General features: G+C 41.8%; 13 protein-coding genes across 21 annotated transcripts in view; 10 read left to right on the top strand and 3 right to left on the bottom strand.

The window, feature by feature from the left end:
• washc5 (WASH complex subunit 5) overlaps positions 1-1,364 on the top strand; it is a 13,202-nt gene extending 11,838 nt beyond the window's left edge. For all 4 annotated transcript variants that reach the window (XM_087175213.1, XM_087175214.1, XM_023410508.2 and 1 more), the window contains 3 exons: positions 188-341; positions 528-615; positions 873-1,364. In XM_087175213.1, the coding sequence (XP_087031339.1) occupies positions 188-341; positions 528-615; positions 873-929 (299 nt within the window). In that variant the 3' untranslated portion in view covers positions 930-1,364. The remainder of the gene's footprint in view (positions 1-187; positions 342-527; positions 616-872) is intronic.
• Positions 1,365-1,426: 62 nt separating this feature from the next.
• nsmce2 (NSE2 SUMO ligase component of SMC5/6 complex) lies at positions 1,427-6,100 on the top strand. Its single transcript, XM_023410407.2, has 6 exons — positions 1,427-1,827; positions 2,192-2,304; positions 2,588-2,741; positions 3,896-3,987; positions 4,215-4,321; positions 5,679-6,100. Exons 1-6 carry the CDS (start codon positions 1,713-1,715, stop codon positions 5,788-5,790), a joined length of 693 nt encoding a protein of 230 aa, XP_023266175.1. The 5' UTR covers positions 1,427-1,712; the 3' UTR covers positions 5,791-6,100.
• Positions 6,101-9,077: 2,977 nt separating this feature from the next.
• On the top strand, positions 9,078-11,654 carry lratd2b (LRAT domain containing 2b). Of its 2 annotated transcripts, none has more exons than XM_023410413.2 (2): positions 9,078-9,472; positions 9,789-11,654. In XM_023410413.2, exon 2 carries the CDS (start codon positions 9,991-9,993, stop codon positions 10,813-10,815), a length of 825 nt encoding a protein of 274 aa, XP_023266181.1. In that variant the 5' UTR covers positions 9,078-9,472; positions 9,789-9,990; the 3' UTR covers positions 10,816-11,654. The 2 variants fall into 2 exon arrangements, with proteins under 2 accessions (XP_023266181.1, XP_087031338.1); XM_087175212.1 differs by lacking the exon at positions 9,078-9,472 and adding an exon at positions 9,517-9,640.
• Positions 11,655-36,633: 24,979 nt separating this feature from the next.
• Positions 36,634-41,901, top strand: klhl38b (kelch-like family member 38b). Of its 2 annotated transcripts, none has more exons than XM_023410575.2 (5): positions 36,634-37,254; positions 38,469-39,725; positions 39,822-39,963; positions 40,113-40,218; positions 40,446-41,901. In XM_023410575.2, the coding sequence occupies exons 2-5, from the start codon at positions 38,488-38,490 to the stop codon at positions 40,733-40,735; spliced, it is 1,776 nt and encodes a 591-aa protein (XP_023266343.1). In that variant the 5' UTR covers positions 36,634-37,254; positions 38,469-38,487; the 3' UTR covers positions 40,736-41,901. The 2 variants fall into 2 exon arrangements, with proteins under 2 accessions (XP_023266343.1, XP_023266344.1); XM_023410576.2 differs by having other exon boundaries at positions 36,635-37,254; positions 38,505-39,725.
• A 5,019-nt stretch (positions 41,902-46,920) lies between these two features.
• fbxo32 (F-box protein 32) lies at positions 46,921-54,475 on the top strand. The gene is made up of 9 exons (XM_023410577.2): positions 46,921-47,165; positions 47,832-47,953; positions 48,299-48,348; positions 48,478-48,570; positions 51,067-51,160; positions 51,759-51,943; positions 52,073-52,255; positions 52,828-52,971; positions 53,118-54,475. The coding sequence occupies exons 1-9, from the start codon at positions 47,053-47,055 to the stop codon at positions 53,205-53,207; spliced, it is 1,074 nt and encodes a 357-aa protein (XP_023266345.1). The 5' UTR covers positions 46,921-47,052; the 3' UTR covers positions 53,208-54,475.
• A 546-nt stretch (positions 54,476-55,021) lies between these two features.
• Positions 55,022-58,872, bottom strand: prelid3a (PRELI domain containing 3A). The gene is made up of 7 exons (XM_023410579.2): positions 58,519-58,872; positions 57,916-58,084; positions 57,487-57,576; positions 57,144-57,214; positions 56,792-56,894; positions 56,513-56,589; positions 55,022-56,360 (listed from the first exon to the last, which is right to left on the bottom strand). Exons 1-6 carry the CDS (start codon positions 58,548-58,550, stop codon positions 56,518-56,520), a joined length of 537 nt encoding a protein of 178 aa, XP_023266347.1. The 5' UTR covers positions 58,551-58,872; the 3' UTR covers positions 55,022-56,360; positions 56,513-56,517.
• Positions 58,873-59,806: 934 nt separating this feature from the next.
• Positions 59,807-66,179, top strand: elovl4a (ELOVL fatty acid elongase 4a). The gene is made up of 7 exons (XM_023410578.2): positions 59,807-60,034; positions 61,019-61,101; positions 61,781-61,968; positions 62,238-62,318; positions 62,834-63,005; positions 63,624-63,751; positions 63,917-66,179. The coding sequence occupies exons 2-7, from the start codon at positions 61,035-61,037 to the stop codon at positions 64,238-64,240; spliced, it is 960 nt and encodes a 319-aa protein (XP_023266346.1). The 5' UTR covers positions 59,807-60,034; positions 61,019-61,034; the 3' UTR covers positions 64,241-66,179.
• Positions 66,180-71,819: 5,640 nt separating this feature from the next.
• On the top strand, positions 71,820-78,164 carry mtcl3 (MTCL family member 3). The gene is made up of 11 exons (XM_023410573.2): positions 71,820-71,895; positions 72,999-73,796; positions 74,030-74,254; positions 74,351-74,509; positions 75,112-75,183; positions 75,489-75,808; positions 75,999-76,158; positions 76,563-76,632; positions 76,836-77,382; positions 77,550-77,679; positions 77,830-78,164. The coding sequence occupies exons 2-11, from the start codon at positions 73,059-73,061 to the stop codon at positions 77,938-77,940; spliced, it is 2,532 nt and encodes an 843-aa protein (XP_023266341.1). The 5' UTR covers positions 71,820-71,895; positions 72,999-73,058; the 3' UTR covers positions 77,941-78,164.
• A 2,228-nt stretch (positions 78,165-80,392) lies between these two features.
• Positions 80,393-94,182, top strand: mtcl3a (MTCL family member 3a). Of its 3 annotated transcripts, XM_087175210.1 has the most exons (8): positions 80,393-81,021; positions 81,398-81,565; positions 86,671-86,973; positions 88,731-89,288; positions 89,504-89,655; positions 89,939-91,754; positions 92,673-92,708; positions 92,791-92,881. In XM_087175210.1, exons 1-7 carry the CDS (start codon positions 80,605-80,607, stop codon positions 92,700-92,702), a joined length of 3,444 nt encoding a protein of 1,147 aa, XP_087031336.1. In that variant the 5' UTR covers positions 80,393-80,604; the 3' UTR covers positions 92,703-92,708; positions 92,791-92,881. The 3 variants fall into 3 exon arrangements, with proteins under 3 accessions (XP_087031336.1, XP_023266339.1, XP_087031335.1); XM_023410571.2 differs by lacking the exon at positions 92,673-92,708 and having other exon boundaries at positions 89,576-89,655; positions 92,791-94,182; XM_087175209.1 differs by lacking the exon at positions 92,673-92,708 and having other exon boundaries at positions 92,791-94,182.
• Positions 94,183-99,848: 5,666 nt separating this feature from the next.
• Positions 99,849-103,124, top strand: echdc1 (enoyl CoA hydratase domain containing 1). Its single transcript, XM_023410435.2, has 7 exons — positions 99,849-99,894; positions 100,691-100,762; positions 101,276-101,445; positions 101,580-101,722; positions 101,812-101,864; positions 102,017-102,097; positions 102,213-103,124. Exons 2-7 carry the CDS (start codon positions 100,698-100,700, stop codon positions 102,628-102,630), a joined length of 930 nt encoding a protein of 309 aa, XP_023266203.1. The 5' UTR covers positions 99,849-99,894; positions 100,691-100,697; the 3' UTR covers positions 102,631-103,124.
• Positions 103,125-104,627: 1,503 nt separating this feature from the next.
• LOC111658020 (E3 ubiquitin-protein ligase rnf146-like) lies at positions 104,628-108,752 on the bottom strand. Of its 2 annotated transcripts, none has more exons than XM_023410388.2 (3): positions 108,610-108,752; positions 107,867-107,926; positions 104,628-107,484 (listed from the first exon to the last, which is right to left on the bottom strand). In XM_023410388.2, exon 3 carries the CDS (start codon positions 107,470-107,472, stop codon positions 106,315-106,317), a length of 1,158 nt encoding a protein of 385 aa, XP_023266156.1. In that variant the 5' UTR covers positions 107,473-107,484; positions 107,867-107,926; positions 108,610-108,752; the 3' UTR covers positions 104,628-106,314. The 2 variants fall into 2 exon arrangements, with proteins under 2 accessions (XP_023266156.1, XP_023266157.1); XM_023410389.2 differs by having other exon boundaries at positions 108,605-108,742.
• Positions 108,753-108,802: 50 nt separating this feature from the next.
• mdh2 (malate dehydrogenase 2, NAD (mitochondrial)) lies at positions 108,803-110,372 on the top strand. The gene has a single exon (XM_023410390.2). It carries the CDS (start codon positions 108,926-108,928, stop codon positions 109,937-109,939), a length of 1,014 nt encoding a protein of 337 aa, XP_023266158.1. The 5' UTR covers positions 108,803-108,925; the 3' UTR covers positions 109,940-110,372.
• Positions 110,373-111,137: 765 nt separating this feature from the next.
• rspo3 (R-spondin 3) lies at positions 111,138-126,509 on the bottom strand. Its single transcript, XM_023410391.2, has 6 exons — positions 125,579-126,509; positions 120,124-120,318; positions 119,433-119,576; positions 119,120-119,266; positions 118,710-118,895; positions 111,138-112,187 (listed from the first exon to the last, which is right to left on the bottom strand). The coding sequence occupies exons 1-6, from the start codon at positions 125,676-125,678 to the stop codon at positions 111,958-111,960; spliced, it is 1,002 nt and encodes a 333-aa protein (XP_023266159.1). The 5' UTR covers positions 125,679-126,509; the 3' UTR covers positions 111,138-111,957.
• Positions 126,510-140,281: the final 13,772 nt, after the last annotated feature.

Here is a 140,281-nt window from a genome sequence, read left to right as displayed (position 1 = left end):
TAGGCTACTCACCATGCATAGAGGATTATTCTTGGAAAGATAGACATCAATACTTGGACCAGGAAGGTTCAAGGATTACACAAAACATATACATTCTGTGGTGGATTTTTCCGTCAGTATGCAAGAATTACTGGTATATGTAAGGCTTCATCCACATGTACATGACTCATGTCTTTTGTCTTCACAGGGATGACCTGCAGGAAAGCCACGGACCCAGTTGACTGGCCTCCGCTTGTGCTTGGCATGCTCACCCTCCTCAAGCAGTTTCACTCCAGATACACACATCAGTTCTTGGCTCTCATTGGTCAGTTCATCCGCTCAATCATGGAGCAGTGCACAAGGTAACAAAACAAACTCGTCTACTTTGGAATAATTACTAAAATTACATATTTATACACTTCCTGTTGTGTAGTTTAAGGTAAACATATTTTTAACTTTTTTATTGCTTTATCTGAATACTGTTATGCAGTGTATCCTATCATGGCTTTATGAACTCACATTTGAGTTCTTATTTTAACCCATTATAGTCAGAAGATCCCTGACATGCCCTCTGATGTGGTGGGAGCTCTGATGTTCCTGGAAGACTATGTGAAGTACACAAAACTGTCACGCAAGGTAGGGCAGCTCTCACCTTTTTAATGCTGCTAGTAATGTTGTAAAATGTTTTTTATTGACAACAGTTTACAATAGCTGGTGTGGTGGGGAAACCTGAGCTCTGATTTCTGATGATTCTACCATAATATGTTTAGGAACTTGTTATAAAGGTGTGACACTTTGCTTGAGATAAACTATAGACATTTTTGTCCTCTATTTTTACAGTATGTACTGAGGAATAGCAACATGTATTTCATTCTAGTTTCTCTGTTTTTTAGGTGGCTGAAGCCCATGTGCCCAGTTTCATTTTTGATGAGTTCAGAACAGTTCTGTGAAGATCTGGGTGAAGCACTTCATCAGAAAATTATGCTGCCATAGGCTTGTTTCACAGCAGACATTTTGACTTGTCATAGTAGGATAAGCACCAGTGTTACTAATAACATGTTCAATGGCTCTGTTCCAGTAAGCCAGGACAGTGTGACAGTGAGCCAGCATGCACAGTACCAGGACTGGAGCAGCTAAATGATAGTCTGCCATCATAAATGTTATTATTTACTCCTGTGATTTTTGTACTGTGACATACCAAAATGTCCTCTGTGAAAAAGGCCTATTGAATTGTTTACTTACATTTCATTGTTTAGACCATCAATGTCTTTATGCAATAATACGAGATTGTACATAGATAGAAAATTGAAATTTAATATGAATTAACTTGTCAGCATTGTGTATTATCATTTTGTGCCATTTAATAAATGAAATTCATTAATAAATACGATCGTTCATATTATGTTGTTTTATTTCTCTTCCGTTGAGGCCTTTACTTTGAAAAACAAACCCGGAACTTAGAACTGAGCCACTGTAGGAGTTAACTGTTTTTTTCGCGCGTGATTTGTGTTTGCTATTTGTATTTTACCTTTATCCCATTGGCTTCACAATAGCTTTACTAAAACACATTGACCCCCAGAGACAAGACGTCGTTACTTCACAAACAGTAGCTCGTCAGTTTACTTGCTAAGCTAACCAGAGCAGACGCAGGTGAGGTTAGCAAGCTAGGCTAACGTAACGTTAGCTTAATTTGTTATGTTTGGGGTGTCGCAGGGTTAAAGTTATTAATCGTAATGTCTCTGAGCGCCGTTCACGGAACACTGACAAGCCTGAAGTCATGTCAGGCAGACATCGGGACAGGAATGGACATAGTGACAGATGTGGCGATGGACCTGGCGGAAGCTCAGGGTAACTTTAACTTTGATTCTCAGTCTGCTTGACTGGTCTCTGTTTCTCTCTCATGTTTGTTTCAGTCTCTGTGTGTGCATAGTGAAAAGGTTATGATGGTGCTATTGATTTCTTAAGTGCATTACAGTCGGTAGACTGTAACTACCTTTATTCATGTACTGAACTTAACTAAAAACTTGAGGTAATGATCTAGTTATATATCCATGAATATACTTATTGGGGTAATTTTTTACTAATACATCTGTACTTTAATATGAATACGTTTGAATGGAGATATTTTATTTTTACAGTGTGATATTTGCACTTTTTCATGGGTAAAGGACTCAATACTTACTCCAACACTGTGTGTGCTCTTGTGTCCCAGATGAAGAGGTGAACCCTGGCATCAAAGAGATGGAGGCCATGATTCTGGAGTGTGCCAGACTGGACAGGGAGATTAACTACTTTGTTGATGTTGTGCAACAAGTCACAGCTGAGGTGAGAGCAACCTGGCATGGTCTAATCACATTACTGGAAAACATGTTTACCTCTATACTAAGTGAGCAGGTCAGGCTAAAGCTGCATTACTGGGAGAACGACGTAAATTAATGGAAAGTGCATTAAGATGGATTGATTCTTTCCAAAGTCATTTAGCACACAGACTTTTTAGAATGGCAAGTCTAAATGTGAAAGTGTAATATTTAAACACCAGAGAAAATGCTGAAGTTGACTTGAATTGTAAAGGTCATGGAAACAGCATAACATACGTGAGTTTCTGTAGGTCACCACACAGCAGCCAGAGGCCATGTTCAGCCTGTCTGCCAAAGTGAAGGAGCAGTTCACAGAGAGAACAGCCAGACTCTCTGATGCTGATCTGCACAGTCACCAGAAAGTAGTGGCCTTCAAGGACAGCATCAAGAACTCTTTAAACCAAGGTGAGGCCTGTAGAGAGAGGAAAAATAGTCTGAATTGGTCATTGCTAGACTACGCAGTGGATTCAGGATATATAATAGACTTTGATAATAGCTGTGCTTGCAGGAGAGCTTCTCAGCAAAGGAGAGAGAGGAATCTTGGGATGTGTTTCAGGATAATTAGCTTAATTTTAAACAAACAACTCCCTTTGTTTACTGAATAATTATGTTTGCCTGACACCCTGTAGCTGTTATTTTCTGCTTTTTAATTGTTGTCCTCATTACACCCCTTATTAAAAGGGTGGCCTCCCACAGACAATGCTATGCTTTTTAGGTTGTCTGTATATGCTGTAAGTGAAATCGCTGCTGCGCCCGTGCCATTTTCCCAGGCTAACTCAGTCTAAAAAGTTGTATCAGGTTACCCAGTAAAATAATATGAGAAAATATAGTTTAAGGTGTGAACTAAGGTGAGATCATTTCATGCTTAATCAATGTAATCTGAGAAAGGATTAACCCATCAGACATTATCATTGTCAAAACTATCAGTTCATGCTCTTATTGAGGTGTTTATATTTTGGAGCTGAAACATTGCGCTCAAAGGCTTAAATCAAAGTCTGTAAGCTTAGCTGTGGCTGTGTCGTTGCATCGTGGCCTGGATGAATTTCAGTAGGCAGCATGTAGAGTTTTCTTTAATACCCTAGGCCTTGGATGACCTTTGAGTCATTCGAGAGTTGTAGCTGTAGTGGGACAACAACAATAAATACATGGACTGAAAACGGGGAGATTGCTTTATGTGTGGGTGGGTATGTTAGATGTCTGTGTACCTGTGTGAGTGGGAGAGGTTTGTGTGTGTGCAGGCAGGTAACTGTGTATCTGTTGGTGTCACGTCTTAAGGCTATGTGTGCTGTGAAAATTCATGTGGCTGTGTATCTTGTTAGTGAACGATAGTAAATTTTGGTAAACAACAAATTTAGGCATTTGATAACATATCCAGGATTACCTCTGAAACTATTAGCGCCAAAGGGGGAGATGTCGCAGTATTCCATAGTTATAGTTTCATCCAAGCTGGTGTCCTTGCCTGCTGGATCTTCTCCTGCCATCTTGTCAATGATCCAGTTCATCACTTATTACTGAGACTGGACGTTTGGAAACAAACTGTATGTGTTTGGTGTTTTCAGTCAGCCAAGAGTCAGCAGAGAACCTGGAGGAGCTCGATGAGGACATTGCTGTTACACTGAGCCAAGTCAACTTCACCTGCCCACTGACACAGGTACACTGCCCCAGCCTGGTGATGTTATTTTACTAGAAATTCACTCTGTCACTGATTCCTGTTGATTCTTTCTCTTCTTTTATAACACTTTTTCTTACATCTGTACCTAGTCACTGACAATAATGTCGTAGATGTTAAGAAGAGAAAATATAGAGAACCATCTCCATTTGTGTTTTTGGTCTCTGCATTTCATTATATAAACACACCTCTGTGTATCTGTATTCAAGGTGGAAATGGTGAACCCAGTTAAGAATAAGAAGTGTAACCACCACTATGATGAAGGAGCCATACTGGGCCTGATCAAAACAAGACAAAGCCAGAAAAAGAAATGCCGGTAAGACATGCTCCCTTGGAGGACTCTTAGAAAGTTGAATTAGGTTTTGCTGCAGTAAACAACTCGGCAGGTTGGCGTGGGACCAGCAGTTTGCCTTAATTCACATGTTCTTTATTATAGTGCTTTGATGTTGGAGTCAAATTAAATACGGCTGGTCCTAGAGGAACGCTGATGAAATCCCAACGCCTGTCTATGTTGTTGTCAACGAAACCTGCCTATTGTCTTGAGTCCTGACTGTGGTCACTGTGCACACCCAACATGCACAGTTATAGCAGCAATACCCAAGAGGGCTTTTCTTGATTAGGTGTATGACTGTTGACTACAGCTACAACAGCATTTCATCCATATTTACTATCTCCATATTGAAGCAGCCCTGAAGTGCCCATCATCATTCCAGTCTCCATGCCTAACAAAGCTTCAAACAACACTCACCAAAGCATGTGTATTGTTTGAAGAGGTTTCTACAATGTATTATTCACATATCAGAATAAAAACAGAGAGAAAAGGAAACTAATAAAGCAAAGCTAACCAGGCATTTGACCACTTAAATATGTATTATGCAAAATTATACAACAATAAATGAGGCAGAGCTAACACCAGAGATGCTCACAAGTCATTTTTAGCAAGTTTAAATCAAGTCTTATGTCTCTTAGGGTTGAGTGGTCTATCATCTTCTGTATGCCCCCCCGCTCTGCTTAGAACACTGCATTGCCATATCTAAGGAATTCAAAGCATGTACTGCATTATCATCACTACTTCATCTCTAAAGTTACGCATGGTAACAAGGGAAGGAATGACAGTTAGCTCATCAGACACTTCCTTAATGTTAATGAGCCAAAAACATGAAAACCATAAAACAGTGGGCAGCGCAGCCTGCTCCACTGGGCTGATTACCACAGCACAGCGCTATCGATCTCTCTCCCTCCCTCTTGCTCTCTCTCCCTCTCCCTCTCCCCCTCGAGGCCCTACAACCAGCCCGGCCCACCAGGAATCTTCCCATGACTCCCGATTAGCCACTCCGTGTCCGACATACACCAGACTTCGTAGAAAAAAATTCAAAGTCATAGCAAATGATCTGGATCTTCCCCAAATGCAAATCGGTTCTGTACTTTTTGAGTAATTCTGCTGATAAATAAACAAATAGACATGGGGGAACACACAACCTCCTTGGCAGAGCTAATAAAATAAAGATTGTTGACGAGTCCCAAATCTTAAGTCTTAAGTCTTTTAAGGACGAGTCTCAAGTCAAGTCTCAAATCACTGCGTGTGCGACTCAAGTCCTTATCTCTGGCTAATACGAAGTTAATATATAGAGTTTATTATGTGTTAAGTGTACCTGGCTGTTTCTGTCCTCTAGCTGTCCTGTGGTGGGCTGCGGGAACGCAGATGTGAGAGAGTCAGACCTCATTCCTGACCAAATGCTGAGGAGAAAGATCCAGAGCCAAAAGAGAAACAACAACCGGACGTAGTGCTCTACATTTTCATTGGAAGGATCATTTATCATAAAAAAAACAATGTCTTGTTAATTATTTGTATATTAAGAAAAGAGTATTGTTGGTCGTATTTTGAGACAGTTGTTTTTATCACTACTCAAGGTTTTAACCCATGTTGCCTGGTGTTTGTGGAGAATTTACAATTTTTTTTTTAACGATTTGTACCTCAGGAAAAATCCAGTAAAATGTTGATTTGTGAGGTGATGATTTTTGTGTTTTAACTGGAGATTTTTATACTTCAGTCTTGTTGAATGAAAATAAATGTTTCAAACTTTGCTTATACTAATACCATCAAAGTTGTTTCTGTTATCGGGGGGCAGGGGTAATGATGACGTTTCAAATATTTTTCTGTCGCATATGATGCAGTAATTTGACAGAACCACAAGAGAGCAGCCTCTGCATGAGGACACGGGATTAAAGTGGTCAGCAGAGCCAGAACAGGAGACATGAACTTTTCATCTCTCGATTATCATCTCTCAGCTCCAGGTATGATGTAGTATTATTATTAAAGCTATTACCACCACTTGCAATTATAAATCCAGGAGGTGCTCATTTTAGTTTTCAGGTTAGTGAGCATATATGTATAAATAAATTCAATCTATGAAAAGGATAAAGGAATATTGGAAATGTTGAAATCTTAGTGTCATACTATCCATTTCAAAATAAAACAGTTTCCTGTAATTGCAGATAACTGAAGCAGGATCCATGAGATAACAGAAGGACTTCCTCAAAAAAACGTTTTTGTGAAAGAGTCATAAACAAACCATTCTGTAACATATGCAGGAATGCACTTATGTGATTAAATCCCTCCCTTCCTGCCGGCTCTCGCTGCCTGTGAAGGGTCTTTGTTCCAGAGAGAAACAAACAAAGGCTGTGTTGAGATGAAACTAGGTAAAGCTAATCTTTTAATAACCTTGCATCAGGCATTTAAAAAAATCTCTAATTGCTCTTTCCCTCCAAAGAGTGCGTCATGCAGCACTAAGAGCATTTCTCCAATGAAGATATTAACTGGCAACAAATGATCTAGCTAATGTTGATTCATTCATTTCTCCACTCGGCTTCATTTTGAATTACCTCTCGGTGAATTCTAATTTTGTTTATTGCACAACACGTTAAGTCACAGGTAATTTTTACAACAACCGTTCAGTTTGTGGAACGTGCGTACACAAACAGCCATCAGCATTGCATTCAGCATATCACAGGCAAAGCCATTAAGCTGTTTCTTTGGAGGGATCCAGAGCTGTAAATAACCTCAGAAATTCAATCACAGTTTCGCACGGACATGCAATGCTGAGAAAGGAAAAAAAAAAAAAAAGCCAATCAATTCCCCATAGATGTTTGCTGTCTTCTGGTTATGTTTGATCTGGAATTCACATTCATCTGTTCAAAAGCTCCAAGAAGTAGGTGTAATGGCTGCCTGAGACACTGTAAGCCGCAATATCTGGCTTGTCCAAGGAGGATTTTACCTCTTGCTGGAAGTGAACATAGTCTCACTCTCTGGCACAGGAGTCCTGGCCAGGGCAGTGCCAGAGCTGGATGGAGAGGGAGGAGAACAGCAGGGTTCAGATAAGACTGGCACTCTGAACTCTGGTTTGATCCAGGTGTCATTCTTTTTTTTCTCACTGCTTTTTCGAGGCTAAATCCGAACAGTTTGACACTCACCATCAAAAAAAGGAGCCTGGAAGAGGTAGCTTGCAAAGTTGAGAACCGTCAACAGAATTGTCAGGGAAACTGTTCTCTCTGGGGTTGCCCACATCACCTTCCCCTCTGAAGTGAATATAACAGTTTCCTTTAGAGCAGAGTTGAGTTATTTAAGATTGCAGGAGATACCAGAAATTTGACAGAAAAGACTGTGAATAGAGGACACACAAAAACTGTTCACCATCTATGTACTGTAAATCCACCTGTACCAACATCCCGCATCAGGATTCCTGAGCTCACACACTCATAAACTGCAAAGACATTTTGACAGTAGGAAAATCGCAGGTTTAAATACTGAAATGCATGGCGGCTGAATTCCATTTAGCTGCTTCAGTTTCAGGGTCCTGTGTTGTACTGTGCATGCTGGCTCACTGTCACAGTGTCATGACTTATAGGGAGATGTCGCTTCAACACATTTATCATGCCCGTTATTATTTACACCTGTGCTTTTCCTTCTATGACGAGTCAAGCTGCTGTGAAAAGGAACTGCTGAAAGTTTAATTTAGGCAGAGTGCATTTCAGAAATACTTAAACATCATTGTTTTGATATCCCAGCTGGCTCTACTGACATGTAGATCTGTATAGCTCAGGAAGCTTAGAGGAAAATTGTCAAAATCCCGTGCAAAGTTGATATTTTTCTCAATGGAAAAACACAGTAAGAACTGTATAATTCTGTAAACTCAGCTTGTATTAGATTGTGTAAAGTTCTGTGTTGCTGTTTAAAATGACATAACCTCAATTTCAGTGGAAAACTGAATAGAATGTATGCCCTCAATTTATCAAATAGATTTTGTAATGTATTTCCTATTTGAAAGAATGAAGAAAATTATGCTTAATAGTATTTGCTCCTGAACAGCAGTGTTTGTACGTCTCTATGATTCTAATCCTTAAATTACATCATGCTAGAAGTTGCTGTAAACTACATACAACCATGTAAAAGAGCCAAAGAGATTTCACTTTATAATCCGATTTCACTTTTAAACCTCATTTCATCCTCGCACACGACTTTCTGAGAATGTGAATACTGAAATCACTGACTGCTTCTCTGACCAGAACAAACTTTTACCTTCTGTTACCGGCCTTAAAACAAAGTCAGGTTTTAGCACATAATTTTGGTCTAAAATTAATTATCCAGTGTTGATTACAACGGACAGAAAGTCATGAGATGGATGTTATTTCTCCTCACCCTTAACCATCTCCCTTTTCTTTCCTTTATACAGGATGTGTCTGCCGCTGTGTGTGCATGAAAATGTTGATGTTTTATGATTTCCTTATCGATTTTTCTTTTTTATGGGCTTTCACACTTTTTTTTAGAATTGCATTAAAACTGCTTTTGTTAATGAAAATATATGGATTAATAATCAAGATATACTGTGTGTTTTAATTGTTTTTCACCTTTTGGGATCCTTCTCTCCCTTTTGAAAAATCACTGTATTGATCACGTGCACTTAGTGTGTGTGTGTGTGAGTTTATTATTCTTCAATAATGTATCCCTATATGATTCCACATCTTGGTATTACAGGCTACAAGGTAAAATACTTTGTAGTTTTATTATATTTGGTAAGCTCATGGTATTGTGAACATGTAAAGTGTATTAAATCATATTGATTGAATGAATGAATTACAGTATTTTACTTTGATAACCTCCAATGTGATCTCCTCTGCAGGAAAGACTACAGTAGAAACATCTCATCCTGTTTGTAGATTCTGTCTGTGGTTGTTTAATCAAAATTGGTACTGTCACTTTAAATGGCAACACCTCCCAGCAGTCACTAGGTCCTGGATGAGTTTCGCTGCAACAAACACTGTGGTTCACAGCCTACTACAGGCAGTCTGTACAGCAGAGCAAACCACACAGGAAGGAGAGCAGCTGCCAACCTCAGTCTGAAGTCCTGTTGATTTTACAGATGTGACCAAAGGAGAGTGTGAGGAGCTGCTGAGACGAGCTGAACTGCAGGTGAGTGTGTGTCTGCCGCTTGGTCACTTTACTGTGGATTAACCTCCAGAAAATGAGGCGGAACAGTTCTCGTGCTCACCTGAGACAGACTGGCGTGACAGCGGGAGTGTTGGTGACATCGCACGGTGCTGAGGGTGTATACAAAGTAAACGTGGCAGTAGTTATTATGTGAGTTCAGTGGAGACGCTGAGCCAACAGGTGTGTCAGGTCATACCTGTTGGGAATGTAAACCACGCGTGACAGTTTGACTTGCAAAAGGTTTCACTCGTGCTCTGAACTCTCCGTCTAAGATACTGTCTTCCTTATTTCTGTACAGGCGCAGTTGGTGTTCATCTGGAACACATATACAGCTGGACATGGATTATTGGTGCCGTCTCCACCGCTTTGGATTTAGTTAAGACACTGCACAACCCTGCGCCTCCTTCCGTGTCCTCCCCGGTGAAGTGAGTGCACCAAGAACAGGTGGATCCTGTTTCTGTGTTCAGCTATATCCTTCCCTTCATCCACCTGTCACCCTTATGGGGAACCAGGTGGAGAAACTTACGCATTTAAATTACGCAGAGGTGCCAACGTCGGACCCAAATGGATTCGACCCGGACGACGAAGGACCGCGGATTGGCGTCTCTTACATTTTCTCCAACGACGACGACGACGACCAGGACGACCATTTGGACCACTTTTCATCTGACAGACACGCGGTGAACCACGAAGAGAAGCCGTTCGACCCACAGGATGAGCTGGAGTGCGCGATTTACTACCGAGAGGAGAGTGTCTATGAGAGGAGCAGCGGAGCCACGACGCACTCTGCGGAAAGTCTCCTCAACAAGTGCAGACCGGGAGACCTGCTGGAGTTTGTAGCCACTGGACAGTATCCTCACTGGGCTGTTTACGTCGGGGATTTCCAGGTGGTTCATTTGCACCGGGCTGAGATAAAGAACAACTTTCTCGCAGATGTGAGCCAGGGCAAAAAAGGCAGGATAGTGAACGGCCTCTACAGGTACCGTGCGCTCCCGCCGGAGGTGATTGTGCGCAACGCTCTGGACCACGTGGGGTCCAGAGACCAAGAGCTGTACTGGAGGAACTCGGAGTGTTTTGCCGCCTGGTGCCGCTTTGGCAAGAGGGAGTTCAAAATTGGAGGGGAGATACGGATTGGAAAGCAGCCATACAGGTTAAAATTACTGTTTTCAGAGAAGAAGAATCACGTCCTGGAGTTTCAGAGCCTGGAGGACGTGATCATGGAAAAGAGGAGGAACGATCAGATAGGCAAAGATGCTGTGATGCAAGAGCTGGCCAACCACCTGAACGCAACACATGAAATCAAAGAGGAGCATTTTGTCAACTGATAGAGGACGCGCTGGTCAGCTTCAGTGGGAAATCCACAGTTTCGTTCTCATATACCGAGGATGTGTGTTGGTGAGGGAACATTTATGGCTCCAGAGCGTTGTCCATGAGCCTGTGCGCTTATGCTACACTCCAAACAAATGTCCATGTTGAAAAGGAGTTCAAATTCATCTTGAAAATCTTTTTATTTTTTTCTCTAAAGTGAGAGGAAATGCTCTAACATCTGGGGTGGCACTTGTTCCATTCTTAAGTGTATTAGTGAAGCATATCACAAGGGTCAAAACAAAATTTCCACAAGTTGATTTGCGTTGAAAACAAGTGAAAATTACAGGCCCCATGCAGGCAAATTTCCTTCCTCTTTCTAAGAAAAAAAAAAAAGAGAGAGATTTTACACACTCAACCCAAGATTAAGTGACTTGTAATGGTGGATACATTTGCATCGGAGCTGCACCTGCAGTCTAATCATTTGGGGATGAAGTCAGAATGAAATTGCCCATAATTATCTTTCTAATCCAATGAGTCTTTGCACAGAGGAGCAAAACCTCTCCAATGTACTTATACCTGACGAGAGTGCTGAAAGCGCTTGCTCCTCTACAACTCAGGTGTTGGAGACCGACGCAGAGTGGAAGAGACACGACAGCTTTTCTTATTGTGTCAACCTTGAGGATTCCCTTCCGTTGCTTTATATCTGATCATCACACAGCTTTACCCACTCTTTGACTATTTTGTGGTTCATAGCTATGACTGTGCACTTTTATTGATTCATCCCTTTCAACAGTTTATTTTTTTGGAAAATGTTTGTATGAAGGAATATGGAAATAAATCTATATTTGAACAGTAATGTTTTTACTTTTCAGTGAAGGATTGTGACTGACCTTTTAAATGTTTTACGGGAATGTTAACACAATACCAGTCAATAATTTCAGACCATGAATCTCAGGAAAAGCAGGAGAGGTTGTTCTATATTCTCTCCAAACACTGCATCCTAATCACCAGCACTGTTTTGCACTGTGCACAGGATTTGAAAGTAGCAACACCCTTACCATCACAATCCCAGCTCACACCCTGGAGGAGCCACAGCTCTACCTGTTCAACTAGTGAGATCCCTGCTTTTTGTTTGTCGTTGTGTGGTGAGGAGTGCTGGCTGCCCTACAGTTAAAGCTGCTAATGCTGCCAGTTTTGATCTAAATATTCCCCTCAGAGCAGCGGCTCCCTGAAACCACTTTAACATCAGCTTTATAAGCTTGTGTCAAGTTGTGTTCCAACCATGCTGGACATTTTGCTTTGTTTACACCTCTGCCGACTGAAGATAAGTCATTTTTGAAAGTTTAGCCACAGGCTAAAAATGTTCTTCGCCCATATTTGGCTTTCCTCCTTTCTGTGGAATTACAGCATTCATTAAATTTGCAAAGGTGCAATTTTATTTGTGTAAAACCACAAATAGACGGCTACATTCCCATCAAGTTTTTGTAAAAATACAGTATAAGAAAGGAATATATGGATACATTGGCAGTTTAAAGAATTTTGTACAGAATTATAATTAGGATGGAAAAAACAAGCCATAAATGTTAAGGATGTATCATCTTACAACAGGGAAAAATATAGATACTAATGATATTTTAAATTTCAACATGTTGCCTAAGTAATGTCAAATGTTAAATGCCTGTGAAACACTTTGCAGTGTGTTCACATACAGAGGCTGCAACGGAAGTTACAGCAGACCGAGGTTGTTATGAACTGCTAGACGTTTTTTTTTTTTTTTGTTCCCTCTCTATTTCAGAGGAAGCTGATGACTCTTTCAAAGCCAGTCAGTAGATGAGTTACTTTGCTTGTTTGTCTTCCTCTGGTAATATTTGCATAGAGATAATGTTGTAGTCATTTTGCTGCAGGTAAATCCCACTGGACCCAAAGCAGGATCATGATCAGCACTGGTACCAAATAGGAAAGCTGCTGGACACATTAGCATTTCTTCAGTCCTCTGTGGTCTACCTCAGTGATGAAATATGAGGTGTGTGCGTGTGTGTCTGTGTGTGTGTCTGTGTGATGCATATTTATGATATCAGTCATTTTTTAGCACCAACAGAATCTAAGCAGCATTGGGTGAAACACACAATGTCAAAACAGCAGCCAGTGGAGTTGTGTGACTGAATATTAACCAACATTTTAAGTGACAAAACTGAAATTAAATTATACTTACATTATATAGGCCATTATGTTCAATTAGATTTCCTCTCCACAAATATGTGGGTTTTCTTTAGTCTCTGCATAGTATACTGTGCCGTTAGACATATAAACAACTCACAACAACATATAAAACATTTAGCTGAGAGGTAGCCATATAGCTATCAGCTGAATTAATATTATTAATATAATGTTATATTAATAGAATTTTGAGTGTTGTCTTATTGTATAACTTATATGCCAGTGAAATTTTAAAGCTGCCCTGTGGATTTTTTTTTTTTGTAAGGAAACAACAGTTATGTTTACATTCAGTATTTCACACCAAAACACCAACATGCAGCAAGTATCCTTGAGGTCTAAACATGGTTGAATGTTTTTTTCATCCTCATAAAACATTTGCAAAGCTGATTCTCCTTCACTGCTTTTGTTGGTGTATTGCTGCACGTCTTTGCACATTACTGCCACCAACTTTTGATGAGCAGAACACTGTGAAACTGCCGTCTTGCAAGATGTAAACTTGCTCCATAGCACTCCCAGTGGCCAAAAGCTCCACAGCACGCCTTTAATGTAGCATATCTACATAGAAATCAAGTCAGCTTCACATTCACTCCAGTATCCCATGAAAACTGAGCCACGTTGCATCCCCGACTGAACTCCAGAAAAGGCCTGCAGTGAGATCTGTGACTAACTGAAATTAAATGTGACTAGTGAGAGTCAAAGCCCTCCTCCTTACCATGATACACAAAATGAGAAACCAGGAGAAGCTCTTGGTTTGACATGCTGGCTGACTGATGTCAGGCTTTTGGTTGGTCTGTCATGTTTTCTTTTATAGGACTGGAGGAAAGCCCACACCCTTCAGGCAGAACTGGCAACATTACAGAAGTTGGGGAAAAGCCAGAGCTCAAATCAGACCCACCTTGTTTACAAAATGTCATTATCTACAAAAAACTCATTCCCACACGCACACATGTCTGAACTTAAGAGGAGTGAGCTCATGAGGAGATTGTATCTGACAGGCCTAAAGGAAATGGGACTGTGTTTTAGACGTGGCCTCAAGCCACTGAAAGATTGTTATCCATGTGAGACAAACACTGTGTAGCTTAAAGATGGATAGTTTTAGGACATTTAACAATATCAGGTTATGTGCTTGACTATGTAGAATTTGAATCTCGCCTCAGGGGTTTTATTAACCTGCCAGTTTTCTGCCACTTGATCTTTTGCTGCTCAAACAGCATCTCTGAACTGCTCAGGTTTTTTTGCCAACAGATAGGAATTCTCTTTAACCTCTAAACCATTAAAGAATTGCATTTATGAATGGCTGTTGGGAAAGAGAGTGTGTTCGTATAAGATAAGATAGTGAAACTGATTACTACGATTACGCCAGCCTTTGATTAGCAGTGCCATGTTGAATGTGTCATTCCTGAATCCAGAATTTGCCAACATTGATGTGAACAGTGGAGTTGGATAAAAACCAGGCGACTTCCTGCTCTTGTTAACAGTTAGCTGTTAAAATATGAACTTGCTTCCTCACCTATAAAAATCGTTTGCGATTGCCAGAGAGAGAGAGAGAGAGAGAGTGTGCTGTGGGGTTTTGTTTGTCAGGCCATTCTCACTGCCCACTCACCTGAATCATGTTTATGCGTTTATGCTTGTGTTTGGAGAGACAGCTCCATTTCCTGTGAATTAGAGAGAGCATAATGAAACTCCAAAAGCCCTTGTAACTCCAAAATTAACTACACTGCCTTCATTACCAGTCATTGATCCACAGTGCTGAAACTCACACAACTTTCTCTTTTTCACATTTTACCGAAAAAATTTTATTTCTTCCAGCAGCACGCGCCTGCATCGGGTTAATCATTTATACAGGGCTCCCACCAGTTTGGCTTGGACTGGACTGTGTTTACTGTTCGCTCCCGACTGGCGCTGCACTGTGATTCTTTCTTGTCCCGATGTGGGGTGACCGCTTGTTTTTACAGCCACACAATGGCAAAGTCCGATCCCTTCCGGAAACATGGACTTCTAAGGTTGCTCTCCTTTTTCTAAGCAACATTCCCATAGCCTAGTTTTACATTGTTTGTGCTTCGTCTGCTACTTTTCAACTACAACTACTGAATTTAGTTTGTATGCTACTGCCCATACAGGGAGGCAACCAATGTTCCCTGCCTTTGTTTGTGGTTTCTTTCACTTTCCTTGACAAATGTGGTTTCATAGGACTGAGCACTAGGGTGTGAAGGTAAAGTCGCTGTTAAAAGCTATAGCTGGGGAATTGCTGTGCTCAGAAATGATCAGTTCAAAGAATTCACGATGGTTCAAAGGAAATAACAAGGAAACAAAAGCAATATAGCAAGTCAGGCTGGGTGAAGATACAAGACATCATGTGTAAGGATAGTTTTGTAAGACGAGGGGAGAATGTGCTTGATTTGATCGCTGAGTCTTGAGCAAGAGAGACAAATTCTTAGACAACAGCAGCTGATGAGGAGCTTTTCAGAATGGAATCAGGCCTTATTCTAGTTTGAGCTGTCGTGTCCGGTCAGCCGGGCCTGTCTGGTTTACATAAGCGGAGCCAGACAACAGGAAAGGGCCCGAGGAGACCTTCAATAAACTGACCCTGTTTCTTATGACGGTAATGGATGAGCGAATGAATAAAAGAAAGAAAGAACGACGGGGGATAGGAGGCCTCGCTCCCTCTGAGAGAGAGGGAATCAGAGTAGTTATTAAACCCACATACTTGAACTGAGATGTGACTGAGAATTGTTGTCTTCAAGCGCTCTGACCTGTTTGTCACTTCAATTATGTATGGCAGGCTGATTCAATAGCTATCAACATTCATCTTGTCCTGAGTCATCGCAAGATTTCCTGCCTCTTCAGCTTTACTGGCCAACAGTGTGCTGGTTACCAGAGATTAAAAATTGCAAAAATTATAATTTAAGTGAGTCCAATTATGCTAATTATACAGTTGTAGGCCTTTTTTCTGAAAGAGGTTACATAAGCAGAGAAAATGCTCTTTATTTCTTTTTTTCTGACTCAGGTTTGTTTTCCGGTTTTACTGCTCTGCCTCTCAATATTTGTCTACATTACCGAGGATTTAGATCATGTTACATTAAAGCCTAAATATCTAGAGGTTAAAGGAAATACTTTTATAAACCTTAACATACAATCCCTAAATAAATACCCAGGATAGACTCATAAAAAGAGTAAGAGGGAGCCACAGTGTGTCAGTTTTTGTGTGTGGAGTGCGCTTCACCTGGCAGCAAGAGTCATAATCCCCTGAGAGTCTCTTTTTTGGCAATTAATAGAGCCTACCCTCGCAGCTGTCTTTTCAAACTTTCCATCCAGATCCCAGGGAATCAAATTAGCACTTATCAACATTCTTGCTCTTCTTTAATTTTAATTCCATGTAGCTGCTCCTGTGCTCTGTCAGTGTAATTATCAGAGACAGAGCTGTGTTTTCTTATGCCCTTCACAGAGCAAAATCAAAAACAAAAACAAACAAATCAAGTATCCAATTCAATTCTAATGTGCTTTCCATCATTCTTCCTTGCCTCCTTCTTTCATTGTTTTGCTGTTTTTGACTCCTCCTTGCTTATGTTATCTGTCTTATTTTGAGTTGTTTAGGTTGACACATGATGATGTCCGTGACTCAGACTCTCTCATTCGACCTTATGAATTGCAGATTTCAAATGACTGGAGATGGTTTAGAGAAGTGCTGTCCCTACTGAACGCCTCACAGAAAAGAAGCAGTGGTGTAAATAGTGGCGCTGAACTTGACCGACCACAGAGTCATGATCATCATCAAGTGTTGGAGTCCAAAACCAGATCCTTGAACTCCCTGCCTTATTCTAAAAGGAACAGTCTTTTTGGGATATGCTGTACAGCTATTGGCTCTCTTGCCAAGAGTTGGACAGGAAGTGTGATACTGCTTTCATGTCTGTGCGTTAAATATGAAGTTATATCAGTCAGCCAGTTAGGGGGAAACAGCTTGCAAAATTTTCCCACCAGCACATCTTAAGGCAACAAATTAACAAATGATATCTTAAGTGATGTAAGTGCTATACTATTTCATGACACAGTGTTGTCTTTGAGTCTGACAACCTCACAGTGACGACACGACCACTACCATGTCAGTTCGCTAAACGAATCTGGAGCCAGCAGGCGACGAGCTTAGCATAAAAACTAAAGGCAAATGGAAACTTTTTTTTTCTATGGGCTAAACAAATGCGATTCTTAATGAACTTGTTCATTATCAACCTTTAGGGCTGCTGACAGGCTGATTTTATAACCACTGGACAGGGCCAGGTTAGCTGTTTAGCTCTTTTCCCAGTCTTTCTGCTCAGCTAAGCTAACCAGCTGCTGGCCCTTGCTCAGATATGACAGTGGTATTGATCTTCTCATCTAACTCTGGGTACATAAGCGAAGAGGCTTATTTCTCAAAATGTCAGGCTATTTCTTTAATTAAACTTCAATAATCACCAGGGATCGTTTTATGAAAGAAAGATTTCTGGCCGCAGATTTAAAAAGAACTGTATGAAATATAACGAGCCCATGACATTGTGTCTGGGAATCCAAATTACCAATAAAATATGATTTGGAGCCTTCATCTTAACCTGTGCTCATCTGCCTTTCTGTATGATCTCTCCTCATTTAAACATTTACCAAAAAACTAGAAAGTATACTGTAGACTGGGGGATGAATCTTTGATCCAGTATTCTGCAGGAGTATGACTTGCAGGCTTGACATCTATGTTCAGACGGTGATCGCTGATGCTGAATGGAAAAAAGGTCTGCACATTGTTTAGAAAAGGTTATACAGCAAGTGACGTTTTCTGTATGTAGCTGTGTGTATCTGTGTACACCTGTAATTTGAGCAAATTTAACCTTTGCTCGGGGCACACATGCATGTGCTGTGGATGTGTGTGTGCGAGTGTTTCATAAAATTGTTGATGTAGAGAGAGGTGGGGTGGGGGTTTCAACATTCATTCAGTGCTCACGTTCAGTCATGTTAAATCACTGCTATTTGCACAGCAGGACCTGTTTCGCTTGTTTCCACTGCCATGTTGCCGTCACAAAACCTCCTCGCTCACGCTCTTCCAGCTTCCCGCCAATGGGAAGAGCTGTGATTTCCTATTCCATCTCATGCTGATAAGCATCCCATCATCCTTTGTGGGTGTCCGCTATGAAAGCAGGTGTGCTCAGTAGCAACCTGAACATCCTGCTGGCTTAATCAAAGATATGGAAATGGAAGTATTAGAGTGTGAGTGAGAGACACAGTGAAAACATCCCTATATGTGTGTGCCTGTGCATACCTGTGAGTTCAGTACCTGTGTGTGTGTGTGTGTGTGTGTGTGTGTGTGTGTGTGTGTGTGTGTGTGTGTGTGTGATATGGAACTAGTGGGTGGCAGAGTAGCAGAGGTCTGGCCCTGCAGGCTAGATGTTGGGTGCTGATAACGAGGCGCTGTTGGAGCCAATGGAGGCAAAGCCAATTTAGACTCACTCAGTGGCCTTCTGATATCACCATATGGACCATATTGACGAGAACTCGAGGACAAGTTGTTGTGCATCAAACCCATAGAGAAGGATGTGGCGACAGGACTGGAATTATGTTGAAATCAACGACACACTCAAGTCCACTCCAAGACACAGGCCAAATAAACCATGTAAACCTTTTCTTTTGACACTTTCACACATCCCTCACACATTTACAGGCATTAACATGAACTAAGCCTGTTCTGCATGTTGTTTTAACTGGAACAGTGTAGAGCTCCACTTTGCTTCCAGAGATTTGTCACAGCATCTCATCTTAGCAGGGTAATTGCAGTATCCCAGAGATGGATCCGTCTCCCATGTGTACTGCAGTTTATTGCCTTATAATTATGAGACTAATTACGAAGATGTATTACAACCCTCCATGTGCAAGGATATATGTGAGTGTACGCACAACGCAAGCTCACGCACACACATCAATCAGAAATACTGTAGCCGATGATTAAAATCTCAATGTGAAAAACGGAGGTAGTAATGACTACACCACTACCTTCCTGAGCCCGAGTGTTTGCTCCGAAGCAATACTAGTGCTTCACTTTAAGGTCTGAGTTTGAGATTTATTGTCAACAAAGCTCCTGATTCTAATTTTTAACAGAGTGTGTTGACAACAAAGAAACAATTAAACTGCGTTCAGATATCTACACCTTGTTATTACAGCTTCGAATCAGAGGTTTTTTTAAGAAATCGCCCACACTGTCATCATTGCTTTTGAAAAGAACTATTTTATTGGTACTGCAATATATGAGAGTCTCTTGTTGTAAATTAAGTTCGGAACAAGTCTTTTTTCTTCTTCTATGAACCTGTCAATGAGAATAGTGCGATGTGTGGTGCAGCCACAATAAAGAGTACAGAAGCACAATAATTGCAACAAGGCTCTTCTGCATAGCATAAATCAGGAAAAACAAGAACTACAGTAAATTAATACAACTTCTCATAGACAGCATTATACTCTCTGTTCCTCAGGCATATTACAACACATTATACTCTCTTTGTTGGTTCAAAGGCGAGAGAAAGAAGGGGCACACACACACACACACCCTTCCTGGGATCGCAGGGGGGGATCTCTAAGGACAATGGTGGGACACTGTACACAAGTATGAGGCGCGGCTTCTCTGACACAGTAGGACTCGAGCAGTTTATGCGTTTGCTCGCAGTGGGAGGCGGGAGACTCCTGAGCACCAATTGATTCATTTCCATAACAACTTGGATGTGAGTTGTCTGGGCACACTGAGCAAGCAGAAGGGAAGTCCACACTGTGAGGAAGAAAATAAGCATAAAAGCTTCGTGGAGGATCCGTGTTTTGGCTTCGGACATGAAAGAGGATGACCTTGTGTTTTTTACTACAGAGCTCTGTCATGGGTTGCATTTTACACAGCATCTTCTTTCCCAAAACACCCATCCTGTACCCACAGACTGAGACACTGCTGAAAGAACAATCCAAGGCCTTACGGTGCGCGCAAATGTGCTTCCATTAAACTTTGACTGAAGTTCATCAAAGGGCATTCTGCCCCTTCAGCAAATCCAGTTGTGCTCTTGATGTGTAGCGGCAAACCAGTGATAAGTAGTTAACTCTTTCATGATAAAGACTCCATTAGTGCTGCACAGAGAGCTCTGGCGAAGAGGAGGAGGGGGGAAAAAGATAACTCCATGTTCCTAAACAACAGACAGACTTATCTCCACATGCCTTCCTGTCCAGGATATCCCATTTGGCTCAGACGCAGTGTCATTATCATGGAAAAAGCTGCATGGGGGAATTTTTAAGTTCAGAGATTGTGCTGATATTCTGTAAACTTTCGGTTCTGCATGGCATTTTCCAAAATCATATTAGCTCCATGAGTTCGTCTCATCTTTGGTGTGTTGTGAGTTACAAGAGCAAAGGTTATCTTGGTGCCAAATCCCTGCTGTGGTTGTGTAGACTGGCTGGTGGGGCTGTGCCTATCTGAAGGCACGGTCTGTTTATGAGAGAAAAACTCAGCAATTTCCTTTTTATAAAACAAGACACAGCTCTGTAGCCCCTAAAATCACCCCATACCCGGCGTCTGAATGCAGAATTTGATACCTACGTGTATCCCAGCATCACACCCACATGCACAACACAATGAATACTATCTTGTTGTTCCACTATACTCTCACAAAAGCATACAAATATTCAAATATATGTTTGCCATTTTCATCACGACTTTCACATGAATAATTCAGACCTAATCTTCAGAGGGTGGCATGAATTGAACATACACCAGTCAGCGCCGGCCATCTCTGTCTGGTTTGCTGTGTGTTATGTTGAATGATCAACACACAGGCAGTTTGCCTCTTTGGCCCTCCTGTCATTGACTTTTAATGTATGTACGTGGAGTGTATGATCATTAAAAATCTGAGTGGCGATGCAGGGGGGTCAGGGTGAATAAAAGCAAAATCACCCCCCCCCCAGCCCTTCTCTCTCTCTTGCTCAGTCTCTCTCTCTCTCTGTCCATTCATTAATGATATCTATAGCCCTTTAAGCCCTTCATGAGTGTTGGTGGAGTGTCGGGAAGCTCTCTAATCCCTGCGTTGCTCTTTATTCTGCCCATGACGCTCATCCCCTCTGTGTCAGATCCTGAAACCCCGCTAATCCCCTGGTGGCATTGCGCGCAGGGCCCCAGCTGTCGGCTCCCATGCTGCGCTGCTTCGCACCCGGCTAATTTGTGGCCCTGCTTGGGATGCTATTGATGTCACCCTGCCCCATCTAGTCCAATAACTTTTTTCACTCTCTTGCTCTTTCCCACTGCTTCCTTTCTGTCTCGCTTTCTCACTTTGCTCTCTCTCTCTCTCCTGGCTGATGATAAAACTCCCAGCTGGCGCCAAGTGAACGCTTTTGTTCCCTCTGTTGTATTAGGAGTCAATGTCCTTTCCCTCCGTGCACGCACATTACAAATCTGCCACAGAGCCCGTCTTCCCTTCCACCAAAAACTGAATGGACGTGCAGTGAAGGAGGTGGAGATAAATGCAGCACAGAGGGCAATTCGGACTAAGCTGCTGGGAGCACACAGAATAAGCATTTGAATGATGGCACATTAAGAATCCTCAAGTTCAATTAAGAGTGCTTAACAATGCATCAGTATGCAGGCTAGCTCCCTCAGACTTTCTTTAATGAGAGGAAGGAGGTGGGAAGGAGCAGAGAGGAAAGGGAAGGGTGGTGAGTGAGGGTGTGGGGAATGATTAGCATTGTTTTCTTTCTTCCTAAGCTCCTCTGCGCAGCTCAATGGAGCAGTGGGCTGCAGAGGGATTCTGGACACCTTGGTGTCGCCCACCCAGACTAATGCCACCCGCCTGGCACTGTGGGTAAGAGGGAGTGTAGACACAGAGAAACTGCATTGGTGCAGATTATCACCAGTAGTGTGAAAGAAGTATTCAGATCCTTTGGTAGAAGTAGAAATAACACATACAGAACATTCTGTTACAAGGAAAAATCCAGCATTCAAAATATTACTTATGTGAAAGTGTGTTTGTAGAATTACTACTACTTAATATATTTTAGCTACATATATTTTATCACTGTGTTATTTTTACACATGACTAAACATTATTGGGAGAATAATTTATTAGCTTTCCTTTTCATGTCTGCAGTGTTACATACAAAGCTGGAGCAGCGGTTCCACCTAGCTTCACTCTGCAAGGTAAACTGAACAAGTAAACAACAGTTTATCCCGCACTTCTTTGCAGAGCATCTCTATAATGTTGGTTGTTTGGCAACCGCACTGTCACAACAAGACTCAGAGAAGTCGTAACGCCAGGGTGAAAATATAGTTACAGCACACAACGCCACCTGAAACTGAATAACTGCTTTTACTTTTTTTTTTTTTTTTTTTTTTTACAACTGACTTCAATAAACAAGATACAATCATAATTTGTGAGCTTTTGAAGAAATGGTTTTTGTTTTTGAGCTTCAGAGACAACCAGCCTAGTGGTATTGATCTTCTCTTTTCTTTAAAGTGGATGCAGCATTAAATGTTGCAGCTGGTCAGGTGGAGCAACTTTTTTTTTAAATCTTTGGGGGCATTAGAAAACAGATAGAAAACAACATCTGCATGTCAAGTTTCCCTGGCTGGATTCGACCATGACACCCCAGATGGAGCTAATTTTAACAACATTTTAATACTGTTTAGTAGTTAATTCCATAAAGTGCATCAAGCAACAAGTAAATCGTTTTTAAATAAATGTAATTGATTAAGTGATACAATACTTAAAGTTTCAACATATAAAATAGCACAAGACGATATTCAAAAGTACATCCTCTGAGTTGCAGTGCTTGAATAAATTTTTCTTTTTTGACTCTCCACCATTGTATGTATCTTTTCAGACAAATACTCGGAGCTACCCAAAAGAAGTAAAAACAACAGGTCAACTAACCTGATGTTAGCTGAATGTCTCGTCTGTCTGCCTTAGTCCCACCAATGGCTCGCATCCTCACGTCTCTGCTGCCCTGCGTCGTGCAGAGACTGTCTGTAAAGGTAAGTAGGTAAGGTAAGTTGACCCCGTGATTGTCATTGTATAATTTGCACTCTGTCCAGGACTGTCACCTTCTCAAAGAATTAAGAACAAAGCGTTTTTTTAAATCAATTCAACACAGCAACCCTTTAAGCTAACATTACTATAAGGAAGTGGCATTTTAAACACTAGCACAGAGCTGTACGGCCTTTATTCATGATTTTTCCATCTATATTCGATTATGTCAAATCCAAAATGCTTCCTCGCATTACTTCACATTATCCATTTGGTGCGACTTGCTACTTTTCTCCATTTTGCATTAGCAAAAATAAAAACCTACTGGTAGGGAAACCGGGCATACAATAGGTTAGACTGCGTATATTGTACATTTTGAATTTGAAGGGATGATTAGAGATCAAATATTTATTTTGAGTAAAGAGAGACAGCCCCATACCGTACAAACATTTGCACAACAGTCTTTAAAGGGGCCTTGTTTAGTCCTGGCTTCATTCCCATTCTAAAAAAAGTATGGGGTCCAGAACACAGAAGTGAATTGTAAAGAGTTTGGAGAGACGAGAGGCTCACTGTAGAAAGAACAGAGAAGTAGAGGGAAGAACAGTTGAAGTGAAACGCAGGCAGAATAGAAGAAAATAAAAGACTAATACAAAGAAAACCCAAACAAATGATAGCAGTGAAAATTGGAGTTAGAGCCCCGAGCGGGGATACTGAGAGGCAGGATGTGGAGCTGACCCCATTCCCAACTTCTCTTGGCGTGGCCTCATCGATGTGACATGCATTACCATCGCAGCTCTTGTCTCTGGCCCTGCTGTCCCTACCCTTCACTGTTGTCTCTCTACTGCCAGTCATGATCGCAGCCTCTCTCTAACACGCAGGGCCAACACACCAGGCCGCTCTCTCTGTCATCCCCTTCTCTGGACCCACTGTCACAAAGATAAATAAGAAAAAGACGTCAGTAAGAATTTTCCAACAGTCACTCTCTCCCGGGGGATTTTTCTTCACAGTCTCTTCGTTCCTCTGTGAGGCTGTGGGATTATCTCGGGGGCCTGTCGGGCTATTCGAGGTCAGGATGAGTATTTACAGGTCTGGTCCTCAGTGACAGAACAGTGGGGAGAAAAGAAAGTATTCAAAGTGACACAAATCAAATCAGTGGGAGTTTAGTTTTGCAAAGAGTGTGAACCCTGGTACAGGTGTCAGGTCCCATTCTGCTGAAAAGACCATTGATAGAGAGGAGACACAGAGGGAGTTGAGCTCATCAAGTTCATTTCAGAGTCACATCGACTGCATTCAGAATCCTGTAATTATTAAGAGGTTTAAATGACACGAACATAAGAAGAAGAAGAAGTCCTGAAGGGGTTTGTTAATTTGTGTGTACTGCAGGCCGTACAGACACACCATTAAACTCCAAATGTTCACTCTCTCTCCTTGTATAAGCGATACACCGGCGCCACAATGTATTCCTGTGCACAAACAGATAAAACCACTCATGGTGCTCATCTGTGAAACCAGCTCATAGAATAGTAAATTGCCAAATTATGGTTCCACTTCACATTAAGCAGCTAGACAGTAATTTCAGTCATCACTCTATCACAGATTTTTTTTTTTGTTGTTGTTGTTTTCTTTCCTGTCACTGTGTTGGAGGGAAAATGGAATGTACACTGTGTTTGTTGACAAGAGTTTGTAATTTCTAGGCGCCGTTCATGTGGTTTTGTTTGACAACCAAAAGCAGGAGTCCTTATGATCATAGTCAGGGAATCACAATCAGATACAGAAACTGAGGCTTTAAACAGACAGAACGGTGGCTGACACACGGAGAGTGAGAGAAAATGACAGGGAGAGAAATTGACACAGTAAAGTATAGACCTTGTAGGAAAAGGACGCTTTCATTTCCCATTGAATGTCTTTTGCTGTAGAAAGTTGGCACCATTGCCAGAGTGAGCAGCCTGACCCTACCGTGATTCAAATTTAAACCCATATTTAAAAACGGTCAGACACGTGTAATTGCAGTAACTCTTTGCATTTATCCCCTCAGTCATTTACAATATATGAGCATCTCTATAAGTTGTGATTTAAACCATTACTATCTGAAAATTCAGAAGCTCTGCTTTGTGCTATTTCCACGTGCCATTGACTCCTGAATGAAGGTATTATGTACACCAGAGTTCACACAAAGTTTGCGGGAGAGATTATGAAGGAGCCTGAGAGCTGCAGTGCACAAGGTTATGAGCTAATTCCTCAACAACAGCGAGCCAGATGAGTCTTGTTGATTCCATGTAAGAAAGCAGACAATGTACCGTATGTGTGTCTTCACATTTATACAGCATGCGATTGTGGAGCCACAGTGCATGCACATGTGCAGCTATGGTGTTTATTGCTCTGCTATGTGGCTTCCCACAGACTCACCTTTCCACATTCCAGCAGGGTAGTGTCGTCCGTCTGTGCTCTTTGTATATCATTTCAGCTGCTGATGTATTGCAACATTATGCAAGTCTAAATAGCACAAATATGTTGGCTTTCAAAATAGTTACAGTGTAACTTGTAAGGCTACAGCCTTGGATGAAGATAACATTGTACTAATGAAATATAAATTTAAGCAGCAACAAATAAGCAGATAAAAACATACACTTGTAAAAACATGACTAACATCTGTTTGAATCAAACAAATATCAACTCTGGAATGACTTGACTTTATTTATGTGAATGACAGAGAGCTTTCACATCAGAGCACTAATAACACCATGTTGCACCATCGCTGGGAGAAAAACCCCAGGGCAGGCTTACGCCCAGGATTTCTATGTGGATCTTCAGTGGGGTGCAGTGGATGATTTGCATCGCCCCCTCCAGGCCCTTTCATCCTGACCCGGCAGCACTGTGCACGTGGCGGAACGGTAGCCGGTGCTGTTGCCTGGACAACTGATCACTGGATTACAGGTTGGGAAAAAGGGAGAGAGCGAGAGGGAGAGGGAGAGAGAGCAAGGGTTTGGCTTAGTGGTCTTCAGTCCTGGTCCTGCTGGTTGTTCATTTTGATCAGCTAACGAAGGTTGTTTCAGACCTGGACACAAGGTGAATGCAATTAAGTGGCTGGTTGGAAAGAAAAGCATCAGGGCTCTGTGGACTGTGGGCTGAAATTGGGAACCACTGGTTTAAATAGGCTGCCAATGAGAATGTTGTCTCACTGAGCAGGGATGTAGCTTTAGACTGTTTCCTCAACCCTTGTTGCCATACACCATATTGTGTGATGAAGAAAAAGCCGAAGTGCAAACAGCCCTGGTCTGTCTGGTCAAACTGAGTTCACTGGTTAGTTGCTTCCACATTAGGTTGTTTACTGCCCAGTCGTGCGTCTTTTTATGTAACTGGCCTGTCAAAATTTGCTTTGGGAGGCTTGTGATGATTTGGGCTACTTTTCTCCCAACAAGTAAGACTATATTTCAGTAGACTGTAGAGTACTGTAGATGATGATTTAGACTAACTCATGGCAGATAACCAACAAAACAAATTCTTTATAACTCCATAGAAAGTTGTTTCCTGTTCAGATTTTATCTAGTCGGTTCTGTGATAACATCTTACATCTGTTCATATAAGTGAACATTTAATGGAGACAATTTGCTATTTTTGTCATGGTTTTCACTTCACATAAATATTGACTAATTAAACAAAAGACTGAAAATGCAATGCTTCATTTTCCGTCTTGCACTCATATTCAGCTACACAGTGTAGCAGAGAGGCAGACTGCCTCCCAGAGCAAATTATATGGATGAAAAAAAAAAACTTCAAAATGAAAACAAATATTGGGCTACTTTTATGATGAGTGGTTGGGTTCAGTGCTCTGATTGTGTCTGGTCCTCAGTTGCTCTCTGACTGAAGGTTGGCAATTTAGTGAAATCACAGTTTGGGTTCTGGGACACGACTGCCTCCACGTGCATTAAAGCTGTACAGTATGCAATAGAGGTGTTACTGAGAACAGATGTATGGAGGAAGCAAAAGTGCAAATAGAGCTGAGCTGTAAAAGTAGACTGGTCTGCTTTCCTGCATAATCCAGTGAGGAGCCTCTTCTCATATGTGTTTGAATTTATTTCCATGTAGACCAGGCCACCGAACTACAGGCTATGTCACACTCAAATATGATGCCTGGAGGAGAAGGAAAAGTTTTCTACTGCTCCTGCTGCATATATTTAAAAAAAAAAAAAAAAAGCTATTTAGCTATTTTCTGTGTGTGTGGCATGTCTTTATTCAATATCAGGGGCTCCACAGAGACATATACAGCTTTAGGCTGGCAGTAGTGTGGTGAAAGTGTGAGCTGCTATTGGACTGACTGATCGTTTTTAATAATCCTCACCCCCCATGCTCCCATTTGTTCATATTTAAGCAGGGAGACGTTAAAGTGGACCAGTGTTGCTCTGTGTTTATATTAACCCGAAATAAGGACAATTGTCACTCATAATTTGTGTAAATAAGGGGGAGGCGTTCCTCTGTCACTACCTAATGACGTTTCAAGATAAAATGCATGGTCCACTCGTGCTCTCTGGCTGAAGAACTTCTTTGTATACACAAAAAGTAAGAAGTAGGTGTGTGAAAATGGTCATCGCAGTCATATATGATTCGCCAAATGGCTTCTGACTGGAGAGTCCACTGTCAGGTTTGTTAAGCTGGTGGTGTATTTGCACAGATTCCTGGTCCATCTGCCAGGGATATGAGAAGTTTGCCTTATTCTTTGTAGAAAAGATTAACTCTATCAGTTCTGTCATCCCTCCTATTAACTTGTGCATTGACATAACGCACTCATGTCCAGATTCAACCACATCTCCTATACGTCTTATTGACATGGTTAACAACATGAAAATCTCCTCCAGCCCTGTGGATGTTTTGCCTTCTTATTATCTAAAAGGAGCATTGGCCTGACTCTGCATATGATTATTGATAGCTCTCTTTCCTCTGGTTCTTATCTGGGTGTTAGGCACGCAGGTGTTCATCCATTTTTAATGAGACCAAAACCTCAACCAGCAACAGTTACAGACCAAACTCCAAACTTTTTAAGTTTCAAAGCATCTTCTGGAAGTCTCCTTAAATTAATAACTTTCTTTTTCCTCTTTGAACGGATGTTTTAAAGTGCCCATGGTTTCTCTCTTTCCTTTAGTGTCTTATATCGCTTTTTTCTGCATGTAAAAGGACTGCTAAGTTACAAAGCTCAAAGTCTTCGACAAAGGTTTTTTTTTTTCTCTCCTACAGAAAACACTGCTCCTGAAGTGTCTGAAGCACCTAATTTGTATTCAAGGCTTTTTTTTTTTCAAATTATCTATGTCTCTATTAGTGTTGTTCATATTTAACCGCTTAACCAACAATAAGAATTTTGAGTGATTAATACAATCAATTAAACAGGTAAAATATCCTGGGACATCAGGACCATTTGAGCGGGTATCCTCCACCGCGGGTCTCACAGTTAACACTGCACGCAGCCTGTCGCCATGTTGCTATTTCTGAGGTTGGCCTTGACTGAAAAATGCAACTGCAAGTTTCCGTTTTGTTCACCTGTTGGCTGTTTCTGATCATTAATCAGTGGAGAGTGGAGGAGGAGGAGGAAGAGGTGGTTTTCGTTACAGAGCTCTTGACTGTGGAGGATTTAATGTGTGTTATCGTTTTGATAATCTGTGTTTGTTCATTAGAAGGTCTGGCTATTATTTGCCATTGGTTTTGATAAGTTATTTAATATTTTCCGACACTGGAGAGGCTGATATGCCAGTCATACTCAGGGAACTCAGCGCCAGAGGATTTAATATGTGTTTTGTGTACAGACACTCGTCTATTTTAAATAGACAGAGGGATAAATAAGGACTTTTCTTGAACTGTGAATCATGCGTGGCTACTCCAGTGGAGTCCCATAATAAAAAAAATTTTGAGCTACAAATGAGCCTTTAAGTCCCCTTTAATTGTTGGTCAGTAACTATTCTTCGTTGGTCTGCCCAGTTTTGAAGACTTCAGGTTTAGTCCTATTCTGTTTTTTTCTTTTTTTAATGTTTCCATTTGTGTATTATCTCTTGCCTTTTTATACAGATACCCCGTTGTACCTTCTCTTGATGCAAATGATATCAGCAGACTTAATGACTTTGTTCATGACATCGAGGGGAGGCATGCTGACAAAAATGAGATTTTAATTATTGGCCCTATTCCCATGGTTGATAAATGTCAGCGTTTCCCTTTATCTGATCACATAATGCCAAAATGTCTGGAGAAATGTAGGATTCTATTTTGGTTTGTGTTCACATCTTAGTTTAGCTTCATTTATGCTTTATATTTTATTTTCAGAAAGTCTCACTGAGATTAACATCTCTTTTACAAGAGAAAAAATTCTCACAATGACAAATTACAATATTGACCCAGTCTTGATTCCTTCATCTCAGAAAATGTGCAAAAATGACATCCTTTCTTTCTGGTCATGACACTTATAAATTCATCCCTACCTTTGTGTCAGCCTGGTAAGATTATTGTAATGCTCTTATTGTAATGCTCTTCATTAACATTCAGTATGTCTGTCTTCAATGAATTATCTCCAGCTTGTTCAAAACTCTGACAAAGACCAACTGCTCTGTTCACATCAGATGAGTTTTAGCCTCATTACACTGAGTCTGAGTGAGTTTAAGTAAAATAAATATTTTTTTAAATTTCAATTAGTTTCAATTAACCACAATGCATTACATGTCACAGCCCCAGGGAAGAGCACCAATCCTTTACAACCACACTATCTCTCTCCCTATGTGTGTGGGCTTCTTACTATCCCACCAACGAACCTTAGATCTAAAGACTGGTTGGCCAGTTTTTTTTTTTTTTACTAAACTGTATTCCTTTGCTTTTTCCCCTTTTGTTAAGCAACTTGTGAGCCATATAATAAACCTAACTATAGGTTTAGTACTGTATACTTTACTATTACTATAAATTGTAGTATTTCATTTTGTTACATAAATATATATATTACATATATTTGAGCTCTGTATTGGCTTTTCTTTATACTGAGTAACCCACAGGCGTGGAATGGTGACATTACATAAGAGTTTAAACAAGAACTTGCAAACCCATAAACCTCTTATCTGTGATGCTAAACAACACATTTCAACAATGTTCATTCTGTTCAAATTCATTCATGTTTATTTGTAGTGGCTAAAAGAAATTGAACAGCAATGTAGACCCGTTAGTTATGTAAACCATATCTTTGTCACCAAAGGGCCTCTTTCCCGCAGTTGGGTCAAGGTCGGGGCAAACTCAACAATCTGCTGATAGAAAAAAAAGAAGCAGCTGTCATTCAGCTCAGCACAAACGATGCCACTCAGATATTCTTTTCAAATTTAGGCAGATAAATAGAAAATGTGCTGTTTTCCCAAGTAACCTTGTTTCCCTCAGTCACACATTTACAGGTCAGGAGGAGATAGACCAGAGTGCAAAACTGTAAATGTTGGTCCTCGGATATAGTTCATTCGGCTGACTACACTCAGCGGAATGATAGAGATGATTATTCCTCTTGTTTTTTATTCTAACAAACACTGACTGTGCTGTTATCACAATGCTGTCTCAGTTCTGAACTTGAGCCAGTACATTAGCTGTAACAACACACAGCCATTCCAGGAGAGAGATACATGTGTCCAAAAAAACAGATTTAGGGTTAAAAAAGTGCTTTCACAAGTAGGAGGTGTGCTTCATTCACTGGAATGTTTGCTCCAGAATGGTGTTTAGAAGATTAGATTCTGATGTTCCTTTTAAGTCATGCCACTCACAGGCATTGAATAGGCCTGGTTCGACAAAACAGCACCATTTTAGACAAGGTCAGAACAGTCATCATCGCCAAGCTGCATTATCTGCCACTAAAGTACATTCCATTAACGTGGATGCTGTTTAGAAATGCGAGGGAGGACAATGAGAGGGAGGAGGAATGCATGGGGAGTGTGAGAGGAATGGGGGAGGAGAGGAGAGGTGTAACAGGTTTCCAGGAGGACACATGGAGGAGGTTGCCATGAGTGCAAAAACGATAATGTGGTGAACCCGAAAGAGAAGATGGGTGTTACGAGGAGGAGTTCAGTTAGAAAAGTAACCCAGAGCATTACAAGGTTTTATTTCAACAACAAAAAAAATACTTTCTACATCAGAACGCACTGCTCCTGTCATTACCATCACTGAGGGGGCCTTAAGCAAAGCGTTTAATGGCCTACAGAGCACATCAGATTGTGGTCACGCTGGGAAGCATCCACCTGTGAGAGTGAACCGCATGTTTCTAAAAAAAAGAGAGCATTTCTCTCAGAGAAACTTTCCCACATAAATAAAGGTTAAACCTGCATGAACTGATTTCTTTGGCCACTTAAGAGAAGCAGAAACAAGCTGTAAACACAACATGACATTATCACCTTATACAGTGGAGACGGCAAACTGGTTAGCAAACACTTGCTACTTTTCACATCAGGCAGATATGGAGCAACATTTTGGTCTCTCCACCAACTCTTGAGGAAATATCTGGCTTTTTAGCAACTGAATGTGTTTACTATAGCTAGTTTGAAATATCGTTACTGCCGGTGTTACTGCTGGCTGTAACTGGCTGTTCTCCTGAGGGGAACAGCAGTTTGTGGTGGTTCATTTTTACACTTTGAAAAAAGGAATAGTCTTGGTCATACCTCAAACACTGATGACAAGGATGGGACTTACCCTTTTTGAGATGTGTGCTATTTGGTCTTGCTGTCAAAACTCTGTAGTGTAGTGTACTAGCCAGATTGGCTGAAAACAGTATGTTTTCTGCATGAGAAGATGAATCCGTACAGACTCTCCATCAAACCCCAACAGGAATGTTACATGATTTTAACTGTGGTGTGTTTAAGGGCTGACCACGCCGTTTCATGTTCCTGTGAATTATTGTTTCGTGTTATGATGGACTCACTGACTTGCTGCACCTTAAAGCCACTCATTTGCTCTGTTTTGAAATGTGACATTTCCACAGCCTGTCCCTGCATCCACCTCTCCCTCTGCGTCCATCTGTTTCTCTGTCTGTCTGCCTGTCGCGCAGAATACAGAGGGAGAAGACAGTCATGGAGGACTTCAAAGACATCTAGTAGTTTCACCTCCTGAAAACCCGCCAAAGTGTTCTTTCTCTCCCTCTCCTTTCAATATTTTTTCTATCTTCCTCTGTCTCCCTCTCTCTCTTCTCTATGTCTGTCTCTTCATCTCCTCTGCCTTTGTATTTCTGGTCTCTCTCTTTCTCTCTCTTGCTCCCTTTACTCCCTTTCCTGCTTGCCCTCTCTCTGCTGTACCTCTGTACACCTGGCTGGCTGCTGAGGGCTGACACTTTAAAGACATTGGCTTCAGCTTCTGCCGCTAGTGGAATATCAATATCTGCCTGCTGTACACACACACACACACACACACACATACACACACACACACATATGCACACACATACACACACACACACACACACACAAGCACACACACACACACGCAGACATACGCGTCACTCCCTCCCACACATGTAGCAACATATAGCTCTCATGTTATGCACACATGTCCACAAACACGCCCTTCCATCCACACACCACCCACTAACCCGCACAGAGCAGCTGACTCTATTAGAGCAGACATAAAGGGAGGCTGTGTCTGCCATGTTACACAGTGGCAATGACTGAATGACCGCCATACCAACAAGAGGGGCTTTGGCAGAGCTACAGTGGAGGGCACAGTGAGTAAACACAAAGCATGTCCCCCTCCACCTCCACATTTTTTTGTTGCTACAAAGCACTTTTATTCTTTCCAAATAACATGTCCTGCATGTGTTGGTTACATCAGAAGAATTTTAAGCAGCTAACTGTAAGCCCTTTAAGACCCCATCCCTGCTTGTGCATGTGTCTATGTACAGAAACACACACTCACACCACAAACCGCCCTACCCCACTCTCTCTCTCTCTCTCTCTCTCTCTCTGTTTCTCTGTCTCTATAGGCTACCCCTCAAACCTCCCTCTCTCCCCTGCGCTCTTTGTTGATTTACGCATGGATGTCTCTCCATCAAAGCTAGATTACTGCTTGCAGTGTTGCATGGCATGGATCTCCTTGCGCCTGGGAGTAATGCCCTGTGGCAGATTGACTCAAGAGGTCATCACATGATTTTCACTGTCTGTTTCAATTGTTTTGGCTATCTGTGTAAATGGCAGTTTTAAATTTCACACCATAAGTGCTTGTTTGCAGCAGTAAAAACCAGTCTGAAGATATCCGGGTGGATTAATAGCGTCATTTTCTTGTATTTATAGAAAATGTTCTGTTGTGTTGGACTAAAAATAGCTAAAATAATAGGGAGACAATTCTCTTCTCACCATTTTATGCCTCTGTTGTGTTTACTCACTGACTGTGAGTTTAGCCTTGATACCTTCCTGGAAGTCACAAGAGACAAAGTAAGTGTTTTACCATTCTGAAATTTGCATAACGTTGGCCTGACACCTAGTGGATACAATAATGCTGATCTAAAACGTGTATTGGCAAGACAGACAAAATTAGATTGAATTCATCATTATCTCCATCTGTTTTCTTTAAACTAACAATCCCACACTTGATTCAGCTGCAACATGACTGAAGATTTCTTGAAGAGCGGTCTGTGCACTCTGTGCCTGCATGTGCATGATCAACACTCTTTAAATTTCAAATGGGATATAAATGTTTGGTTAAATTCATAAGAATCATACAGGTAATTTAACACTTTAAGATGGTATTGACCATACGCACAAATGACTGTCAATGAAACGTCAATACTTACTAACAGTGAAAATGAAGCTGTACTGAAGAAAGGGTCATGTAATGCTTCAGATTTTCAGCATATCAAACCCAAGGTTGAATTCATGTCTAAAATCTATTCTGCAATTGCCACTGGATGTATTGACTTTCATTAGTTTCCTCTTTACACATCGGTTTGCATTGTCAGTGGCACCGTGTGCATGCAAGGGATTCCACTGCACAAGAGATTCATAGAAAATAAAGCATGCACATACAGGATGAAATTTGTTTGACAGTGGCCAGCGCATGAATAAACTGCACATTATTTGTGCACATGGGCCTCATAATGACATGACATTATGACAGAGAAGTTGTTTATTGGCCCCAGTGATCAATAAACGAAATGGACTCAGGGACTTGTATTATTATGATGTTCTTTGTGTTATCACAAGTAACCACAGGTTACAGGTATCAACCAGAACTGAGATCATACGGATTATATCTTGAAGTGCTTCAGCTAATGGGGGCACTAAGTGTTTGAATCATTAACAACATTTTTTCATAAAAAGAAAATCAGTCGCACAAATTTCAAGTCTCTAACCAGCCTTGTTCCACTCTTCTGTGGAAGCAAAGATTGTTTGGGCTGTACGCCTCAGCGTGCTTATTCAAGCGAAGAATCAGCGCCCCAGCGCTAGAGCAGGCTATCTAAACAGACATGACAAAGTGACAAACCAGAATACCTCAGACTAAGCCTGAGATTTATCACAGAACAACAAGAAATAGATTGGGAAGAAACTTACAATTGAGGGACAGAAACAAGTGCCACACTGAGTCAAACAGAAAAGACAGTTGGTTTTCGTGCTGGTGAGCACCATAATCTCAGGTTTAACTTTTGGAACAGTGCAGATCAGAAGTTATACAACGGGTCTCATTCACTTTCACACTGATTTGATATAAAAGACCTTAATTGAGCAAACACAGATGAAAAAGCATCGTTACCTTGCTTGTAAAAGAATGAACACTCCTTTCTCTTATCCATAGCCAATGGTCATTGTTTTCTTTCGAGCATGTATCATGAAACCTTTTAAGTACATTCAATACAACTCACATTTTAAAGTAATGAGAGGTAAAGAAAATAAGGGCTCCATGTAAAACTATATATACAGTATATAACTTAAGAGTCCTGCGTTAAGTACAATCAAATGAAGTCAAGTACAGAACAGAAAATAGACTTAATGTGAACTCACTTTCCATGTTGCTTTCAAACGGTCTTTTATTTGACCAAGGAGAGCTGTCTGCCCTTCACACACACACACACACACACACACACACACACACACACACACACACACACACACACACACACAGACACACACACACAATACTAATCAGTGAGATCTAAATCCCCTGGGTATAGGCTCTATTAGACCATGTGCTTATGAGAAGATAATCATTTGGTGATATGAAGACACAACACCGGGTGGTGGGTGGCAACAGTAATGCTGCTGCATGAAAATGCTCTGCTGCAAACTGTGTGCCAGAGCCTTAACTTGTAATATAAGTTGTTGCCTTAAGGCAGACATTAATGAGTCCTTTTTGTCAAGGTGAGGGAACAGAGATAACAGACAATGTGCTTAACTTTAAAGGATGCAATCACAGCTTTGGATATGAGAGTCGGGTTATAAAATGACACTGCAGTCTTCTGGGAAAACAAGCTGAGCTTTTGCCCTTGACTATACAGATTGATTAGATTATTTTAATGTCAGTACCATGCAAAAGAGACGGATGTTCGTGTCTGACATTTTGTTGTATGACAGAGTCTGGCTTTTCCTGCAAGTATAGATAACAACTTATTACATTGCAGTTTAGCTGACCTGTTAATTGGGTATTTTACTTTGAAATAAACCCCTGGCCACACATTTAAAAGAGTCAGATAAGTTGGAGTTCATCAAAAAGAGAACCAGTTTTTCACAATGACCAAGTGAAGTTTGTCTAGTGTTACCACTAGATGGTGCTGTTTAGTTACATGCTGCTAGCTGTGTGAACGCAGCCCTGGTTCTGTGGTGTCACACGAGAGAATAATATAACCTCAGTTTCCAATATAACGCTAACGTTTTCAGTCTGCCTTGATGTACAGCTCCTTTGCTGCAGAATTTTGCAAATCCAACGAAGTCTATACTTGTATTTTCTGCCCAAAAACTGCAAAATGACAAACTGTCCACAAAGATGGCCAGTAAACACAAGTAGTTTATGGTCTAATCTGTTGATTTTGTTGTGCAATCCATATTGAACTGCACTCAAGTGGTCGTGGTAGCTCAAGTAGCTATTTAAGTCTGATTTGCCGAGCTCTGTAAACAAGCCTAAGTACAAGAAAAACATGTCACATCTGTATCTGTGACGACTGAAAATGCATTCTAGTTTTGTTGTTTTTATCTTCCCGCATTTAAGAAAAAAACCCTGCAGGCTTTGATGCTTTGATTCTTCTCCAGCTTTAAGGAACGGGCAAACAATTATATCGCCACTTTGCGGGATGTAAACCATGAAAGCTGGTACTATAGTGAATATGCTTTATCTGTTTCAGTGAGCATGAAACAAATGAGATGGAAATGAGCTTAACAAACACAAAGATAGGAAATGCAAGCATCTGTTGTTGATGTACACTTAAATTAAGATATTCTTTATGCTTAAAGGATGAATAGCATGTGTAAAAAAGGACCCAGAAACCTTTTACAGGGCATCACGTGACCAGAGTTAAAAGCTTCTCATTTTTCTTCTGAAATCCGAAATTCATCTGCAACACATTCACTGAACACACGGTAACTTATTTGTAATATCAATAGTTGTGGTCAGTGGTTTTTAAATGTGGTTGCTCTTCTCCCTTGTCTGCAAACGTCTTCATATCTGTGTTTATGTTTGCTTCTACAGTAACCTAATCCTGTTTTTGTATTTCTGTGTGTCGCAGCAGCCAGCCGGCAGAGTAAGCAGCCAACAAAATGAGTGTTATCAAGTATCAGTGCTGTTTTTACTGCTACAATCATGTGCCAGACAGAGATAGAGATGATGGAGTGAATAGGAATGCAAGCTATATAGAAGAAAAGAGAGGTCTTGCGCAGGCGAAAGAAATAGTGAAAGAATGTGATCCTGGAGGAAGAGGGAGGGAAAGAAATAGATAGAAAGACAGATATTGAAGTGATGAAGTCAGACAGATACTGAGAAAGGGCTCTAACATGTCACATGTGAGTGTGCCGGTGTTGCCAAAGAGAGGCTCTATTTTTAGGGAAGGAATGTACACAGAGGCCTCGTGGAAAGAGACCATAACAACAAACAGTGCGCAACACGCTCCTACAAAGAGACAGCCCCCTTTGGAACATACAGTCACACAGCATCAACACAAGAGAAAAGACGAACAAAGAACAGGAAAATGTCAAGACATCACCTTTTCTGCTGAGATCTTGTGTCGAATACAGAGTGAGACCTCCAGAAAGCATATAAAGAGAGAGAGAAGAGGAAGAGGTAAGATGTGTATTCTCGTAAAGCTTCAGGAGCCACAGGCAGCATTGGTTTTGTCTGATGTTGGCATGGCTTTGAATACATTTTAAGTAGATATGCATGAAACATAAGCTTCACCTTGTGTTCTACTTACCTTACATGATGAGGTGCAATTTCAAAGTGTGTGCAGTCTTCTGCTGAAGTTGACATTTGTATTTTGTTGATTTAAATGTACATTTTACATTGTTAAGTTTTGTCTTTTTTTTTTGTTTTCTGCACATTTTGCATGCATATCTATTGCAGCCAATGGAGAGGTAAAAGCTGCAGTCACATTCGTCAAGTTTAAAATTCAAAATGAAAACCAAAAAATATTTTTGAGGCTTTACATAAAATATTGCCACACAGCAGAAGCAGCACTGGTCTCATGAAAATAACATTTCTTCAACAGAAATAGTCGTGCAGGTGTTCCTGCAATAATCTGCCCAGACAACTAGTCTCCAAAAATAATTAGGCAGGGATACTGTAGGCGGGCAACAGTGCTGAACTGGGCCTGTGTGCTGAAAGGCAATGATCTAAATCCATATAATGACAGAAGTTAATGTTATAATTATGAATTGAACAGGTTTATAAATTGCTTGGACATATGTAAACTAGATATTTGGACTGTGATTTTACTGAAAGTTTACCATGAATATTTGTAGAATAAATTACTAATACATGACACAGAAACTTACTGAGTCTAATTCCTCTAGCCTGGTAGTAAAGTAATGTGTTAACTTGACAAAATACACCAGATAGTTGTCACTTCTGAGGCTTTTAATCAGAACATTATGGCTAACAATCAGTTCTAATATGTCTTATAAATGAAAGTTGTTGTTGAAAACAGAATCGCTTTTCTCTTTTTATAAGCACAAAGGACTGAAATTATCTAAGATCTATTTGCACATTAAAGTAGAGCTACAGGGAGTCGAGTGGCGCAGTGGGTTGAGCAGGCGCCCCATAGGTAGAGGCTACAGTCCTCGCTGCAGTCGGCCCCAGCTCGAATCCCGTATTGGACGGCCCTTTACTGCATGTCTTTCCCCCTCTCTCTGCCTCCCCATTTCCTGTATCTCTCTAATATACTATCCAATAAAGGCATAAAAAGCCCCAAAAAAATACTTTAAAGTAGAGCTACTATTAACTAATTTGATGTAGTATTGCAGACAGTATTTGACTGCTAATACAAACTTGCATTTCAGACAGTAAAACAAGAACATCATGGTGTCTCTCCTTAGAATGGACCAACCAGCAGTCAAAGTCTTCCACTACAAAGACAAAGAGCAGTCCTCTAACCTGCTGCTGCAGCTCAACAGACTGAGACAGGAGAAAATCCTCACAGACGTTTTACTGTGCTCAGACAACACAGAGATCCCATGCCACCGTAATGTCCTGGTCTCCAGCAGCCCTTACTTCAGAGCCATGTTCTGCAACAACTTCATCGAGAGACAGAAGACCAAGATTGACTTAAAGGGCATCACCTCAACCATTCTCAGTAGTATCATTGACTATGTTTACACTGGACTCGTTATTATCAGCATGGATATCGTGCTGCCTCTGATGCAGGCGGCATCCATGTTGCAATATGGCCGCCTTTTTGAGGCCTGCTCGGGTTTCCTTCAGGACCAGCTGAGCCCAGAAAACTGTTTGAGCATGATAAGACTCTCTGAGATCATGAATTGTAACAGTTTGAAAGACAAGGCTAAAGAGATGGCTATGAAGAGCTTCTCCGATGTGTCAGCATCCGAGGATCTGTGTGAGCTCTCCTTAACAGAGCTCATGGGATACCTTGAGGATGATAGTCTTTGCGCAGAGGAGGAGCAGGTCTTTGAGACACTTGTTGCCTGGATCCACCATGATCCCTTATCCAGGCGCGGTGCCATTAGCGACCTTTTCAAGAAAGTCCGCCTTCGGTACATCCACCCCACCTACCTCTTCCAATTCATAGCCAACGACCCTCTGATCCAGTCCTCCACCCTCTGCACAGAGCTCATCGAATCCGTGAGACGCCTCATGTTTTCTGTCAACACAAAATGCATCGGAGACGCAGCAGTGGACTTCAAACCTCTCTGGGTGGCACCAAGGCGCTACACCTACCATGATATGCTGGTGGTGGTGGGTGGCAGGAAGAACAACGAGCAGACCTCGAGGGAGACCCTAGTCTTTGATGAGAAGAACCAGAAGTGGCAGTGGCTCGCCAAGCTGCCCATTCGTCTTTACAAGGCCTCTTATGTTGCCCTTCACAGTGTGCTGTATGTTATCGGAGGCCTGACCACAAACACAAAGTGCAGCCAAGTCAGTACGACTGTCTACACCCTCTCCCTCAAGACCAACCAGTGGCGAACGGCAGAGCCCATGCTGAAGCCACGCTTTGCCCACCAGAGCGTCTCCTATCTCCACTTCATCTTCATTCTGGGCGGCCTTGGGCCTGACAGACGAGTGACAGACAGCGTGGAGAGGTGGGATAGACCATAATTACCATTAATCAAGAAATTCTGTTGGTTATAATCTTGACAATAATGGCAGATAATAACACGTCTCCATAATGATATCAGGTACAACAGTATGTTTAACCAGTGGGAGTCTATGGCACCCATGCCTGAGGCTGTGCTGCACCCAGCAGTGGCTGCTACTAACCAGAGGATCTATATGTTTGGAGGAGAAGATGCCCTGCAGAACCCTGTCAGAATAATACAAGTAATGTTCTCCAATCACTGAGTTTATGTTTTCATTTGATTGTGGCTTCATTGATTCACCCATCTGTCCATTCTCATTCATTCATTCCTTCATTAATTCATTCACTCAATCTATTTCCCTTCACCCCTGCTCCCCCTTCCTGTCTGTAGGTGTATCACATTGCCAGGAACATGTGGTCCAAGATGGAGAACAGAACGGTGAAGAATGTGTCTGCTCCAGCTGCCATTATGGATGACAAAATCTACATCATTGGAGGTAGTAGCAGTGATTAAAATCTTCATGTGCAGCACTTTTGACAAGGAATGTGAAATGTAGTTAATTAACTAATAAATACTGATAATAATGATAACCATATTCTCTTTGCTGCAACTCAGCAGCATTGATTTTTTTTTTGTGATGCATCAAATTGTAGATTTACATCACTACATTTTGATAGAGCCACACATGCAGCCGCTCTCACACTAATATCTGCCCTGTCACAGGATACACCAGGAGAATGATCGCATACGACACCAAGGCCAACCGATTCATTAAGTGTGCCAATCTGAAGGAGAGAAGGATGCACCATTCTGCCACCGTTCTCAATAACAAAGTATATGTCACAGGTGGACGTTACATCAACGGCCATGACACCATCGAGGACTCGGATAATTTCGAGTGCTATGACCCAAAGACAGACACCTGGACATCTAAGGGGACTCTGCCGTATAAAGTGTTTGACCACGGCTCCCTGACTCTGACGTGTGTTTCACAGACGAGGGCAATATCTTAGCTGAGGCAGAGAAGATTTAATGTTGTAATTTATTTTTAGTCAGTGTGTTTGAGGTCGAATTCAAATTTGAATTATATTAATTTGAAAGCAATTTATTTAAAGGAGCTACTTGTAGGTTTTGCTATTGCTACATAGTTAACATTAATGTCAAACTTCATTCCTTTACTCGCCAAGAACTGTCTCCAGTGGTGGAAAGAAACCTCCCATTTTGCTTCTATTTCCTTCACTGAAGTTAGCGTGCTAACCAGCTAGCTGCGGCCCAGCCGGACTGTCACTGTCTGATAGCAAGTCACTGTAGTGTTCAATCTGCCCTGAAGAAGTAGTGCTGCTCAGAGGGCGTCTTATAACCTCTTTTATTGAAAATGCAATGATAGCTGAAGCTCACGCAAGCGACCATCACCACCAACCGCTCCTTGCCAGAAACCACATTCGCTGGCCAATAGCCAAGACTGTCAATTGAAAAGCACTGATGCAGAAAATCTACTTGTTTAAAAATGCCTGATACATAGAAGCAAGCATACCTCAAGTGTGTATATTCACTTGAGTAATGTTTATAACTGAATGTACTTTTCTATGTTTTTTATTTAAAATCCAGACCTATGAAAACAAGCTATCCTACTGCACAGCCGCTTCTAAACTTGTCTGACTACACAAAGGGTAAAAGCGCTATTTTCATCCCGCTCTAAATCATGAGATTTCACTTGTCATGTTTAAATCCTGGGGCTGTGTACTGTTTGGTGCAAGTCAAAGCTTTGCTCAGCTGTTAGGTTTGAACCTGCTGCCGTGTCTGGTAAACTTTTGGATCACTGATCACTGATCATTGCTTTTATTCAAAATGATGCTGGAATTATTGTGATATCACTGTTACCAAGGGTTTCATGCAGTGGCGATATTTATAAACACAAAGGCTAAGAAATGTGTTAAAAATGTAGCTTTGGGCTGCATTTAGACAACTATTGGTAATGTTTTTAGTTTGTGCAGTTTTTCCACTGCTTTGGACCTATTGCCCACATATATACTGTATATAATGCACAGCATAGCTCTGCAACATTGTATATCTACTGTTGTTGGTGTATATTGAAATAATAACAGACTTTTGTTTTTTTTAAATGGTTTTCTGATACTTTTGTATTGTAATCTTTGTGGTAATAAAATGTCACTCTTTACATCTGACCTCTCTCCATCACTCCGTCAGGACAGTATGTCTTTACAGCCCTCAGTCAGTCGACTATAAATGCAACCTGAGCAGCACATGTGTCCCGTATGTCTCATCATGTGTCTGTTTGACCCCATTGATACTCCTGTCTACACAGGACTTCTACATGCTCAGGCAGGTTCCTGGCAATGTCACACAGAAGATAATATAGAAAATGTATCCTTTTACATAGAGCAAACCTAAATATCATCTTGTAGGAACATTTTGAAATTCTTTTGCTCCACCTGTCGCAGGTGAAATTAAAGTCAGCGGTGCCCCAAGAAGTCCCGGCTGGCTAACATGAGTTTTTATGTTTTTGCTCACGTCACATGGAGATGCACAAGAAAGTGGTCGGCAGATGCTGTAAGGACACTAAAGCCCGATTTAGCTGCCTGTTTAGCCTGCAGGAAGGATCTCATTAGCAATTCATTTAAGTGTTTTAAGGGAGTACAATTAGGACTTTTGGGATTTCTTCAAAAATGTCAGATAATGTAAGTGTGAAGAGATTCTGGTGATTCTGCTTTCTGGAAAGTATTATATCACCTCTTTTGAAATGATTCCTCAAAGTGAAGATCAGCAACAGCTAAACTGATTACATAATTTCATTCATCAATGACCTTCAGAAACCAATGTCAGCCGTTTCGGGTGGAGTAAACATAATGTGACCAGGAGATATTACACAGGGACCTATGGGCATTTCTCTGAAACCAGAAGTCACTGGGTCAGATGTTTCACTTATTCAATGCCAGCGAATGGAGACTAGAGGACAGTGGGTGGAGTGTGGCGAGAAAAGGCTGGAGGACTGGAAAAGCTATAGTGTATAGGTGATCTGATGCTATTTTGAGAAACAAACAAGAGGGCAAACGCTACACCACGTGAGGCATGTGCCCCGGCCGGTTGCTGCGCAAGCTGGCAGATGTGAGAGACGACTAGAGAGCGAGAAACTCATGAGCAGGGTTTCACAACAGAGAATCTGAGCGAGTGATGAAACTCATCCAGGAGGAACAGCAACAGGTGTACGTGTGTGACTGTGAGAGTGTGTGTGTTTGTCATTAAGGTTTTTGGAGGGTCGAGCAGGACTGACCAGCTGTCACAGCGAGTCAAAACATCACAACAAAAACAGGGATGACTGACAGAGTTGAAAGGCAGACAGATTATTCACTGACAACCTTTTAACTTGTTCTAATTTGATGTCTCATGCATCTATTTGGCTCAAAAATATTGACATACATGTGGGAGAGATTTATATTTTGGAAATATACAGATTGTGTATATTGATACTCAATGTTTATGGAAATCCAAACTAGGCAAGTATCTACAGCCATGTCTCATGTGAGATTTTGTACTCAGAAATAAACACAAAGTATGCTAGAGTTGAGGCTGATTAGAAAACAGGGGCTCCAATCCATTCAAGTAGATATTAAAAAGATATTTCAAATGATAATTAAAAACTTTGACAGTTACAAAAGTTCATGGCAATCCATCCAGTAGTTGAGATATTTCAGTTTGGATCAAAGTGGTTGATTGACCAACAGACCAACTTTGTCCCCCTAGATCCATGTGGTTAGCATAGCTAAAAACAAGCTAGAGCAACACCAACCAGAGCAGAGCTCTTCATTGTTTATGATTCAGTGAATAAACCAAACCAAAACTCCTTAGAGCCTGAGGTCATAGCTTCCTTCTCAGTCAGTCAGCCACCAACTGACCAAACACTTACAGGGACTTTCCATGTCATCCTGCAGTTTGGCCTGCTCTAGAAATAGATTTAATTCGACTTCAGTGACTCCCAACACACACACACACACACACACACACACACACACAAACACACACACACACACACACACACACACACACATTACTGTATACCCCCTGCAGTTCACACAATAATAAATTTTTTTAGTCTCCAGGTTCCTCTTTTTACTCACATCACTGTGGCTCTATATGGTTAAACACGGAACTGCTGAACTATTTCAGTGTGAGTCACTTCTGCAGTGGCAGCAATTATCAGTCATGATCAATATACCTAGTCAAAATACATCTTCCTAATGTGCTTTTAATATTCTCGTATGACGTCTTGTTGACAGATTGTGACAAATGGACTGTGTGTAGAGCTCTGTGACCTTTTGCATATATCTGGGTGTAGCATAAAAACCTCAGACATGAAAACCACAGATGCACCTGTTTCAAAAGCTTCAGTGACTGAACCTGTAATGAGCAATGCATTAATGTTTCAATGATAACTGAGACTGAAATATGTTTTTTCTGAGTGAGAACCATTTTTTCTACTTGTCTCATTCTTTGTGAATGTCACAAAAAGGGCAACTAGGTGAACTGAACAACAGGAGAAGAGGAATCAATAGAGATATTGTCAACAATAAGTTAAACTTCTAGCATTACAGGGTAGTTTGTAAACATCAGTGTGCAGCACAAAAACCACATAAGCCACATCAGCAACCCTGGTCATGCTACTCTCACAGGATGTGTCCCAACACAAGCGCTAGCTGAGCTGCAACACTGGCCTGCTGGTTCTTGGAAGAAGCGTACACTCGTTGTGCACCATGTGCTGCTGCTGACATGTTTTGCAGATTGTATGGTGTGTCCTGAATTATGAGGACCCAGAAAAAAAAACACTCTCTCTTTTTCCCTCCTCCTGCAGACAAACATGTAAGCAAACACTCATTCACTCACATGGATATGGACACACACACACACACACACACACACACACACACACACACACACACACACACACACACACACACACATGCATACCCACTGCTATGGCATTTTACTGAGAATGAATACACAGTGTTTTTCATGCTGCAGGGTTTTTAGGAAGTGAACTTCAGCCTTTTACACTTCAGTGATCAGGCGGGCCTGTACTTTAAATGACTACAGCACTTCCTCATTGATCCTTTTGTTACTGTTGTTACTGTATGCTGATGACAAATTCAATATACAACTCCTCCTGCGCTTTCACTACAACAATGGACGTGAAAACATTTTATTTTTCAGCGAGCTTCCTGCCTGTGAAAGCACAAGGTTAACTGACATGAGGAAGGCTATTAGCGCCATAAACACACAGATATAAACCTTGCACCTGATTCACAAAAGCCTCACAGACGAGTGTGTAAATATGTCATGTGTTTAATTAAGCTGATGAGAGGTGACCCAGTGCCCTGGATAGACTTAGTTACACATTATCTTTAATGGCACGGCCCAAAATAAACAAAATACCCTCAACCAGTCTTCACAGATCAGACGGTGCTGTTTTGGGAAAACTGCAATACAATGGTAAACCCCCTCCTGCAAGTTCACACATGTATACTCCCACACAATCCACAATGCAACCCAATACTCTGGAGGAATCCAAAGGGCAACTTCATCTATTTATAATACCAGGAGTGACTGAGAATCAGGGACTTTACAGCCACGTTACTGTGACACTATAATGTTTTCTTCCTTTTTATTTACAGCCACATAAAGCCATTACTGATAAGCCTGAGCAAAATACTTCCTGAACAGTAATTACTTGTATCAACATCAGTGCATTAGCCATTAAAAGCTGTAGTGAGACACAGTGTTATTATACCCCGGAGGTTTTCAAACTGTGGTGTCGTGAATGGGGTCTGTAAGAATGTGTAAGACTGATCATTACTCAGGACTGACATTGTCAGTGGTGAAAGTATTCAATAATCAGATCCTTTACTTAAATAAAAGTAGCAGAACCATAAAGTAAAAATATTTAGTTACAATTAAAGTGTCTGCAAACAGTACATACGTTTTACATGCTAAATCAATTTAAAGTATCAAAAGTAAAAAAAAAAATTTTAAATCTTGTGTGCACAAGATTAAAAATAACAATGGGACTTCAGGGGCTCTGTTGTTAGTTATGTTGTAGGACAAGCTACAACTTTATCATTCTTATTAGCATACTGCATGCCATGAACAAATCAAAACTGGACAGGTCTTATCAGCCACATAACACCTGTGTGAGCATACAGGGCCTTTAGTCTATAATAATGCATCAAATTTAATATGTTAATCATATATGTCTGGCCCGAGCCTTGTTTATTTCTTGTTGGAAAGTCAATCAAAAGAGATGCAAAATAACCACAAAGATTCACAAGATGACTATAAAGAGACTCAAAATGACAGAACAGATGCAAAACAACTACAAAGAGATGCAGAATGAGTTCAGAGAGACAGGAAACAACTACAAAGATACACAAAACAAACACAAAGACATACAAAACAAGTACAAAGAGACAGAAAACAACCAGAAAGAGACACAAAATAACTAAAAACATACAAATCAACTGGAGAGAGATGCTTAATGAGTAAAAAGAGGTACAAAATCATCACAAGAGTATGCAAAACAAGCATAGAGGAACAACACCAGAACCAAGAGATGTTAGATTAATCCTTTTTGTGTGTCTCTGAATTTGTGAGTTTTGTTGTTGGGGAATGTGGAAGAGGTGGGGCATGTCTGTGGCAAGGGGACATTGTCTGATACCTTTTTCCATGAGTACAGCTGTTAAATAAATGTGGTGAAGTACAATTTCCCTGTGGAATGTAGTGGAGTATTCATAGTAGTAGTATTCAGTAGTATTAGTGAGTATCATGATTGGAAATACTCAAGTAAAGTACAGGTACCTCAAAGTGAAGTACAGTACTTGAGTAAGTGTACTTTCCATCACTGGTCACAGTAGAGACAGTTACATAACTGCCCTCCAAGCTTTTTAACTTTGAAACACGTGCTTTCCTAACGGGGTTATCATGTCACACCCCTTCAGAATTAATTTCCTCGGTGTCTTCTGTCCCTGCGTTTTTCCATGACTTGAAGTTTTGTTACCTCTGCGCTCCTCTCCAGCACATTTTGCAACGCTTCAGTTGATAAACAAAGCCACGTGTTGCAGGGAAGTTTCCAAAGTGGGCGGACCTCATGTATTTCCGGGTTCTGAGTTAGAAGATATAAGAAGAGCTGCGCAATGACAACAGTAGAGCAGAAACACGTCCAGCCCAGAGTGCTTTCAAGAAGGGATACACAGTAACCCAAGCAGGGACTATTTCCTGATATTTTTTTTAGATTTATTTAACTCCACGACATCGAGTGAGGATGCCGTTCCTCGGACAGGACTGGAGGTCACCGGGTCAGAGTTGGGTTAAAACCGAGGAGGGATGGAAAAAGACAACAACAGACGACAGAAACAACAACGTCTCCGTGGAGAGGTTGGTCTTATTAAACAACTCCTGACATATGGCTCTGTTTCTCCAAAACAACACTTTTTGAAATTGCGCAACAGTTGGATGCGCCATCACTTCTTTAGTTAGAGAAAGATGGAGGGATGAAGGAGGGGGAGATACTTTGAAGAAAGTCCAAACAGCATTATGAACAAAGGCAGGGGGGACAGACAGACAGACAGACAGCAGGCCGGCACCTTCATGTTTTTTCCATCTCACTGAGCCCAGTGTCTTTGTTTTTACTTGGGGCCATGTTCCTTTTCCAGGCTAATCACTGAGCTATTAATAACCTCACAACAAGTGAGTGGATTAACAAACGTCTGTTGAGTGAGTACTACTTTACATAATGATTGCACACACACACACACACACACACACACACACACACACACACACACACACACACACACACACACACACACACACACACACACACAGAGTAACATGGCCTAAGGTTGCAGATAAAACACATGTATAACAGATACAGTTAGAAATATTGATGGTACCTTTGTTTTGATGCTAGTGAGTGTTGTCTATGCGGAAGAATGCGGCTCATGTAACTGAAAAAGCTGGACATAAAGTCTGCACTGTGTACTGAGATGAAGTGGGCAAATGGTGCCTTTTAATGAAATATGTGTCCTTGTGTTTTTTCAGCTTCTGCAAAGCCGAGCAGGAGGAATGTTTCAACAAGGAGAACTTGCTGCTTTCTCTCAGCTACGACATGGCTGCCAAGAAGAGGAAGAAAGACCTAATGAACAACAACACCAAGGTCCCCTGTGAGTCACACTCGAAGAGACACACAGTCTGACTTTTTCTATAAATATACTAAGGATAACACTTAGTGTGTGGGTTTATAAATCATATGATAATATACCAAAGTTGGGTTCTGGATCAGGAATATTAGCAGGAGAGACTCATGAGGATGTTATGTAACATTCACGAGGGGAGCACTTCCTAATAATAAGGTTTATTATTAATTATCATTTCATAAATTCATTTTTGATAACTGCACTCAGTCTGGAGTGGTATCTTATTTGTGATGTCTGCGTGTATTTGTCACAGTGCTCATGAGCTGCTTAATGAGGGCAGGCCACTAATATAAACATTCTGCTTTCTCCCAGATTTCCACAGGGAAAAGTGGATTTATGTTCATAAAGGAAGCACCAAGGAGGTAACAAACAAACTCATTTAGTTTCACATCAACTTTTCATATCATCTTTGCTAATGTAAACATGCAGAGAAAACTCTATACTCGCGCTTCAGATCGCTATCTAATACCTTGATAATTAAATTCTCCCAGCGCCATGGATATTGTACACTGGGAGAGGCCTTCAACCGCTTAGATTTCTGCAGCGCCATCAAGGATACAAGGAGATTTAATTACATCGTGAGAGTGAGTCCTTATCCCTTCCTTTTCTTCCAGTCTCTGTGTTTGTCTGCCTGTGTGGGTTTTAAATGGATGTTTTTGTCAGTGGCACAGAAGGGTTAAGGTTAAGAGGGTGTGTAGGCTTCTGCTTCACTCTTATCAATGCTGTGCAGACAAGGGTCTCTCAGTGGTAATGATACTGACCCAGGGAGTGTATGTATGTGCTTGTGGTAGACTAAAACTGTGATAGCATAACATTTTTCTGTAAGAGGGTTGCTAAAGCCATTTGGCATCCCTAAACCAATCCTGTATTGAAGACAAATTCCTATATACCACTTTACTAGTTTAAGAATTTTATAAACTCTATGTCTGCAGTGTAAAACGGATGCACTGAGTTTTCAAATTTCACATTGTATGTAGCATTTTCACTTGGGATGCCAAATAACGTGACGAAAAATGTCCACTCAAGGGGAGATGTGTCATAATCCTTAATCATGATATCATTAAGAGTGATGTAATTACATTATGGGATGTCAATAGAAAATGATTCAGTTTAAATTCAGAGCTTTTACCTTGCACATCAAAATGTCACTGCATTATACTGATCTATATACTGAACACCGGCTCTCCCACATGTGCTCCCATGTGAGCTGCGTGTGCCCATGTCCTCCTGTACTGTTGGAGGTGAGGATGGGGGGGGGTTGGCAGTCAGGAGGGTTGAGTAGGGGTGACAGTTGTGCGGTGAGGTGCGACCACCTGACGGGTTTATGAAACCAGACCCGGTGGTTGTCAGGTGATTTAGACCCCAAAACACAAACATAGACAGACTTGCCTCTGCCAGACTTAAGCTTCTTCCTTTTGTGTTGTCTCCTAGTCTGTCTCACTTTCCTGCTTTCCTATTGAAGTGCGAACTTATTGAATGTTGTGGGATGAGAAACCAGTTCAGGCTTGGTCAGGAGGAGACGAGGTAACTTTCCATTTTGGCAGGACAGTGAGATTACAGCGGATCATGTTTTATGAGTGTTTTGTTGTTTTTATGTACAGCCATGAACCCATAAACACAGGTTTAGTATATCAAGTTCCTGAGATATCAGAATGCAAAACAATCTGATATTCTACAAGTGATCAAACTTTTTAATCTCTTTACACTTTAACTTTCCACATGTAGTTCGCCATTTGCTAGAGCCTCTGTTGGAGTTTTGGATTACCCTTTCATTGCAGGCCCCAGCTAACAAGTGCAGTGTAGTGTGCTAAGACCAAAGAACAATATGGCTGTGTAACATTAGCGTCTGGTCTGGACATGGTGTCCTAGGTCACTGCTCTTCACTGGTTGTGTCTGATGTTATTTGTAGGTTCGTTTAACTCTGTCTCCGTTACACAGATCAGGTTCTTCCACAAAGAGACAACAAGTGGTCCTCTCTCGCTTTCTTGGAGCAGACAAATGGAGGTTATTTCAAGGAGACAGAAACCTTTAAAGTGAACTTGTTTTAGCAGGGGCCATCTTATCTTCCAATACTGTCTGTGTGTTTGTGGAAAAAAAGTGTGAGCCACGGTGCCAAGCTATGGAGTGCAGTTTAGCGAACAGCGGGGGCTAAAAGTAGATACGGAAATGCACATTGTTCTGCCTGGCTGCTCTACAAAGAGAGGAGCACTTGATGAGCTGCTAAAAGAAGCAGGGCATGGGATTAGCTTTTAGGAACGGAGCTGGAAAGAATGAAAAACGGGAGCCAGGAGGGAGAAAAGAAGCTTAAAGTTGGTAAAAACGGACTGGGAGGTAGAGGATGTGGGAGAGAAGTAATTTATTCCAAAGCTGGGTATTATTAAGATCCTCAAACTCATCACCGTTTTATTTAGGATATGGCTGAATGCTTGCTTGCAGTAGGTGCCATTGTAGTAATGAAGTTGCATTTCATAGTTTACCTAAAAGCACCCCAATATGTTGATGTTTGTATGATGACAAAGGTCAGGAGCTTCAGTCAGAGTTGAGTTTCTCCATGATGTCACAGCATCTGTTACATGCCAGACATGCCACCCTCGAACCCGCCGTTTGTCGGCTAGCCAGTGGCAACAAGCGCGCAGACATACACGTAAACACACGAGCTTGTTTGCATGGACACACAAGTGCACACACTCTCGTGTCAAATGATTCAGCTAATTCACATGACAGGAGTATCAGGAGTCAAATGATTAAAAGCTTGTTTGTGGAGGCTGATGTTGTTGACGGCCTGGGCTGCTTTCCAACACCTTTCCAGTCGCTTCTTACCCCTGACGAGACTCTGATCAAGAAATATCAGAGGCAAGAATGTTGTTGGATCCAGCTTCAGTTGAGAGTAAAGACCAGGTGGAACCGCTCCAAATTTGTTCTAGACAGCATTTATTGTTAGGAGCGCAAGTGCCTTTGTAAGAATGCAGCATAACAAACATTAAGTAATGAGGCAATGGAACAGAGAGTCTCAGCAGCTGACAGGATGAAAATTTATGTTGTGTTTCTTTCTTTCTGTCTGTTTTCTTTCTCTGCTCCAGCTTCTGGAGCTTATCGCCACGTCCCAGCTCCCCTCGCTCAGCGGAGTGGCGCAGAAAAATTACATGAATATTCTGGAGAGGGTGGTACAGAAAGGTGAGACCTGTCGCTCTTCTCTCAAGTCACTCAACTAGTTTGCCTCAGAGTTCAAACAAACAATTCACCCCTGAATCTATTTCATTTTCTTTTTTGGTCAGTTCAGGTATATTAGACTCTTTCTTTGTAATGGTTATAAACAAAAACACATGTAGAGCAAACATGAAACCTTCCTGCTTTGTTGTTTGCACCAGTAGGTTAGGAAATGAGCCCTGACAACATCTAAAGAAGGCAGAGGAGTGAATCTAGTGCTCTAATGGCACAGAGAAAAACACTGACAGTCACCAGATCCCTCTGTAAGCCACAGTGTAAACTAAATGTTCCCTCTGATAAACACAGATTCAGGTTGTTTAGGTGGCGTTATGGAACCTGTTGGCCAAATATTATGATCATCTCAAGAGGAGAGAACAGCAATTCCAAAACATTTAGTTTAACATTATGATTTTTGACTATTCACAATAAATATTTTACTGTTTGGCTGTTGGCCTGTTTGTTACTAATCTTTCTGTGACACTCGGAGGGTTTAAGACCTCACTTTTGGTCATAATTGGAAGTAATGATTTGAGCTCAATGAATAGCTTCTGATTTCCTCCTACAGTCCTCGTTGACCAGCAGAACGTCCGTCCCATCAAAGAGCTGCTGCAAGCGCTGTACGTCTCGCTGTGTGGTCTCGTTCAGGACATGGGCAAGTCTGTCCTGGTGGGGAACATCAACATCTGGGTGCACCGCATGGAGAACATCCTGCAGTGGCAGCAGCAGCTGGACAGCATCCAGATCAACAGGGTAGGGCTGTACCCAAAATGCAGGACCACGAGCTGAACTCAAAAGTGCTCAAATTTTGTCAAATTTTAGGGATTTAAAGAAAGCGTTAAAATATAATTTCATTTATATTCCACCTCCTGTTTCCTGCAGCCCACATCCACAGGCATGACCCTCACTGACCTGCCCGCAAGCCTGCAGCTCAACATCATGCAGCGTCTGTCGGACGGCAGGGACCTGGTCAGCCTGGGCCAAGTGTGTCCAGATCTGGGCGCCCTCTCTGAGGACCGGCTGCTGTGGAAAAGGCTCTGCCAGTACCACTTCACAGACAGACAGGCATGTAGAAATGAATGGGTAATCTCTAAGCATGTATAGAATGAGAATATTGCACACACACACACACACACACACACACACACACACACACACACACACACACACACACACACAGAGGTTAGTTGTCCTCAACCATGTCACTGCTTCAGCTGAACTACTTGATACCTGAGACAGTTAAAATAAAAGAGTCATCTTCTTGACATACATGCCATTAAAATCTCTCTGCAAGGAGGTAAAGCATCTCTGATAAACTTGACTTGCTACTGGAAAACAGGGGGCTGCAGGGGGGGGGGGGGGGGGGGTGCATACTCACACTCACACTGCAGTAACTTTTCACCATGTGAGAAAGCATGCACTTGATCAGTGAGTGAGACGGTCTCAATCTATAAGGTAAAGTAGGTTACAATAAAGTTTCCTACCGGTCCATCCATTAAGGCTACCAAAATCTGTGTTTGTCGAGTAGTAAATGTGGTGCAAAAGAAATTCTGAAGAAAGCTGACATTAAAGTGGATATTTCAAAGTATTTCTCTGTGTTTGGGTCATGTCTTAAAGTCTGTTTTCCTCTTCTTCAGATCCGAAAGCGCCTGATAGTGTCAGATAAAGGTCACCTGGAGTGGAAGAAGATGTACTTTAAGCTGAGCCGCTGCTATCCTCACAGAGAACAATACAGTGACACCCTGCACTTCTGCACACACTGCCACATCCTTTTCTGGAAGGTAGTATATGTTTTTTTTCTCTTTCATTTTGCACTTGATCAAAGTGGATATGAAAGTAAAATGTCACTGTTTGTAAAGCTGAAGATAAAAAGGAAAAACACTAGACTTTAATATCGACGGTTGTGTTTCTTTCTCTGTTTTTGCAGGACACAAACCATCCCTGCACAGCCAACAACCCCGAAAGTTGCACCATGTCCCTCTCCCCTCAAGACTTTATCAACCTTTTCAACTTCTGATTCCACGCAAATCCAGATGAACTGACTGTACATACTGTACATAGAAGTGTACAATGTTGTTTTTGTTTATGGCACAATCAATTTTTGGATGTATATTTAGTCGAGGTTTGACTGGAGGGGGGCTCAGCGGGACAATTATGCAATCAGGATTCTTTTGGAAGAGTACACAGGCTGCTGGCAGGTTTCACTGTTGAAAGCGAGTGAATGTGACAGAGAGAAAAAGAGATGTTGGAGCCGTTGTGTTGTTGATGTAGGAGAGAGCAGAGGAGAAAGGGAACACTCAGCTGTCAGAGTTTAGTCTTAGTTTAATGTGGTTTTTGAAAAGACACCTCCAAATTAACACTTTTTATTTTTACCTTAGCTGCGTGCACTTGTTTTTCCCAATTTGGAAAATTAGATTTGATTTCTGGTTTTCAAACCTTGTAACTGTTATTTTCAACACGAGAAATAGGAAGATGATTTGATTTGTTTAAAATTGTGATTTGTTCAGTATGACATTACAAAGCCTGCTCACATGGGGTATGACAGTGTGTTTGACGTTCAGATGAGATTAGCAGTAATATTCAGTTTGGCACTGGGATGAGAGGAGAAAATCTTGATTTGCTGCACTACCTAGGAGATAATGAATGTAGGAAAGGGAGTCGGTAATTAATCATAAGACTGAGTGATGATTCTTTGATATGTTAACACACCACGATATCTTTTCTATTTTGTTTTGTTCTTTTTCACTTTTATATGGATTTGATATGTTTTGTTTTTTTTTTATTAATTGTGTGTTCGTGTTCTGCTGCGGCTGCAACAGCAACAGCACCTGAGTGCAGTATTACCAAAGATTGTAATCACAGCCACTATTACAATGGTGTGTGCCTTATTGTGAAACTTGAAACTGGTACAGCTTAATCCTTGTTTGTAATATTTTCAGATCCTGATGCTGTTTTCTTTTTGTTTTTTGTTTTTTTGTTTTTTTTTAACATCATCACCAAGAGTGGTATTTAAGATCTGAGGCTCTGGTACCAAAGTCTGAAACATCGTATTTTTCTGTAGCCTCCTGCATGATTTTTTTTTTTTTTTAAACACACAACTGATTGTGTTTTTGTATTTATTTATTGAGATTCTGGCAAGTGGCTCAGCTTGCACTATTGGGTTTGAAGAAAGGCAGTGTGACCCAGATTTTCCACTATCACTGCTTAGACAGTGAGGAATGATGTACATGCTATGCAATGCGTTTTGTTTATGTTCTGTTGAATAAATAAACAAAAATAACCATACATGTAGCCTTAATTAGATTTTTCTCAGCTCAACTGAAATGGGCCTCCTGCTGGAGGTGAACGGGAACAGCCCTTTTGTTCTCCTGTTGCTAACAGCAAATGTGTGCTCTCTGCTGGACAAATTATGAACTGCAACGTAGTGATTAAACAATTTAGAAAAAAGGTGCCCCGCATCATCAGGACAACAAACTATCTGTGAGAGATGATGTTTTCTCTGCCTCTGAGTTTCCATCACTATTCACACCTGAGTGTTTCTTACTGGAGCAGAAAAATGAAACTACACTTAGATGATGAAACATTGAGCTGAGACTCAAAAAAAAACAAAGGGAATTCTTAACAGGAAAGCATCTCAGCCTACTCGAACAATGGTTGGGGAAATGCTGAAGGCACTAAGTAACTATGAGAGCAAGCAGATCTCTCCAGTGTCTTTTCACTAAAAGGACCCTGGGATATTAGTCTTAATTAAGCAGGCCTGCTGTATAATAACACAAGGGTTATTAGACAGTGAACAACAACAAACAGTGTTCACGTCATCAATTTCTAAAATGAAATTTTCTCAAACAATTGTTTTAATTGTTGCAGTAGGACAACAGTTGAAGTTAAAACAGAATTTAAAAAGCAAATGAAACATTTTTACATGACACTGACAATATAAACAATGTAATGATTCACTGCTTGTTATGCAATGTATTTAAATAAATAATATTTATACAAATATTATGTAAATATTATTCATTTTGACCAAGAAAAATGAATTAGCACGTAAGTCAAGGTGTGCATCTTCCACTGCAGCATTGAGTACAGTACTGGCCTGCTCCTCAGGGGCAAACAGGTAGTGTTACGGAATAGTTCGACATTAGGAAGCATGATGCGTAGGACTGGCATAGACATAACACTGCCAAAGCAATAATACACAGGCATCGATTTAAGGCCGTACGAATAGGTAATTCTGCCCACAGAGAGAGTCCATCCATGATTTTACTACACTGGCATCTTCATCTTCCTCATTAGTCCAATTACCAATCTGCTGGCTTAAGGCGATACTACCTATCAATTTTACATAAAAAAGGTGCCGGTGTATTGATGCTTTGACAGCAAAAACACAAGGCAATATTAATGGTACATTCCCATCTTTTTTCTGATATAAACAATATAATTTCTTTTTAGATAATTAGAGCTAGCTGCCTGGCTAACTAGCTACCACACTGCCCATTTTTCTTTAATACCCCCCCCCCCTTCCTTTTGTACTACTATCATGCAAACATATCATCTACAGTTTGTGCCTCTTGAAACACATAATAAGCACCAGTATCAACTCTGACCTTAACTGCTAGTATTGGAGTCTCCAGTGTGTGACATTACAGATGAATTACTTCAGGAAAAATAAAGTTATGAAGTTTGTTGCATATCATATTGTTTTCAAAAGATTGTGCGTGTCTCCCTCTTGCATCCTTCCTTGAGTATCTTTTTAAACTGAAGCTATGACATGAGATCAAAGTATATGTGGAGTTGTAATATAATATTCAAACCAGTGGAGTTTGGTATGCTCATAAATGACATGATAAAACCATGTGGCGATTCAGCAGGAGAGTATGTTCAACACAATGCCTTAATTAGAACTGTTAATGGGTTAATGAGCCTTCAAATTCGACTATAACACGCTTTCGCTCCTTTTAACCATTCAGCTTTGGCAACATTTCACCGTCTGTCTGAGCTTCCAGTGCATGTAGTCTAGAGGTGAGAGAGGGAGGCTGTGGGGGTGAAAATCCACATCACCTCCCTCACAGTTCAAGTCCCAACTGCAGAGGATCCCGAGATGCTGAAGTTCCCCGGTGGTTTATGAGGTGTAGCCGGGGAAAGTCGTCGAGACCGTGGAACTGCAGCCCTGTGTGCGCAAACATATGAGCGCTGAGCATCGTGTGACACGTACACTAACGTAACACTTCTTGTTGCAGCTTTGAGAGTGAGAAAAGTAGCATGCTTGTAATAATCTGGTAAAACTGGAGGACAAAGTTGCAAAGGAAAGCAAAGAATTACCAGAGTTAGTAAATGTCACAGAGAGGTACGTTCTCTCTTTCAGAGTTCTGAATAATCCACTCAATAGCATCCCAGCCCTACAGATTCACAGAGAGACAGAAGATTAAAGAAGAGCCGTACACACAGACAGGTGAACAACTGGCCCTGGAACAGTCCCAGTTAGATGGCATGCAAAGGAATCATCAGCAATACCTTTATCGCTTGAACCAGAATTCAGATTACATGCAAAACATGAAACAACTGTATAAATAGAAATGTGCTGTTGTTATTTTCTCTTACCTTCCTGGCGTTAGCTGACATTCTCCTGGCCATCATCCCTTCCAGGTAACTGCTTAGACTGACTCCCTTGACTGTAATGATGGCCTCCTGGGTCAGGACGGTACTGAGGGGCGAGGGAGGGAGGTGACGAGAGAGGGAACATGAATACTGTATGACATTAATAAACAGTTTAACATTGTGTACTTGCAAGAGCACGATGTCTAGCTCATTCTGTTTCCTGTTTTTGGTGTGTGCACTGTTACATTCTGAAAATAGACTAAGTATGCAGACTAGTAATAGTATGCACGCACTACAGCCAGAAATACTCTCAGAAATGAAATGCAAAGTGAATTAAATTGTACAGTGTACTTACACCTCAGGGTTGTCTGGGTGTGGTCTGTAAAGAAGTCTCTCATCCACTGATATGAGGTTGGTGAGAGTAATCTGGAAGACAAAACAGATTAAGCTTCCCTTCCTTTATCAGTTATTAACAGGACTGGAGCAATAGCTATTACAATGTACTATGTTGGTCCTGTAAATTGTTTTTAATCTGAAATATCCACTTCATAGTCTGAACACTTGTGCAGTTGTTTATGAACATTTTAAGACACTGTTTTACATTATGCTGTATTCTCATTTTGCAGTGTGCACAAACTGTCTGAATACACTGTGTAACCAGTGTTAAGTCAGTGCCGATGGGCTCAGTGCAAACTCACATTTGTTGAACACAACTCCATCTTTTTCTCCTCGGGGTCGACTATGGAGTGTTCCTTCACATAGGTCTGCGTATGGTTGGTCCCTAGTATCTGCAAACACAATAATACACAGTATGTACAGTGAAATCATCCTGAATATAATTTGCTGTGTGTACATGATGAAACTGATTTTACAGGAGCCACTTCTAGGAGCTGTTGATGGTCTCTACAGCACTGACTGTGCTCACTTCAGATGAATGGAGTTAGACTACTTCTAATTCAACTAATGAACTGTTGGAGCCTCATCACGGAGCCTGCAGGCCCTTGAGTATCATTTGGAAACTCAGATCTTTATCTTCTCCATGTATACATGCACCTGTGTGCCTCTGAGCATGCATGCATGTGTATGTCTATACATCTAAAGTGTGTGTCTGTGTGTTGATGACTGACCGCTCGTACGATCCCCGGTAGGCCCCACTCTGTGCTCAGGAGTCTGTGGCTGTGCAAACGTCCCTCAGCGTCCAGGCCGCGGTCCAGCACGTCAACCCCGACCACGTTAGGGTTCATGGGGTTGGGGTACTTCCTCATGGCAGCCTTGATCACTGTCTCCCACGGGTAACTGCACACAAACCAGCACAAAATACCATGAATGGAAAGAAACATATACACTGACAAAGATGTTATAGGTGTCATCATCTCCTTATGAAATGAAGTGCACATGGTTGTTGAAGTCAGGGTCTAATCAAGCAAACAAACTTCCCTGTAGAGTTTCTCTACAACATGGGTTGATGGGTTTGTTCTGGGGTTTACTGATATAAGACACCTGACAGTTCACTGACTCCTGGTGTTAAATGCTCATAGTGACTCACCATCACTCGGTGGAATCATAATAAAGAATATGTGGAATTTATTGGCCACAATCATAAAGTCATACGCGTCAGAGTTTTATGCTCCAGTTTAAACTCAGATAACAAGGTCGACCTAGCCTGCAACTACAGACCAGTTCACCCTGCGTTACCAATCATTGCAACAATAATGACCAGTGTGACCGACCTGAAAACATGTTCCGTGCTCCAAATCTTCATTTTTTTTCCCCAAAACACAATCTTGACCTTTTCGCTGAAAACCCCTCCGTCGTCCGAAACTATAACTCACCGGACCATTGTCTTATGAGAAACTAGCTGCACTGATCAGAGAGCAGGGCCTGTGATGGAAGCTCACGACCATCAGTGAAGTGAGTCCCAGGAACGCTTTATTTCAACCTCGCGTAAGCACTGCGCCAAATGCTCTGACTGACCCGACAGTGTCGCAGGACTAAGAGACAGAAAACTTATGGTCTATGGTTTGCAATAACAAATAGCTCGTATATGCAAAGGACAAGAGGGAAGCCGGTGCAACCGCGGAGCCACCGAGCGTCTAGTTAGACGGAGTGAGACACAGGATTGTGGTCAGGAATTTCAAAATAAAATTCTTTTGATAACCCGTCATGATAGCGGATTATGTTTTATCGACATCACCTCAGCTTTATCCTGCCAGATGTTGTTTTAGAAACATTATACAGAACGAGGCGATTACAAAAACATTAAGAAGTGGCTTGCCCTGTGCAATACAAATAGTTTCAGTCACACTTTTGAATAGCTGGGGATCAAAATAACTTTAATAATACACAATACTAATAAAGAAATCCACTGACATTTGGTCAGTCATTTCATAGTTTTCCTTCATTACTATCCATTAGCCACTTTTATCATAAGACCTTGCAGCGGTGTGATGCAATAGACTATGTTATCGTGTATCTCTTTTACAGCGAAACGGACTCACTTTTGATGTGTTAATTCCACTAGGAACTTTTCTGCAACCAACAGTTGTTTTTGTCGACAAAGTTAGACAGTTTAATTTTGAAGGTAAAGCCACTGCTTTTTCCGTCTTACTCTGGTTGCGTCCTGCTGACTTGACGAAACTGATGTAGACCTGCTGCTGCAGCTGCTGTCTCCATTTGTACGCATGCGCATAGCATCTTTCCATCTTTCCCGACAAGTGGCACCTACAGGAGTGGAGCTGCATCAAGCTGCACAGAGACAGTCAGCATCAGACAGGATATACAGTAATAAACATTTCAAATAAAAGCGTGAAGTGCAACTAAAAATACAAAACATATAGGCTACATTATGAAGGCTATGATTATGTAGCTGTGAAATTCAACATTTTCTAGGATATTTTCACATTTTACCCTAAGGACATAAAAAAAAAAAAAAACTGTCGACGTTTTATTGTGAAAGTCTCACCGGAAGTGGATTGTGAATTCTGGCCGTCTTGACGCTGGTGCTGTGGAGATCGGAGGAGAAAATCATTGAAGCGGACGCGCAGCGGAGGCTAGTGAGGTCTTTGAACGGGAAATTCATGCCATCGCCGTATAGGCTACTCAACAGCCCGTTTATTTCACTGTGGACACGAAACAATTAATCAGATCATAGAAAACGCGACCAGCTGATTACAAGGCGGAGTAACGCACACTTCATGGCCTCGCAGTAAATGTCATAAAAGAGGGATTTTTTTAAGCACCGGCACGGTAAGGTAACAAGCATCTTCATTCGCACGGAGCAGAGGGCGAGACCAATGTATGATGGTCTGCTGTGTGTTTGCTGTGTGCAGCCTTGATTTCGACTCTGTTGTGGACAGTAATCGTCTTGTTTATCTAAGATGGAAACAGCTCAGAGGTTCTGAAAAATCATATTGGTTATAGGACTGCATGCAGCCTACTTGAAGGCCGGACTGCATGCCGCAGAATGCAGAAATGTTATACGGTGAAAAGCTTGAATTATACATATATTAGGCCAAGCCTCTAAATATACAACATCATTTTAAATGTGTATTTTAATCTGTTCTGAATGGTTTATTCTCAGAGCAGGTTATAGGTACGGAGAGCGCGTGCAGGGCTATGGCAGATGCTGCAGCAGCGCTTGATCCGCTTCAGGCTGGAGATGGAGAGAGGGAGAGGGGTGGGGGGTGGGGGGGGGGCGTCATCTTTTTAGGATCATTGAATCACTGTGTGTCTGACCGAGCTCTCCGCTACTTATCAGCCGATGCGTCAGTCTGGCTCTATAGGAGATGGCCCATTTCAATGTAAAAGTGGGACACGAGGCAATCCCTCTCATTATTAAGTGCCAACGCCAGGTCGGCCGGTGGTCGCGCTGAAGCCAAAAATCTGCTGACACATGCGCTCTGCCGGCTGGTGCTCCCAGCCTTTGTGCGCAATGAAACCTATAGCCCATCTATCAGGGCCTCATGGGTACACACACTCCTGTAGGCTTAGAGCCGGCCTCCTGCTTCCTTTAACGATTCACAGTATTTAAGGTTGAATTATTTCATAATAATTTACAAAATGAAATTATTATTATATTCCAATTTAAAGAGAAAAGCACAGTTAGAGTTACATTATGAATTATTGATCTCTTGGAGGATGGCACCACTCTGACTCAGTGGAATCAGTTTTATCCATCAAAAGCTGATATTTGAAAGGCCTCTGTTTTCACATCTCTCTTTTTGATTTCAGCTCCACAGCCACAGCCATGGAGATTGTCACACATTTAATAAATGACACCATAGAGTTCTACAAATGGACCCTAACTATTGCAGGTAATATTCTTGTTTTTTTCCTGTCTGTGTCAGAGTCAGTGTAAGAAATCTCTTTTACAAATATGTTGCTTTACAAGTGACCAAACACATTTTCATGTGTGCACTTGTAAACAGCATATATACATCTACAGGTATGTTGTCTGTAATGCGTCAGTATAGAATGAGTCAGTAAAGGATGGTGCTTCAGTGGGAATTTATGATAGGATGAGTCAAAGTTGCACCATATAGTTGAAGAATATATTTGTGTCTGTGTGTGTGTGTGTGTGTGTGTGTGTGTGTGTGTGTGCCTGCTCATAAAGTGACTTCAAATATATTGCAATATATTGATTTTTTAAATTGGTGTTTTGTCCTGTCGTTCTCCTTCATCTGTACCTCTGCCTTAACTGAGCTGGAATCAGAAGGTGAATGAATGAAGACTGCTGTGGGGATGACTGCACTAGACAATAAACAATACTGTACTGGAGAACTATAATTGACATTCACATTTAAGAGTATCACATGCATCAAACTGCCCTCCAGACAGGTCACCTTGGGACAAAATACATCATCTGCATTCCTGCTCCACACTTGCTTGACCTGCTCTCCTCTTAAAATAAACTGGCACTGAACCCACACTGTGGCAATATAATACAAACATTAAGAATAGTTATGTAACGCTATGAGAACATGTTTTCCACAGACAAGCGAGTGGAGAAATGGCCTCTGATGGACAACCCCCTGCCCACACTGGCCATCAGCACCTCCTACCTGCTCTTCCTCTGGCTGGGGCCCAAATACATGAAGAACAGAGAGCCCTTCCAGCTCCGCAAAACCCTCATTGTCTACAACTTCAGCATGGTCTTCCTCAACTTCTTCATCTTTAAAGAGGTTAGTTGTAGTTAGGGAATAAGCTGTGTGTCCCGCTGCATGTGTGAAATAGTAGTATAGTCAATCTTATCCCAACCGCAACTATCCGCCCAGCTGAATATGTTACAGTCGCAGTTTCACCCCCTGGGTTTAGACTAAACTTATTACAGTGTATTCAGCCTTCTGCCTGCACTCCACCTCTCTTCCCCTCTGTGTCTCCTCTCACTCTGTGTCTCTGCCTTTGTTCATTTATATCAATCACTCAATAGAGACGTTCTCTTGTCCTCTAGCTGTTTGTGGCAGCACGGGCCGCAAGCTACAGTTACATTTGTCAACCGGTGGACTATTCGGACGACCCCAATGAAGTCAGGGTGAGTGTTTGGAGCTGCTGACACTCGCACCTAACTCCACTAACATGTTTCACAGACAGATGGTGATCTTACTTCACTGTAGAGCTCTACTGTACCCAGATGAATAAGAAACTCCTTGTCAGTGTGCCAGTGAAGCTTCACTGTGGTTTCACTCAGTGGTTTTAGAAACACGATCACCCTCCACTCGTTTGGACCCTGGTCCTGTTATCAGAAACACAGCGAGCTGGAGGAGGGTTCGTGGAGGGTGTTCAGTTACACCTTCCTTCCTGTTGCTCCATGACGTAGTTCCACACCACAGAGTCATTTGGTCTCAGGTGACCCTGAGCTTTTGATGTTGCAGAATAGATTAGATGAAGGAAATGCAAATATGTGTGGAATTCAGTTTAATCGATACAACTTTATATTAGATTGAGTCCAAATGAAGTACTGCTCTCCTCTAACTGTCTGTGTTTCCCTGTTTGTGTCTATTTCCTGCCTCCTCCTTTAACATGTTTCTCATGTCCTGTCTGAGACAGGTGGCGGGAGCTCTGTGGTGGTATTTCATCTCTAAAGGCATCGAGTACCTGGACACAGTGTTTTTTATCCTGAGGAAAAAATTCAACCAGGTTACCTTCCTGCATGTCTACCACCACTGCACCATGTTCACGCTCTGGTGGATCGGCATCAAATGGGTGGCAGGGGGACAGTGTGAGTAGCTTGTGCTACAGTGAATGTCAAGACCATGCTTTGTGCTTATTGCTGTCTATAAAATGCTATATTATAAAATCTTGAAATCAAAATTCTCCCAGCCAATTAAATACTAATCACCTACATATAGGCCTACTGTAATTCACACAATTTTCCAAAGTGCATCATAAGTTGTAGTAATGTTAGCATGTTAGCATGTTTCACTAATTTTCACTAAACACAAATTGCAGCTGATGCTGACGTGTCATTAATTTAGCAGGTATTTGTTCATAAATATTAATATAATTAATATAGTATAGTATTATAGATATTGGTCAAAATTGAATGATTTTGACCTGGTGATGATGCTAGATGAAAAGTTGGGACATCGCTACATTTTGTAAAGACATTGATGCCAGTTAAAAAGTCATTAGGATTTATCCTCTTGAACAAAGCGGTGGCCCACTGACCGACATTTCCATCCCTCCAGCCATGTCTACGAATTATTGTTTTTTTAATGGAAAAAGTAGAATAAGAGGTTCAGAGCAAACAGATTTGAGACTTGTGAGATTTGTGTGTTCTAGCTTTACAGTTGGCATGACAATATTAATCTTTGGTTTTATTTTCTTGTATTTGCAGCATTCTTTGGTGCACACATGAATGCAATGATCCATGTCTTGATGTATCTGTATTATGGCCTGGCCTCCTGCGGACCTAAGATCCAAAAGTATCTGTGGTGGAAGAAGTATCTGACCATCATCCAGATGGTAAGACCTTTCCACTGTGGCTAACTTTCCATCACGTATATACATTTACAGTAACACACTGTGGAAGGTTAATCTTACTGAAGTAATGAATCTGTCACGAGCTTGAAAAGCTGTGAAACCACGATGGAAAGATCCATAATGTGACTTTCTCTCTGCGTGTCTCAGATTCAGTTCCACGTCACCATCGGCCACACGGCCCTGTCCCTCTACGTCAACTGCGACTTCCCTCACTGGATGCACTACTCCCTCATCTGCTACGCCATCACCTTCATCATCCTCTTCGGCAACTTCTACTACCAGACCTACCGCCGGCAGCAGCCCAGACGCGACGCCTCCTCCTCCTCCAAAGCAGGCAAGGCCCTCTCTAACGGGACCCTCAATGGGCTCAGCAAGGCAGCCAATGGAGCAGTGGCGATGGGGAGCAAAGAGGAGAAGCCCCAGGAGAACTCTGGGAGGAGAAAGAGGAAAGGAAGAGCTAAAAGAGATTAGAGGAAGAGGAGTGAGAGAGGTTGAGGTGAGGTAGGGCCTTGCTTTGGGTTCTCAGTTGCTAGTGCTAAAAACATGAAAGACTTAATTTGAGGACAATATAGATGAATGGATATGTTAAGGTGTGATGTGTTTATTTAAGCCATGATCTGAGTGTTGTAGATACAATCTGAGACAGGCCTATGTTGAGAGAGGATCGTTGTGTTAGTGAGAGGTGTCAAAGGTCGTGCCTAAGCTGACCGTTATCACAAATAACCCAAAATACAGTAGTGTCTGGTACGGGATAGAACTTAGTATTCCTTCTCTTTATTGTGGTGCCGAGTACTGAAGACATGGCTCAAAAAGAGCGACTTCCAGCGACTAAAAAGCAAGCCTGAAAAGGAAACATCAAACACAGAGTTTAGCAGGCCCGTATGGCATGCTGGGAACGCCACACTCAATGCTCCTGAGCTGCTTGAAAAAGATTATGTACCATCATTATTAGAGATCACTGCTGTACTGAGACAGGAATACACATCATAACACATGCACAAACATGTCAGTTTATATTTGAGCTCATTATTTTTTGTTGTTCACTTTTACTGATATAAAACAGATGATAATGTACAGTATCATGTCATATTTGTCCGCATCTCCTTCAAGCTGTTATTGATGTTACATAAAAGAGATTTAAGTTTACAGTACATGTCTACTGACACCTCTGCAGTTATCCACTTATTTGTGAACATTTCTTTTTATTATTTATTCAGAGTCAAGGACTCTCACTTTTGAGCTGTCATCCATTAGCGCACAGTTACATTCTAAAGAAGGAAAATAAATCGGTGTCCAGAGGTAAGATGTACATAGAAAAAGAAAAAATAGATTTCTAACCCTTTGAGGCCGGGATGAGGTTGTTTCATCGCTGTTTAAAAATGGAATAATCATCAACTGTTGCTCACAGTAGGTTAAGATTTAGATTTTCTATTTCTGTATGCAAGCATAACCCCTTTTATATATACCTACTTGTATGTAATGTGATGAAATATAATGAATACTATCCAGAGAAATGATGAATCTGATGATTATCTCAATGTCTCCCACTTTTGACAGAGAAGCTGGTGGAGTTTTGTCTTTGCAGATGTTTACCTGTCTTTTTATATCCTCTCTGATGTCGTCGTTTGTCTTACTCGCTGGTGAAAATGTTGTGTGCCGAACAAAGAAGCGGTGTGTGGGAATCTGGGTTCCCTTTGTATTTGCGGAGAATTCAGAACAAGCTTATAGCCAGTTTTGATTATAAGTTAACAAAACCTATTTTCTTCCAATATTCAATCAAATATCTTTTTTGTGTCTAAGTTCTCTGGCTCGATCCATTTCCTGAGCTGGCTTGATTGTAAATTTATCAGGGGAAAAATTTGCATTGAAAAAGATTAGAGATGGTTATGAATTCTTTACAAAAAGAGCTGGTGAACCTCTATAGTGACTGTGTATGTTATACCACTATGAAGAATAACTTTGCTCTGCTTGTAGTATATAGAGTATAAATCAATGGTCGGCTCTATATCAGCAAATCCAGCTTTATGTCATCCATCAACCAATGCATTTTGATGTTATTTATTGGTTTGTTCTATTTATTTTATGTAAATACCAGTTTCCATCTAGCTGAGAGTGCTCGTCTGTGTATTTGTGTTCTTTTTGTGTTGTACATATTACATTGTGATATTTTGTACAATGCGCATTTGGGAATGTTCCCAGCTTGTAAGCTTGGACATTTCTACGCCCACATTGCTTCTGTGTGTGAGTTGTTTTTTTTTTTTAAGTATCATAACTTCGAACTCTCTTCAAATTAAATTAAACTGTATGCCTGTTCAAATGTTGGCTGCCTTTTTCACTTGATTTAACTTCATACTTCATACTGTAATAAATGTCATGACTCCTTAACAAGGATATAAATTATTTTACATTCTCTGTGGATCAAGACTGTGTTTTTACATGAATGACATTTGTGGCTTGACCACTATTGATAACAGAAGTGCAGAGTAGGTTTCCAACACTAGAGGGCAACATGGTCTCATTTTAGTAAATGAGCATAGTGGTTATTATTATACAGTAATTATTATACAGTAAGCTCACTGTGTTTCAAACGATTTGAACCGTACACTGTAGTTATGGAAATGACCTCTTCTCAAGAGCTTCATCAAGGTTTATAACATAAAGAGAACAATATTATCATCCAAAGGTTTTAATGGACATCTGTGAAGTTTTCGGGTCAGTTCCTGGTTATCAGTTTGGTATTGTGTTGATATCAAAACTCATTTCCCCCTGGCACTGCCAAGTATGAGGCGGCCTTCGCACGCTGTTTCTTTGCCTTTCATTATCTGTAAAATGGGGTGAAACCCAGTGTTGGAAAGTAACTAAGTATAATTACTCAAACGCTCCAAGTCAGTTAAAAGAAATTTAATTGAGTTTTTCTTTTCTGCTACTTTATACTTGGACTCTGACATGGAAATATTATACTTTTCACTCCACAACATTTATCTGGAAAATACCTGGAATATGTTCAATCAATATGACATGATGTATTGTCATAGATTAAACACCTCAGTACATACAGAGTTATTCGAATGAGCTTGACCAACTATAAAGCACTGCTCACATGTTAATACACAAGCAGTAATAATCAAATAACACAACACATATATAATATTTCAGTACTCTGAAAAGGGACATTTCGCATAATTAGAGCTTTTACTTTTGATACTTGAAGTACATTTAGCTAAGAGTTACGTACAACTATACTTTGTCCTAAATAAGGGATTTTTACTTGTATTGGAGAGTTTTTTTACATTGTGGTATTGCTACTTTAAAAAATCGGAATAATTACAGATTTAGGTGTGAAATTTTCATAGTATTGTTGCAATTCAACCTCATTTTTATGCTTTACAATTCACCATTTTCGTCAGCCTATCAAAAGTGCTAAACTAACAATATCAATGTTACATTTTTAAATCCACTTCAGACTATTTGTATAGCAAATAAGCACCAAAGGGAAGAGTGCAGGAGTATGAGGGGTGGTTCCAGTACAGGGTGGGGTCATGTCTGTCACATGTTGCTTGTCTGATACACACACAAAAGAAAAACTGTTCCAAAGGTAAATCTCTGGAAACCTGTTTGGTATGCAAAAAGAAAACCTCTCAAAACTGAATCTATAGCACTACTCATCCCTGTCGAATTCTCTTCCCATTTTAACGAGTTCAGACAAAGGTTTCCATGGTAACTGTACACAGCAGCTGTCTGACCCCCATACCCCGTCATCCTCCCAAACCCCTCCCACCCCCACTCACTCATCCCCCTCCCCCTGCCTCTTCTTCGTCTTGAATCAGCTGGGGTCCATGTGGGAAACAGCAGAAGCGCAATAAACTATTAAACAGGGCTTTAGTGCTTATGTGTGTGTGTGTGTCTATGTGAATGTATGAGTGGGTGGATTAGTGTGTAGAGGTTTCAATTATGTGTGTGTGTTTGCTTGTGTAATAGGTGGACCGATTGAGAAACACATTTGTGTGTGTGTGTGTGTGTGTGTGTGTGTGCAATCCCCCCGCAGAGTTTATGAGTGGGAGGCATCCACCAGCTGAGGGGTATTACATGGATGATGTTTGTGTTATTCCTCAACCCAGGGCAATAATTTCACAACTCGGTAACAGAATACCGTAACATCATCAACAACCTTTCTCTTGGAAGGTGGCCCCATATCCTTACAACTGTCTCACCCCTCTCCTCACTGTCTCCTCTGGTGGACAGACGCATGTCTAGAGCAGAAAGGCTCTGAGAGGGAGGTGTCTGCAGGACAAATGATTTACTGCTGCTGATGAATTGCAAGCTGTAAAATAAAACTCAAACATCTGCAGCAGAATACAGTTGGTATTCTGTATAAATCTCAAAAACATGTCTGACATTTTGGCCAAACGTTTCGATTTTTCATTGGCACTCAAATGCCTTGCAGCTCTTTTTAAACAATAAGCCCTTATATGTCTTTTATAATAGACAACGTGGCAGATTTCTGCTCATCATCCTTAGCTTTGTAGCGTAAGAATGCCAGTTGATGTGTTTTGTGTTGGTGTTAACTCTAATTAGTGTAATCTCATTAATGTGTAGCTTTTCAGATTCATGTCTAATGCTTTCATTCAAACGTCAGCGTTGATTAGAAACGAAATGACCTTCCTCTTTTCTGTATCTCCACACACCACATGAGAAGAGGATAAAGACTAAATAGAAAGTCACAGCCAGACATACAGAATGTACATATGTTTGTGTAAGGAATACAATACACCGCTGCCAGCACTAAGATGATTACCTCAGCATCTATACTATATGTCAGTTTGAATATGTGTCTGTATCTGTGCAGAACCGCCTCCTTCAGTCAAATCCCCTGTGGATTTCACAGCAAAGTAACAATTTTCCTGCCTGTCAGAGGCTCACTTGATATCTGGAGCACAACAACTGAGGCCAGAGACAAGCGTGCTTTTAAATGTCTCATGGGAGAAACGTACTGCACCAATGAGGCACTGGCTTCACACAGCCCTTCACTAGTTACCTGTCAGGATATGAATAAAGAATGATGATTTTTTATTATCTCCTCCATAGCATGTGATCACTTCAGGAACGATCAGTAATAAATGATGAAATAATGAAATTTACTATATATGCCTCTTCTTATGCACTTCTTGTATTTCTTTACATTATATTTCTTTGACTGTATTATAAGACAAAATCTATTGTATAGTTTAGCCACTTTGGTCACAGTCACACCAATTCATAGTTGTTATGCTAATGTATATGTAAAAAGGATTAATTGAGGCAAAAATGTCACATATGGCATGTTAAGCGACACTAAACATTGCCATCTAAAAATATGGAACCCAACACAGAAACTACAGCATGACACAGCAGATTGTTCCTGATAATGTTCAACACTGACAAATACGCCACCCGGGATCCCCGTCTACACATAATGTTACTGTGATGATCCGGGGTATGGGTGTTCGTGAATAATAGAGAACGTGAGAATTAGAGAGAGACTCGTGTGTGTGTGAAATGAATGAGGGTGTTATTTTTAGACAAGTGTTCATCTGGGCCACTCTCGCTCTCTCTCTCTCTCTCTCTCACTCCCTCATAGCCTGTCCTCGTAGCTATACTCTTGTGCTCTCACCAGTGCGTGGTGTGGGATGTAGAACTGGGAAGTGAAAAGCAGATTTACTATGCAAGAATATGGACAAATAAGAAAAAGAAAACACACAATAGTGACATCATCACTGCAGAAAATGTCCATCTTAACAAGTCACTCAGGCTCATGCTGAGTCTTAAACAGTCATAGCTCCTGATGGGTTAACTACTGCAGAAAGTATTTGAACAAACAGTCAGGATGGTGATTCAGTCCAGTAAGAATGACATTGAACTTTCTCATCCAAAGTGATTAACACTATAAACAAAAAAAAATGTAAAATTTCCAACTATTACATATATTTACTATGTGGTGATTTAATATTTCCCAGAGATGAAGAAAGTTGAATTTTTCCTGGGACACTTTTTCAGTCAAACATCACCTTTTGTTTTACTTTAGACAAAGCAGAATCAGTCATTTTGTCAGGCACATGGGAGCCTCCATAATGCAGACATCTGTCACTTAAATGCAAGCCAATGATTGAATAGTCCTGGGGCAGAAAGAGAGAATAGGTGGGGGAAGTGATGAATGTGTGTGTGTGTGTGTGTGTGTGTGTGTGTGTGTGTCTGTCAGTGAAAGGGAGTGCAAGATCCAGACATCTGTTATCCTATTCAGAGAAAATGGATCATCATTATTGCCCAAAGCAGGCTGTTTGGCCCTGCTACATCTTGTCTGGCAATTAAACTGTGATTACAATAGCCTTATTTCTGAACGGATCAAGACATAGTGTTGTAAGAGCCTGTTGTGACAGAAGCAAATGTATTGCACAGAGGTATGAGCCTAAGAGCTGTGGTTACTGAAGTCTAGAAGCCAAAATCCCTGCCATAAAACTTTTAGAGCAGAGCAAATCCACAGGACTTCCTGCAAACTTACTTGTTATTTTACTCACACAGGGATGATGCATACAACATCAGTCCACCTTCTTTGCGGGGTGTATCTTCTGAACCACTTCAGATACTCTGTGTGTGTGTGTGTGTGTGTGTGTGTGTGTGTGTGTGTGTGTGTGTGTGTGTGTTATGAGCTACTGGAGAAGGGCCAAAAATTTTAAACTCCAAATGACTGGTCAGATGGTTCTGGCCCTGTGCAATATAATGCAATCAAAGATGCCTTGACTTTATGAAGAGCCCAGTAGAATCGGGGCCAGTTTCCAAACAGAATAAATGATCCTCAGTAACTAGTTCCAATGGAAACACACGCACGCGCACACACACACACACACACACACACACACACATGAACCTGTTTTCACACCAAATCCTTTCTAATTTCACATTTCAATTTCCTGACAACAGACACAGATTCAAACAAATTCTGGGAGAAATTAGTTAGCAGGCAGAACTCCAAATGAAATGTATTTATCCCCTGACAACATTAAGCGCTGTGAGGCCTATTCTTCCCTCTCCAGACACTAAATTGTTTGACAAATGTTTTTGGGGCATTTGTGGGAGAATTTTGTGCTCCAGCTGCTTCAGTTTGGGGCTGTGTGTGCGAGGGAGAAAGATGGCGCTGGCCAAGCAACAATAATACTGGAGCTACCAACCTTTTCAATGTTTTGAAGCAGAGCCATGCAGCTTTCAAGCAAGAACCTCTGTGACCACACTGCATATTTCACTGAAATCCAAGCCACAAAAGGATGAGTCATTTCTGATGATTGAACCAAAGTCAAATAATTGTCCAAATATGAGCAAATAACATGCCACATTTCAGCCTTTTAATGTGTGCTTGATTTGAGTTTGTCAAATATCTGAATAGCCTCTTACGGTGTGTTAAAACAAAGACAAGCAGGAAGTCTAGCACAGGGCCATGCATTATTGTAAACTTTAGATGGGGACGAAAGCTACTGTAAGTAACTGTACTTCCTCTATGAGCTGAAAATCTCTTGACAAATATGCTGCACTTTCTCTGGTTCAATGACAGCTGTTGAATAATGGTCATTAGACATGGTCTCAGCCATATTGTCTTCCTGGCATGAAGTGCATGGGCATGCATGTGCCAATGGTAAGAACTGCTTATTATAAAGTATTGGAACAGTCCCATTCTCTGTAGTGTTCAATTCAAGTCCAAATACTCAAGGTCAGTTCAAATGGCTGAATACAAGGTGAGCTTAAAGTAGCAATGGCTACATCCAATCACTGTTGAGAGAGAGAGAGTTAGAGAGAGAGAGAGTTAGAGTTAGAGTTAGAGTTAGAGAGAGAGAGAGAGAGAGAGAGAGAGAGCGTTAGAGAAAGAGAGAGAGAGTTAGAGAGAGAGAGAGGACAGAGTGCATCCTGTCTTCTTCCAATGAGAGCAGCCTGCTGCGCGCAGCTTCGTTTCCGTGCAGCCCCGTCCCTCCCTCCCTGGCGATGATGTAATGTCATGAATATTGAAACAGGTTGCTTGGTGGTCGGGAGGCGCTAGAGTCAGCATCCCTTCTGCCTCCCCATCACCACCACCCTTCAGCATCCGACAAAAACAGCCAGCAAAGGTAAGAAATTCATTTGAAGCTTTCCAGGTGATAATCCCTTTTTCCTTAGCACACAGGCGTTTGTTTTCAGTTAATGTGACAAGTGTAACCGGTGCGAAGGACAAACGAGAGACTGTGGTCCACATTCTGTTCTCTACTGTCAGGCCTTCAAGGTGGGTTGATTTACTGTTGCTGCTTCTTGTTGTTTATATGTAGCCAGAAAACACTCCGGGCAGTAAAGGAGTCCACACTGAGCTGTTTCCTTGTTTAGTCTATTTTAAAATTCTCCATTGAATCAGCACAGAGTGAGAGAGTGTGGCTGTCGATTCTCCGCGATTCAAACCAAAGAGACAAAAGAGAGAATAAATAAACTGTGCCACCTGTGCAGTAGGTCAAAGAAATGTTTTGCCCGTCGCTTCGGACACTTTTATGGATGCAACCTGCCTCCATCCACAATGAGTCATCGGGCTTGTTGGAAATGAGGAGTTAGATGATGGCTGACAGGAAGCGGCTCTCTCACTACTCTTATAATCCTGGAAGTGGCTCATCTAGTATCAAGAGACTGGATCATCCTTTGTCTCTACTGGGCAGGTGGAAGATCAGATCAGAGGCCACTCAGAACCTGCTCACTGTCAACGGTACAAGCAGCGCGGTTTAATTGGCTGGCTGCTGCTTCAGGTTATACAGCCACCGACATTGGCTTCTCTCCCTCTCTCTCTCTCTCTCCCTCTCGCTCTCTCTCTCTCTCTCTCTCTCTCTAGTCCATTGCCCTCTGGGCAGCGCACATGACACTAATGTGGATTGTCTAATTGCCCGAGCTGCAGCTGATCTCAAACACATCTCATCAAACAGGTTCTGGATGGCCGACTGCATAATCACGTAGCCCTACCTGTCTGTGGGTGCTTTCCACTCCCACTAGCCTAATTACCCAAAAAGCTCCATGTAAAATGCGCGACGCCTCCTGGAGTCCATGTTTTATGGATAACCAGCCCATTCCCCATCTGTTTTCAGTAGGCTATATTCCAAGTGACAAACTTGGACTTTTTGGATGATAACCTTTTATTATTGAGAGATCATACCCATCTCTTATAGGCTTTAGGTTTGAAAAAGCAATTGTTTTCAAGCTACAGGGACACTGGTGAAGGGTATGGATGTTGCTGAGGATGAGCTGAGCCTTTGACACCATGATGAACCCATCCTCTGCCGACTCGTCTCGGCAGCCAGACAATAGCAGCCGAAAGCAGCAGCGGTCGTCGTCTCCGGCTGGGCTCAAAGACAGCGGATCTAAAGCTACACAGAAGGGCAGCAACTCGTCAAAGCTCATCACGTCAAAGCAGGGAGGAGGTGGTGGAGGAGGAGGGGGAGGGAGAAGCAGCCGAGGTCACTCTCCCGTTTCCACAGGCAGGGAGCGGCAGGCCGGAGGCGCTCCTGCCACCAAAGGCGCGGCTGCTGTCCAGGCTACTGGTGCTGAAAACCCAACCCAAAGCAGGCCCGCGGCGGCGGCGACACCAGAAGACACGCCCCGCCTTGCCGCCGATGCCCCCTCACCCTCCAGAGCAGATCCTAACCGCGTCGTCTCCGACCAGCCCTGCGCATCCAAATCCCCCAAACTGAGGAGCAAAAATCCGAGAGGAGGGGAGGCCGTTGCGGCGACGAGCGGCAACAAGAAGAGCTCCAAAGGCACAGTAGGCTGCGGGCCTGGTTTCTGGAAGGAGGGATGCTTGCAATCCGAGCTCATACAGTTTCACTTGAATAAGAGTTTGGGGAAGAAAGGGACAAAGATGCAGGCGAAATCAGCGTCTCCGCCCGCCTCAGAGCCGGAGCTGTCCCCCGAGCCCGACAGTCCACAGCCGGCTCCACAGCCAGACCAGAGACTGCAGGACGAGATAGAGAAGCTGGAGGATGAAAACGAGGATCTTAAGGTAAGCAGGTTACATATTACAAGTCTGACCAATTCAATTTCCTTATAGACTAATTAGAGCTTGCATATGTGAGCGTGCGCAATAGTCGCACCTGTTGTATTTGCATACATGCTGCACAATGACTGCTGCACATAGCTTCAGGTTTTGTTTCGAACAGGGTGTTTTTAAAAGGCTCTGACCAATTTCCCCACGGTGGGATTTAATTATTTTCATTATCCTCCGTGTTTTGTTAGACTGAAATCGAGGAGATGCGGGCAGAGATGGATGAGATGCGGGACACCTTCTATGAGGAGGACGCCTGCCAGCTGCAGGACATGCGCAGAGAGCTGGAGAGAGCCAACAAGAACTGCCGGATCCTCCAATACCGACTTAAGAAGGCCGAGAGGAAGAGGCTCCGGTTCACAGAAAGTGGCCAGGTGGATGGGGAGCTGCTCAGAAGTCTGGAGCAAGACCTGAAGGTAAGTCTGCGGAAGGCTGGGCATCATTCTGTTGTATTCTATATTCATGATAAATAACAACTTCTATCTCTCCTTCTGTCTGCGTCCCTCTCCCAGGTGGCCAAGGATGTGTCTGTGCGTCTGCACCATGAGCTGGAGAATGTGGAGGAGAAGAGGACAAAGACAGAGGAGGAGAATGAGAAGCTGAGGCAGCAGCTGATAGAAGTGGAGGTCACCAAGCAGGCCCTGCAGAACGAGCTGGAGAAAGCCAAAGAGGTGAGGGGTGGTGGTGTGCACTGGTTTGTGTCACCTCTCCGTGCCTGGGTGCTTGGATAGTGTAAATAGTTGTCTGAACCATTGCAAATGTTAGGTTTCTTTCTAAACTGTGTTTTTGAAAGCTACTGTGTTATTGTAGATGATTTTTTGTGAAGACTTAAGAGAGTTAAAATTGAATACAGCATATATACAGTCCGGTTGGAAAATCGAATTAGTTTAAAAGAGAAAATATTTCCCAAAGCCATAAATAATGCTGGTTAATCAGTGTCCACTACACCAGCAGAGTCAGTGAAGCGGCTCCCACCGTCCCGCCGCACAGTAACATAACAGATTTATGACTTATGATTTGTGAGTTGCTCAGTCTTACACACAAACAATAATCTACAAATACTAGTTTTGTGGGTGTTTTTTTTACTCACACTCAGAGCACCATGATCTGAGTTTGAACATTTTACCAGAAATGTTCTTGAGGGTGACATCAAGCGGTCCTGTTTTTCCATTACTGAGCCTTGAGTGTTCCATAAATCTGGATGATATCACTGGCTTCAGTGAGAAAACAGTGAGCTGCTGCTGCTGCTGATGTAACCACTGTTTTCCTGCAGCTCTCACTGAAGAGAAAAGGAAGTAAGGATGGACAGAAAGCAGAGAGAAAGACTCCACAGACCCCAGTCGAGGTGAGTCAGCATTTACCTTATTAGATTATAAAACTATTAGCTACAACAGAGATGGTTAATAATAAAAGTTGTTCTCCAATGCACTTTCCAAATTAAAAACAACATGGAATATGCAGAATGAAACATCAAAGAGTCATAATTTGAAGTGAGTGAAGGTAATATTAAAGAAAAACATGACCATCAGGTCATTACAATATATGACGAGGCAATTAAACATTTCTCAGTAATGTCAATTTTTAAACTACATTGTTAGTGTTGTCCATGTTCTTTTCAGCAAATAAATAAACTCTCTTCACTGTTCATAGGAAGAAAATGATGATCTGAAATGCCAACTAGCCTTCATCAAGGAGGAAGCCATCTTGATGAGGAAGAAGATGGCAAAGATCGACAAGGAAAAGGACCGACTGGAGCAGGAGCTGCAGAAGTACCGCTCCTTCTACGGGGACGTGGACAGCCCTCTGCCTAAAGGTGAGGCTGGGGGGCCTCCAACCACTCGCGAATCAGAGCTGAAGCTCCGCTTGCGCCTGGTGGAGGAGGAGGCGAATATCCTGGGGAGGAAGATTGTGGAGCTGGAGGTGGAGAACAGGGGACTGAAGGCAGAGCTGGACGACATGAGGGAGGACAGGTACTGTGAATTCAATCATCAGATTCTTGATGGTTAAAACAGTTTTTGTTTGAAATGTAGTCACAGTTGTTTTGGAAAGGAAAAGCATTTGGGAGAATAAAATCTGTCATTTGTGACAAGGAAAAAAGAAAAGAGGGGGCAAAAAAACTAAACTTGACTGTCATCAATGCGTTTCACCCTCCTCGTCTAGTATGGCGGCAGCAGGAGTGGACGGCTCTGGCACTGGAGGTCAACAGTGCAGGGAGCAGGGCGAGGCCCTGTCAGAGCTGAGGCAGCAGCTTCAGCTGGTGGAAGATGAGGCAGAACTTCTTCGCAGGAATTTAGCAGATGTGGAAGAAGAGAACAAAAAGGTAGGTCGTTTAGTTGCACTCAAAAAAGGCCGGATTTCCTCAACAGGCCCATTGCATTGGTGTCAATATCCAAAGACAAAACAACTGCACATACATTAATTGCTTCATTAAATATGATTGTACAGGAATAGTTTACTTTAGTTTCTCCATCTGGGACTGCTATCTAGCTTTCTGGCTTTCTGATATTATTAGGCAGCACAATGCTGCTGTAATTTCAGTGACGTAAGATGTCATTTTTAGGTGTCTCCTCTTTTCTGTGAATCTTTTGCTATTGTTAGTATCATCAATGACTTTCAGGCCTTTTATGAAAACGAGCTGTTATCTAAGCCTCACACAAGTGTGTGAACTAAACATGCACACAATACCAAACACAGATGGGAATAACATTCAGTTTTTTTCTTAAGGTGACAAATGAACTCAATAAACTGAAGTACAAGGCTGGATCCCATGAAGCTGGATCGAGACATGGAGGAGGTTGGTTTGTTTTTCATTTTCCACTGTCTTTCAATGTGCCATCGTTGCAGGAGATGGTACAACTGCACTGCAGAACAAGGAGTATCTTCTTCTCTTCTCTTTCAGCTTAATATATCAGTTTCATTAAGCCTCCAGGATCTGCACATTAAAGTCTCATTTACAGAAGTGTTCCACTTTTCATTGTTACCTTGTTTCAACCCCAGGAGGAGCTGACCCCGCTAAAGTGGAGGCCCTCCAGGAGGAGCTGAAAGCAGCGCGTCTGCAGATCAATGAACTGAGCGGCAAAGTCATGCAGCTCCAGTACGAGAACCGAGTGCTGCTCTCCAACATGCAGCGCTATGACCTGGCCTCCCACCTGGGCATCCGTGGCAGCCCGCGGGACAGTGACGCAGAGAGCGACGGAGGACGGGACGATGACACCCCCTCGGCCTCAGCTTCCTCCCCTCGCCTCCTCCCGCCCCACCGCAAGCGCGAGGGCCCTATTGGAGGGGAAAGTGACTCAGATGAGGTGAGGAACATCCGCTGCCTCACCCCGACACGCTCCCTTTACTCACCTGTGGACAGCCGTTTTTTAGCCAGAAGCCTGAAGGACCGACAGCAGATGATAGACATCCGCATAGAGGCGGAGAGGCTGGGTCGGACCATCGACAGGCTCATCGCTGACACCAGCACTATCATCGCTGAGGCCCGAGTATACGTCACCAACGGAGAGCTGTTTGCCAGGCTGGATGAGGATGAAGAAGGTGGCAGGTAATAAAGAAATCAAAAACAGCCCACCCTTCTTCGTAACTACAGTTATTTCAAGTGATCAGTTGTAGTGCAGTGGACTGTCGCTGTTTTGAGAAAACAGTTTGCATGATTTTTGGAATTATTAAATCATTAATTCAGACCAAACATTCTCTATCTGTGCTCACCAGGATCAGAGAGCATGAGCTGCTGTATCGCATCAACGCCCAGATGAAAGCCTTTAGGAAGGAGCTGCAGACCTTCATAGACCGGCTGGATGTCCCCAAGCAGGAGGATAAACAGGCAGAGGAGCCGCTGTCTGTAAGCTGATGCAAAAATATACAAATGGATTCTCCACACTTCAATGACTGATGATTAGTGATTTTTGTCTTGTCTAATATACGCTTATCTAACTTATCAATCTGCCTCTCACTTCCTCTTACCCCCTTTTTCATTATGTCATCCATCAAGATGTTTCAGCCCATTATTTTGCTGATCCTCATTCTTGTTCTGTTTTCCTCACTCTCTTATGCCACCATCTTTAAATTGGTATTCCTTTTCACCCTGTTCTTTGTTCTGTGAAGCACACACCCAGTATCATATTATGTTTTTCGTTATTTTTTATTTTTCTTATTTTTTGACTTATTCATTAATTTCAGTACTGTTATGTTGAACACATCACATGTCACAAGGTCACTCAAGGTACAGGACATTATCATTTTCCACGTATGACCCAAGCCACACATGTACTCAGATGCTTTCAGCGTTTACTGGAGAGGGAACACCGTGCAGCGACAGTGGAGTATTAGGTGAGTATGTCGTTAAATTGGATGTGAGTACTGAGCTCTTTGCAGACAATCTAAGTTCTAAATGCTACAGTCTCAAAGGCCCTACACACCCAGATAGGTGTTTTCACTTAGTGTGCTAAATTAGAGGCTTCTCAGGACTGTGTAGGTGTGTACCGACTGTGCTTGATTGACATCTGTCTCACTTTCCTGTTAGTTTATACTATTTTCACTCTTACTAGTGATTAGTTCAGTCCAGTTTCAATCTGCCCAATCTGATGTCTAATGAGCCACAATAACTGAAAACACCTGTGTGAGTGGGAAGGGCCTTTAAGTAGATTTAAAAATGTTACCATTGCAAGTGCTAAGAATCTGTAATATTGCTAACAGGTACAAATATCTAGTTAAAAAGCAGGTATTTGTGGCTTGTGCACCATATTCTTGTTTATTTATCAGGTGACGTTTTGAATGGCCAAAGGTCAAAATATTTACCCACTCAACCATTAACCTACTTTGTATTTATGAGGTTTTCACATGACAGCAGCAGTAAACAGGTCTGTGTGCATTGTAAATACTGTTTGTGTCATGACTGTTAGGGCAATGTACACACACTTAATAATAACACTGATACCCATACACACGGTCTGATATTGCAAGCATAGGGCCTATTTCTCTTGCAAGTTCTTCTTAGGCAATTAAACTGTCTGAGCCATGATAAGATGTCCGCATGTCAAATCATCCAGATGTCCATGGGAAATATGATAGGAGCAATGGCATTTTACCCACATTTGGATTTTGGTTGTGATACATTCAGAAGTGTGTAACATTGCCCTTGGGTGGGTCTTAAACTCAAGCCACAAATGTGCTGATGTTGGATCAGTTCAATAACCCAACGGATCTGACCACCAGGATGGAGGCGGAACCGGTCCACTTCTTTCATCCCACCGGTGGGATGTTTTACGTCACATATTAGGGCCAGCTGTGGATAGTGAGAGAGTCAGAGAGAGAGAGAGAAAGAAAAAGAGGGGTTTTATTCCCGTTAATGAATGCATCATTTCAGCTGTAGGCTGTCGCTCTCCAGTTGTTTTTAACTAAGCCAATGCATTCCGATCCAGACTACATTTCAGTTACTTTGCTGGTGCAAATGTGGGCTCTTGTGGCTGTTTTTGAAGGAGGACATTGATTGCAACATTCAGGATCATAAGAAGAGGTAAGGGTCTGTTATTCAGCCCAGTGGCACGTGCTTGGTAGTTTTCTGCGCTCGAGCTGAACATTTTTACTCAAACTGACACTAGAAAACCGCGAACATAACAAGTTTAGTGTAGAAAGCGAACTCGTGCGTGACTGTTCCTTAGCCTATACTTACGAATTACTGACGTTAGACAGGCTACTGTACAGGCTGAGTGGCAACGTGTTATCATCTCAAATCAAGATGAATAAAATCCCACCCCTCTTCGCTTTCCTCGTGACAGTCATTCCCATCCCGTGCTATGATCCATTGCTATGATAGCAGATGAGAAATGTCAGAAGGCTGGAAAAAGTCCTGCCACGGATGAGAAAAGATTAAATGTACACACACTCGCTTTTATTACTGGCAAGGTAAGGCAACTACTGTTTATTTTGCAAGACCATTACTGCGCCCAGGTCGTAATAAGTGGTTTGTTGTCTCTAAAATGAGTGACTGTTTGCACACAGCTGTTTTTGACTATAAGTTTACCACGGCGTGGATGTGCTAATTGATTTGTTGCCATGGATACAGCGCAAGGTGGTATCTTGCCACGTAATTAGAGCAACCCGGTGTTGATTAATGGATGTTGGTCCGCAGCCTTTCCGCTTCAGCTTTCTGGCTTTAGGAAAATAAACTCATGGTTACTAGGGAGGTAAAAATACTCCGCTGCTCTTACATCAGTGCGCTCCGTGATATTTTTGGGATCTTCTCCCATTCGCGTCGGAGTGGTTACTGGGTGTCTGTCTTTGCCAGCTCTGGATTGTCGCCTACGACGACTCTGTGCAGGGCAGGGACACGACACAGTGCGTCCTGGGGTTTGGATGCAAACATGTAAAAGGAAAGCAGCGCACGGGTGGAGCAGTGAGGAGGACAGCATGGGGGACTTTGGCACGAGGAACGACTTCTTGACCTTGTCTCTGTGAAGATATGGAAGGGACCAAAGCAGCGTCCTGTCCCGTCTCCTGTATGAGCACTGCGGTGACCGCCGTCCTGAGTGCTGCTGTGTGGCCGACAGGTGATTCGGCCGGGTTTGGATAATTGGCGCTTTCATTAGCCCATGCCACCGGCCACCAACTGAAAATCAGTTTGAACTAAAAGTATGCTGATCTGTGTCAAAAATTAATTCAGGTTATGCAGAAATGGATACATACAAAACAGCTTGGTCCACCATTTTCTAAAATTTTTAGCTGATAAAATTGTTTTTGTTATGATTTATTTTGATGCCCTCGAGAAATGTGGAGTGCGTTTATGAACGGCTCGGGGCTGCATGGTGGGGGCGGTGCTGGCGGGGGATACGTCCCGTCTCAGGGATGGGAGTTTGTGCCGTGCTCCAGGATGGATAGGGCAGATAGAGGTAGGGGCAAAACCCGCAGTCCGCTGAGAAGGATCTCCTCTCCGCCCACCGTCTTCAGTCAAATCTACGAGTCCCAGTTCGGTGCTTCACCGGGTGGAGGAGAAGGTGAACCAGGGACACAGCTTGAGATCCTAAGGGGACAAATGTGGCCGGGTCCCGAAGCCCAGCCGCAGCAGCAAACACATCACACACGGCTTAAAAAGAAATTTGAGGATTTGAAAAAGCGACACGTACAGGACAAGGAAGAGTGGATGCGTGAGAAGGAGTCATTGTTGAGAGAAGTGGCTGACATACAAGTAATTGGAACTATTTACCACCCCTGTGAAAGCTATATATATAGATTTGTGTGGGGCACGAGTTCGTCCATGGTTCTCAAAGCATGTAGCCTAATCTTTTTTTCTGTACTAATTATGTTGGTATATGGGAAACTGGAGTTTGTCAATCGCACTCAATAATAATAATAATAGCACGACATTAATCAGTGCTTTAAATGAAAAATTTGTTAATTTGATACTCAAGCACCAATTTTATTCCTTCTTAGTTCATCAGTGATTGTTTTAGTTACATAGTTGGAAGTGCAATGCTATAGCCTAACTTCTGTTTGGGAAAGCAGACACAATTCATCTGGCTTATTTGGCTGACAAGACTGCTGGCAACTGTGTTTCCATGCAGGGAGGGGAGAACAGGAGGATTCTGCTGGACCTGAAGACGGTTTTGGAGGAAGTGCAGGCAGAGGTGAAGAGAGAGGAGGAGAAGAGGAGTGAGCTCCAGCTGCAGTACACCAGAGACAGATGTGCCTGGGAACTGGAGAAGGCTGAGCTCAAATGCAGGATTGCACAGGTAGGTGAGGGATGACAACAAAGGATGTTTGGGGCTTTAGGTAGGGTTTGTTTGTGTGTGAGTTAGTAGAGCAATGTATGCATTACTTTATATATAGTTCTTCGTGTGTGCAGGTGCATGCTCAGTATGAGCTCAGTTATCCAACAACAAAGAGAAATCTAACTACTGTACTGCACATAAAGGATGTTTCATTTTAATAGTTTCTCTATAGCTTATATCACATTTGTATATTTTCTCATGTCTTTGTATATCTGGCTTACAGTTTGGTGTAAATTGGGCATACCACGTTTGCCACCCACATGGCAGGGTGATAAGTCAACCTGGCATCCATCCAACTCAAGCCTCAGCTTAGACAAAAGATTTGCACCGAGGAGACAAACTCAGTTATCCCCGCTCAGCCAGACATAGACACCCAGCTTGGCTTTTAACAGCTTTCTCTCAACAGATGAAACGTTAACCTATTTTTTACCATGGGCAGCTACTGTGAAGTGTTTCTTGAAATGGGGAGAAAATACAAGGTTAAGTGTGCATACCAGTGCCATGCTGTATCAGGCATTGCACAGATCACTTGAAGCACCGTGCATAGTTATTCTTCAAAGCAATGTGGCTTTTAGGGATTTAGCTTTTTTTTTTCTGGTTATATCAGAGGATGGATTTATTTGGTTGGCCTAGACTAGAAAAGTCTAATCAGACTTGTTCACTGTTGAGTTTAAAAAAAGAGAAAAGTTTTGATTCTGTGAACTTTGTTCAGAGTTGGCGTTGTCTGTGCGCTGACTCTAGTTTTTCTGTGATGTTGTGGTGACAGTATCTTTATTTGCCAGTTGAACCTCATATGATTCCTATCACAGACTTAAAACTGATTGGTCACGCATTCACTCATCGCACACAGCTCTCGCTTCTAGCTACTAAAAAAAATCAATGACTGAAGTGATGAAGCTCAAGAATTCCACAACATGGTGCTGGAAATGAACAAGGTGGTGCAATGATGCTGAAAAGCAGTTGGACAAGACTACTGATGACACAGAAATGCAACACAGTAACATGGCGTTACCAGATCACACACTTGTACAATACTGTAGACGACCATAATATAATTCCCTCTGTGTGAGTAGATGGCACAATGTTACTGTTCAGCTCTTCTCTTTTTGTCCTGCTGGCTCTGTGCCTTCTCACAGTGTGGTTGACGGAGAGTCTTATAAAAGCAGACGTTTACTGTTCTGCTTTGTGTTTTGAAAAGCCCAGTGAAGCAGTGGGAGACAAGGCTTGATGTACTGCAGGAGGTTATACCATGATGCCACATACACACACACACTGATGAATGCCAAGATGCTGATGTACATGTGAGACATCTGTGTTAGAGACAGTCGAGTTTGGAGAATCATGGAGATCAGGATGCTTTGTTTGGGACAGGAGAGGTGTCTCAATGTCTCTTTTTTTATATACATTGGGGTCCAAAAGTCTGATCCCATGTGTGTCCCATTCCCTTCCATGGGAAAGTGGTCTCAAACTCATGGAAGTCTATCTTTGTCTACGTGTGTGTGAATATTCAAAATGTACAGTAATTTTGAATGGAGCGCGTAGACAGTTTATATTAATTTAGCAAAATGACTTGGAGTAAAGCCACAGTGGGTGGGGTTAGCTCCATTGTAAAAGTTGTTTTGTCCTGATGCCACATCCTGCCATAGTTTATACTTCTGGGTACATGTTTACCAAGTGCTAATCTGAGGCTACTCATGAGGTTCAAAATACATCAAGTCAAGTTTTCTGAAATCATTTACAGCTCTGTAATCAAATGGCTAATTTATAGACTTCAACCTGCCCTCATGTTGCAGTTTAAAGTAAATGTGTCTATTTGTTCAAGAAAGTAGTATTACATGTAATTTGGGTGTCGATTTTAGACCAGATTGCTGAAGTCATACTTTTTACAATCCATGTAATTCACAATTTTTAAAGCTAGATTTTGACAGAACATTAAAACAGTAGCCTGATAAGCAGACTGAATTGTCATTTTGTTTCACCTCACTTTAATTATATATTAATTGCTGAACAAATCAGATGTTTGTGGTGATTCAGAGGTTTGGAAACAGCATAAAAAATAGACAAGAATGCATGCAATTCAGTGGAAGGCGGTCAGCAGAGCTGAGTGCGTGTAACTCCATATCATTTTGAAGTGACATGTGAACAATTTCAACATGGGTGAGAAACTCCTCTGTCATTTTCCACATGTTGGCTTCACTGTACCAGTGCAGAGGAGAGCTCATTTTTAGCTCAGGCAGAGTGAAAACAGGGGGTGCTGAAGAGGTAGAAGGTAACTGTAAGGGCAGTTTGAATGCTGACAAAGATGTCTATCCAGAATAGCTCTGAGCTGAAAAGTATTTGTAAAATTAGCAGGTATGCCTGAGAAGAGCCCTTTGATGCAATCAAGTGAATTTGCGATACAGTCTGAGAGCTACACTGAACTATTCTGGCAGTTTTCTGTAATAAACTTATTATTCCATTGCTATTGCCTTTGTTTGTTCATTAATGCACTTTGATGAGAGACTTTGAGCACAGTAGCACACAGTCAGAGTGAGGGACAGAATACTGCAGAGGATTATCCAAACAGCCAAGTGTATTCAAACCTGGAGTTGGTGAATCGGTGGTGGTAGTCAAAAGAAGTGGTGTGTACTTAAGGAAATGGGTCCACTGAGTTGGAATTTTGAAGTTGTTTTTTATGCGAAACTGTGAGTGAAATAGCATTTGCTTCTCTTCCTGATGAAGTCCTCAATATCCCTTTTTAACCAAGAGAGTCTGTTTAAATCCACAGACTGAACTGCTACATTTATAAATTGAATTTAATGTATAAAGTGTCCATGCCTTACTTATTTTTCCATATTGTTTTAGCTGTGGTTAGCAGTTAGTTTACATCCATTTGTTGGTCATTTGATTCTTCGAGAAACTGGAGCTGTGTATCACAAACAGTATAGCCAAACAATTGCATCATTTTGACTTTGCCTTGGTTGGAACTGTATGTCATACATTTGCTATACCAGATACCAGATTATAGGCTCTAATTAAAGTGATTCTATAAAGCATCAGCATAGCTTGTCAACAGTTGCATGCTTGTTTTATTCTCGATTTCATTGACACCCCATTTTCCACAGTAGGCTGTGAATGTAACTACTGTAAGGTGTTTCCACATCCTCTTTGGTCACGTCTACCACCAAATACCAAGCAAGCATCCAAGGTCCCAGGCAGAGGTTTTAGTCTGGATATTTCCAGGCATATTTCTCTGCATGCCACTGATTTATGAAAGTTGCTGGCAGCTAGGAGACATCTCACTCTGCCTTAGCAGCCAACTTCCCCTCCTCCCTTTACCTCATCTCTCCACCTCCCCTAGGAATGTGACATTGTACAAGGCTGTGTGTCCGCTATTTATAGTGGGTCACCGTGGTGACACAGTCACCTTTATATACCCTGTGCCATACGGTGGCAGCCAGGGTAATCAAGAGTAGCTTGAGATGGCTCCCTGAGACTGATTTTAAGTCGTGTCTGTGTGCATGAGTGTGTATTCCCTGAGCTGGCTGTGATGCTGTGAACCTGTGTCCCTGTTTGCATGTTCAGTTCCTCCAGAACTCCCTTTAAACAGATGGCTTGGCTTTGCTGTTTTTAATCAATAAAAACGTCTTCAGCTCTTTTATTTTGACTCCAACCATCTTGTTTTTGCACTTTCACTATTTGTTTGCATTTGGATGTTTAAATAGACTGTGGACAGCACCCATCATCATCCATCTGTAATTGTGGAGAACTTTGAGAAGAGCCACAGGCAGACAGAAAGGGTTGACCTGTTTTCCTACACCATAATTTCTTGACCCCAGGCCACAGGCAGAAATAGCACCATGGCCGAGGCTTGTAAGAAGGCACACTCTGGCATGCTTGTGCTGCATTCTCTCCCTCTTTCTAACATACGCTCCATGCACACATGCATACTCACACACACATACACATGCACACACACGCACACACACTGAGACACAAGCATATATGCACATGCACAGGCGTTGTCTTGGGCTCTTTACAGTTCCAAAGCCCCCCCCCCCCCCCCCCCCCCCCAGTTTTTATGAGAACAGAAATGTTCATATTTACCACTGAATGCACAGATCTATGTAAAACACACCCTTATTCTTAAGTACTTTGAAAGAGGATATTCTCTACATCAAAGAATTTCCTTTGTAGAGGACATATCAGATTATCTAGAGACTACCAAGACTTAAATCTTTGATGTTATCAAATTTGGTCAGTTTCTAAGCTTCTTTTTTTAACAGTGAACTCTGGAGTCTGACTTTGTAGTAGAATCATTTCTTTTCATTCTAAATAAACTGATATTGTGTTTTTGGCTCAAGGTTTTGGTGCTAAAACAGTGAAATTCCCAGGGGAAATGCCCAGGGTATTTCAGTGAAAAAGGTCTTTGAACTCATTAATATTGTCAGTAAAACAAAAATGTCCAGTTGAATATAATACAGCTGGCATTTTTATAATGTCTCTGTTGAAAGGAATAAGAGGTTTAGCCTAAATTATGTTATGAGAGCCTCTTTGTATTAATCGATGTTTCTCTAAAAACTGGTGCACCAGAGTATCATCTGCCTGAGACCAGATGAGACCACATGCATCCTCTGCAGACATATTTTGCTGTGCTTGAATCTGCCATATCCTGCACTGTATCCTGTTAGTTAGTGAAGTACCACAGAAAAGAGACCTGACCTCTGAACCTATGATCTGTGTGTGTGAGTTCTTACAGGATATTTTAATCTTTCACTCTTGTCTCCTCTCTCCCTCTTCCCTTCTCTGAACCCACTCACACTCGTCCCCATGGTGCATTATTCCCCCACTTCCTCCACCTTCTCTTCCTGCCACTCCTTCATTCTCTTAATTCCACTGTTAACTGTCTCTCACTCCTACCTTTCTTGCCGGCATCTGGCTCTCATCCTCTTTTTCTGCAACTGCAATCTATCCTTTATCAACACTGACTGTTTCCTCCACTGCCTTTCCCACTCTTTCCCTTCCCTGCTCCCTTTTTTCTCCTCCTCTGTGTTCTCTGCTTGCGCTGTCTGTTTCTTTCTCTCCAGTTGGAGGCTAGAGAGGGTTCTGGGTTGGTGAGTGGAGGGGTCCAGTCAGCAGCAGGTCCTGGCTCTGTGGCGTTACAGAGCACTCGAGACGAGCGCGGTGAGTCCCCATCCCTCCGCTGGGACAGGGAAGAGCAGCGAAGGCTCCTGGCAGACACACACTCAACAGCCATGGACCTGCGCTATCGCCTGGAGCACAATGAGAGGGACTGGTTAAAGGAGAAAGCCGAGCTGCTGGAGAGGTTTGACGTGGAGAGGAGGGAGTGGGAGAGCCAGTTGAAAGATATGCAGAGGAAAATAGAAGAGGTAAGTTGTGTGGTTGAATGAGAATATATCTGCATTTTGTCAAGGTTTGATGATTTGGTTTGTGTTTACGGTTCAATTTATGTTGGATTTGGTAAAAGTAAACCACACAAATTACTAAAGAAAACCTCCAAAAGTATGTAAAACACATTCCAGACTTTTCCATATTTTTAGGTCCTATGCATATTTAACTGTTCAATCAATCTTAGGACGTTTTCCTACCTTGTGTATGATATACGGTGTCCTGTGCACTAAGTGTGTTGCATTTCCCTCCTACACATCCTGTTCAACCATAAACACTGTCAAAACAATACCCCTGATCAGCACAGCTGCAGAGTACGAGGAAAAGAAGGAGTGGAAGGAAGAGGGCAAGAGTTCTGCTGCTATTATATGACCTCTGGTCAATGAGACAGATGCAGTGATTAATACAGTCTGTGTCTTAATCATCACTGGAGTGGACTTTCACTTTGGTGAACGGTTAGAATAGTAGTAATCATAGTACATAGAAACAATTGGTTTCTCAAGAGGTATCATTTACATTTACATGATAATCTACATGACAGTGAATCTTCTTGCCTTAGTTAACAGTAAATCATTTTGGGTTTTGAGTTGTTGTTGTTTGGACAAAACATTTTATAGACCAAACATTAAACCGATTCATTGACCAAGGATTTAGCAGATTTACTTATAATAAAAAATTAGTTTCAAGCCTAATGGGAACTTTTGCAGCTGGCTGGGTTAAAATGGGGGATAAACTGTAACAGGACACACAGGGAAGTAATTCAGAGCAGATTGATGAGCCTAAGGGAGGGACAAAGGTAAAGAAAGACAGTTTAGCATGGGTGGTGACAAAGCCCCAGTTTATCAGCAGATCAAAATCTGACACGCCCAGAAGAGCAGATAAATGTTTTTATTGAAGGAAGCCATACACAAGTAGTTGGACAGAGTGCGAAGGCACTGAAACAATTTGCTATGAAAAGAACATGTGGCTCTCATTTGCCCCTTAGAGACCAGAAAATGAGAGAGGAAAACAGCAGAGGAATAAAGCAGGCTACAAGGCAGAAGTCCCATCTAGACATTGCGTGATGGGAAGGGAGCCCAGTCAACATGAAATAGTTACTATTTTGAGAGTCTATGGTAGCAGGCCAGAGGTTATCCAATTTTATGTGAAAGAATTCTTGGATGTTTTTTTTAAATCCTCTTTGGTCTAAATATGCTCACAAGATTTGTTGCTAAGAAATCTTGCCTGACTTCTCATCATCCCATATTAGTTTTTGATTATGCAGGAGTAGTAGCTGCAGGATAGTGCCATTAGTATAATCAAATGATGCCATTTACATTCTTTATATTGTTTGAGCTTTTCATGCTTGACTCATATATATCCTCTCATTCTAAGCATCCAGTAAAAGTAAAAGTCATTACAGTCATCATGTAGGCTCTTGTCTCAAAATCTAAGCCTCTTTGAAAACATTACTTTGACTAAGATGTACCTTTGTGATCTCATAGATTAAAGAATAATATCACTGATAAATGTCACTATTTAAGTAAAAAGTTTTTTTGTTCATATTTGGCATATTTGACTGATACTTTATTTAATGTAATATTGATTTTGATCAATTAATCCAGAATCTAATCTCCAACTGCACCTTTAAAAGGAAACATTTTAAAAACAAAGGGCAGTGTTTGCTTCATTCATTGTAAGACTGTTGCTGTATAGCTGAAAAAAAAAGATGACCTCTATTTTTTCTTCCCATTACCAGCTGTACTGTGAAGTGAGGGCCAAGCGAGAGGGGACCGGACCGGACAGTGGGAGGCAGGACGATGATGATGTTATGCATAGGCTCAGTATACGTTGCACCAGCACAGGCTCCAGTCTGCTCAGTGATAACTCCCGCTCTGAGCCGCTCAGCAGCAGCAGTCAGTCAGAACCAAGCAGACAACTACCATTTCCTGGCTTTGGTCGCAACAGAAACATCACTGGTGGTGGTTGTAGTGGTGGAGATAGTGACCAGCCTACGTGCTTCCCAGCTGACAGCCTCTGTGAATTTAATGTTGGTGGTCAGTTTACTCAGAATGACCATTCACAACCTGTGCTGGTGGATGAACTGAGATCCAGAGGCACTTGGCAGCAGGACTGTGTTGATGATAGCAGGGACGCTGTGGATACAACAGAGCTGGATGATATTTTTCTAGCAGCTCCACAGAAAAGTGCCTCTAAAGGGAATGAAAACAACTTCCATGTTAGGCCACAAGAAAGTCCTGTTTGGTCAGAGCTGAGTTATGGCAGTGACAAGAAGAACACCACTGCACTCAATGCCGTAAGAGTTTTAAACAATTTTCATATTTGATAAAAGCACTACATTTACATGCAACACAGACACATGGTGTGGTTATCATCGCTTGCTTTGTCCTTACTTCTTTGCTCTGCTGTCTTACACTTGTTGTTTGATCATCAGTGTTCTTGTACTTGCCTTTGCATTCCTTAGTTTGTTTGAAGAGAGAATCCTCGTGACCCACCATTTCTTTTTTACAGTTCCTCAGCAATGTCCAGCATCCTATCCAGCACGTGTCTTTGTATCTCTGTCTCCCCTTCTCTGTGTCTCAGGCTCTGAAGGAGATAGCACGTGTAAGCGAGGAGCTTTGTAGCTACCAGGATGAGATCAGGAAGAAGAGCGGAGATAAGAGGTAAATAAATCCTCACTGCTATGTTAACTTCCTGGCACCAATATGGAACTATGATAATCACTACCTGCTGAGTCTTGATGGGCTTATGTACATAATCTCAATACCACGTTTTTATTTCAGTGCAATAGATCTTTTGTTAACATGTGTCTCTGGAAAAATTGCCTCAAATGAAATTAGTCATAAGATGTAAATATTACATAGATTGATTTTGAAAATCATATTTTAAGTGAATGGAGTAATTAAAGTGGACAACAATAACATTTTACTGTTTAATTCCTTTCAGGAATCGATCTGAATCCCAGTGCCTAACTGAGGAGGTGAATGAACCTCTCTGTGACCTCAGCCAGATCTACGATGACCTCCGGGCGTTGGAAAGGGAAAACTGGATCACCTTGTCACCAGATAACACCTGGCAGGCCAACAGAGCTCCAAGTGAATCCTGGAGAACAAGTGCTGTTGAGCCGGACAGCTACAGAGACACACAGACAAGCCCTGGAGTACTCTCTGAGATAGATGCAGCAGCTCCACCCATCCCTCCTCGCTCCTCCTCCTGGAATATGAACAGCCCTACCCATCCAGACACAGAACTCCACATCCCAGAATCCCCCATGACGACAGTGAGGAAATGCCATAGCCCCTGTGTTTTAGTGGACAAAAAGTGTAGCAGCCCCTCCATCGTCCGGAAGTTTGGGGCCATGCTACAAGAAAATGAAGGAAAAGTTTTAATAGACGGTGTGGTAGCATCATGCTCTGTACCTGCTAACTCTCACTGTAATATGGGCTGCTGCCACAGCCGCTGGTCCTGTGATGCAAGCAAGTTCAGTAACAGTAAGTTGTCTGCATATGGGACAGTACAGAAAAGCGTCTCTGAAGTCAACATACTGAGTGCTGGGAAAGACTTGCGCTCAGATAACTTAAATAACCCTGAGCTACAAATGCCTCCACTCGTCAAAGAATTATCTGTAGATTTGCTCTTGTCCTCTCTGGAAATACCACCTGCCAGCTCCAATCTCCAGGGCTCTAGGAGAAACATAATGCTGGAACAAAAAACAGCTGAGTTCAATAGAACTTTGTTTCAAGCTGAGATGGGCCGTGGTGTAGAGGAACAAGACAGCTTTACTGCAACAGATGCCTCCTCTCTGGGTTGCCAGCCAGTCCTTACAACACCAGAAGAGGTTTTACCTCCCAGGGAGACCAAATTTCAGCCACATTGTACTGATGTCGCCACTGGTGTTATGGGTGTGCATCCCGAAGTCACTCTCTCCACTTCGGATTCCACAATTCAGAACCTCGAGGTCCAACCAAGGCGAATGAGATGTGGTTTTGAAGGTCAAGAGGTCAGAATAAAGCAAGAAATCCCTTGTGACCTTTCACCTGAACAGTCACAGGTTGGACTCAGGGAAGCTACCACAATAACCTCTCTGAGTCCTGCATGCCGTTCTGAGGTCAAGCACAAAGTTCAAACAGCAGGCAGTCCTTCCAGGAAAACACAACACAAAGCAGCCACAGAGGCTCTTTTTTCTGAGCCTGTCTTGCCTGCAAATAGCCAGCCAGCTCAGAATGTGGAGGTTTCCAGCTCTAAGAATGAGAATCCACAAGGAGCAAAGCCTCAGCCAGCCAGAGTGGGTGTCTCACTCCAGCAACCGCCTGCAGAGAACAAACAAAGACAGATGACACAGCCAGGGCACCAGGCACAGCCAAGGCATGTGTCTGTACCTCCTTCCCAGTCTGACTCCTCCAGACATGGGCCTCGAATGATGAATGACCATCCCTGGAAGCCCCTCACTCTGGCTGCATACCCACGGCCTGAAGGGTCCAGGTCCAACTACGGGGCAGTGGAGAGGATTCTGAAGAATTATGAGAGTGCAGCTCGGGCTCAGCAAAGCCAGAGCCAGCAGAGCGAGACGACTTCAAGTCCTCACCTTAGTGTCAGGCAGGAGGAGAACATCACAGAACTGGACATGCTGGACATGGACCCTCTGCCCTTACCCCCTACTCTGAGACACACACAGACTTCACACACCTCAAGGACACACACCACACATGCACAGCTCAGCCACACTGCCATGGGCGTGAAAGAGATACAGCTTATAGTGCAGGTGGGTAGAGTCTCAGATGAACAGTCTGTTATTCACACTTTCACATATAAGCACCCTCCTTGCCATGCAGCAGGTGTGCTTTTCACTGTACTGATGATAACTTCAGAGGCACCCTGTTGGAAGGAAATGTGTCAGTTGTATTTTGTTTTGACGAAAATATAAATCAAACTATATTTCCAAGGCCAATTACACCAGTGGACCTGGACGAACTTGCACATTTCGTTCTGTTCCACTACGCTATGAAATACTAAGCAATTGCCCTTGACTGAGGACAGCTCCGGTGGGAATGTTGTTTATTTCTGGTATGTGCTAAGAGACAGAAGCAGGCCAAAGCCTCCATTATAATCTGGGCATCTGGGCCATTCCATTGCTTAAAGGCTCCGAACAAAAGGAACTGGCAGTGTGGTATATAAAGCATTTAAACTTGGCAGGAGGTGTATCACCCTCACCAACTTGTCTTTTATCTTTCAGTCCTTCCATGGGGCCTCGTAGTGGAAGTGTTTTTCTGGCCTTTGTGTTGTAATTACAGAAGTATCTGTAAGAAGCCAGCTGACTAAATGCCCTTGTCGAACCGTGGAAATGAGAAAGCTGAAGTGATTACACTGCTTTAAAGTCATGCAAATGTTAAGGAAATTGTGGGAGCGATTATCAAGCCAATTTTATTTGACCTCATGAAAAGAATGTCATTACAAGCACCACATTAGTTTAGCCTCAATCGGGGAGCACTGTCCAAAATAAAATGTGATGATTGTGAGGTGCTGGTAAGTGGCAGCAGAACTGCAGCACGTGTAAGGTATTTCAGTTCAGATGCTTTCCTCTAGACCAAAAAGGAATGGGATCTACTTGTGTGATCTTTTCACATGAGTGTGCTGGATTCATTAATGTTCCTGTTTGAAATATGCCTGTTGTTTTCCCTAGGATCAAGAAGACTACAGATGGAGCACGTGACAAAATGTAAAGTATCTGTGTGTGTGAATTTGATTGTTGACAGGACGGTGTGATAATCCTAAATGTTAATTCATTTGTTTCTCCACAGGAAAACGAAGAGTCTTGTGTCTCCTCTTCCTCCGTCCAGAAGAACTTCTCGAGGCCTGCCCGTCCAGCCAACCGCCGCCTCCCCTCCCGATGGGCCAGCCGCTCCCCCACTTCTTCCTCCTCCACCTCTTCGTCTCCCTCTACCACCCCCGTCATGCCGCCGTCCTTCTCCCTCCAGAAACACACTTCCTCCTTTACCTTCTCACATGCCTTTCACATAGAGACTGTCATCATTTGATCTCCACCCCACCGTGTGTTTGAACCAACCAGAAGCCTTCAGTGATAACCTCTGAACTTTCTCTTTACATCAGTACTGTTGTATATATCAAACCCAGACTGCTTCTCCACACCCACAGACTCAGAAGTGTACTTTAGTCGTGAGTTCACGAACTCACCTTTAGAATGTATATGGCATCCAGAGGAGCCTAACTGACCAAGGAGAGCAAGTAAAGGACTTGAAGCAGCTTGAGTTATTCAGCAGTATGCTCTTGATTAACCTGCCAGGCATCAAGCACAGCCTCAGAGGACAGTCAGAACATCACTTTCCAAAGGAACAGTCACATCCAGTGTGTCATTCATTCATGCCAACCATCTGAATGGATATCCTTTGCTCAGGTCTAGATTCTAGCCTTGAATAGTGTAGCCTTGCAGATTTACCAACAACAGACCCATATTCAAATCATCAACAGACTGAAATACAGAACGATGTATTTAATATGTACTGTGTTTTGTATTTCATGTGCAACATGTTTTGTGTGCTTTTTGCACAAAATATGACGTGACGTATACAATATGCAGCATCATGTTGGTTTCAGAGATAAAGGCAGCGGAGAAGATTTCCCCTGGCATCACTCTGTGTGCTGATAAAGCAGTGTTGGTTTTCTGCCTTCTTGAATATTACCTACAGTACATGCCTGGACTGTACCTTGCCTGTGACTAAAACATTTTCCTTTATTCTCATGACTGGCTTTATATGTTTCATGATTAAGCAAAAACAGCATTTACTTGATATCAACAGATAGATTAAAATGTGAGTTCCTTTTTTATAACTTTGTACCAAAGGCTGGTTTCTTTATATGCATTTTCCTGATTTGAAAAGTAAATGCATTGTTTGTAAAGACATTTGTGTTGGCTGTCCCATAGCTGATGTTTTCTGATCGAAATGTATGTTAAACGTCACTCATGAGAGCCTGCTTTTGTGCATAACATAAGTAATGCTTATAAAAAATACTGAAAAGCCTTTTTTCTACTTTTACTAATTCTGAATGGTCACTGATCAGGACACTCAGCCGAGTAGTATAGTTTTTTTTTTTTTGGGTCAAAGTGGTGAATCATATCATGATGAAAGTGATGCCTTTGCTGTTCTTTTTGTGTAATAAACATAAGAACTTGACCAGTCCTCTTCTTTTCACATCCCACACAAGTATCTACATTTGTATTAGACACAGTAACTGTGATTTGGTCTCACTGTGCAGCTTTAACTGATTTATTTGTCAAATAATTCTCTCACACTTTTAAAATGTTTTTATAGGCAGCTTAAACCCATTTGTGAAGTGTGACTGAAAGCCCTATTACAACATAACACGTTGTAAAGAGAATATTATTAAGTGGTATTTCAAAAGTTAAGAAGCCCTGTAGACAAACATCTTATTTCATCTGTATCTTGTATTTTTTTTTTTCCAATTAGCTCCAACAATTTAGTTCATGAGCTACAACCTAAGCCAACCACTGTGCAGTTTTCAAGCCCCACTGCAGGACTCTTTAGCCTGCAGAAGCAGCAATAATTTAATAAGTTCTGAACATCAGTTAAATGCTGCACATAAATATTTCTGTGACTGCTTGAAGAGGACTCCTAGGCGAACGTTCAACTCAGAGATGAAGCACCAGAACCGAATGACTGTCTGGCTCCTTCAATCTTGGTGGCTGACATCTCTGGTGACACTGATCTCTTCCTCTGAGTGATGACTGCAGAGCTGCGGGACAGCAGCAGAGGAACCATTCATCTCTGTGATAGTGTGAGTGTGTGTCTCTGTGCTTTTATGTTTGTGGACAGTATGTATGTATTCCTCCATAAATGTTTTATTCATTCTTCTATCTAAATGTTTGATTTTGTTTATGTCACATGGTGTAATGAGCAACATTTTACTATGTTTCTACAAAATGAAAATATCTGTATTATTTTGTAATTTTATGCCACTATCTGATAAATGAATCAGTTTTGCACTTCTACATGCCCATTCACTTATATAAACATACAAAGGGACACACGCAGCCATACACACCCTCGGACCTGAGAGGGACAGACACCTAACCCCTCACCCTGAAACCTGGCACCCTAGGCTGACTGAAATAACAGGTGCAACAATGTTATGGTGCCAGAAATCCTACCCCGGCGCTGATATAAATATTGTCATCCTTTTCTTATGCCCTGACTAGCGCTGTGTTGGCTGTCTCCCCCTGTTTTCCTGTGTCAAGGTTGGGCAGGAGTGTAGATTCCAAGCACTGGCCTGTGCTCAAGTGTGGAGGTTTCCAGATGCTGAAACCGTTATATAACCGGCACTAACTGTTTTGATTCCAGTGCTGCTTAAAACACAATAACACTGGAAAGAATTTATGGAACAATCTGTATTTTATCCTGCAAGCATATGCTGCTACAGTGACATAACAAATGATTGACATCAAGTGTAACACAGCAGCTACTTACAGCAGTTTGCCAATAGCTACTGGCAAAATAACACCTTTATTTGTGACATTAATAACAGTGATTTTAAGATGATGATATTTAAAAAAAAAAAAAAAAATTTTTTTACAACAATTTAATACTTTCTGTGTTCATATACTTGTAAGTAGTAATGGTACAGTAATAACAGTTTTCCTGTAAATCTGAACTTTTATTGATGCATGTGACTAATCAGACTCATCTGCAATAACAGTCCACATCCACACAGACACATAACACCCATTGCCTTGCACACAATTTGATCTGATCTGATCTGATCTGTTCCGTCTAGACCAAAGCAGGTCCTGTCTGTAGTCTCCCTCTTCTTACATCTTTGAGTAAACAACCTTGAGTGCAATTTTCTCTCTCTGTATTGCACAGGAATCCTAATTAGCAGTTGTGCCCTTTCGGTTGTTGACTGGTGTCAAGGCTATGTTTTGACTAGCGGCTTTCTGTGTGTCCACTGCCTTGTTTGTTTTTGCTACAAACATGGTGAAGCTAGATAGTATGCATGGTTAATTCTGATTGGCCTGCAAGGAAGCTGTTAGCCATGGTTAGCCTTCTATTCACTGCAGGGCATTGCCAAACATGGTTTTTCTTTGCAGAATATTTCTGTTTTATTCCAGTAAAGATTTGGTTCATTATAAGCTACATAGGAATTATTTTTGAAGTTTGGGAGATAACAATAAAGTTAAAGTAAATACTACTTTTGGCAGAGGGTTATGTTTTTCCTGTTTAAGGAAATACACAATAAACATTACAGTATGTGGCTGCATTGTCTTCTAGTGGTCTGTGAATTTTGAGTTGCTGCACTGATATCCTAGTTGCTGCTGCTGTGCAAAAATGTTCATTGGCCCTCCAGTGTCTCCTGGCTCTCCGTCCTCCAGCTCCACTCCTAACAGGAAACCTTCATCCCCAGAAAGCTTCTGGCACCTGCTAACCTGCCATTCTTCCTGCCCTGAAATAGACTGGCTCTTATTTGATCTCTCTCACTGTGCGTGTGTGTGTGTGTGTGTGTGTGTGTGTGTGTGTTTGTGTGTGCGTGTGTGTTTTCTTATCTTGGGGAGCTGGTATATGGCCATGCTGACTGCAGTGAATTCCCTGACTTCCTGTGGAGCCCCAGACAGCTGCATATCGATCAGTACACTGATGCATCACTTTAGAAGCCACAAGCAGTACACACACAACCACACAATGATACAAACACAGACATACTCCACATGCAACAACATTTGTGCATATAGTCAAATGTGTGTAAAATATGCATCTCTCTCTCTCTCTCTCTCTCTCTCTCTCTCTCTCTCTCTGCCATTAGCCAGGTTGTAATTTCAGACAGGCCTCCATTATCAGCAGGAGTCTGCGGCTGCAACACTGATATCTGAATGGATCATAAAACAGCAGGGCTGACTTCAATCAAAATGGCTGAAAGGCTGGGCAGAGGATAAATGAATGTGGACAGGCACAGTCAGAAAATGTTTTCAGTTAAGTTAAAGTTTATGAATGAGGAGAAACAGTCTGGACAGGTTGCCAGTCCATCGCACACTTGACCTGGATAGACGATCACTCACACACACGTGGGTGATTTAGACTCCAGTATGCATGCAAATTCCATTAAGCCACCATGTCCTCCAGGTGCTGCACTTCAAAGAATGATATTTAGAGACAAGTTGCAGGCTAGCTGACCTAGCTGAATGTACTGTACAGTGCAGGAAGGAGAGTCAGTGTGTCTGGAATGCTTGCCTGGGAAGAGTCCCACCGACCTTTTTGAATTCCTTCCCCACTTTTAAATAGAACGGAGAGGTGTGGGCTGTAAAACAGAGCTGACTCTACTCCAATCTCGGATGCACTGTACTGTATCCTTGTTGATGATCTTTTATGTTTGTAGGACAGTCATGAAGGAGTTTGGTTCCACATAACCCATATAGGGAAAAACACACTTGATTGGTGTTAGTGATAGCACTATGGTGTCTTAAATAACAAATACAATAAATGATTGCACTTTCAATGGTGTGTGAAAAATATTTATTATGAGTGATTCTTTTGAACTGTAAGTGTGAAAAGAATATGCTTCCAAAATAGATTTAACAGAGATGTTAGATGGTTATTGGTATGAGTTTACGGTACTTCACTTTTGCAAATCATTCACTTCTGCACTATATGTGTTTTACACATTTGATTCAGCATGGCTCTGGCATTCTCAGTAACCCAAGTGAAACAAAAGTATTTTGGTTCCTCGGCTTGTTTTCACAGAGATGTTCAGTGCTGTGGGTAGTGGTAGAGGATGTGTGGATAGAAGCGAATGATTTATGCTCCCAGTAGCCATAGATCAGACCACAGGACAGGAAGTGTGTCAACCTCCCTCTGTTTTTGGCACAATTTCCCTCCCTTCCCTGCATATCTCTTGGTCTTTATATCACCCTGTCATTCTTGTTTGTTTATGCATGTTTGTCTCAAACATTTATCTCACATCTGACCTTCCATTTTTCTCTTTTACGCACAGAGCACTTCACACTTGTTACTCCCACTCTTATGATATTACATGTTAAGGGTTCTGCAAACGAGCATCACTTCTACAGATGTGGCAATGGACCACCAGCATCTCAGACCAAAACAAACACTTCCGCCAAACCTCTGGCCACCCCCCAGCCTTCATGTCCTTGGTCAGCAAAATGTTAAGAAGCACATAGAAAGCGGCCACTTAACACACAAGAAGCACAACTGTACAAAGTTACCCTGTGTACACAAGAGCCAACAACAAACAATGTAGCCAAAACCATTAGTTCAGGCTAGCATTGCTTTGACATGCTCCATGGCATGCTAACATTAGCCAGCTAGCAAAAAAAAAAAAGTTAGCCAGCTAGCTATAGCAACATTTCCCCGCACACATTCATAGAGTCGGTAAGTTAGCTAACGTTATCATGCCTTTTGTAGCCGGTCACTAATGAAAACAGACAAGTGGCATTATGTAGCCGTCAAGTGACTTACACACTGAGGAGAAGACAAGCCGGTTCTGAGTCCAGCTGGAACCCTTTAGCAGCTCGTAGGGTTCTCCATCTAGGTAAAGCCAGACCAGTCTTGGCTCCATGGTCGAACTGGGAAAGAAATTCAGCGTCGGACTTATCCACTTGGACTGGGCACACAAATGATACTGGACGAGGCGGGAAAGATGCTGACGGAGCCGGTAAAAAACTTTAAAAACTTTATGGATGTTTTGACAGTCCACCAGCCTAACGTGATTTGAACCAGTAGTTCCTATAGCCTGTGCTCCGGTCGTATCTCTGTTTTGTCTGAGGCCTTTTTACATGAAAAACTTGTTTTTTTTTTTCAATGGAGGAAATTCTGGAAAGTTGTTTCCATCTGAACACTGTGTATTTGTGACTACTGCACCATCTGTGCCATCTCACCTGTGGGCGGTTCCTCACAAGAGGCCTTACTCCACTATATCTTTGCATAGAAAATAATTGTTTGTTTATTATTTAACAGAACCTCACAGGACCTATAATTGCAAATGTCCAAACTCAGAACACAACTATTATTGCCCATAAATCAATACTATTGGCTGTCCTATGTTTGACTATGTTTGCTCTGTTCCAGCACTGGAGAACATAGCCCGAATCTCAACCTCAGTTCTGCTATTACTCCTTGCCCCTTCTTTAATACCACTGAAAATACCTATCATATTTATAAAACATTTGAAGACACAGTTTTGGCTGCGTGGCTTGGCCAAACATAAAACCAAATCCAAGCGCAGGCTGTTGTTTGACAAGACGTAGACAGAGCGTTAGACTTGGACGTCTCTCGCTTGCAGCCACCTCACTGGTGTCAGGCAAAGTTGTTTTGAAATTAAGTTCAAACAAAATCTACTATTATAGCGTTTTACCTTCAAAAGCACAGTATACAATAATGAAAACCTGAGTTGTCAGTAAGCCATATTTATAAAACTGTCAATGGCCTGTGCCAATGCTGCAATATAACTTGTAGTTGTTATATAAAACCCTCTGTCAATACTACTGAATAAGGACATGTCTGTAGAGCCAGTTTCTCAGTGTGCTGTGTTTACAGAGCTGTGACAGACAAAGAGCAGATCTCTCTGTGCAGTATGTTGGCCTACGACGAATGATTACAGGTCACGTTGAACAATAAATTATTGATTGTAGAATGTTATGTAAAATATGGCAAAAAAAAAAAAGAGAGCCTCAATATCACAATTATTGGATTTTTCTGTCTCTTTGCAAGAGGTGAAATGAATTGCTGCATGGTAGTATTATTCCACCCCCCTGTGGAGACGTTGAGGAAATACATGTTTGTGTTACCCTGTCTTTTTCCAATGAGCTCTAGTTTCCAGAGGGACGGATTTCAGAGTAACACCGCACGACTCCCATTAAGGTTAGTGTTGGCATTTTGTTATGAAATGTTTTGTAGTTTTTATAGCGACAAGCTAAAGTTTGATTTTCGAAATATTACTTCTCTCTGCAGCTCGTTGAACACGTACACAGTGAAGTTACTAACCGACACTGAAACCTTGTGTGACATTCAGTGTCCAGATAACAAGACTCAGTGGTTTAATGTAAAATCATTCAAAACGTTGGTGCGTAAGGTGCAGTGCTTTCAACCAGAAACCTAAAAAGACATGATGGATGTTTTTCCATCCAAAATGAATGTATCACAGTATAGTAAGGTTGCTAAATATTACAGACCTGTTCTCACACCATGTTCATATCAGCCTATTGTAGTGCTATTGTTTGTTATGTTAAAGTAACTTTCTAAGGTCAATAAATAAAACTAGTCTCTAAAATCGCTTCAGTCTATCTGCTCCCTCGGTTATTTCTATCTGCACCACTTCACATTTTTTCGCCATGGCCTTTTTAAATGTCCCTCTTAGCTCAGAAACACTGCTCCTCTCGTTGGCCCAGCACACCCTCACAGGTGTTTTTAATAACTGTCGCTAATTACACCTCAGACTCTTCTCTGCTTTGATAAGTCAAAATATCTGCTGTGAAAAGGTCTGGCTTGAAAAGCAATAGCTGTGCTCCTTGTCCTCAAACTTTGTTTCCCTTGTCTGTGCCCACAGTCTTTTTTTTTTTTTTTTTTTTTTTTAACATTAAGTGATATGTATGAGGTAATTTCTCCAAATCAAGGCCAAACTGAATATGTTCTCCCACATTCCTTCATCTCCATGCAGCAGCAGGATGGTTCTCTGTGCACTGAGGCCACAGCTTCTGAAAAGCAGCAGATGTGCTGGAGCCTGGGGCAGGTAAAGGAGTCCAGCCAGTTTATCACCAGACCGGTGGCAGTTAAATAAAGTCATGAGTAAAAGAACATCAAGCGTAGAGAGTTTAACCCACATTATTTGTTCACAAGTCAAACACACAGACAATTCTAACTGACAAAAAGCACCTATTTGAGTTGCTGACACTTGTAAAATGTTAATCGATAGAGTGAATAACTTCTGATTTATATATAAAAATGTGTCAGAATCAGGGGTGGGTCATTGTTGTGTGTTAGACGTTTGTGCAAAAGTCTCGCATCATACCTCCTTTAAGCTAATGTATAGAGACGTAAGGGAGTTCAAGCATTAACTTTGAGCAACACAAGTCTGATTTCCATTAGGCAGTTATGCATACTATTTCTTTATACTACAATTATGGATATCCACATTTACTTTGACTCGAATTGATAGGTCAGTGAACTATTAAGCACACATCTGATCATATAAATAACTACAACAGACAACATTCATATGCTGTATAAACGGTGTTCGTTCAAGGTTGCTGCAGAGACAGAGCAGTGGCAGTGTGTACTCCAACATCCATGGCTTAAACCAGGAGGAGATCAGAGAGAAGGCTTTTCCCGGAGGGTCCATTGATCTTCACAAACACGACTCTGGTATAGCTGTGCTTACCATCAACAACCCATCCCGCATGAATGCCTTCTCTGGTAAGGAGACTAATACTGGGCATCAGGTTTGCAAGCTTGGATTTGGCATTTTGAGAATGATGCATAACCACAGTCAAACAACATGGAATTCCAGTTTGCTGCTTTGCTTAAACAGAGCTCTGCCTCCCTCCCAGGCAGTATGATGGTGGATCTGGAGGAACAGGTGAGCCAGCTGGAGAACTGGACGGATGGCAAAGGCCTCATTGTCCAGGGAGCTGCTGAAACTTTCTGCTCTGGATCAGACCTCAATGCTGTCAGGGCGATATCTAACCCACAGGTAGGAAAGTAAAGAAATACTTCACATCTCTTCCTGTTTTTACCACGGTTAGTTAGTATATTTCTAGGTATGTTTCTTTTGCCTTGTAGGATGGGATGAAGATGTGTATGTTCATGCAGAATACTCTTACAAGGCTACTGAGGTAAAAGCTTTCATTTCACTGTATACTAGTTCACTAAATATCTATGCTGACTGCAGAAGCAGCTGCAACCAGTCTGAGCTTAAACAAGTTTGGGTTTAGCTGTTATGCAAGGTGCACTACAGTATGCTGACAGAATAGTTTTCTCAGTGCAGGCTGCCACTGATCTCTGTTGCTCTGGTGGAGGGAAGAGCGCTGGGAGGAGGTGCAGAACTCACCACTGCCTGTGATTTCAGGTAATGATTTTTATACAAGTGAATAAAAGAAAACACATTAGAATCTTTTTTGCTCTAACCTTCCAACCAAATATTGCTATTAATGTAATTTATGTGTGTTATCTCTCACTTGTAGATTAATGGCATCTGACAGCGTGATCCAGTTTGTCCATAAACACATGGGACTGGTCCCAGGCTGGGGCGGCGCTGCACGACTTGTCCACATTGTTGGAAGCCAGAATGCACTAAAGCTCCTTGGTGGCACTCTGAAAGTGGACCCCAAATTTGGCCTGCAGATTGGACTGGCTGATGGAGTCCTGGAGGGCCCCCAGGCAGAGGAGGGTGCAGGGACTCCCCTACAACAGGCTGAAAACTGGCTCAGTCGCTATATAAAAGGACCTGCCCCTGTGATTCAGGCTGTGAAGAAGGTGGTGTTGTCAGGGAGAGAGCTCCCTCTGTCTGAGGCTCTGAGGACTGAGAAGGATGTGTTTGGGACAGTGTGGGGCGGTCCAGCTAACCTGCAGGCTCTGGCCAGCAAGTCCAAACACAAATGAAGTGTCTATCTTCAGTACCTTTAGAGCATCTCAGATCAGTAAAGATCAGTGATATTTGTAAGATGTCACACAGAGAAGTGCTACAGCACCTCTGGGGATAGACTGACTCCTGATTGACATTACTGAACTGACTGGTGGCACATTTACATCGTAATATATTGTGTAACATTTAAGATCCTTTCATGTAATAAGTTGAATGATGTGTCTAAAATGTGGATTGACTTTGCTGTGGGGCTTTGCTATGATAAAGGTATTTTTCTTTGGTCCATAGAAAAAAGACAATAAACCTTTTTATTTCAGTAAATTGGATTCTGATGATATGGGATTGCTAATTATCACTTTCTGAAATTGCTTGGGTTGTGTTTTGTTTGGTATCTCTCAGTGTGATATTATGCCGACTCATTAGCCAACACAAGTGTATGAGCTGAGACACTAGTGCATAAACCGATGCTGAAAATGTGCTTTTATATAAACATAAACTTCATATATAAACAGTTCATCTCCTTTTCCTTTGAGGGTGTGTTTTACAAACTGGGTTCTGCTGTTACCTGTTCACAAAAAATGACAGACCACATGACTTGTGGTGCAGTGTCAGCTGAACTAAAAATCTTGTTTCAGTGATACTGTATAGACTGATACTGCATAAGGACTTCTTTTGTTTAGATTTGCCCCCTCATTGAAAGTATATCTGTAATGCAAAACTGAATATGCTGTATCATTCTATGGGTTTTATAGTCTTTACATTAAACAAGGACCTACAGCAAAGGACAGCATTCCCCATCCTCTAAACCCCTTCTGTCCCCATCAGTCAAGCAAATCAACACCGTCTTACCTCCAGCTCCACTGAAAATGTGATTATGGTAATGATTAGATCATGGCAGGCAGAGCTTAACTGAAGCAGGCAGATAGCAGCAGCATACAGATAGATACTGATGAGGTATAACAAGCATGAAAAACCTACATCTGTCTACAGGATTGAATGTAATGCTGCTGCACTTCTTTCCTCTTTACCTCATTTTGTTGGTTAGTTTGACAATTTCTTCATATTCCTCTGTGCTTGTGCTGTGTCATGGTGGCCTTGATCATCCTCACTCTCCTTGTTTCTCTTCTATAGGGAGATTCTCAGCTGTAGGTTAGAGCATTATTTTAATGTTTTTCAGTACTTGGCACAGTGGCTCTCATCTGTTCATGAGGAACTTTAAAAGATACTGAAACACACGGCCAAATAAACACACAAACAGTGAATATTTTGTATGGTTAGGCACCAGTTTGTAGCTTATTTTTCATTACATGTTTAAAATTATTTCACTCAAACAGCAAATGAGCCACTGCAAGAGCACAAACATGTACAGCCTGAAATGACAAGAACAGGACACGTCCCTGGAGGATGCCAGGCCTTTATCTTCTGTTCCCCTTCCAGAGGTCATGTTTCCTGGCCAGACACCCAGTTGGAGTGCTAATGGCTGCCGTGGTCAGAATACTAAACATCTACAAGGTGAGTGGGGAAGGGGGGGGGGGGTCAAGAGTTGGCTTCATTATGATATATAGCACATAAACACTTGTTTTTATGGTCTTCAATGAGCAAAGGCTCCGTCATGCACACTGTAGATATTTTGGAGCAGTTGAAGGTATCTTTCTTTACACATATTTTCAGGTACTTAGGGAAACCACAATGACTTTTTACCCAATTCTACAAGCTGTTTTAGTCCATGTGTCACCTGCTTAATCTAAGTCTTACTTTGGATGCTTTGTTATGATATAACTTATACTTCTCCCCACCAGCCAGGGGGAAGAATGTGAGTTTTTTTCCCCTGAAATTTTTTTTTTTTTTTTTTACACTTGGTCGTGTGGAGAAAAAAAGTGTGAAATATTACCACAATGGACCTATTGACTGTCCTGCTTATGTAACACTCAAGACAGATATATTTTAAAGTAAAACCAAACTGACACACAAGAAGCCAAAAAAATACAGGAACATTCAGAGACGAGCAGAAAAATTTCCTTTTAGGATGATGAAATGACACGATTTATTCTTAAATTACAAACCATGTAACAAAAAAAGTTGCCAAGCAAAAACTGTTACACAAACTTTATTCCTCAGAATGAAAAGTCTAAAACTGAGCTGATGATGTAAACATGTAAGAAATATAAAAAATAACATAACTTGGATGGCCAATAGCAGTGGTATGTTTTTGTTTTCTTACTGCCTCAGACATCATACATAAGAGGATTTACAACCATAAGAAACGCAAAAACAAACACAAATTAATAACATTTACTCAAACTGAAACCAAAAATATCAATTTTCAACATCCTGCCAACCAGTAGTGTTTAAATAACTCTCTCTTCAAACATGCACAAATCACAAAACTTTAGAAACACATCAATTGAGAATACTTTAGTGTGGGACGATAAGATTACTAATGAGGTCCAGAGGCCTCAACAGCTTTAAAAGCAAAACACTGATACTTCACATTTAAATGCCAATTATTCAAAGCTGGGAAAAATTAAATTACATTTGATGTGTACTTCTATCATACAGATTAAGTTAAAACAGGATTCTTGATCTCTACAGATTTTAGGATTTCACAAAGCAGCAGGTTAATTAAACTCAAATCAAAGACATACCCAAGGCAGGTAGCCAGATAATCCTGTGGGCTGCTGAGTTACATAACTATGTTGTAAAATATGAAGTGTGAAATTCAATGACCCACAAAGCTTAAGAGCATCAGTAAGTACTTCTGTTTCCTTTCTTCATCTGTAAACAACCTGCAAACCACTATCTGCTCTGAAATGACACACTTTGTTCAAAGTTAAGTTTCAGAACTTCCAAGGAAAAGCATCATAATCATTTAAATCTGAAATAAGTTATTTAGGTAGGGTGGACGTTGGGAACATTTTTATCATGGATTAAATTCTTTCCAATAGTAGTCAGATGACTTGAGCCCCAACAAGCCCATTTCTGCGTGCTATGTTAGCTGAGAGAGTTAAAATGTAGATGATTAGAATGCAGCCATTCATGATAATGAAAATGACAGAGTTCCATTTCCAGGTGTAACATTCCCATTTATGCCTTCTTTCACTGCACATCACAAATCTGGATAGGACGCCCACAAGCCCTCTGGGTATTAGATCATCAATTTATACACAACAATATCGAGGTTTTGCAAACGCAGGTTGGCGAATCACTTTAACCTTTTAACCTCCACTTTTCTGGGATTTAAAAAGTACAGGCTCAATATGCCTACAACCAAATGGCTACAAGTGAGCAGACTGAACACTACAGTAAGTCTGTTACACCTACCTCCCATGATGTGCTAGATGGAGAATTATGAAACGAATTTATCTGTTTACCAAGCTGTCTCAGTACTAGAACGCTCAGTGCTTGAACATGAAATCCACCATAATTTCTACTGGCTGGGGATACACAGGATGAGACTTACAAACAAATCACGCAGATACATCCAGATCACTGTGAGCCAAAACCGGGCATAAAATTTGACTGCTAAAACTGAGCTGTTTACCTAAAAACTTGGTCATGTTTGTTATTGAGTGTGTAATTTCTCCTGTACCAAGCAATCCACCCACATTCGATCTGTGACTGAGTGAGGGAAAACACAAAGTCAAGAATAAATTAATGGAATGGAACTTAGCCATATGGTGATGTTGGTTTCAGTGATGAATTCACACTTCAGTCACTGTACACTGGCCATCAGGCATTCTGGACCTTCCACTGCTACTGGATGAAGGGGGAGAGGCAGACTCTGCGCCAGGAGGGGCTCTGTCCTCTGGATTCAGTCTTTGCCTCCGTGGCCTATCCTCCCAGGGCTCCACATGTTCTCCATCTCCCTCCTCCTCTTCTTCGTCCTCCTCTTCCTCATCATCGCTCCAGTCTCCAGAGCCCGACTCGTCCACAGAGGTGTGAGGATCAGAGGACCTGGAGGGTGAAGCCTCCTCCTCTTCATCTTCTTCCTCTCCTTCCCCAGCCTCAGACCGCTCATTAGAAGGTGTGGGCCTGGGACTGATTTGCAACTGGGAGAGGGCATCCTCCAGAGAAGGACTAGTGCTGGTGCCAGGCTGACCACCAAGGGAGGTGGGAGGTCTGGCTGTGGGTGGAGGGGCTGTAATAGTAGAAGAGATACCTGTAACCGGCTGTTGTACACCTGCTACTGTGGTATCAGCCCCATCAGCAGAGTTCTCTCGACTTGCTGCCCCAATGGCTCCAGTAACACCCTCAGTGTCCAAACGCAGTCCTGCCACTCCCTTCTTGGGGATATCCAAAACGTCCCTCTTCATCTTGCGTCTACGACCGTGCTCATTGCGCCTGTACTGCACCATGTTCTCCAAGTCAGCTACATACAAAAAACCAGCTATCAGCATTTCAGCTGTTTTCTTGCCCTTGGAGAAAGCGTCCTCCAGCTCACGGCTGGTTCGCTCATCATACTGCCACCAACCATTACGGCCCTCATAATACCAGGCGTGATCACTTGCTGCGCCACCCCGACCTCCTGCTGATGCTTTCAGCTCCTCTGGAGAGAGAAGTGTAGGCCTTTCCAGGAAGTCATCTGGTACTTCCTGTCTGCAGAGAGCACAGCGTTTGCTCTGCCAGGATGCTCCCTTCGCACACAGGAAACAGAAGACGTGATGGCATGGCAGTTGGACTGGGTGGACGCAGCTCTGCAGACAGATGGCACACTCCGGTACAGACAGGGCTGGGGATGAGTTGCTGGAGCCAGAGCATGATGATTCTGCACTGCTCCCACTTCCACCACCACTGTTGCTGCCTTTCTTGCTGGATGGAAGCGAGCTAACAGAGTGGTCTACCTCCCCACAACTAGCCATCCTTAGGAAGTACTGAGGAAAGTGGACAATTGTAAATAATAGTTATAATGAGCAGTTCTGAATTTTAATATTTTCCTTCAACAGCAGTTTTCAATTTGGAAAAAAAAAAAAAATCCAGCAACAACAAACAAAAAACGGTATTGAAGAGCATTGTTATTGTGGCTGTTGCTTTTAGCTCCAAGTGGTGAAAAATTCTAGTAAGATATATCATCTGTAATGAAATGTACATATTTATTTTACTGCTGGTGTCATGATCACAAATAACAATCCAAGTCACTAAATAGCAAACAGTCCCAAGGTGAACTCAAACTAAGAATTAAATATATTAATGTTATAATCAATATGTCACTTGAGACCTCAAACATGGCTGACAGATATGCAATTCAATACTTACTGGAAGTACCCTTAATGCTGATGTATCATTAGGAGAGCTGGTGGACCTTCAAACTCGCCACTGCCAAAAGAAAAGAGCACTCAGTAAAAATGCCTTTGTTTTCATACTGTCCTTAATATAAGAACAATACACGATATCTTACTATTCCTTATGTAAACATGATTTGACAACCAAACCATTAACGTTATATGACAAACAATCTGCACTTTAAGCCTGATGTTAAAACGGATTAGCTACAAGGTACTTACTGAAATGTAAGGGGTTACTTAAGTGTCAGCAACAAAGGGTTGCTCTGTTAACTGACTACGAGCTGCTGTGCCAGCTAACTGTTACAAGTTTGTGCTAACCCAGCTGGCCTTATGACAGGGCTAGTGATGGACACAGCTAACGTTACTGAAGTAACATCAACAGCTAACGATCTGATAATCACACTGACTGGTAACAGTCTATGAGCACACTTGTTTAGCTAACGTTAAATAAATAGCAGCTACTCAAAAGCAAGACGTTTGTTGATACCGTTACAAATACAAACACTAGTCAAATAGCACAGAGGGTTTCTCGACTGACAAGGCGACCATAACAATGAGACCTGTTGTAGCTAACGCTGGCTAGGCTGAGGGAAGCACTCTCACTCCAGCAAATAGACGGAGTTCATATGACGGCGCTAGCTCATTTTAGCAGGGCGACATAAACAGCAAGGAGACGCATTTTCTCCCCACACAGAAAATGTACACGTACCGTACCGTTAGATTTTGCTGTGCTGGTCTGGTATACAGTTACAATTCGTGTGACGGCACCAATTTCCAATGCTAATTTCCCGACTTCCAGTGTTAACTGGCTTTGTTTTCCTCTGAAAAAAAAGCTGAGATAAAGACGACGACGTAACAGTACGCGTTGACGCAATTTGACGTAAAATCGCACGACCTTTATTTTCGACGCATGACAGTTTACGAGTCTTCCTGTTCGCTCGTGGCTAGAGGACGTTGGTGTCACAGAGAAGAGGGGCTCTCCAGGTAGTTTTATTTTCACTAAATTAACAAAAGAATTAACAGAAACAAAATGTTTTCCCGTGCCGTGAGACCTACCGTGAGCCTCGCCAGAAGCTTGTCCACCTCTTCTCAGAACAACGCTAAGGTGGCGGTGCTCGGAGCGTCGGGCGGCATAGGCCAGCCGCTATCTCTGCTACTCAAGAATAGCCCCCTGGTGAGTCACCTCTCCCTCTTTGATATTGCCCACACCCCCGGGGTGGCTGCAGACCTCAGCCACATTGAGACAAGGGCCCAGGTGACCGGCCACATGGGCCCCGACCAGCTGGATGCTGCCCTGCAGGGCTGCGACGTCGTGGTTATCCCCGCTGGTGTGCCCAGAAAACCCGGCATGACCCGTGATGACCTCTTCAACACCAATGCCACCATTGTAGCCACCTTGGCCGATGCCTGCGCCCGCAACTGCCCCGAGGCTATGATCTGCATTATCGCCAACCCAGTCAACTCCACCATCCCTATTACATCAGAGGTCATGAAGAAGCATGGAGTGTACAACCCAAACAGAGTGTTTGGTGTCACAACCCTGGACATTGTGAGAGCGAACGCCTTCGTGGCAGAGCTCAAAGGCCTTGACCCAGCTCGTGTCAATGTACCAGTCATTGGCGGTCATGCCGGGAAGACCATCATCCCCCTCATTTCCCAGTGCACACCCAAAGTCGAGTTCCCCGCTGACCAGCTGTCTGCCCTGACTGGCAGGATCCAGGAGGCTGGCACAGAGGTGGTGAAGGCCAAGGCTGGAGCTGGATCTGCTACCCTCTCCATGGCCTATGCTGGTGCCCGTTTCACCTTCTCCGTCCTGGATGCCATGAATGGAAAGGAGGGTGTGGTGGAATGCTCCTATGTCAGGTCTGAGGAGACAGAGTGCAAGTACTTCTCCACACCTCTCCTCTTGGGCAAGAATGGCATTGAGAAGAACCTTGGGCTGGGCAAGCTGTCTGCCTTTGAGGAGAAGCTGGTGGCTGACGCCATCGGTGAGCTGAAGGCTTCAATCAAAAAAGGCGAGGATTTTGTGGCTAAGATGAAGTGAACAGGGCGCATTAATTTAGTTGAAAAATAAACAGCTGTGATTGATAATTTGTTTTGTCTTAACTTAAAAGGCATCTGGGTAAATCTCAACATCTGTCACAGTGTTTCCTCTTTTTGGTTTTTGTTTTAGCAGTAGGATCATCTTGATTCAGAAATCCTGCTTTTGACCTTGGTCCCCATTCCTTTGTATTATTTCAAACATGGCTTTATATTGCACCTATGATTTGTGTACATACAGTACTGTGACTTATCTATATTTTGCAAATGTCAAATGTAAACAAAATTTCCTACATATTCATGTACAGTCTGTATTAGTGGGAATTTCTCTGCTGAATGAATGAGGAGGAAATACTGTCATCATGCCTGTTGATGCAAATAGATGTTACTGATGAGCAAAATACTCACTCCACCAATAAAACAGTCTAGCTTTAAAACATGGTCCTTTTTTATTTCTTGTTATTTGTTACACAAAAAAAAATAATTTGGCTTGACAGCGTACAACTTAAACGGTGACCAAATGCTTCCACTGACCACTGATGCTTTTCATGAACCTAAACAGGTTAATCCAGATGTCTAGATTTTCAAATGTACAAAAATTACTATCAAAGAAGTAACTCAAATTAATTTTACATTTTAATTAATTCAGTTGAGAAATATATCTTGCTGTGAAGTTTGCTTGTGATTGTTTTTGCAGAAAAATGAAAGGGGTACCTGCAAAAACTAAAAAACAATTCTGGATTTGGCCTATAATAATAAGAACTACAGAATTCAATCTTAATTTTTAATGATCAAGATTAACAATGTGTGTTGAGAAAGAAGCTATTGTAAATGTGTTGAAATAGTTTTGGAAACAGTGATGGGGCTTCTTTACTGTCATGGACAAAACACCAATGTTATTTACTGTTAACTTTGTATATTTCTAAATTGCAAAATACTATATTGGTTGAGACTTTAGTGACACTAAGAGATAGATTATCGGTATTTATGACAGATGTTCACGTGTTACAGTATGCAACTTCCTACTGCTGTAGTACTTTGCACCCAAATGAGGCCATGGCAACCTTTGAATCAAGAGTAGCTGCTTACTGCACCTTCTGTTTCACTGTTTCACCTTTCATTTACTCTGAGAAGGTTTTAAGCATATTAAAGGGGACTGCACTAGAAAGCTGTCAGATAATAAAATGGATAACAGACACAGGTACAAACCCATTATAGTTTTATTTGACATACAGGTGCTTTTGGTTCCTAGTCAAGGAGCTTTACTGGGAGCACAGATTCCATTTACACAAAAAGAAAAACCAGTGGTAGATTAGATTTATCACTTATCTGGATAAAACTAGCTTTTGTCCAACACATACAGAACATATGTTAATGGTTTTAAGATTTTTTACCTTACTCCTTTGTTTCACAGCATGCAGGTTCTCCTACATCTGTCATTGGTAGTGATTATGAAGATTTCACAAGATGGCAAGAGCAAACTCACTTTTATTTTTTCTTTACAAATTCTGCACCAAATAAAATAAAGAGATCTAAAGAACAGGAACAACAATAATAAACAATTGTTCTACATAATGTTGCAAAATCTACATTCAAAAACCAAGATGCGCAATGTTGTACCAGGGCCCCATTAAATAACCATATCAACAAGCACATAGTGTAATGTCTTTGTCTCTCTGTTCGTCTGCCAGTCCTCCACACGCTCACTTTGTTCTTCAGTCCAAACAGCAGTCTCAGCAGTGTCTCCTGCACCTTTTAATAGAGACTCTCTAGTTGTGGAAGTGAAGGAGTAGAGGCTACAGGGTAGAAAAAAAGACTTTTTAAAGTCCAGAGTGGCCCAAGCCTTGTGGCTGAATGTGCCCCATCCCATTTGTGCACAAACAGTATTTTCAAATCATACAGGTAGCAGCAACACCCCTGCAGAGAGGGGGCGAGGGGGCGAACAGTGGGTGAGGGTGGGGGAAGTTTTGGAGGAGGAAACGTGGGAGGATAACAGGAGGAAGGTGAGGAGGCATCAGAGCACTACTGTATGAGGCCGTCTTCAGGGGAGACTGGCTCTGTGTCATGGCCTCTGCGGTGCCTGTGCTCTGTTTTGTTCCTATTATCAGAGTCTTCACGTTCACCTGGGTCTCTCTCCCTCTCTCGCTCCCTTTCCCTCTTCCTCTCCCGTCGCCCCTCTTGGTTCTCCTTATCTTTGCGATTGTTGCGATTCCTCCGTTCTCTCCGCTCATTCTTCCTTCTGGGACCTGCTCCTGCAAGTTGGCAAAACAAAATAATTAAGGTTTGTAAAAGAGGGCGGAAGATTGTAATGACCACTTCTGTTTTGCTCTTGTTTGCTCTCCATCATTGCCCTCCATCAATCTCATTTTGCAAAGGAGGTTAAAAACTTGCACCTTGCATAATTTTTTTGTATTTCCTCTCACTATACACAGTATTGTTAGTTAGTATTTTCAAAAAATTAAAAAAAAAAAAGAAGAAATATTTAATGCAATTAATGCAGCTGCAGAATACATGTGTACATGTCAAAAACCATTATAATCACATCACAGGCTGCAATAACCCCGGAAGTATGTTACTAGCTATTGCAATACCCTGGATTCGCCACTAGATGCCAGTCTTTAATCACAGATAGCAGCCACATTGTCAGACTATCAGCTGTTGCAGCCCCTCTCCTTGCGATGAGCAGACCTTTGTCCAAAATAGAAAACCTTTAAATAAACCCCCAATTTATCTGTTCTTGCAACACCATCTCATAAACAAAACCAAGAGTTTTGGAATGCTGAAGGTTTATCTCTACTCAAGCTACAGCTATTAATGATAATAACAAGATCCACCCCCAGGGAGGTTGGAGACAGGACCTGCAAGTGAATGCAGAGGAGGCCCTTTCCTGTTGTTGTACTGGTGCTGTTCATGTGTGAGTGGAACGGAGCAGCACGGCTTGCTTGGCTGCTTGGCTGGCCGGTCGGGGATTGTGAAACTGCTGAAGTAGGCAGTAGGCACAGACACAGGGAAAGAGAGAGAAAGAGATCTCTCTCTGTCTCTCTCCTGTCCGCTTCATGTTTGCCCCCCCTACGCTCACACTCTCCCTATCTGTCTGTTCATTAATCAAGACAGGGCTCTGGTTGGGCCCACACATTGTGGACTGGTGATACCACACTCTACCTGCCCACTGTGTTTAATCTTTTTCTAGAAACAATGAAAGGACAAGCGGACAGGAAGTGGACATAAGTGCATGTGTGAACATGTGCACCGACACAGCGTTCACATGGTTTGATTGCAAGACGGTTAAAAGTGAGTAAAAGTAAATATCAAAATTCAAAGATAGTGAAGATAGCTGGGCGCATGGATGGATGAATGGATGGATGGAGTAATCTGGTGCACTGACTCATTCGGGGTCTGCCCCCCGTCCTCTATAAACACAGGAAGTCCCCTTCGCTCTCATTGTTTTCACTGTCCTGACACCATAACTATTTACAAGTTCAGTGGATTAGTCATACTGTAGCCCTCGAGCTTTTGTCGAGCCAGAGGAGAAACCTAATCCATGCCAGTGTTGAGATGATTAGGAGAGTGTTTATCAAACCAACCTGCAACCAGTTAGTTGGAACAGTTTCTGATGGGTTTTTTTGTAAACTGTGTGTTGAATAATGTCATCAAGAGTTTGAGACGGGCAGTGAATGAGTGTTTGGCTTTTGAGACAACATATGAAAATCTTCCAGTTATGTTGTGAATGGGAATTTGTACTCATGGTGAAAAATCGTCAATTTGTACCATCATTCAATGGTAAAAGCATCCACATCATTAAAAGTGGAACCACTACTATCATCACTTATCCCTGTTTTGGCTGACACTTGTACAGTAAGTGATGTGATGTGTAGGTGATCTTACAAAATAAGAGTTCCAGTTCGATTTTGTTACGAGTTTTGGTGGGGGGGAATCAATGTGTCTCAACTCAGTGGATCATTTTCACTGTTGTGATGTACTGGAATAATTTTATGTTTATGCGTTTTAGGACCTTACATTTGTTCATTTTATACAGTGTGGGATGTTGATGAAACAAAGTCAAACTGTATTACTCTAATTCAAAGGACATAGTAAAGTTATACCAAATACAATATCATTTTTCAAGGTAAATTATTGTTTGTGCTATTAAATTGATGTTGTCTATTGAATCATTATTCTAAAAGGGAAAGAATGTAACAACCTCTAAAGAAATATTTCGACATTTTAGTTAATAGCCTTCTTTGCACTCCCAATGAGTGTCAAGTATTAAACTAAACCCTGGAGGTAATTAGCATAGCCTAGCTTAGCATAATGACAGAGGGGAAACAGCTAACCTTAGTCAAATTATTTCTCCGCCGCCGACCATGGTTTCTGGCCAGACGCGGGTGGTGGTGATTGTCGCTTGATAAGAGCTCCAGCCGTTGTTGCGTTTACAAGAAGCAGCAGTAAATTGCTATCAGAAAGTGACGAGACGGACCGGGGCTAGCTAGTTAGCATGCTAATTTCAGTCGAAGAATAGACGTGATAGAGACAATAGTTATTATTGGCGTTGCTATCCACCCCTGGAGACAGCACTTGGCGAGTAAAGGAATGACGTTTGATGCTGAACTCACAACGTTTCTTCAAGACTGGTAAACCAACAGCTGCTAATGCCAACGCTAACTATGTAGCACTAGCAAAACTTACAAGTAGCTGCTTTAATGTAGTTTCAGTTGATGCAACCACCATATCTGTGAAGCAGCTGAAACATTTATTCAAAACCAAGCCCTTAAGCACTTTGTATTTTCGTGTCTAGCAATAGCTCATGCAAGTAAGTACAGAAATTTAACACATAGACAATATTAATGGTACAATGTAAGAGAACAGCTGTAAATCTCTGAGGTCACTTTTTAACTTGTCTCTCAGATTATGTGATGCACACCTTTTTTTTTGCCGTTGCAAACTGTACACTACATGCTCCACTTCAGATTTTGTAATTTTTTATTAAAACTGTATTAATTGTAAAATATTTATTATGACCAATACAGTACAAAATAAATTTGACATTTATGTCAAATTATAAGTCTGTGTCCAATCAAAACATTGACTGTAACTGCTCTCAAGTTCTATGAGCAATTAGTGCCACATTCAGTAATTAGAGTACATGATAAATATTTGTGATCACTACATGTTAAAAACATTTCCTGTAATCTCTAGATAATGAGCGGGAATGTATGAAGAAATGTGTTATCCTTTTCATCCTGTTATTCACCTTAAACCCCTGCCTGCACGCTGTAAACACAGCCACGAGTGCAGACCTGTTGAATTGTCTGTGGCTGTAATGTAACTTCTAGAAATCTTTTGCAGCACACTCACAAAGGGCAATACTCAGTATTGCCCTTTGTGAGTGCACACATAGAGGGGCTTTACTGAATGGGACACTACAGGCCGTGTGTGTGCTGGCATAGTGACTGAGTGAGCATGTTAGTGAAAGAGTTCGTGGAGAGACAAAGAGAGCCAAACGAACCAAAGTACAAAGTGTGAGTAGGAAACAGACAGAGATCAAATGAGAGAGCAAAGGGGCACTGAGGGTAAGGGAAGGAGTGTGTATCTGTGGTGTGTGTGGGCATGTATGTGGTTAGAGGCTCACTGTGTGTTTTATGGTGGCACATCCTCCGTGGCAGGCGTTCTGTCGTCCGGGGAGCTTTTGGCGGGAGCCAGGCCGGGATTAAAGGCTATGGGCTGTCCCACAAGTGGAATGCCTGCCGCACGGCCGCCAGGATGTCATGGGGGTGGTGGGGTGGGGGTGGGTTCTGGGTGTGTGTGTGTATGTGTGTGTAAGAATCCCCCCCTCGCTGACTGGTTGGTGGTAGCTTGCTTGACTGTATGTTTCTCTGTGTGGAATAGGTCTGTGCAAGTGTCTGTATGTGTGTGTGGGAGTTAAAGGGGGTTAAGGTTTGCAGAGGGCACATGGTCTATCCGGCCGCAGAGATAGAGAGGTCGATCGAAGGACAAATTAGCCAGCATTAACTTGAGAGAGATGGCGGCAGATGAGGATGTGCGTGTAAACATTCACAATCTCTAGCCATTGATAACAGAGGAACGGAGCCAAGTTTTTCTGACTCTAATCCTTAATATGTCAGCATGTTTCCTACAGTTTTACAACTCTTCTGACATGATATCTGTAATTTAAAATATTGTTTAGGGATTTAATCAGGACCCACTGGAAGTTGTGATTTATCAAATAGTCTGTAGAACTGCAGCCTGTAAGAGCTGGAGGCTTAAGTCTAGTCTTAAAAGAATAGTAGACATTTTGGGAAATATGCTTATTTGCATTCTTGCTGAGAGTGAGATGAGAAGATAAAACGCCACTCTCGTACCTGCAGATTAAATGTGTAGCTTGGGCCAGGAGAAGATTAGCTTAGTTTAGCATGAAGAGTGTAAACAAATGAAATATGTTAATAAGTGAGCTTTAGAGGTTATGGCAAGCAGTCTGTTAACTTTAGACCGGCTAGCAGTCTCCCCTTGCCTTTAGTCTCAGTGCTAAGGTAAGATGATCATCAGACTCTACCTTACTAGTTACTTACTTTAGCTAACTGTAGGTACAAACACAAGAGTGGTACTGGACCTCGCATCTAACTCTCAGCAAGAAATCAAAAGCCTAGGCCTATTTGGTTTGTGTCTGGGTTAGGACAGCCAAATCTGTTCATCTTTGAATGAAAATACTGCATTGCATAAGGAGGCATTTGATGTGGAAAAAATGATCATATTAGGGTACAAAGCCTACTATACAAAACACATTTTCATTTTGTTTAAATGCAAAAAGGAGAGAAGGAACATAAAATGTATTGCTAACAAGTGAGATGCATTTTGGTTGGATTTTGTGTAAGGATGAGGGAATGTAAAAAGTATGAAAAGAATGACAGAAGGACAAAACTACAGGGCAAAATGAGGAACGGGGTGAAATAGGATGAGATGAGCCAAGACTTGGTAGTACTTGTGGAGGAGTGAAGCGATTTAGCAAGGAGAAGGACGGGAAGAGGAGAGGCAGGACAGAGGGGGAGAAGAAGCCAAAGGGAGAAAGAGCAAAAGAGAAGGAAAGGAAGAGGAGGAGGAGGATGTATCAGTGTCTGAGGGCTGCTGGAGGATTACTGGGGGCTCTCTGAGGTCGGACCACTGACCTCTTAGCGTGTGCAGAACGTAAACATCGAGGAGAGGACGCACCGAGGCAGATAATTAGCTCTCATTCTCTGCGGATGCTGTTGGAGTGGGGGCAACTAGGTAATCACATGCGGGGGGGTGAAACTGATAAACGGGGTCTGTAGTGTGTAAGACTGTACACTTTCTTTCTTTCTTTCTTTCTTTCTTGCCCTGTAACACCCCCCTCTTCGCCAGGCTCTGACTAGATCAACAGAGCCGTCGACTCCACACTAAAATCTCGGCCCCCGCCCCGACTGACTGGGAGCGCCAACAGGGAGCTTATATGGGGGTCTATGTTTTCTTTGGTGTAGTAGGGAGTGTGTGTGTGTGTGGCTGGGGGAATGGATCAGTAGAGAGATACAGATAGAAAGTGAGAGAGAAGGGGATAGCCAGGGTGCCAGAGGGCAAATTTCACAGTCTGCCTTACAAATCATGTCAACCCAGTTGACTCTCTTCACAAATTACCACTGGTACCAATGGCTGTGTAGTTATTTCAGTAGTAGTTTAGTCGAAGTTAGTGTGTGTGTGTGTGTGTGTGTGTGTGTGTGTGTGTGTGTGTGTGTTTGGTTTGGTGTGCTCAAGTGAGTGTGAAAGTGCAAAATTGTGCATTTGTCTGACTTGTCTAAAATGAAGAGAGTGTGTACATGTGTTGTTTTGCGTGTCTGTGTGTGTGTGTGTGTGTGTGTGTGTGTGTGTGTGTGTGTGTGTGTGTGTGTATAAGTGTGTGTATTGGCAGCTGTGGGGATAAACCAATACTGATCCCCTGGTCGCCGCGTGCCTCCCAGGGGGGAGGATGTTGATGTTGAGCTGGCTGTTTCTGCTGCATCACACACACAGACACACACACATGCACAGAAACACGCACACGCACACACACATACACATGCACACAGTGTTTGTTCTGTAAGTGTGAGGCCCCAGGGGGCTGGATCTCAGCCTCCTACCCTGTCTGCGATCTGTCATTTAACACTACAGAACCCAGGCTAAAAAACAACCAGCCGTAGCCGCCAACCACCTCAGTAACCACACACATGCAGTACACACATAACACAAAGCGATCGTAAATGCTTCACAGCATTGGCTTTTATAAAGAGACGAGACCGTCTGAAAACAGTTTTCACTCTATTCATTAGAAATGATCACGCAATTCCCTGTTTACTAGAAGCAGAGAAAGTGGTTTTACTGTTTAAAAATCTAAAGAGGTCTCATGGGAAAACACACAACATACCCATTGCAACATCACACATGTGTCTTCCCCCCACTGTCCTCACTCTGACCACAATGACAATCCTCTGAGTAAACAGTCGTAGTCCTGAGCGGAAGAAAGTCTAGCTATGATTGTACAAGCCGAAGCAGCACCGTCTGGAATTCATAGAGAGTAGATTGTGCCATGTGTCATAAATACAGTGTTGGCAGTGAGTGTGATGGGAGCAGCAAGTACAACAGACAGTGTTTAGTATGTCTCATTTTGAATATTCTGTTTTTTGACATTTTTGGTTCAGATGCTGGATCAGAAGGATCCTAAATCAGGATCTGAAACACAGAAATATTGTAACTCAGTAAAGTAAAAAAAAACACAGTAAAGTTTTCTTTACCTGGACATTTCCTCCTCTTGACCAGGCACTCTTTGATCTCTGAGATCTCAGGGCAGGGTTTACCAAAGGGTGATGGGTACTGGAGGACCTGCCGTGTGCGCGTCTCCTGGCCCCGCTTGAAGCCACAGGTTCTACCGGACCGAGAACAAGGGCTCCACTCACTCCACTCACCCACTTCACAGTGCACTGACCAGGGAAAATGAAGGAAGAGAGGTGAGGTTGGGAAACATCGATTTCATCATCTTATATTAATATGTTTTGAAATGGGGTTGCTTTATTTTCTTCAAGCTTATTTGCCATCTGTAGCCACATCAAGGGCCAAAAACTTGGCATGGGCTCCTACCATCAGGACAGGAATCTTTGGCAGTTATTTTTTAATGACACATCCACAGACACCATATTGGACTGACCTTGTGGTGTGCACTCCATGAGTTTGTCATTGGGCTCGTAGTCCTCTGGACACACATGATGGCACCTCCCACTGAGCTGGTACAGGCCTGGCCGGCACTGTGTACATGTCTCACTGCTCACACATGACTCACACTCTGCAGGGCACCCTGCAAAGACAAAAGCGCAGTAATGTGTCTGTGTCTATACTGATCAAATTTAACACGAAAACATGTTATGAACAGTTATGCTTCATTCAAGTGAGAATTATTTGGTTAATTATACATGGGTAATGTGGGATACAGATAAGGTAACCAGAGTTAAAAGGCAACTCACTGGGAACACACTCCCTCTGCGTGTCACTGCGGACCAGCCCCTCGGGGCAGTTCTCCTGGCACTTGCCCAGGTGAAGGTAGAATCCTGCTCGGCAGCGCGTGCAGAAGTTCTTGTTGAAGCAGGAGTCGCACTCCAACCTGCACTCTGACAAAGAAACACAGACCCAATGCCAGAGTTTATTTAAACTGTACAAGTTATCGTGTGTGTTGTGCGTGTTAAATATACAGGGTGTCAGTGTGTGTGTGTGTTCATGTGTGCATGTCTGACTGGGAATATAGGCCACCGCAGGCAGACTGATGTCTTGCAGGGTGGCTGGTGATATATGATTTTTCATAAAGCAGCACTTGATTTGATTTAATGTCACCAAATAGAAACATACTTTACAGGATAACTACTATCAAGTTTTTCAGTTATTTGAAGATATACATATGTATACATAATGCCATATATCACAAGCAGGTCTTGGACCGTTGCATGTCAAGATGTGTATATGGAGAGGGGACAATTTGACACACTGTTAAGATGCCACATTTAACTCAAGACAAGTTTGAGATCCTTTTCTCTGTGTGTTTGTTATGAGAGAGGATTATAATTAATCTAATGCCCGTCCATTCAGAGGACAGTTAATTACACAGAAGTCTGGCTGCTAATACCACCTGTTCATTTCAAATAGGCACATGCTAGTCCTTACTTGTGCAGGTGTTTCTTTCTGGGGAGCGTGTGCCATAAAAGCCTGGAGGACAGGAAGTCATGCACACCCCGATCTGCTTCATCCCAATCCTCTCCAAATGCATGAAGAAGCGCGGCTTGCAGGACAGGCAGCCATTGTAGTCAGAGCAGGTCAGACAGCCACCCTGCTGGCACCCTGAGCTCACACCAGAGATCTCTGTTGACAGGAACAGGCAGGCAGGTGCACTTATGAATTTTCACATGTGAGATTTATATGAAAACTGAATTGTGTTAATAGATAATGAGTAATATTGGAGAGATCACAACATTTGGTAAGCGGCAATGCCCCTGTTCGATGCTGACCAATTTAGGAGTGCTTGTAGATATCATGCTAGTAATACTAGCCTCTCTCTTACTAAAAGCTCCTAGCAGGAATTCATCTTTCTGTTGGTGCCAGGGATGGACTCGGTAACCTTCTGGCAGCCTTTCTCTAAAACAGTAATTCATTTAGCACTAAAACATGTAAGGAAATAAATATATATCCAATGTCCTGATATTATTTTCAGCCAGGAAGCCAAATGTAGTCCCAAGAAACCTATTTTCAATTCTACACAATGAGAAAAATTCATAACCTTATTGGGTTTAACTAAATCCAACTTTTTCTAGCTTTCCATCTCATTCATAACAGCCTTGTTTCCTTGTATCTAGGCTCTAAAGCTGTCATTTTACTGGAATAACATCCCATGTTCCTGCAGCCACTTGAAAAAATGGCTATGCACTTTCAAAATAAAGTTTGTAGTCTTTATAATATAGGCCCCATGCACAACCAGCAATCAAAACCCGACTGAAAAGCTTTGGCAGACACTGGACTCTAGAGAATGTGAGCCATGTGTTGTGCTGAGTACAGTGGCATATTATGTTTTTTAATGGTTTAATGATTTCTTTTTTTGCTATAGTGAATGGCGCTATGGTATGGTAAACAGGATCAGACTATCCTGTTGCACCACTGTGCACGCTTTATGCTTGGCTATATAATGCTAACATCAATACCTAAGTGATGGCACTTAAATCAGGTTGAACGGCTGGATTTTGAAAGAATACTTATTTGTTTCATGGTGCACCGACATTGTAATGTTATGATATTAGTGTATATTGCATCTCAGCTTTCAATCTTTCAGATGGTAAAATATTCTGTAGGTTTATGTTGCACAATCAGTGTCAGTAAATAAATCAGCAACAATAAGACTTTGCTGAAAAAAAACCCATTGCTTCAAAAACAAAGAAAAATTTAACACAAATAGCATCTCGAAAGATTCCCACAATGCTTTTTAAATGAGGAAATGATCCAAAACTGCATGTTTATCTTAAAATTTTATGAAAATTTTTGTTTATTATTTAAATTATGTGTTTTAGAATAATAAAGTTATGATTTTACTTGCATAAGTGTTTTATTACAGTATATGACTAATCACCTACTGTCTCAGCGTAGAGACTGATACTAGCACAGTGCTAATGACAGTAATTTATACGATGTTTACAACTCTGTTTATGTACATAAGTACTACAGTGTTTAGATTATGGTGATCTATTTTACAGTAGGTTTTTCATCCCCCCACTCTTCACTCATTGTGGGATGATTCACCAGACTTTGACTTCCAAGGGAGAAGGCCTGGGTTATAGCTTTGAATCATTTTAATTGTATGTTGACAGCCTTGGCACAGAAATTCTTAATGTCTCCTAAGTAACGGCAAGTGTATTTCAACATGATAGTCTGTGTTTAGGCATCATGATTGAAAACGTATAGATATATGGAGTGCTATTAACATATTGTAGACATATCAAAAAATCCAAAGGTTATAGAACTCAGGACTGAAAGTCATAAAGACCCAACTGCATCAAAGAGGAAGAAATAAATTCAGTGTAATCGCATGCATGTCACTTTCCTGGAAAAGCTTGTGTATCATATCCTTTTTAGTATCTGATTCCACTCAGTGGAAAAAAAACATTAACAAAGTGGGTTTGGGTGGTTAGATGTATATATGTTCTGAAAACCACCAGATACACATGACATGCTGTTGTGTAGTTCAGATGATGTTTTTAGCTCCTGGTCCTGATGTTACAGTTCACTGTCTTTATGAGGGACTGGGCTTAACTAACTCATCTGGTAGAAATGCTGTAGTTAAATCCAGACAGTGTCTATTGACATTGAGGAAATCACTCATCCTGTTAAAGTCTACTTATTTACCCGCACCAGGAATGACGCCAGTTGCATAGAGTCAATTTGCAATAATCATGAGCCATGTTTAACATTCTTGTGCTGTAGTCGGTACTCCATTCCCAAACGCATTGATTGGAAAGTGTTGCAGTAGCTACATATGGTAGGCAAATCAAAAGCAACCCCATAAGCACCTAAGGAATTGATTTTCCTCTCCAGCCTTGGCATCTCATGCCAATGGCTTAAGCTGGCCCTCTTTCTTCTTCTCTGTGTTCGGAGTTTAGCTGTCAGTTTACCATAGATCATGGATACATTGTATAAAATATCTCAACAATCTTTGCAACTGCTGTCCGTTTGCCCACATGTGTTCCTGCCAAGCTGCCCTGATTCACAGAAGTCTTAAGACGCAGGAATTTGGCCTTGCCCTCACACTCGCACCGACAAAACCTCAGTTGGACAGTGGTATCTTGCATAACATACCAACAAAGTTACATGTGAATAAACACAGTCACATGCCGGCACACACACAAACACAGATGGTTCATGGAGAAAATAGAATTGGGCAACAAAACCAAAACAAAGAAATAAAAAAAAACATTTTGCCAAAAGTGTTAAATGCCTGCCTCTTAAGGAATCCGTGACACATTTGATTTTCCTGCCTTCACAATATTCTGCGTTTAGCCTTAAATCAACAGCTAAATCCATCCAGCCTCATCTTCATGAAGATGGCCTGTCTTCTTTAACTTTATAGAATATGTATGTAATTTCCACTGTTAGCATCCAGGCCTTAATTTTTGGATTCATCTTCACAGACAGGAAGCCCGGCGCTCGGGTTCTGTCTCTGCGTGGTAATTTTGGCCTGTTAACTGAATGGTCATTGACTCCCAACTCACTCTTACCCCCTGCTTTCCCTCTGTAGTCTGTACTCATTTACCCCTTCACCAACTAATCCCTCCATCCTCCCTGACATCTCAGGAAGTGTTAGATATCTGCCTCCTTGGAGGAAGTTTGGGTTCTTATAAGCACTTTACCACTAAGCCAATTAATTGGCACTGAGTCAGTTGACAAGGCAGATTACTCATCTCTGTAGAACGTGAACTAAACCTTCAACTTCCTTAAACAACAATAAATTAAGCTGTAGTGTGGCCTTCTCATCTGCGGAACTGAATCACACCATGGTTCAGTGTATGTGTTTATGCTTTAGTGGAAATATGTTTTATCTTTTTTAATTTCAAATTCCAGTTTAAATTCAACAAAAAAAATCTACAGTTTCACAAAAAGCCCAACAGGACATAATTTAAGACAGCAAGTGTGAGAGGACTCCCAGAAGACCCGTGTGCTCCCCCTCTCTCACACTGTGTTGACAGGCTTGTTTGAGGGGAAATAAACATTGAAAAGGGAGAATCTGTGTGCCATGATGCAGCGTAGAATATACAGCAGATCCTACGCCATATATTAATACAAAGTGCAGCACAAACACACATTGAAATGATAATCAACTTATAACTCTTTTATTATCAGAACTATTGCCTTATGTGTTTATATGTCAGTTTATTGTAGCCAAACTAATGTTTCACCCTGCTGAACAGCAAAAACACCCAGCCTTGTCTCTTCAGATCTGACCTAAACAACACTGAGCAGTGCTGCCAAGAGCAAAGGTAACCTCAGACCCCTTTTAAAACTACATAAAATACACAGTTAACCCCTGATGCTGCAGCTCACTGCTTTTAAAAAAAAATGTCCACTGTGGTGGTCATGAGGGAGAAAGAGACAACAAACTCGTCCTCTTTCATGGTCCAGACTACAGAGCTGAGCTCTGCAATGAGATGTAAAGAGCAAGACACATAAAGAGGAGCTTCAGCCCCAGGTGGCAGGGATAAAAACATCACTCCAGAGGTTTATCATTGTATATCACAGACAGTTCTCCAGCCACGCTGGCAAGTAATACATGGAATATTCTAGCTATTCCTTCTCTAATAGACTTAGTCACAGCGCACATCTGGAGACCCTCAGTGATAAAGTGTGCGTAGGAAGAATAGAAAAATATGCTTTATTGATACTTATTTCATAGTGTCATGGAAAGAAACTGGTCATAGTTCAAGAGATGAGACATAATGTTGGAGCACAGGGAGATATATGGGAGATGAAATACATCCAGACTTAGTGTTTTCAGTATGGAACATCTCTGATGTTTTGATTGAGCCTATTGTCAAATTTACATTTACTCAGACTGTGCACAGTAATGAGAACAAGATGGGACATGATTTCAAATTATGATTCAAATTCTGACAGGCATACATGTGAACCCGGCACTATGTGATTTAACAGCAGAAGAAAGTTTTTCCCCATAAATTACAAGATGTTGCAGTATGGCAGCTACATCACCAAATATGGAAACTGAAGCTGTGAATATCCATTTGAACAGAGACCGGCCCTGATGCCCGCACACCAGACGCCTCCTGAAGTCTGCTGCTGTGGCCGCTAGAGAGCGACGGGAACCAGGAGACGGAGCGCCAAGAGCAGCGGCCGCAGGCTTCAGGTGACGGGCAGAACAATCAATTAAACCAATTACTCCTCAAAGGAAACATGGTCGGACTAATAATGTTGGAACTAATTACACTTACTGAAGGCATCATGAAGATGCCATAGTTATTAAGCTGGAGCATGGAGCGTTGGATTTGGCCGAAATCAATCAATCAATCAATTTAAGAATAACTCCCAATTTTTTCACTGAAATTAATTAATTAGTGCATAATCATCATAATATCTTTGTTGAAAATTAGAGTCGGGAGTGTGGAAGTTGGTTAGTTTAATATCTGTATTATATTTAATAGTATTTTTTCAGTCTGCGGTGACTGTTTAAGGTGCTTTAGGTTTGCTCTTGTTTTAAATTATGTAACAGAAAGAAAAACACATCAAACGTCACCTGTAATTTATTTCGTTTTATGTACACAGACTCACATTAGTGGAACCCGGTGTTCCCAATGTTCCCGGTCGTGCGCGTTTGGTGACCTACAAATCTACCAGTTTGCTACAAATAATAATAATTTTCCTGTCATTTATTTGATGTAGAAATGACTGAATATTAGAAGATGAAGAATGTGGACTGGAGACCTTTGTGACTTTGTGACTGGACGCATGTCTGAGTAAAACAGTCGAATAAATGCTGCTACGTATAAAAATAAAAGGAAAAAAAGAAGAAAGACGGTGGTGAATGTGTTCAAACACCTGGCAGCATCGTGCCGTACTTCACTTTACTCACGTTTATGTTGCCGGTGCCTGGAGCTGCTGTGCTGCTGACAACCAGTGTAATCCATGCAGTGCAAGATGATCAAAACAAAGGAGATCAGTTGTAATTGCATAGTAGCCCAGAGATGAGACTCGTAAAGCCAATGTCAATGTTCACTAACACTTATGGATAAGATTCCGTTTTCTTCCCCCAGACGGAGGCAGGAGGTGGAGGGTAGATAATTCCTAGACACAGCAGGACCCCCAGCTATGTGGTGATATGTGGTGATGGTAGTGTACGGTGGCCCAATGATGCCTGGGCCGCTGAGACTGTAACATCTTGGAGAAGCTCTTCATATGTGCCAAGAAAGCCAGACTGAGTCAGGGATCCGTTATCCGTGCTGTGATAAAGAGCATTCCCCCCGAAAACCAAAAAAACAACAAACACACCAAAAAGCTCGATTTTCATCCGTTGCGCGCAGGAGGAGAGCAGAGTCAAGCATTAGTGTTGGTCAAAAAGATGAATCGAGTTATTGATTACTGACATGACTCTCAAAAAGTTTGAGTTATATATATCCATCTGTAGAACTCCAAACGGACCCCTCTCCCCCTCTGTCCGAGATACTGAGTGGAGATGCGCCGTGCGTCCCGGTGTGTGGATACCTTAATGCGCAAGGCGCGCAGAGGGTACGGGCTTCATCTCAGCATCAGCTGAAGCGCAACAAGAAAAAGCCACCACAGAGCAAACACGATTAACTACAAAACCAAACTCTAAGTGAAATATTTCACAGTTCTTTTGGCTGTCAAACGCACACCTCCTCTCTCGCTCGCAGTCGGCGGCAGGCAACTGAACCAAAGTAAACCTCCGCAGTTTCAGCGCTTTTCTGCTTTGCGTGCGGGACCCATTCACTCCCCTCCTGCCGGCCCGCTGATGACTTCAGCCCTCTGCTGTGTCTCTGTCTCTCTCTCTCCCCCTATGAGCTCCAAAGTTTATTTAGAGGGCAAGCCCCCCGCGTCAGAGTCAGAGAGAGAGAGAGAGAGAGAGAGAGAGAGAGAGAGAGAGAGGGAGAGAGAGGGAGAGAAAGAGAGAGACATACTGAAGTTATTTCAGTGAGTAGTGTACTGTTGCCTCCATGTGCTGCTAAACCGGATCTGAATGTAGCAGCTATTGATGTGACTGACCCGAAAAAATTCACCTGTGACCAGTGAGACCACCTCTCACCAGTAAACTATTTTTTTTTTTTCAGGTTCAAACTTACATCAAGTGTCATGTCATTTGAATCATTGTACCCAGTTAACAGAAAAAGAATAATCATTTTCAAAAACATTTGATTTAGTTAAACACATTCCAGAAGCCAGATTACATCAATGCTGATGGCAGATGCCAGTCAAGATGTCATTTTGTCCCATTAGATCAATTTTCTTCTGACTCCTTCTCCCCAAAGGTTTGTGTGAGTGAGAGAGAGGTGTTTGTTTTCAAAGTCAGCGCTTATTCTGACTGAGATGATATTTTATTCATACAGAAATTCACTCAGATATTTTTGATTTTAAAGTGACTCTACTGTACTGTGGATTTTTCAGGATATATCTTAACACGTCTCTCTAAATTTACATCAATAAAAATAATTATTTCAGTAAAGGATTAGGTAGTTTTAATAATGTTAGCCTGCTGTAAGTCTGCATATTGATTTTCAGTTAGGACATCTGAGATTGATCTGCAAAAATGCACCTAAAGCTTTACAGATGTTTACAGATGTAATATATGAGCAGCAGCAGACATCTGCATTTTGTAAAATGAATTTCTTGACTGGAGGTGACTGTTTGGTGTGGAGAGAGAAAATATTCAAGTTGACATCAGCTGAACCAGCAGCATCTCATCTTATTACCTCTAGAGGGAGTTAGTTCCATAAAAGCTTGAGGCACATTGTCACGACAGAGGCATCGATATCAGTCACTTATGGTAAACTTTGGGACTTTTCCTATCGAGTCCAAATGTGATCTTGTTTGTGTAGTTTCATTCTAGAGGAAAGATCAAGAGAAACATAGCCTTTAAAACTTTAAAACAATGACACCCGGGGAGCATTCAGGACTTGTTTTCCCTTTCAAGCATTACATTGAGCAAATAATAATACATTGTCCATCATCAATCATTGCTCCATCCGTCAGCAAAGCCTCAGCCTGCAGATTTAAAATTTTTTGTGATAAATATACTCTTAAATGTAGAGACTTCATTCCTCCGGGTTTAGTCAATTGCGGCCTCTGGGGATCAGAGCAGAGCTGTGTAAAGCAATGCCGAAGCCTCATTTGTCTAACTAGTATGTTGATGTTTAGGGGGAACAGTATGCACGAGTCCAGTGCTTCTCCTCACTGTGGCTTCTGGTCTTCCATCAGTCATTGTGCTGGCGAAAGCAATGCAAACACAGTGTGGGCTCTTTCTTCATGGGAATACTTCCCTGTTTGTCCTGTGCTAACTCAGGACCAAGCCACTGACACATAACAGAGACTGATGCATTGTTTTAAACCCTTTCACCTTCACTGAGACGGACTGCTGAATCCAAACGTTACGCTGGATATTAAGTGACACATCCTAGTTAAGCAAGTGGCTCTAATATGCAAATTTAAAATGCATTTTTTTTGCCGAATTTTTTAGAAATAGATCTATAATGGAACAGAAATATATGTAAAATATTACAGTGAAATGTTATGAGAAATAATTAAATTTCCCTCCTCCCTTTCCTCTGTCCCAGCAGTTTAGCTTACGGGATGTAGAAGAATAATACTCGTCTTTGTGTCCCAGTCTGAACTAGCCCCACCATCCCCTGGGGGTAGGAGCATGTGTGTGTGTGTGTGTCTGGGGGTGTGTGTGTGTGTGTGTGTGTCTGGGTTTGTATGTGTGTGTGTGTGTGTGTGTGTGTGTGTTTTCTGGGTGTGTATGTGTGTGTGAATGTGTGTGTGTGTGTGTGGCACTGGGGTGCGGAAGGTTAAGGTCACTTGGTCAGTCCCTGTGACCGTCCAGTGAGAGAATCAGTCGACACCTGTAAATGAAGTCGGGCAGGTGCATAAACCCTCCCGACCAAGGGTGGATGCACACTACACGTTTTTTTTCCCTTATACCACATCAAGGCCTATTTTACCCTTAATCTAATTTCGGCCTTGTTTTCAGGGGGCATGAGAGTGTATCCCATCATTCTTGCTGGTGCATAATTTGGAACAAATTAAAGTTAACACAAATATTCTAGTCTTATGCAACAAATTCTTAATGATTTTGTTATGTGTTTTGGACACACATCTGAAGAGAAAACATTATCATTAATATTGGCTAAAAATCCACCGCACGGCAGACTCAGTGAAGATACTACATCAGATACAAGAAAAGAATGAGACCTTTATGATTGATTTAAGTTTTTAATCCAGCGCAAATATTGAACTTCCTCAGCCCAATGTTCTTACAGGTTTTTAATGACGTTCTTTTTGGACAAGTTAACTGCAAAAACTAGCTTAAACAACCTTGCAATCAGTGCGTTCATCACAGCTAAACAGTGAAACTTCACCCAAAAATACCAAATATTCCATGGTGAAGTGCAGGGTGATAGAGATATATACTTTTCCATGATGCAACCATAAAAATGGTTAATATTTTACTCAATATAAACATGACTCAGTTGCATCTAAACACCGGGTCAAGCAGATACAGACGATCAACCCTGTGTTATCATATACTATTAAACTGTCTTACCAATTACATTGTGGTGTCAATATAAACACTGGCAGGATTCTGTTAAGAGGCAACTTTCTTTTTCTAAATGAATGAAATGCGACATTAACTGCATCAGAGTTGACAGGAGGTGGTTGTGGAAGATGGTGGTTGGACAAAGTGCAGGATTGTCACACTAGTTTTCCCATCCACAGTCCTGTCTGTGGTAAGGTTTAAGCAACAAAAGTACTTTGGTTAAGGTTAGGGAAAGATGGTGGTTTTGGTTAAATTTAAATAAACATGCTATGTCTGGAGTCATTGTGAACTTTTTCTGTATTAAACAAGACCATGATCTTTCCTTAACCTTAAGCAGTGGTGTGCAGATGGATTATCAGAGCTTTTTAGCTGCTGCCTCCAAATGATGCTGATAAGAGTGATGTAGTAAAGCAGAAGAGGAAAGGTGCAGGTGCTAGAATAAAGGAAATAGAGCTAAAAGAGGTGAAGGTGCTCCACAGAAATGAGGGGAACAACAGAGCTGGTTTATAGTTCTCTGAAGGTTTTTCACTAAAGGCGACACAAGAGTCATTTTTTCCATTGTTAACATAAAAATATTGATTAGAGCGAACTTTAACATGAGTGTCAGAGTTGAAAAGACAGCAATTCAAAGGGTATCAGAAGCTAATTACGCTTATCGTTCCCCAGCATAGGCTAGGAATATCATTCAGTTAAGTAGATGCCCAGCTATTATACTGATATGACATTGAACAAATCCTTTTACCTCGACCTCATCATGAAAATCATGCTCTTAATCCTCAACTGCATCAGAGTAGCAAACATACTACTTCACCACAAAGCTCATACCTATGAACTCCAAACTATTCATTCCCTGGCCTATGACTCATAAAATTCCCAGATGACAGTGACAATGTTGATCCACTGTCTTGTCATCAGCTTATGAATTAGGCCGGGCTCAGTGTGGTCAGCAATTGATAGCGCGTGCCTCACTGGGGTCTGTGAAAACATAGTGGCTCAGTCTGTGGCCTTATACCTTATACGCAGGTTTTTCTGATGTTGCATCGACTAAAGCTGCAAATACCCCAGTGGCAATCCTGCACATTCTCTCAGTATGAAGCAGGCAAAGAGAGACCATGACACGGGGCAGCAGAGGTTGGATAATGTTATGAAAATAGACAAGCATGAGCACACACACATAGATAAATACAGGATGGAAAAGTTCTAATAAATAATTATTGATTCCTGAAATTCTATTATAAAGGATTAGATTAATATAAACACAGCTAAGACAGGTGCATGTGTTGTGGGGCGGAAGGTGGTGCAACCTTCTCTTAAGTGTGTGTGTGTGTGTGTGTGTGTGTGTGTGTGTGTGTGTGTGTGTGTGTGTGTGTGTGTTTGTGCGTGTGCGCGCTGCGGTGATTGAGGGGATCATTTTATAGTAAGAGGGATTGAGAAGATAGTCAAGGACAGATAATCACTCCGAGCAAAAGCTGGCTGTCAGCTGTACACACACAGGGAAAGCAGGTCAGAGTTTTGTATAGAGAAGGTCAAAAGAGAACGGTTTGCGTGTGTGTGCGTGTGTGTGTTTGAGGTGAAAGTAGGCAAATTACCACTGGCTCCCATCTTGACCTGCATTTCCCGCAGATAAGGAAACATAACAAACCAAATAAAAAAAAAAAAAACACCTCAGTCTGTTTCCACTTGTTTCCATTTGTCTTTATGCTAAGCTAAGATGACATGCTGCTGACAGTAGAGTCAAACTGCCCGAACTGGAGAGTTTTTGTGAATGCTGCTAACGCTAACCCCACAGTGCATCAGGGTCTTCTCAAACATGTTAGCATAGCATTTTCTGGATGTGTTGTATGTGTTTGTTCATAGATGATCAGTGTGAATGTGAATGCATGTGTTGTGCGTGTTTCATGTGGATGTAAATGTACTGACGTACTGTGTATTTTACCATGGAAGTGACCCCAGGAGGAATCCCCTCAGCAGGCCTGACTAATTTGGCCATGAGCGTGGCATTAACTACACATTCCTTTCCCGAAGTGGTGTCTCCACTACCCTCTCCCCCTCGACAGCAACACTTTAAATAAACTGAGCGCAGGACTGTTAGGAAGGGCCACCACTTTCTGTGTCTGACCCTCGGTCCGACCTCAATTGATGTATTTCCGCTTCTTTTTAGCTTCCTTTTGAAAAACGTGACTGCCCAGTGAATTGTCAAAGTGACTAGTATGACAAGAAGGGGAAAAAGTAAAGAAAGTCCTGAGTTCACTTGAGTCGGATGGGAGGGGGTGGTGTGGTGTGGGGTGGGGTTCTTTATCCTCGAAAAATTAGAGGAAAAGTCAGTGAGCAAAGCCAGCCACCTCTTGACAAGAGTGAGAAAGTTTATATATTTCCTTCCCTCTCTCGCTACTTTCTTATGAAGCCGTGGAGAGACAATGACAGCATACTGGGGATCAAACACTGCTACCTAGGAAATTTTAATCATCGGAGAAACACCACCTTTTTTCCCATCAATTGTTGCCAGGCAACCGCAGAGGCAGACCCCAGGTATTCCCTGTGTGTGTGTTTGTGTGTGTGTATGTGTGTGTGGTATTTCTGGTGGGGAAATGGGAGGGGGTGCAGATCAGGGTGTGTATAGAAGAACCTCAGGGTTATTTTATTAATCTGCATGGGGAGTCTTTTCTTTTTCTCCCTGATAAAACCCTTTCTGCCCTTTCTTTATAGCAGGCGGCCCGTCTGCCCTCGACTTTTGTCCTGTGATCATTCAGCTCTGCAGGGACCTGTGTCAGGCATCCCCCTCAAAGAGAGCCTGTGTGAGAGTATGTGTGGGTATGTGTGAGAGATACAGAACGCTGTAATCACTATGGAAAGTTTGCAATTCTGCATCAGGAAAATGTACTTTATCATGCAAATACTGTAAATCATTTTTGTTGACTTTTTACTGAACACATGGTCCAGGAACAGCCCTCGAGAAACTTCAAGATTACTTGCTATAGAAAGTTGAAAGAAGGCAGATGGCCTGAGCTTTATTTTTCTAGTGAACAATTTCCTCTCAATCTAAGGGGTCCTAATGGAAAGACCCTGAATTAAAACATGTGTGAAAGTACAATTCACCCCTTCGTTTCTCACCCAGGCAGAATAACCCCGGCGAACCGCACTGAAAAGAGAATTTGTCTTTTGATGAAGCAAATTAATCCAGACATTTTTCCATCCAGTGAAAAAATTAGGACTCTTTCCCTCCTCCAGTGAAGCTCATTGTTGGCCACATCTGTTCTGCTGGAGTTACCAGTGGCTAATGTTGGGTTGTTGATTTCAGGAACTGTTGAGACAGTGCGGTTTTAGCAGTCAACAAATAGCTTCTCAGATGTTCCAAACATTAAGACATTGGAGTGATGCCTCACTTTTCTCAAATGCACCACATACTATCACACTGGAGCACTTGGACCTCTTCTGACAGATAAGTCCTGTGTGTTGCTCAGTGTTTTGAGTTGATTTAAAGATCTTATTGCAAAGGATGTATAATTTACTGTATGGTCTGTATGTATAATTGGATACACAGAAACTAAACTAACTAACTGTTCCATGTTGAGCCAAGAACAGTTATCCAGACAGCTTCAGAATAACACAAACAAAATTCAGACGTCTAAACAGGAGTAAGAGTCTAATAGTATGCTACCGCCTTTGTGAGGCTGTACTGACTCACAATGACATTGCTAACATGCTGATGTACCGCAGGTATACTGTTTACCAACATCTTAGCTTAGTGAGTTAGTATGCTAACATTCGGTAATTAACACTAAACACAAAGCACAGCTGAGGCTGATGGGAATGTCATTCGTTTTGCTGGTATTTGGTGAAATTGGACAAATTAAACTTGACCTGGCGCCAGAGGAAAAGTGAGGGGTTCACCAAAGTGATGACAGCTAATCCTGAGGGGATCATCAAGTTTAGTCCAAATCTCATGGCAATCCATCCAGTAGTTGTCAAAATATTTCACTAAACAAAGAAAATGTCAACCTCGTGGTCGTGCTAGAGGAACGGGATCATCTTCTAGGAACCATGAATCTCGGTACAAAAATTTTGTGGCATTTCATCCAACTGTGTTTTGAGATATTTCATGAGTAACCACCATTGTCATCCCTCGAGCTCAGCAGTAGCATGGCTTGCAGATGTATGAGTGCTTGCCATCTTTCCTCAGAAGTGACGTTTCCTGTTAGACATTACAGAATACATTTGTAAAAATCAGAAACCCAAACACACGGCTGTGATGTTTATGATAAAAGTAACCAATTATCTGTCATAGCTCTGATTCTGCTTAATGTTGGTCACACATTATTATAATAACCAACAAAAGAGAAAGAATCTCTCCTCCAAAAGGCCGGGGGCTCTAAAAATTAACAAGTGTTGATTAATCTCACACAAGCAATCCATTTCATGTTTGAAAACCAGTCATATAAAAATACCCACGACCCATAAAACAGCGGGATTCAAGAGCTGGTGTTTTTATAATTAAAGCCAACACTCATTCCTGCTAATGACCAGAATGGAAGTGTTTAGCAGGGATAGTACATGTGTGCTGCACACAGAGTAATTCCAAATGGTCTGCAGTGGCTGTCGAAAATAAAATAAAGTATGATAGAATAATAAAAACAACAACAATGGGGGGGGCTTCGATTCATTGTCTCTGAATGTCTAAGTTGTTGGGCCAAGCCTGTAAGTGCAAGCAGGATTTGTAAGTCCTGGAGTAAACAAAGTTTCCAAGCAAATTTATAAAGAACATAGTGTTGTTATACAGTACATTATGATAATTTATTGTATAACAATACATTATTCAGTTCCAGTGTTATAGTATGTTACAATACACTGTATAATATATGTATATATATAATACAAGAAATGTTTATATATTAATGCATGTTAATGTGCATGTTACATACTGTATTGTCATCTGTAAATATTCATATTAGCATCAGTCACTTTTGAGAAACAAAAATTACCTTGATGTAAAAACATCAACCTGTAATAATATAAGAACCACAACAATTATGGTGAAGTAAAAGTTGTTGTCTGTGATGTTTCCCATAATTTAATTGTTTCAAACAAAAATTAGCGCCCAATTAGTGAGAAGATGACACTGCTTCACCCCTGAAGTCAATGTAAAATATACTATAGGGTTTACCCACACAGCACGTGAGAGTTGCTGGACAGAACACATGTTCGACGTATGTGAAGCACATGAGGCCAGTAAAACATTGACTGATCCTGCATCTGACCAAAGAGTCGGGGGACTGACTACAGTGGCTGTTTATAGCCAGTGATAATGGCCTCCATATAAAAGCAACAGTTGGCTAATTATTCAAGTGAGTTTGTAACATTGGGAGGTTATTTTGTAAAATGGTGCATGATGTTAAGTGCAGCTGAGAGCACCATTTTTTTCACACTACAGTAAGTTCATTACAAAAAAGTTGTGATGCAAAAAAGTTTTGATGCATTTAGCTTTTCTTTCTCTTGACCATCAACTCATGGCAACTTAAGCACAACTGCAGTTTGTTTACGTTAAAGCAACTAAAACCACATGTTTAATGTAGGGGAAGATTGTCATCAAGGTTAAATATTGCAGTTTTGCTGTGCGCTATTTTGCATCCCCATTATCCTCAGTATATGTGAGTAGTGGAGGGCAACAGCAGTATTGTCAATGGAAATGCTCCAAATCTCCTTTGAAATCTCTTTGTCTTTGTGGTGGAGCAAAAAAAAAAAAGGAAACTGACTCCAAATGACTGCTGTGAAATCAAGTGGAAGAATTGCTCCTTGTTCTCTCCTTGCAAACACTGTGCTTTGATTTGTGCCCTTGTAAAATCAATTATTACTAATATCTGAATCCCTGACCTATTATAGGAACATTATGTGTGTTATTGTGAATGACCTGGCAGTTGGTCATAATGTAAAAAATCTGTGTCATTCTTAGCCAGTTGAACTCTGTCCACATGCAAGATGAACCTCACCACTAGAAAAATAGACTCATCTTCCTTAGATTCAATTGTTTTCCTTTCTATAATCACACGACAGAGGACAGAGCAGAGTCACGCTATGAGGTTCCCATCACAGTCTGGTCCAAATGGCACTGAGAGAGGCTTTTATTTTGTTGGACTATGATATTCTCCCAAAGGTGAATCATTACCTTACTGATTGCTATTACAATCATCAGTGGGGGTTCAGCAGTCCTACACTATGATCAGGTTGTTTTGAATGGATGTACAACAGTGTCCTAAACTTTGGGCCAGCGTCTGAAATGATTCCTGCGCAGTCCCCAAATGACACCAGTCCTATTGTGTTTTACTGAGCCTGAGATCCAGGATGAGGCTGAAGTTACTTTGATTGGACCCTGAGTTAAGTGTTCAAGAATCCTTGGCATACACCATGCTTTCAATCAGTGGACATCCTCAGAAGAACTCTCTTTGAGGTCAAAGAGCAAACTTCTCTGGACATAGACAGACATGTGACGTAGGATTGGCTGTTGGGAAGGGCTAATGCAGCACAGATTTGAGGGCACTGAGGGACTGTGGTTGGACGCAAGTGATACGGGCAGGTTTGTTGTACTTGGATGATTTGTTTGGCAGTGGTTACTCCCATCCTTGATCATGACTGAAATTAGTTGGCTCTTCTGGTTCAAACCAGGAAATACCACTTAACTTACATTTAGTACATTGTGCTGTATGTGTGTTACTGTCATTCATCTGCCTAAACACACACACTGCTGTTTACCTTGGGAAATGTAACCTAACTGAATAGAAGAGCTGTGGTGAGGTACTCAGCCAGCCACACACACACACACACACACACACACACACGTCTACCACTGTTCATAATAGATGACTCATTGTCATTTCAAAGTGGAACTTACTGGAATTTTCAAATCATCAACAGGTGGCAAACACCTCCAGAACCAAATATGAAGTGTGGTTTAGGAAACATAGCCACACTCACATGGTTAAGACTCACAAGGTATAGCATGAATATTACAATGTAATATATTATATTATATGCCTCATGTAATACATATAAACATACAAAATACAAAAAAAAACAAAGCAAAAAACCCCACACCAAATAGACTAACAATGGACAGATGACTGACACTATTCTTTTATAGTGTAGTAGTTGTGGTGAACAACAGCTTCTTCAGTCTCAGGGGGATGATAGTCACTGCAGTTTAAACCAAACAGAACATCTTATGTGCTCTGTTGCATGACTCACTGCTCCTCTTTTCTACTGCCTTCTCCATTTGCCCTTTACACCATCCCATCACTTTCCTTTTTACGGAATAGTAGTCCATCGCATTTTTTGTGGCGAAACAATCTATCATTTAACAAAAACAAATTGCTGAACAAATAGCTGCCAGCAGCTGTGGCTGAGACCAAATCAGTTGATTCATGTATTTGTTATAAAGTGTTAAATCAAAGTTATTAGGCTATAATCATTTTTTACAAGACGAGACCAAGACTCAATTCCCTGCTGCTGTTGTATTTTGTATGTTTGGTTCTGAGAGATAAAAACTTTTTCTCCATCTGTGCTCCCCACCAGCTGGGATTTACGGTCTCTATAGTCCTCTGCCTTCACTGTGGCTTCACAACAGCTTTTAAGCAATGTGTGTGCAATTATTTACAGTACATGACAAGCCACTATTTGACACCAGAGACAGAAAAGAAAAAAGGTGGAATATTCTAAAATTGCTGGATGCAATATGTTATTTCAATTGTGAAATACTTGCACACTGGGCTGTTGGATGTTTTAAACAATAAACCATTGGGAATATTTATATGTCATAAAAAATAGTTTCCCTGAATTAATATCCATGCTGTTTACATTACTGCACAAATTGTGAATCATTTTGAATCCCACAACCACAACTTAACAATGTTTAATCAAAGACACAAGCAGAGGGAGAGAGAAAGTGCGGGAGACGGAGAAGAGAGCTGAGAAAGAGAAGAAGAATGCAAGGAGAGACAGAGCGGGTGGAGGAAAGATGAAACGGCATGTGTTTGTGAATAAATCAAACACCCACAACAGCCCTGTGTGCCAAAGTGTGTGATGACAACAGCATAAGTCACACAGCAACTGACTTAAGTCCACTTATTACGGAATAGACATATCTGAGAGATGTGCAAGTGAAGACCAGATCCCACAGAGCCCGACCCCACTGGATAAAAATCTGAGAGGACACTCTCAGAGTGTATAAAGACAGATACTCTCTCTCTGTCTGCAGTGAAAGGAGTTGTCTTTCTTTAATTAGAGATGTTTTTTTTTTTATTGCTGGTAGTTAAGTAGTCAAGATTTATGAGTGTATAGATGAGGTGTTGCATGAGAGTGGAAAAACATAGCCTTGCTGAACCCAACATACAGCTGGGCAGTGCTGGTGAGACTGGCGGGTTTTGGGTCAAGCTTCACTTTTATCAGAATCTCATTCTCTCTATCAAGCTGCTTCCTCCATCCTGTATACCTGCGTCTATTTATCATCTGTTGTGTCAGTTGCAGCTGAATCATAACGACTCTGAACAGGAATATCAGCCCATAAATATGATTGAATGAATTTGAACACCTTACGGAGAGCGCACACACACTCACACTTGGAGGAATACCTGCTGCGGTAAATATGTCTGGAGTTGTAACGCAGCAACACATCCCAGTGGTGATTTCATCAGCAACTGAGTAAACTGCTGGTTGTGAACTAGTATAGTGTGTGTGTGCATGCAAGCACACACTTTAAATGGTACTTGTCGATCAATCAGTGTTAACAAGTTTTATTTTTCAAGTTTTACAGCCAAAGGCTTGAAGACACAGCAGTCAAGTGGATACATTAATCTTCATCACTGGAATAAATACTTTCTTACAAAGGCTTATGAATTTCTCATAAGTTGTTTCTCTTTTTTTTGTAATTAAAAAAAGCTGAATCCACACATTGTAATTTTTAAGAAGGGATTCTTGTGCACATTTCAACATTTTTGTTGCTTTGTTGTGTTCAATCTCAGCATGTAGCTTGTTATGCAGAGCCTCCCACTTGACTTCAGTAACTCCACATAAATTTTGCCAATTGAATTCCAACTCAATTAAACAAGGGCGGTTGAGGCACATCCTAAGATTTATGATGATGGTTATTATTTTGTTATATTGAATCACAATTTGGGTCATGGTAAAGAAATTAGCAGTGCGGTCGACAACATTATCAATATGCTAGTACTCTCAGTAAAGAAGAACATTACTTTAACTATGGCAATCACTGCACACGGATACAGTCAGCAAGCTCTGGTTAATATTACAGACTGGTTGGAACATCTCAAAAAATCATTACAGGGCTGTTAAGATAACCCACAGCTGGCACGGGGAACTCTTAGAATATGAAACATAACCTCTGGGGAGACAGAGGCGTACAGACTGGATACAAATTGGCTTTAATATGATCTTTATGACATCAATATATTTTGAATGGGTTTATGCCTGAGATGTCGGAGGTGAGAGGGGCTGCAGGTGAAGTGGCAGGGATTGTGATACAGGGTCAGGGTTTAGGGGGGGGTCATCGAAGGCTTACTCCAAATACTCCAAATTAAAATTACAGGAAGTGGATGCCAAGATATCCTCACTTTTAGTCCAACTTCAAAACTGATGAATCCTACATTGCTCATAATGCAACTCTTTTATTATTATATTATATTTTCTCACTATTATTTCACTACTTGTTTTCATGAATGCACACAAAAATGATTGATTTTTTTTAGCTTTGCTGTTCCTTTTATGTATCAGTAGTGTATTTTCCTCAAAGTCAAAATAGCATGAATGCTGCGTCCATGTCACATACCAACATGTTTAGGTAAATGCATGTACATGATCAGTACCTTTTTAAAGTTAGTCTGTGTGCTCTTGTGTGTATGTGTGTGTGTGTGTGTGTGTGTGTGTGTTTGTGTATGTGTGTGTTTGTAAAGAGAAAGGTTTGTGTGAGTGTTTACAAGATTAATTGGTTTGGAATTAGACTGCCCTCAGGGGGAAAAGGGAATCTCCACTCTCAGGACTTATAAACACCTAAGCGTGGGGCAGTGTGTGTGTGTGTGTGTGTGTGTGTGTGTGTGTGTGTGTGTGTGTGTGTGTGTGTGTGTGTGTGTGTATGTGTTTCTGCACGCAGTTCTTTGTTTACACACCTACAGGGACACACTCCCTTTGCCCTGTATATGCCCTAGGAGAAACATGCACCCCACACACTTGCACACATTGGCAGACACACACATACACACACACACACACACTTTATGAGCCATCTAAAAAACAAATAAACAACTCCACAATCCCCCCAAGCAACGGCACACACACACTCCAACACAGGGATGCACTTTCTCCCCTGCTGCTCATTTATCTGTCGCTGTATCTGCCTCTCTGTTGATTCCTATCACTCGCTACCACACAACTACACACACACACACGCAGGATTAAAGAAACATTTTTCTAGACTGACAAAAAAGAAAAAGGTAATTAAATTAGGACTGAACAACACATTTTTTAAGTGTTATTACATGATCAGGAATATTACATTCAGGTTCATAAAAACTCTTTGTCCCCCTCTGCCTTGTCAGTGAAGATGCTGTGGCAGTCTGTTAACCTCTCTCCCTTCATGTCTTCTCACCCTCCTCTCCTCTCTCATCCCAATCTCCCCTCTTCTTTCTCTCAGAGTCACGGCTCATTGGAAGACAAACATCCTGACCCTCTGCACACCCCCACCACTCCCCCAGGCCCATCTATAAACTATCCCTCCCTCTATTCCTCCTTCCTATCCCTTCATCCCTCACTCCCTCCCTCCCAGCTTAACTTGTAACCATATCCTACCTGCAGCGTATCCTTCACATGCATTCATCAACGTCAGCCATTTAGACAAGCTTTTGGAAGGCAAGAAAAAACAACACAACATTAAATTAGCGAGTGAGAGAGAGAGAGAGAGAGAGAAAAAGAGGGAGAGAGTTGCTGTGTGGTTGCTGGTGTGATGTG

This window comes from Seriola lalandi, unplaced genomic scaffold, assembly GCF_002814215.2.
Source record: "Seriola lalandi dorsalis isolate HSWRI2012SDOR001 ecotype SW California unplaced genomic scaffold, Sedor1 jcf7180002054425, whole genome shotgun sequence".
NCBI classification, from domain to species: Eukaryota; Metazoa; Chordata; class Actinopteri; order Carangiformes; family Carangidae; genus Seriola; species Seriola lalandi.
Note: the sequence above shows the minus strand (reverse complement) of the source record. Positions and strands in the feature narration are given on the sequence as shown.

What these genes read in the sequence shown, in the direction of transcription:
- nsmce2 (XM_023410407.2), top strand. Translation starts at nt 1,713, where the DNA reads ATGTCTCTGAGCGCCGTTCACGGAACACTGACAAGCCTGAAGTCATGT. An exon ending in TCACCTGCCCACTGACACAG is followed by an intron (nt 3,988 to 4,214) that starts GTACACTGCCCC and finishes TCTGTATTCAAG; the next exon opens with GTGGAAATGGTGAACCCAGT. An exon ending in AGCCAGAAAAAGAAATGCCG is followed by an intron (nt 4,322 to 5,678) that starts GTAAGACATGCT and finishes TCTGTCCTCTAG; the next exon opens with CTGTCCTGTGGTGGGCTGCG.
- lratd2b (XM_023410413.2), top strand. Translation starts at nt 9,991, where the DNA reads ATGGGGAACCAGGTGGAGAAACTTACGCATTTAAATTACGCAGAGGTG.
- klhl38b (XM_023410575.2), top strand. Translation starts at nt 38,488, where the DNA reads ATGGTGTCTCTCCTTAGAATGGACCAACCAGCAGTCAAAGTCTTCCAC. An exon ending in GTGACAGACAGCGTGGAGAG is followed by an intron (nt 39,726 to 39,821) that starts GTGGGATAGACC and finishes TAATGATATCAG; the next exon opens with GTACAACAGTATGTTTAACC. An exon ending in ACCCTGTCAGAATAATACAA is followed by an intron (nt 39,964 to 40,112) that starts GTAATGTTCTCC and finishes TCCTGTCTGTAG; the next exon opens with GTGTATCACATTGCCAGGAA.
- fbxo32 (XM_023410577.2), top strand. Translation starts at nt 47,053, where the DNA reads ATGCCGTTCCTCGGACAGGACTGGAGGTCACCGGGTCAGAGTTGGGTT. An exon ending in CAACAACACCAAGGTCCCCT is followed by an intron (nt 47,954 to 48,298) that starts GTGAGTCACACT and finishes GCTTTCTCCCAG; the next exon opens with ATTTCCACAGGGAAAAGTGG. An exon ending in GCCACATCCTTTTCTGGAAG is followed by an intron (nt 52,972 to 53,117) that starts GTAGTATATGTT and finishes CTGTTTTTGCAG; the next exon opens with GACACAAACCATCCCTGCAC.
- prelid3a (XM_023410579.2), bottom strand. Translation starts at nt 58,550, where the DNA reads ATGAAGATTTGGAGCACGGAACATGTTTTCAG. An exon ending in TACCGGGGATCGTACGAGCG is followed by an intron (nt 57,577 to 57,915) that starts GTCAGTCATCAA and finishes TTGTGTTTGCAG; the next exon opens with ATACTAGGGACCAACCATAC. An exon ending in TGTCAGCTAACGCCAGGAAG is followed by an intron (nt 56,590 to 56,791) that starts GTAAGAGAAAAT and finishes GTGAATCTGTAG; the next exon opens with GGCTGGGATGCTATTGAGTG.
- elovl4a (XM_023410578.2), top strand. Translation starts at nt 61,035, where the DNA reads ATGGAGATTGTCACACATTTAATAAATGACACCATAGAGTTCTACAAA. An exon ending in ATGGACCCTAACTATTGCAG is followed by an intron (nt 61,102 to 61,780) that starts GTAATATTCTTG and finishes TGTTTTCCACAG; the next exon opens with ACAAGCGAGTGGAGAAATGG. An exon ending in ACGACCCCAATGAAGTCAGG is followed by an intron (nt 62,319 to 62,833) that starts GTGAGTGTTTGG and finishes TGTCTGAGACAG; the next exon opens with GTGGCGGGAGCTCTGTGGTG.
- mtcl3 (XM_023410573.2), top strand. Translation starts at nt 73,059, where the DNA reads ATGATGAACCCATCCTCTGCCGACTCGTCTCGGCAGCCAGACAATAGC. An exon ending in ATGAAAACGAGGATCTTAAG is followed by an intron (nt 73,797 to 74,029) that starts GTAAGCAGGTTA and finishes GTGTTTTGTTAG; the next exon opens with ACTGAAATCGAGGAGATGCG. An exon ending in GAGGATGAAGAAGGTGGCAG is followed by an intron (nt 77,383 to 77,549) that starts GTAATAAAGAAA and finishes TGTGCTCACCAG; the next exon opens with GATCAGAGAGCATGAGCTGC.
- mtcl3a (XM_087175209.1), top strand. Translation starts at nt 80,605, where the DNA reads ATGTGGAGTGCGTTTATGAACGGCTCGGGGCTGCATGGTGGGGGCGGT. An exon ending in GAGAAGTGGCTGACATACAA is followed by an intron (nt 81,022 to 81,397) that starts GTAATTGGAACT and finishes GTTTCCATGCAG; the next exon opens with GGAGGGGAGAACAGGAGGAT. An exon ending in AAGAAGAGCGGAGATAAGAG is followed by an intron (nt 89,656 to 89,938) that starts GTAAATAAATCC and finishes AATTCCTTTCAG; the next exon opens with GAATCGATCTGAATCCCAGT.
- echdc1 (XM_023410435.2), top strand. Translation starts at nt 100,698, where the DNA reads ATGGTTCTCTGTGCACTGAGGCCACAGCTTCTGAAAAGCAGCAGATGT. An exon ending in TGTGCTGGAGCCTGGGGCAG is followed by an intron (nt 100,763 to 101,275) that starts GTAAAGGAGTCC and finishes TGTTCGTTCAAG; the next exon opens with GTTGCTGCAGAGACAGAGCA. An exon ending in CCGCATGAATGCCTTCTCTG is followed by an intron (nt 101,446 to 101,579) that starts GTAAGGAGACTA and finishes CCTCCCTCCCAG; the next exon opens with GCAGTATGATGGTGGATCTG.
- LOC111658020 (XM_023410388.2), bottom strand. Translation starts at nt 107,472, where the DNA reads ATGGCTAGTTGTGGGGAGGTAGACCACTCTGTTAGCTCGCTTCCATCC.
- mdh2 (XM_023410390.2), top strand. Translation starts at nt 108,926, where the DNA reads ATGTTTTCCCGTGCCGTGAGACCTACCGTGAGCCTCGCCAGAAGCTTG.
- rspo3 (XM_023410391.2), bottom strand. Translation starts at nt 125,678, where the DNA reads ATGCAATTACAACTGATCTCCTTTGTTTTGATCATCTTGCACTGCATG. An exon ending in CAGGCACCGGCAACATAAAC is followed by an intron (nt 120,319 to 125,578) that starts GTGAGTAAAGTG and finishes TCCTGTCAACAG; the next exon opens with AGATCTCTGGTGTGAGCTCA. An exon ending in AGAAAGAAACACCTGCACAA is followed by an intron (nt 119,577 to 120,123) that starts GTAAGGACTAGC and finishes TTTCTTTGTCAG; the next exon opens with AGTGCAGGTTGGAGTGCGAC.